The sequence below is a fragment of the Hemitrygon akajei genome, chromosome 31 (genome assembly GCF_048418815.1).
Source record: "Hemitrygon akajei chromosome 31, sHemAka1.3, whole genome shotgun sequence".
Lineage (NCBI taxonomy): Eukaryota > Metazoa > Chordata > Chondrichthyes > Myliobatiformes > Dasyatidae > Hemitrygon > Hemitrygon akajei.
The window spans coordinates 4478320-4601358 of NC_133154.1; the positions used below are offsets into that span (position 1 = coordinate 4478320).

The window sequence follows — 123039 nt, forward strand, 5'->3', positions numbered from 1 at the left end:
GTGAGCATCCTGAAGCGAGTGTGTATCATTAAATTCAGATGAATGTGTTCTTTCTCCTCCTCCCCCCCCCCCCATTCTTCCCCTCCTGTCCCATGTCTAAATGTGGAACCATTGTTCGCCCCATTTGTAGAAGAAAATTATGTTCCCAATGGGGAAGCATCTGTAGAAATCAGTGCTCCCTGTCCTTTTGGACAAGCTGTAGATCCCATATTGGGAAATGGCTACCTAAACTAGGCTGGCTTGTACAATTTTATCTTTGGCATCTGACTATTGAGGTCAACAACTAACCATTCAGAAGAGCAGTGGACCATTGGTGTAGACTACCTGGCCTCATTGTAGATGGTTGGTTCAACATTGTAGACAGGACCTCAGTATGCGAAGGACTTTGTTAGTTTTCCGGGCTGTCGGGCAGGTTAATCTTTGATTCTTAGTGTACTTGAAGCTAAGGGTTCCAAACCATTGGCCAGATGCAAGGAGTTACCCTACAGTGCAATATGTGCAGAAGTTTAGTTAATTAAGCCCATCACCCCCTACTGGGACAAAGGCTACTAACAGCAGGAGACCTCCACCCTGTTGCCCCCAGGTGTTGTAGCCCATCTTCTTGGTGCCAGCTTCATGGTCCCGTCGCCAGGAGTTCTTTGCCGGCCGCTTTTCTGCTTTCCCTGGGGATTCTATGTTGGCGCTCGCCTGGTGCATTGGTAACGTGGCTCACGCAGTGTGTGTCCCATCCATCCCCATCTTCTCTAATTCTTCTGCTCGCTGGTGTTGCCGATTCCTTCTGGCCAGTGGAGCCGAAGGATTTTTTCTCAGACAGCTATTAATAAAAGCCTGCACCTTTCCTGAAGTTAGTCTGTTCACCAAGTCTCTAGCCTGTACAGAAAAACTAGAGTTGATAGCCTGATCTTATTGCACTGTATTTAATTTTTGGTCCCAGCTACTGCTCGGGGTTTGGAAATGGAAATGCAATACAAGATTGTGTCCATAAATATATATCTCCTCAGAATATCCCTGTAAGCACTCTAGGAATGCTCTGCAGTCTGCTGATATCTTGAAGCTGACAAAGTTCTCTCGCGTCGACTAGAGGTAGACTGAAAGGTAACTATGATGGACCTCCAGGGCAAGATCGAGTGTGGAACGGGTAGTCACTGGCCAGGGACTAGTATAAGTGATGTCGCTGGGGGAGGGGAGAATTGAAACCTGCTGTGAAGCTTATGCCAGTCGAGCAACCTGTGGACTCAGGAAAAGGCAGAATGTGGATTCCTGGTGCCATATTGAATTCATGCACTTTGGAAAACGTACAAGATGAGGACAATCTTTCACAGACTCCTTGATTGTTGACCACCACCATAAAATTAGATAAATAGATTATTTTGTAAATGATAAATAATATGTTTCTCACATGTTAACTGAAGCTATGAGCTCTACAGTGATGTTCTGTGTACTTGTCTCTGGTAGGCAGATCTAAGTATGTGAGATTATTTAAATGTCTTTTTTTGTAAATGTGTAAAACTAATTTATAATGTTATTAAGTATTGGACATTAAGCTGTGATTGCTCTAGGATTCTCTCGGACCTGCATGCTCAACTTTTGTGGGGAGTATGAATTTTAGAATGTTTACGGGAGAGAGTTCTTTGAAATATCATACTGTATTTTGTTGTTTTCCACTCCCCCCGCGTCTTGTGTGCGCCACAAGACAACCGTGACAAGCCGGGTGACAACTGTGTTGATCCTGTAGCGTTTGTCTGGTTTTTTTTTTAACGAGGCCGAGTTGCTAGCTCGACAATCAACGTAGCACGGATGGGAAGCTGGCCGGATTTGAACCCATGACCACTCAGCTCGAAGTCCAGTACTGATGCCACAACACCACCCGGCCAGCTATATCGTATTTTACAAAGAACTTTAATAGGCTTTGCATCAGTAAAGTCTCTCTGGCCATTTACTTTTTAATTTAAGCATTCTCGGTTGTGCGTCTGATGGCTCAGTAGCCGAAAGCTGCATTGTGGACCCAGATCCTGGAGGGATGTTGGGGTTTTGCACTCGTATCGATTTGTGGATGGATTAAGACTAAGACTAACTCTGATGTTAGTGCACCTGACAGAAGTTGGGGGAAGGGTGGGTGAACGAGGTTTTCTCGGACTAATGTTGCTGGGCGGTGCGGCTCGAGGGGCCTTTTCCGTCCTGTATCCACGAGCCAGTAACGTGAGAGGCAAACAAGCTGTCAATACATCGCCCATTTTAATTCAAGATTGTTTAATGTCGTTTCCAGTAAACGGTTGTAAAGGATAATGAAATAATTGTTACTCTGGATCTGCTGCGGCACAAAAAGAAACCAGAATAAATATCAATACATCATGTGTCCATAAAATGACGCTAGGATTCTTTTGGAAAAAATGAAATAAATACCTGCACGAAAATGAATCTCAGGGTTGTATATGGTGATATATATGTTCTTTGATAATAAAGTTTACTTTGAACTATGAAAACACAGAGACACAAAGAGGCAGCAGATGATGTGTTCTGGAGCAAAGATAACACAGCTGGAGGAACACTACAGGGCTCCCAGCATCCATGGCGGGAAAGCGACGGTTCATGTTTCGAGTTGAGACCCTGTGTCAGGACTGAGTGTGAGATAGCCGGTATAAAATGGAGCGAGGGAGGGGTAAGATGGGTTGGTGGAACTGGATGGGGGGGTCATCCTGACCCTCTCTCTCCTCATCCCTTCAGATTTTTGCAGAGACAGCTCTCTCCGTTGGTTCCTTACTGCTGTCGCAGCTGGGTGAGGTCGTGCGGATAAAGTCCCACTACGTATTAAATGCTCCCAATGGCGTGTGTCTCAGATAGCCTCTGACAACCAAGTCCCGCTCCTGGCCTTCACGTGTGGCTTAGCTACTAAGCCTGGTGGAACTGTTTCTACCAATAGGAGAAGGGACAAAGGCGGGTCACTGGCTCCTTAAAACTAGTCACTTCTGGTAGATGGGGCTCGTCAGCAGTGGTTGGCAGCCCATGTAGGAGAAGGAAAGCACTGATATAAAACCTCAGCTGCCTTGCGGCCTTGGGGCAGGCCTCGGGAGTAAACCCGGGGGAAGATGTGTGGTGAGGGGAAGGCTGCTGCATGGACAATGTCGTACTGCCCTGCCAATGCAACCGATGGAGAGCCTCAGAGGGCACCCTGGGTTACACACTCCGCTTTGTCCCCTGCCTCCTTCGGAGGTGCAACACTTCCTCACTCCTACCCTCTCGCCAGCATCCGGGGACCCAGCCAGCCCCATGCACCTCCTCCCATCAGGTCTGCAGTCTTCTGTTGCTTTTGCTGTGGGTTTCCTCTGCATCGGCCATCCGGAACTCCTAGATTCATGACCTTTCCACTCCCCTGCTCATTCCTACACCAACATGTCAGTCCTCGGCCGTCTGTCTGCAGCGGTGAGACCAAATACAACCTAGATCGGGTTCCCAACCTTTTTAAATGCCGTGGACCAATACCACTAAGCAAGCAGTCCATGGACCCCAGGTTGGGATCTCCTGACCTGGATGGCCAACACCTATTCTGCCTAGGCAGTCTACAACTCAATGGTATGAACACTGTAAACATGAGGGATTCTGCAGATGCTGGAAATCCAAAGCAACACACACAAAATGCTGGAGGAACTCAGCGGGTCAGGCAGCATCCATGGAAATAAATGAAGAGTCGATGTTTTGGGCCAAGACCCTTCATCAGGGCTGGGGTAGGTGCCAGAATAAAAAGGTGGGGGGGGGAGGGGAAGGAGGCTAGCCGGAAGGTGATGGGTGAAGCCAGGTGGGTGGGAAAGGTCAAGGGCTGGACAAGAAGGTATCTGATTTGAGAGGAGAGTGGACCATGGGGAAGAGGAGGGGCCAGATATGAAGAGAGAAGGGGTGGGGCAAAAATGTCTGGAAGTTGGAGAAATCAATGTTCAACCGATCATCTCCCAGCTTCCGACTGCATTCCCTCCCTCCCCTCATCTGCCTGGTTTCACATCTCATCCTCTAGTTGTCCTGCCATCTTATTCTGACATCCTCCCCCTTCCTTTTCGGTTCTGATGAAGGGTCTCAGCCCGAACTGGCATCTGTTTACCCCTCTACATAGAAGCTGCCTGACCTGCTGAGCTCCTCTGGCATTTCGTGTGTGCGCTCTGGTATGAATACTGATTTTATTTTTTCCCAGTTTAAGATATTTTTTCTCTCCTTATCCAGATTCTGTCACTTCCTTCCCTCCCCCTTTTTTTTTACAACGCTGAACCGTTTTGGATCGATTGGAAGAAGGAGGCATGTACTTGGGGCTAATTGATCACCCGGATGACTCTCTATTTGTCCCGCGGGCTTTCGGGTGCGCACGTTTTTACCTCAGTGAGCTCGGTTTGTTGGTCTTTGCACTGTAAGTTACCCAGTGTGCACCATCAGTGACATGACTCCAGAAAAAACTTCTAATCATACACTAATCCTTGGTCATTGTTGCTCTGTGTGCACACGTAACACACCCCTCTCTCTCTCTCCTTTTTTTTTTAAACCCAATTTCATTCCTCCTTCCCACCTGTCTCTGTCTGCCCGTCGTTGCGTCACGGTGGCGCAGCAGTTAGCGCGACGCTATTACAGTCGGAGTTCAGAGATCAATTCCGGCATCATCTGTAAGGAGTCTCTGCATGTCCTCCCTGTGATCGTGTGCGCTTCCTCCCAGTGCTCCAGTTTCCTTCCACAGTCTAAAGACGTACCAGGTGGGCTAACTGGTCATTGTAAATTGTCCTGTGATCAGGTTATGGTTAAGATCTAGGTTGCTGCGGCAACGTAGCTGGAAGGGCCTATCCTGTGCTGTATCACTAAATACCTACTCCTATCCTTAACTGATTCCACCAATCACCTGCCAGCTCCCGTCTTACCCCTCCCCCTCACCTCTACGCCAGCCATCTTCCCTCAAAAACCAGGAGTTTCCAACCTGGGGTCCACAGACCCCTCAGTTAACGGTAAGGCTCCATGGCATTTTTTTTTTAAAAAAAGGTTGGGAACCCTCAATCCTAATTCAGGGTCAACCACCAAAACATCATCCATCTACCTCCAGGGATGCTGCCTGACCTGCTGAGTTCCTCCAGCAGTTTATTTCCCCCCCCCCCCCCCCCTTCAAGCTGCAATGAAAATCTGGGCAAGGTCTGATGCAAAGTCTTACACTGTGAGCTTTTGTAACTGTGTCTGTCTATGCAACCTAGGAAGCAAACAGTATTGAAACATTTTTCTAAAAAGATTTTGCTGGGGGAAGGGGGTCTTGTATTTATTGTTTGAAGTTTTGATAATGTTTGTATAAATTTTCCATAATTAAATTTGTCTTCATATAAATGAGTGGTTTTGTTTTAACTGGAGAAAACATTAACTTTGTGGTTAGTGTAACACTGTTACAGCTCTGGCGATCGCTGATCGGGGTTCGTTTCTAAATGCCACCTATAAATTTGCTGACACAGCTATCGTTGGCAGAATATTAACAGTGACAAGAGGGTGTACAGGAGGAGAGTTGTAAAATTAGTGGGTCCAAGATAATTAGTATCCAAGATATCTTCAAGGAGCCAGTGCCTCAGAAAACTGGCTTTCATCATCAAGGACCCCCAGCACCCAGGACATTCCCTCTTCTCATTGTTACTATCAGGAAGGAGGTACAGAAGCCTGAAGTTGCACTCACTCAGCGATTCAGTAACAGCTTCTTCCGCTCTGCCACCTGTTTTCTAAATGAACATTGAACTCCCGAACACCAGCTCACTTTCTGTTTTTGCACTATTTTAAATCTTTTTAATATACATATATGTGCTTACTATAATTGATTTACTTATTTATTTTTCTTTATATCTTTTTATGATATAAAGCAAATTTCCCAACAAATGCCAGTGATATTAAACCTGCTTCTTGCTGCTGCCATCTGGAAGAAGGTACAGGAGCCTCAGAACCAACACAACCAGGTTCAGAGACAATTATCACCCCTCAACCATCAAGCTTCTGAATCAGAGGGCATAACTTGACTCATCACTGAATCATTCCCACAACCTATGGACTCAGTTTCAAGGACTCTTCATCTCATTTTTCTAACTTTATCACTTATTTATTTGCAGTTATTGCTGTTTTTTGTTTCTTTGTATTTACGATGCATGCCTTCAAGAAAAGGAACCTCAGGGGTGGTATATGGTGACAATAATAAATTCACTTTGAACTTTGAATCCCTTTGATATTTGAACTGCTCAAGTTCCTCTCCTACTATCCAGTTTCCCCCCTATATTCTAGCTGAAATTAACATTGATAAAGAAATCTAGATACACTTTGTAAAGTATGCTATGATCTTTTGTATGCACCAAGACCTGGTGAGATCTCCGATTTGTCTAAGGCAAAGTAACCCCTGAGCATGCCAACCTTTCCAGTGTAGGTCAATGCAGTAGCGACCTGAAGCAATGACTAGGATCGGAATCAGACAATAGCCAGTCAGTCAAGGACAATGTTTAATTCAATAAAGTAAATCAAATTGAATGAAGATTAACCGATGATTGCTAATTGCTCTTCATACTGTAATGAGTGCAGTGTGTGAGATCTTATCCCAACATGAACATGGGACAATTAGCAAGGGCGTTCGGTATTTCCCCAGCCCTAAGGTTCCACGTGCTAAAATGCTCGGCATCCCCTGAAGAGACCCACGTGCGTCTGTACAATGTTTCCTGCTGGATCCCCTTAGCCAATTGCCTTCTGCTCAGGACTAATTCCCCGCCTCATTTTTCTTGATGGACAAAGAAAGTGCCCAATGACTCTCCCTATCTAGAAGACCTTCCCTCGCCGTTTGATAAGCAAAAGACAGAGCATTTTCGCTGGACTGACGTGCTGATGAACCAATGCTTGCTTCCAGTCGACAGCCGATCACGTGACGCCAGCTAGAGTGACTTACTCACTGGCCAGTGATTCCAGAGCAAACGTGATGGAAAGCCAATAGGAAAGTGAGAGAGGTGGGACCACGCATTTTTTTGCGTATAAAAGGCCGGACGAACATGACGGCATTTCTTTCTCAAGATGGCCGAATGCATGGAGGTAGGTGTTGAAGGGGGTGTATTGGGTACGGGAACAGAGGGGGGAATGGCGTTCCTGCTTTTTCGCCGATTGGAAAGTAGGACAGCTTTATCCGGGACGCGGGAGCGACAGGGCGGGGAGGCGGGGGCCTGGTGGTGGGAGGGGCGGCGGCAACTCAGTGGATCGTTCGAGGCGGGACAGCGCGGCGGCAAAATGGCGGTGGCGGCGGCGTGTGACCGGACACCTGGTTACCACTCCCGGGGGACGGAGAGAGGGGATTGAAGGGACTGGGTGAATCATTCTTACTGGTTGGGTGCAGATGAAAGACCACACTCACCCATCTGAGGGGTCTTGGTGATTGTGGGGGGGGGGGGAATACAAAATACGCGAAGGCCCGAAGGAGTGAGTCGCCGTCGACCCTTCCAGCGCCGATCTATCATCACGTTTTACCCCAAGGGTTGTTTGCCCCACGTTTCCCGCCGTCTCAAGTGATTCCTCGTATCACCGGCTCGGCCAACTATTGCTTTTCTCCCCGCACCCCCTTCACTCTTACTCACCCCTACCTTCCTCGCTCTGCCCCCCCCCCCCATCCTCCCAACCCTCCCACTGTCTGGCACACCCCCTTCCATTCACCCTCCCCTCCCTCTCCTTGCCTCCCCTTTCCACCCTCCCTCCCCTCCCACTCTCTACCCCCTTCCATCCACCCTCACCTCCCACTCTCTACCCCCCTTCCATCCACCCTCACCTCCCACTCCCTGCCTCCCCTTTCCACCCACCCCTCCCACTCTCTGCCCCCCTTCCATTCTCCCACCCCTCCCACTCTCGGCCTCCCCTTTAATCCTCCTTCCCCTCCCGCTCTCTGGCACTCCCTTCCATCCACCCTCCCCTTCCTGCCTGCCCCCTCCATCCTCCCACTCCCTGCCCCCCCCCCTTCCATCCTCCCACTCTCTGGACCCTCCATCCCATCCCTCTGTTTCCTCCCTCAGGTCCCCTCCTTCCACTCTCTGGTATCACACTCACTTAACCTACCAAAACCACCATTCACTGTTACCTTCTCTCTGGCCCACCCTTCCCCCCCCCCCCCACTAGTTTGTTCCCTTCCACCCCCACCCCCCTCAGTTTCCTTCCTCCCACCTTCCACTCCCTCCTCGCTGTTTCCCACTCTTACCTCTATCATTGTTCACTGTCATTGTCACGGTCACCTACCTTCCCCTTACACTGAGCTCCCATGTTCTCCCGCCCCCAAAATGCTAGCTGCCCATCTCTCCCCCCCCCCCACTGACTTTCTACTTGCGAAGTCTCCTGTTCATCTCATCAGCCCTCCCTCCCCTCCCCATACACAGCCTACACACACAAATGCTCCATCCCTCTGCATCACAGTGCTACATCTGTTCACAGTTTAATCTTATAAATTGTGAGCCCAGTTAGCCAAGTATCATTCCAGTTAATACTCCATTCCCTCAATCCTAGTCTGATCCCTTAAGGAGCAAATGCCTGGGAACATGATTGGATTGTTACCTAAATCAGTACTACTACCTATAGTGGCATTGTAGTCATTATCCCCTTGTGCTTGCTTTCTCCATATTCATTCCTTTTGACTATTTCAGTACCTGTTAATAATGCTTCTGTTCTGTGTATGTGGCTCCCAAGTCTCTTTGTGCCTCCTATTTATAGCTCTTCATCATTTAGAAATTATTTCTCAGGTGACCTCATATTTGCCAGCACCGAAATACACTCAGTGGCCACTTTATTGGGTACAGGAGTGGGATTTAGTGTGGACCTCTGCTGTTGTAGCCCGTCCACTTGAAGTTTTGACGTGTTGTGCAATCAGAGCATCTACACACTGCTGTTGTAACACCTGTTTATTTTAGTTACTGTCACCTTCCTGTCAGCTTGAACCAGCCTGGCCATTCTCCTCTGACCGCTTTCATTAACAAGGTGTTTTCACCCACAGAACTGCCATTCAATGGTTGTTTTTTTCCCATGCCTTTGTAAACCCTAGACTCAGATTTGACATGTTGTGCGATCAGAGATGCTCTTCTGCACACAACTGTTGTAATGTCTGGTTACTATTGCCTTCCTTTCAGCTTGAGCCAGTCTGCTGACTGGTTCTGACCTCTCTCATTAATAAGGTGTTTTTGCCCTCAGAACTGTCGCTCACTTGATGTTTTTTTTTATTTTTGAACATTGGTTGTTTGCCCACCCTATTGATGCAGTCTTTCATCGATTCTATTCTAGTTCTTGAATTTACTGAGTATGCCTGCGAGAAAACAACTCTCAAGGTTGTATAATGTATCATATGCATACTTTAAATTTACTTTGAACTATGTTAACTCAGCAATTACTTTCCAAACATCTTCCTCTATTTCTCTTCCCTAATGACTTAACGTTTCATTTTTGGGTCATCCCTATAAAGCATAGAGGGATGTCAACAATAGCAAGATTTCACAAATTCAAGCTGTTAGAATTCAATTCTGATATACCAATGTTCAAACATTTTACATCCATAAGCACAAAAAAATTGAAAATGCCTCACATCCATCCCAGTTTCTAATTGCATTAGAGGAAGTGAGGCCAGGAATAACATGAAGCCCTTAGCCATGCCATTGAAGTTAAAAGCAAATAATATGCAAAATACGTTAAATTGTGAGTGGCAGCCTTTGCAACAGAGGAAATAATGTACATCATTGGGTAATTCTGGAGTTGGGAAAGGCTTGACAAACTGAATATAGTACTAATAAAAATAACAGTACTAAAGAGCCAGGTGCCCAGTACTATATTTTACTTGTTTTAAGTAGGACTTTCCCCTGCTATAATATTTGGCATAATGATAATGGAAACAGGCCCTTGGGCCCATTTAGTTCATGCTGAAGCATTTAGACTGCCTAGTTCCCATCCATACCCCTACCGTTCATGTACCTCTCCTACTCCTAGTGACATCCTTGTAAATTTTCTCTGTACTCTTTAAACCTTATTTACATGTTTTCTGTAGGTAGGTGACCAAACTGCGCCCAACACTCCAAATTAGGCCTCACCAACGACATGCAACTTCAATATTGTAAATTCTCTTGATTGGTGCCGTTCCTTTGAACAGAAATATTTTGCACTTCAGCTGAAGGTTTAAGAGAAATGAGGAAAAATTAAAGCACTTTAGGCTATTTAGCTGAAATTTCCTGTGGGTTATACTTATTAATTAGAAGACACAGGCATCGAAGCATTTTTAAAACTTAAGGGAATCAGCAGGTTGCATGGATTTTTTAAGTGCAGGTCACTCCACAAAGTTTTCAGGGGAATTTGTAAAGGACACCACGTATACTCATCTCAACCAAGGTGGTCAGAGTATTGATCTGGCTATAAAATTCATTAGCAACAGAATAAGATTGTTGCTAATTGATATGCTCAAAGTATTGAATACATGAAGTTCTCAAAATGGCTTGATTGACAGATGACATCCTGCAAAAATCCATATTTGACTTTCAATTATTTATAACAAAGTAAATTTGCTGATATCAATTTGGGGATAGGAAAGTGAGGCAGTGGGTTGTGCTGCCACCTCACATCTCCAAAAATCCAAAGTTTCCCTTGTGACCTCCAGTACTGTCTAGCACTTTCATTGGACATAGAACAGCCCACAGTTGTGCCAACCTTTTAATCTCAACCACAAAGGGCTCTGTTTTTCTTTCGTCCATATGCCTATTTAAGTGTCTCTTAAATCTTCCTAATTTGTCTGCCTCTACCTTCACCTCAGGCAGTGCATTCCACACACTTTACACTTTTTTTAAAAAAAGGTCTACCTGATATCCAACTGTGTGGGTTTCCCCTCCCACAGCTCAAGATTTGAGCCAATTTCTACTGTAAGTTGCCCCAGTTCTGTAGGTGAGTGGCAAAATCTGAGAGAAATTTCAAGATTCAAGTTTATTTATCACATGTACATAGAAATTTACAGTGAAGTAAGTTTGCGTTGACAACCAACACATCTGGGGGGGGGGGCGGGGCGATGTAGACTGCAAGTGTGGCTAGCACATTCTGGTATCAACATAGCATACCCACAATGCTTGGCTCATACCCACAATGCTTGGCAAAACACGATACTCAAGATAACAGCAAAGCGACAACACTGCAAAACAAGCTACAAAAGAAGTTGATGGAGGCGGAAGGAGAGTAAAGTGAGATTAGTATAAATCAGTGCATGACAGCCAGTGCAACCTAGATGTTCCAAAGGTCCTGTATCTTACTGTAAGAAAGCAGTAGAGTAGCTGGAAACATTAGAGCCTCTGATTGATGGGCAGGTAAAACAACCAATCGTATGCTGAGTGATCAGTTTATTTGCTGCACCTGCGTATTACTGCAAATATCAAATCAGCCAACCATGTGGCATAAAAGCAAGCAGACGTAGTTGAGAGGTTCAGTTGTTCAGCCAAAACATTAGATGGGAAGAAATGTAATAGGGTGGTTTGCTTATCTTAGAAGCTGCTGATCTCCTGGGATTTTCACATAGAACAGTCTCTAGAGTTTACAGAGAATGGTGCAAAAATAACGAAAGAGAATCTAGTAATTGATAGTTCTGTGGGCAAAAATACCTGATTATTGAGAGAGGTCAATGGAGATTGGCCAGACTGGTTCAAGGTGACAGTAACTCAAAGAACCAGGTGTTACGAAAGTGGTGTGCAGAAGAGCATCTTTGAACACACAACATGTGGAGTCTTGGAAGTGGATGGGCTACAGTTCCACTCATGTGTAATAAAGTGGCCTCTGAGTGTATATGCAGCCTTAAGTATTCCACTTCTGAACTGTACATCTGTTTTCCACCACTTCTCCTGCCAACCAGCCCCAAACATCTTTCAAAAACAAGGAAAGTCCGTGACAAGAGGTTTGCCTGGCTTTCTACTACTTTTCGTCGTGGTAATGGCGCCCAACATGGCCGACGGCAGTGCTTCCTCAAGAAGGCCTCCATGATGAGCTTGGTCTCGCTCTTTGGGACCGAACTCTTGGGTTACATGTTTGGCTGTTGGAATAATTTTGGCTTATTAAGTTAGAATGACAAGAGAACACAAATTGGGGTGTAAATGCCAGTGGTATGGGGGTATTTACAACTGAGGAAAATTTTAAAAGTCAAGCCAGAGATCTTTTCTGCAGTAGTTTTAGAATGTAAGGTTTTCTCACAGCAAACTCGGGATTACGGTCAATCATTTCTGAGCCTGAACTTCTTTCTGCACTTAATTTGACTTCAGGTGAGCTCACTCTCTGGTGCTCCAGATGGCAGTGCGCCAGCCAAGGCCGAGGCTGAGGACATGACATCCAAGGATTATTACTTTGACTCCTATGCGCACTTTGGAATACATGAGGTGAGTAGTGAGGGGTCAAAAATATTTTGCCAATGAGGTGTTCAGCTAAGGCCCATTTTTAGCTGAGTGAGAAAGATCTCATAGGAGTTGTTACGTAGCCAATATTTATTCCTTACTGACCAGTTGGTGTTTTTAGGCTTTCTCTTTATGGGACAAATAAGAGCTTGTATTGTGCACGCTGGCTCTTGGATTTCTTACATTACGTCAGTTTGGGAAAGATACATTAGTCTTAAAGCATTTCAGGATATTGTAATAATGTGACAGTCGTGTGGTTCTGAAGGAATTCCATTTCTAGTTCTGATGTTTGCTAGAACACTTCATATTTTTTTAGCCCATCACTTAATATGACCATAACTTGGGATGGCTAACTGGGAGGTTTTGGTTCCCAGCTCTTCATTTCATGTGATGAGATCATGGCCAACTATCAATAGCCTAATACCACACTTGCAAGAGGATTTGAGTGCAAGTGTCTTCCTCCAAGGGGCTCATAACCATGTTGTAGGGTTTGGAGGCTTGTGTGCCTTAATGGCCCAGAGAGCTGTGTTGGCTGGAGTCAGGGCTTTATGGTTTGGTTCTTGGTAGGGTCACCCATACCAAAGAGTAAATTCCAGACTAAGTGGTTCAGCGATCCTCCAGGTTCAGAGGTTCAGCTCAGGATTAAGAACTCTTGACTGGTAAAATAAAATAGTTACAGAAACAGAAATGAAGAATCCTCTATCTGCGTGTGACAGGACGGACAGAGATGGAGAACCTTCACTGCTGCCCTAAGTGTAATGGGCAACAAGTATGGAAGTGTCTTGCTCTATAAGGCCTTGGTGACATTCCGTCTGAAATATTGTATGCAGGTCTGGTCGTCTGACCCAATGAGTGATGCAGTTGTGGTCAAGGGAGTGTAGCCAAAGGTCACCAGAATTCTAGCAATGTGGTCTTGTTGAATAAAGAAAAGCAGATTGTCTTGCTCTAGATGCCAGAGCAGTGGTTCCCGACCTTACTTATGCCATAGACTCCGACCATTCACTGAAGGGTCTGTGATCCCCAGTTTAGGAACCCCTGATTTAGAGTTTAAGAGAATATGGTGATGTTAGTGAACTGTACAATATTCTAATAGGGCTTGATGGGAGAGGTGAGGATTATGTTTCACCTGAAGCGATGGTCATGGTTTTGGAATAAGGTTTGGCCCCTCAGGACAGAGATGACAAATTTTTTCACTTGATGGCTGGTGTGTCTTTGGAATGAGCTTCCCAAGAAGGCTGTGGAGGCAGGAACTGACAAGATTTACCGGTATATTAATGGGTATCCAGGATTATGGGATGTAGGGAAGTAGGTCTGTGGTAAAAGACCATCTGTGGTTTAATTGTGCAGCCATCATGAGGGATTGAATGGCCTGATCTTATTTCTTATGTTTCTGTTGTGCAAAAGAGAGTATATTTGGAGTCTGCCTTATTTGTGTCAGTGCTTGAGGTTGGCAACAGTGGAGGGCCAAACTGTGCCCTTAGCACTGAGAGCCTTTTGTGACTTTTTCCATTGGTTTTCTCACAGGAAATGCTGAAGGATGAGGTTCGCACTTTGACCTACAGAAACTCCATGTATCACAACAAGCATCTCTTCAAGGATAAGATAGTCCTGGATGTGGGAAGTGGTACAGGCATCCTTTGTATGTTTGCAGCAAAGGCTGGTGCTAAGAAGGTTATTGGGGTAAGGATCCATCTCAAGCTAGTCTCCTTTGAAGGCAGCCCTGACTTTTACATATGATATTAAACCAAGGCTCTATACAGAGCCAAAGATACAATCCCCTGGCTTCAATAGCTGTATATAAATCACTTTGTGTTGTTTTAAACAAAGGATAGATAGAGTAACTTTATTTCTTGTTAAACTATGTTACTGTGAAATGGGGGTGGCTGTGTGCCAACCTTGCTACGTGAGCCCTGGTAGAACAAGGATATGTGGCTTGTTTTACTTGGAAATTCATAACCAGCAGACAGTGTATCCCAGGACTTCTGGGTGGGGGGAGGGAGGACAAGTCACCTGCTTGGAACACTGCTTAAAATGACAAAGCAGGAATTGAACTCCTGTGTTGTTTCCATGTTTTGGGTAGTTTACTCTGTTTTCCAATGTTCTTTATTTAGTCTTTGGAATGCTTGGTCATGAATGACCCATCAGTGTTCAACTTTGTCCAGTTTTACATGGATTCCTTGTACTGAAGCATAGGCCACTGATAGCAGCTCGCCTCTGTCCTGAACCAGTTTTTCAAATTTTCCCAGGTATAGGCCGTCTTGGCATATCCAGGGATGAGGTCTTCAGAGCTTCTGTTAGCAATTCTGTAGCACTGGGGTAGCTAGCCCCATGTCCAGCCCTTCTTTTGCAACCGAGCTTGGGACTTCATATGTGGAGTTATGGACACCGTGTCCTTCTGAATAATTATGTTCATGCTGAAGAATGGGTGTTATAGTTGCATTTTTGATTTATTGCCTTAATGTCTTTTTCATCAGACTTTCATTTACCAGCTGCCTGTGTTTTGATTTAGCTTGTGAAAAAAACTTTAAAAATTTTTTTTATGGCAGATTGAATGCTCCAATATCTCAGAATACGCTGAAAAGATCATCAAAGCGAACAACCTGAATCATGGTAAGAATCCATAGTCCCTGAGGTTATAGGGTGACTTGTGGAACTCTTGACTTCAAGCAAATACTCCCATACATGTTTAAAAGATCTTTCACAATGTTTTGTGGTCATTGACTGAACACAGTATATATTCCATTATTTTATTTAGAAATCTGGAGTGGGGAACAGGTCCTGTGGCCCACCGAGCTGCACTGCTCAGCAACCTACTGATTTACTCCCTTGTCTAGTCACAGGACAATGAGGTTACCCCTCATTCTTCTGAATACAGGCGCAGACCATCAAATGCTCTTCATATGACAAGCCATTTAATCCCAGAAACATTTTCATGAACCTCCTTTGAACCCTCTCCAGTTTCAGCACATCCTTTCTTGGATAAAGCACCCAAAGCTACCTGCCCCACACCACCTTCATATTGTCTGCAATCTGCAACAAAGCCATCAATTCCAAGATTTAAATCATTGACATACAGTGTAATGAGAATCAGTCCCAACACAAACCCCTGTGGAACACCACTACTAGTCACAGGCAGCTAGTCAGAAAAGGCTCCTTTTATTCCCACTCTTTGCCTCCTGCCAATCAGCCACATGTGTGGCATCTTGACAAAGGCCTGAAATCCAAGTACACGGTATCAACTGATTCTCCGTTGTCTATCCTGCATGTTACTTCAAATAATTCCAGCAGGTTTATCAGACAGGATTTTCCCTTGAGTAATCCATGCTGACTATGGCCTATTTTATCATGTGCCTTCAAGGATCTTGAAGCCTCATCCTTAATAATTGACTCCAACATCTTTCCAACCACAGGTCAGACTAACTGTTCTATAGTTTCCTTTCTTCTGCCTTGCTCCCTTCTTGGAGTGGAGTGGTGTTAGCAATTTTCCAGTCTTCCAGACCCTAGTGATTCTGAAAGATCATTACTAATGCCTCCATAATCTCTTCAGCCACCTCATTCAGAACTCCTGGGTGTACACCATCTGGTCCAGGTGACTCATTCAGACCGATGGGTGGCAATCGAACGGTTCTCTAGAATGGGACGCCTGTGTTCCTCCTGCCTTATGTTTTGTGTATATTGTAAAGCTTATACAGATAAAATAAATCCTTTATTTATTCCTGAAATGGCAGTTGTGATAGGGCAACAGCTTGGTATTTGGCTAAGAGCTTGTGTACTAATTGTGGCTCTGGATTTATGGCTGGGACCGGTCTGTTCTCAAATGCTGTAGAGGGGGGGGGCATCATTTAATAACTGATTAAGGCAGACCAGTTTTTCTTTCCCAATGCTGCTAAGCTGAGCAGACATCACAACAAATTACTTTTGGTATGCCGCTTGTTTTTACAAATGCTTTATTAAGTAAAAGCGCAATGCACCACACAGGTTGGGGGGGGGGGATTACGAGAGTTAAGTAAAATTTGTAAATTTTGCCTCTTGTAAAGTGAGAAGCTAATGGAATTGGGGGGTGGCATGAGCTTGAAATCAAGATTGAATCGTCGCTCAGGCTGTCTGGGTGATGCATACTGAGGCAGTGAAGGTTAGAAGCTGCTACCTTGGCTTTGTGGATCTCTGGAAGGGTCTGCTTTGTGGTATTGCCTCTAGCAGGTTCTCAAGATCCTGTTGTAGAATTACTATCCTGGTCAATGAGATTGTGAAATTGGCTGTTATTTCGAACCCTTGGCATATTGGTGTACTGACAATGATTTAATAAAATTCTATGAGCAGCACTTTCAGTACAGCTTATTCAGTAGAAGTAAAACTTGTATCTAAAGTTACATCATCTTCCCCAAATAAAAGCAGGTTACTTTTCCAAATACGACTCCAAATAAATTTGATTGTCTAATAGTAGAACCCTACAATCCTAAAGTAGATCAGAGCTTGCTTTTTGCTCTTTACTCTTAATTCAGGGGTTCCTGAACATGGACCCCTCAGTTAATGGCAGATGTCCATGGCATAAAAAGAAGTTGGGAGCCCCTCCTCTGATTGCAGATTTACATCTGTAATGATAGAAGTCCAGATGACAAGTGCATTTTTGGGTGATTGCCATCCTTTGATTGGGTCAGTTATGGGGTAATATCAGCAAATAATGCCTACAAAGGTTAGGTATTTTTCACCCCATGATCAGACTGATAGACTAGAGTTATATAATTTGGCAGTCATAGCGAGACTTTGCATTTTTGAAATATTACTTCTGTCTTTCAGTTATCACTATAATCAAGGGCAAGGTGGAGGAAGTAGACTTGCCTGTGGAGAAGGTGGACATTATCATCAGTGAGTGGATGGGCTACTGCCTCTTCTATGAGTCGATGCTGAACACAGTTATCTACGCTCGCGACAAGTGGTTGGTATGTATCGAGACAGAAAGCAGAGTAATGTGTGGGTTCTAGTAGCTCCTTGGAAACAGCAGTCAAGTGAAGTGCATATGTTAATCTCAACTAGATTTTGCCCCATTTCCTTCATTCCCTGTTTCAGAAATAATGTTAAGCACAAGATGCTGGAAATCCAGAGCAATGCACACAATGATGAAGGAATTCAGTAGGTGAATATGCAGTTAATGCTGCTATGTTCCTCCATTTTGTACTTTTGCTCAGAAACAATGATTCTGCTTTGATCCAAGGCAGGGAGAGGCTCCTTGAACCTCCAAGTCTATGATGGTTCACTGAAATATCAGTTTAGTAGCTCTACTTCCCTACTTTCCCTGTGTTCCTACAATTTTATTTCCTCGGGTATTGTGCTGACTGCCTTGCATTGATGGGATCTTCCTCTGCCACTCTTGATAGTAACAAACGGGAGCAACAAACTAGATATCAGGAGCTCAGTGCGTCATGCAGTGTCTGTGGAGGGAAGTGGACAGTTGATGTTTTGGGACATGTGGGCAGGATGAAGAGTTTCGATCTGAAATGCTGTCGAATTCCCCCTATAGATGCTGCCTGACCCACTGAGTGTTCAAGATGCTGGTTAGCTGCATCTTGACAAAGGTTTTTGTTCATTGCCTTTAGCTCCTTAGCCTTAAATTTGTTCCCTTGGATTTCCTGATTCTCCACAAATGCAAATAATTTCTGTGTCTGCACACTTGCTTATTTTTGGCGCCTCCACATTTCCTGTTAACCTTCAATGCTCTAAGGAGCAAGGGCCACCAGACTCAAAAAGTTACTTCCCGAAGCAATAAGGCTGATCAACACCTTCACCCACGAACCCACCCCACCACTACTGCATCGCATCAGGAATAACAATCATTTGTTCTTTACACTACTAGAAGTAACGTTAAATAATCTTGAGTCTTGAGAATCGCAGCCTCTCCTGCCTCTGAACACAAGACCTTCATCCTTAGTGTGTGTTACTCTGGATTTCCATTATTGGTAGAACCTTTGTCTTCATCCCCAGACCCCAGTCCAGCATATTCTTCCTAATAGCCAGCAGATACAATGCCAATTTGTGGTTGTGCAGATTTTAAAACCTTTATAAAGTTTTAAGTTCTGCAATTTCATTTCATCACGTTGCAGAGGTTTGGCCCCAGAGGCACAGCTTCCACGGGTACCTCACTTGCACCAAAGACCACAGCAGGGATGTTGGCTGGATTTTTTGAGTACGGTGGTGTACATCAGTCCATGAGGAATCGATCCAGCTATCATTGCAGATGTTGCTGAGGTAGTTTAGATCAGAATCAAGTTCATCATCACTAACATATGTTGTGAAATTTGTTGTTTTTCAGCAGCTAGTACAGTGTAAGACAAAAAAAAATACTGTTACAAAATAAAATAAATTAAGTGCAAAAGACCAAAAATGGTGAAGTACTGTTCATGGGCTGTTCAGAAATCCAGTGGTGGAAGGGAAGATGTTTCTGAAACATTGGGTGTGGGCCTTCAGGCTCCTGTATTGCCTTCCTGATGGTAGTAATTAGAAGAGGGCATGTCCTGGGTGGTGAGGGTCCTTGCTGCCTTCTTGAGGTATCACCTTTTGAAAATGTCTTAAGTGGTGGGGAGGTTAGTGCCCATAATGGAGCTGGCTAAGTTTACAAGTCTGGATATGCATTAATTAAAAATAGTACATTTGGATGAATTGGTTGTTTAGCGGCTTCCTTTGATTAAACAACTGTATTCCTCATTTGTGATTGTGATAAGTGCAGGTGTGTCTTTGCTGCCTCATTATTGATTCATAGTTTATCAGTATTCATTTAGGTTATAAGCCAAGGTTGTTCTTTCACTGCTGGTGTTTGGGGGAGTAATGAAAGACCTTCATCTCTGGTGGTTTTCATGGCTTCCTACATCACATCAGTTTTCAGTACTGCCAATCATGCAAGTCCCAGGTGGAGACTAACTACCACCACACTAAAGTGTAGAAAGATTTTTCATTCTTGTTTCCGTACCAATTTTGTTTTACCAATCAAGGTTGTTAACCCTGAGCTGAACCCGGAGGACCGGTGGGCTACTGTTAGTCTGGCCTCTACCCTTTGGCCTGTTTGGCATGGGTGACCCTACCAAGAGCCAAAGCATTAAGCCCTAACTCCGGCCAACATAGATCACTGAGATATGGAAGCCAACCTGAACCTGCAATGTATGCCAAGCCCACCCTAGCCACCTGTTACACATTGATTTAGATAGAGCTCTTATAGATAGCGGGGTCAAGGGATATGGGGAGAGGGCAGGAATGGGATACTGATTGTGTATGATCAGCCATGATCACAGTGAATGGCGGTGCTGGCTAGAAGGGCCGAATGGCCTACTGCACCTGCTGTCTATTGATTTAAACTGAATAAAATGTCATTTATTTCGTCCCCAGCGACCAGATGGCCTGATTTTCCCTGACCGGGCTGCTTTATATGTTACAGCCATTGAGGATAGACAATACAAGGATTATAAGATACACTGTAAGTTTACAAAATGTAATGTGTATTTTGTAGTCTTAGAGACATTCTGCTGTTGAAATACTGCTCAAATGTATTCACTTACATAAAACAGCATGGCTAACTCCTACACAAACAGCAACTAGGGATGAGAGTTTTGATTAACTGAAACATTGAAGAATTTTATCCAGGAACTCAACTGGTCTACCTGCCTGCACTGTAGTCATTGGTCAATGGCATATGGGTGACTTGTCAGCAATGATGTCCATATGTAAATCCTGCCCATTGTCAAGATTGCTTGATAGCTAGAAACCTTCCCAATTTTATGTGAGGAGTATACTGTGGAAGTTCACATTCTCAGAGCATGTGTTTCAGTATAGAATTAAGGCAGCCCCAGTGACAATGAAATGATTGCATGCTATCTGGAGAGATATTTTAAGACCTTAAGATGTAGGAGCAGAAATAGGCCACTTATCCCATTGAATCTACCTTGCCATTCCATCATGGCTGATTTATTATCCCTCTCAATTCCATTCTCCTCCCCATAATCTTTGACACTCTTGACTAACCAAGAATCTCAACTTCTGCTTCGGCCTCCACAGCCATCCGTGGCAATACTAGAGATTTGCCGCTCTCTGGCTTAAGACATTCCTTGTTATCTCTGTTTTCAATTTTGAGGCTCTGCTCTCCAGTCCTAGACTCATCACATTCACTGTATATTGGCCGTTCAATATTTCTCTCTCCCCCCCACCCTCCCAAACTCTAGCGAGTGCAGTCCCAGAGCATCAAATACTCAATTCGTGGGGTCACTCTCATGAACCTCTTCCAGGCCTTCTCCAGTGCCACCACATCTTCTAGATAAGGGGTCCAAAACTGCTCACAATTCAAGTGTGCCTTATAAAGCCTCAGCATTACATCCTTGTTTTTGTATTGTAGTCCTCTCAAAATGAATGCAACATTCCATTTGCCCTTACCACTGACTTAACCTGCCAGGTAAACTTTAGAGAATCCTGCACAAGCTCCCAAGTGCCTTAAATTTTCTCCCCATTTTGAAAATAGTCCACACTTTTATGCTTTTGGCCAAAGTATAGGTCCATACACTTCCCTATGCTATATTCCATCTGCCACTTTACCCATTCTTAAGTTGTCCAGATACCCTGCTTCCTCAGTACTACCTGCCCTTCCAGCTATCTTCATATCGTCTGCAAATTTGGCCATAAAGCCATCGATTCCTTCATCCAAGTCATTGAGATCCAACATGGGGACTGAAGGAAGGTCTGGATGGGCTGGGACTGTTTTTTTCCTGGAGTGCAGAATGCCAACCAGTAACCTTAAAGGTGTATAACATTGGGTTATGGTGACTAGTTAGCCTTTACCAGGGTGGGGGGGGGGGGGGGGGTCTAAAATCAAGAAGGCACAGATGTATGGTAGGAGGGAGAAAATTTAAAGAGAATGCGAAAGACAGGTTTACCCCCTCCAGGATGGGTACATTGTTTAAAAGACATTTGGACAGGTTCATGGATAGAATATGGGCAAATGGCTCAGGAAGATTTGTTGGGCTGAAGGGCTTGTCCATACTGTATAAATGGGGTGGCATTGTTGGCGTAATGCTATGACTGCACCAGTGACCCGGGTTCATTTTCTGTTACCGTTCATGAAGTGTTTGTATATTCTCCGCATGACTAGGCGAGTTTCTTCCCACATTCCAAAGACATCCCAGTCAGTAGACTGGGTAGTGGGGGCCCATTGGACTTGAAGGAACTGTTACTGTGCTAAGTAAAAAAAAACAGCATTTAAGGGTAAAATTAACAACCATTTTCCTTGCCAAAGGATAGTCATAGAAAAGTACAGCACAGAAACATGCTTCAATTCATCTAGTGTGTGCCAAACCATTTAAATTGTCTACTTCTGTTGATCTGCACCCATACCCCTGCCATTCATTTACCTATCCAAACTTCTGTTACGTTGAAATCTACTTGTAAGCACCACTTTGGCTAGCAGCTCATCCCAAACTCACCATTCTGTGTGGCGAAGTTTCACCCCATGTTTGCATTAAATTTTGACCCCAGACTTCTACTTGTAGTCCCACCCAACCTCAGTGGGGGGGGGGGGGGGGGGGGGACTGTTTGCATTTACCCTATCTATACCCCTCATAATTTTGTATATATTTATCAAATCTCCGTTCAGTCTTCTACGTTCCATGGAATAAAATCCTACCCTTGTAACTTAGCAATATCCTTGTAAATTTTCTCTGCACTTTCTCAACCTTATTTATATTTTTCCTCTAAGTAGGTGGCCAAAACTGCACAAAACACTCCCAAGTTAGGCCTCATCAAAGTCTGATTGGATAGTGGATTTCTGGGCACTCTTGCCTAAGCAGCTTTCATTGTTTCAAGTTATTGACTGAGATTATCATAGCACGTGGAGCAGAATTGGTTATGGGCTTTAATGATGAAATGGCCTTTACATTGCTAAATGCCAGTTTTTGTCCACAGTGCGTGGATATTCATAGTGGAACTGATAATGTTCAGTAATGAAAATTATTTAATTTTGTTGTGTATTTATTTCCTAGTTATTAGTGCACAAGCTGGTAATTTGAATCCAAGATGTCTAGGAAGAAATTTTAAATGTTACAAAACTGGTTTTATGTTTAGTACTTGTAGGCAGTGTGAATCTGCAAGGATGGAATTTTATACTCAGTGGCAATCTGCCCCTTTCCCCCTGCAGGGTGGGAGAATGTCTATGGTTTTGATATGTCCTGTATCAAGGATGTTGCCATCAAGGAGCCACTAGTGGATGTGGTGGATCCCAAGCAATTGGTGACCAATGCCTGTCTCATCAAGGTTAGTAAGTGTGTTTTCTGTATTTGTAAGTCCTTCTGGACACGGGGAGATTGGGGTGTAAAGGTAAATTAATTAATGGAACTTCAGTGCACCTATGAGAACTTCTTAAGGGAAATGGTTGTTCTGCTATTGAATGGCAATCAGACAGCCTCCGGCTTGGATTTAATAAAAGATATTGGGGAGGTGAGACTGTGTGGCAGAGTATATTTCTATGGTTCAGCTACTGAATTGTCTTTCCATTCAGGAGGTGGATATTTACACAGTGAAAGTAGACGACCTGTCCTTCACATCCCCTTTCTGCCTTCAAGTTACACGCAATGACTACATCCACGCGCTAGTAGCATACTTCAACATCGAGTTCACCCGCTGTCACAAGAGGACAGGGTTCTCGACAGGTAATCAAACGGAGCTTTCAGGTTCTTGTATCATTTCAGACTGGTTAAAATTTTGAAATTGCATTATGCTGGGTGGTGGGGCAAGCTGCTGGCTAGAGTAACTTTTTCAAAATTCTTCCAATTTCTCTCTTCCAAATTTCACCACATACAGCCTTTGTAACCTTTGCTCTCTCTGACCTTACTGACTTTCCTATCAGTCTCCTACACTCTACATCTGTCTATTCTATGTCCCTGACATTGATCTTCACTGTCAGCACATCAGTTGTCTTTTAAATATTTACCACCCTTCTTTATACTCCCTAAACTGAGTAGGGGAGACTACTTGGCTCATCAGCCTACTTCACCATTTAGTGAAATCATAGCTGATTAGATTGTAGCCTCAGTTTTACATTCCTGTCTACCTTCTTTGATAATCAAGTATCTTTTTACCACCACCTTAAATTTATGCAAAGATTTTCCCTTGTCTGTCTGTTTAAGGAAGTGTTCCAAAGGCTGTGCAATTGCTCTCTCTGTTTTCTAGTCCCAGAGGTCAGCTGTGCAACATTTCTTCTGTGCTTTATGGACACAGGCTGAGTTACATGGTTCCTCTTTGAGGGCGTTGTCACCCTATTCACTCAGCTGCAGTGTTACCAAGTGCACACAGTAGCGTGGTGATTAGTCCAACACTGATGCATTTCAATTACAGCAGCATCTATAAAGGGGTTGTACTCCTCCCTGGTTCTCCGGTGTTCCAGTCTCCTCCCACAGTCCAAAGATGTTAGTAGATTAATTGTTCATTGTAAATTGTCCCTTGATTAGGCTAGAGTCAAAATTGGGGATTGCTGGGTGGCGTGGCACGAAGAGCCAGAGGGCCTGTTGCGTGCTGTATTTAAATAACGGTGGACTGTCTCCCTGCTGACAGTTGGAATATTTGTGCTGATGGTATAACCTGCTTGTTTAATTGCAGCCCCTGATGCCCCTTACACTCACTGGAAACAGACCGTTTTCTACATGGAGGACTATCTGACAGTCAAACGAGGCGAGGAAATCTTTGGAACGGTTGGCATGAAACCCAATGCTAAGAACAATGTAAGTGGAGAAAGTATCAGAATGTGCACAAAGGTCCCCTGTATTTAAAGACACAAGATGTAGAGGTGCTGGAAAAGGTGCCACATAATATTTTACAAGAATAGTCCCTGAATGAGCCTTTGTTCTGGACAGGATCTGAAAGATGGAATGCTGTTGGTTTGGAACCTCTGCTATTAATCCATGTGAGCATTGGCAACAAGTGATGAACATGTTTCTAGTGAGCACTGGGCAGTTTTCTGTACTTAGGAGACTTTATAACACAGGAGGAGTCTGATCCTCTTGTCAATTTTCCCCACTTGCCTTAATTTGATTCCCTCTGTGTCCAGAAATCAGATCTCAGTCTTACATGTATTCACTGTCTCAATATCTGCAGCACTCTAGTGGGGAGAATTCCTAAGTTTTGCAATCCACTGATCTTTCTTATTCCTAAATTGTTGATCCTTGTAGTACTGAGACTGGTTGTTGGTACATTCACCATTTTGGTGGTGTCAAAGTAACTGTCGTCATGGATTAATAAAATAATGAAAGTGACTGGGCCCAGAACACGTACACTGGTACAACTCAAGCATTCCTTTTATTTAACTTGTGAACGAGGAGAGCATCATGGCCCTCGGTAACCTGCTGTTCTGAAGTCTGAACAGAAAGCTGTTACTTTTATCAGTTAGGGATCCTGATTATTGTAAATTGTATATTTGAATTCCTTGCAAAGTCAATCATTCTTGATAGAGTTGTTAAAAGTCAGTCAAAACTTCAAGGAGATAGCTGATATTTTGAAGTTAGTAAGAACAATAGAACTTTCTTTGCTGGGTATGTTTCACATCCTTCTGTTATCTCATCTGTCTCCGACACTCCCTATTGTGTAAAGCATAGGTTCCCAACCTTTTTTTTTGCCCTGGACCCCAGACTATTAACCAAGGGGTCCTTGGACCCCAGTAAAGGAACCACTTTTGTAATGGGATGCAATGTCTTAGGAAGGCCTTCCTCAAAAAGTTTCACTACAGAGGCATTACTACTTTGACTTGAATGCATACTGCCAGTGTAACTGGTCTGTGGTAAGCTGAGATGTCTCCGGCAGACTTGACTACAACTGCCCCAAGCTATCTTTGCCTTACTGCAACTCTCTCAGTGGTGGGAAGAAGCTGCCTATCTGCTCAGTTAAGCTTGTATATTTCAATAAAATGGAGAAAATATTAATATTTGCAACTTTCTTTCCCTCCCCAGCGAGATCTCGACTTCACCGTTGACATCGAATTCAAAGGACAGCTGTGTGAAATGTCCAGTTCCATTGACTACAAGATGCGTTAGATCCACCTCTACCCGCCCACCCCTCCAGCCATACGCACCGTCCACATCGTACCATTTGCAGGCTCAATTGCAACTACTGTAGTATCCGATATGTAGATAATTTTGTTTTTCAAAGGAAACTGCTATTTGGTTGTGTGACTGACTATCCTCCAAATTGGTTGACCTCCATCGGCATGGCAACTGGCCTGTGAAGTGATGGAAGAAAGAGGACGTCTAGAATTATAGTTGCCATTTGAGTTACTCTGAAACCATTCTTAGGCTGCTTTATTGTTTTTGATTGCTTTTCAGACAGAAACATTTGAATGCAAATGTATGATACTAATCTATCTTTGTGGGGGAGGAGGGGTTAAGATCTAGGTTATTCCATGAAAAGAGCTGTGATTTGTTTTAAAAGAATGGTACTTCAGTTTTCTGCGAATTCTTTGATTTGACAAGTCATTCATTCATCAACAAAGCGATTCTGGCACATCTTTACAAGTGGATCTAGTTCTGCGTAGATATCTTTGGGACCTTGTTAACTGTTTGGAGAACTGTTGTATAGTGGAGAGCATCTCAACATGCAGTATTATGAAGAAGGATGTTAACTGCAGAAACCATCTAGCATAGCAAAGAAGGTAGGGTAAAACTGAGATCTCAAACCTTAGCTGGGCAAATGCATTTGAAGTAAGGAAGTTGTTGGTGGTTATTAGTCATTTTCTGAGCTGGTTTCCAGTGTGGAGAACCCTGAGGCCCACCTGCCACTTGCCTCCCCTCGCCCCCCCTTTATTTTGTGTTACTGATAACATCTTGGGTTAAAATATTACTTACTACAAGACACTCGATTGTTAATGGGGTCATAATGCCCTGAGGTTACATGTGAGAAGCTGCTGATTTCTTGTTCGCTCTGATTAATTGTCTGTCCTCTTTTTAAAAAGTGTTCAGCATAACCACATTTATTTTCAAGAAATTAAATAATTTCCCCCCAGTGACTTGTCCAATCATTAAATCATCAATATTTTGAAATCATCCCACTTTTTTTTAAAAAAACATTATCTTTCTCGAGGAATTGCCTTGTGATGTTAGTAGTAACTCCGTGACTGGAGTCTAATGCATATCCGTATTGTTACTCATTTATTCCCTGCATGTGGAGCCTCCAGGTCTGAATTTCTTCGGCAAAGGTTTGTAGCAATGTGCTTTGCCCCTGATATTGCAAGGGGCATTACTGTGAAGCATGGCACAGCAAAGTCAGAGATTTCATAATCGTAATTACCTTAGCAAAGTAAAATATTTGGTCGATTTGAGTTTGTTGCATAGCTAATTGGTTATCTGTTGTGAAATGTGGGGTGGGGAGAGAAAATCATTTGGAGCTCCTTTAAGCAAGGAGGCTCTGTTCAAACGTTTCCTGGGAGTGGGTTTGTGATGCCTCATAAAATTTCCACTTTCAGAAGAGTTGTTTTAAAAAAAACAAATGGTTATGCATCCCTTCTTTCTCCTAACACCTGACCCCCACCCCGAGAAAAATCACCTCATTATTTCCTCCCAACAAGTGTACTCACATTTGGCAGCTTGTATTTTCTTATATTGTAACAATATAAGAAAACATTGCAAAGTGATCTGATTCTAGCACACACTAGTGGTCATAATCTGTGATTTTTTTTTGTTTAATTCTTTCTTTATAACTTGAACAGTTATATCAGCATAATCCTATTTCCTTAGTGAATCATCTGGAGAAATGGGCCTTTAGTTACTTTTGGCACCCGAGACTAGTTTTGGGCTTAAAACACTAATTTCTTTTTTGTCCTTTCTCTAATTGGCCTGGACTGTTTCAAGAGTCAGCCTTAAAGGTGGATGTCATTTATGATTGGTGACTCACCACCCAGCCCTCATTCACTGCATGCACTCTAGTCGTGCTTTCTTTATCTTAACCAGCGGTTACTTTGAGTGTGACCAGTGTTGACAAACTCCCCTGCTTGTGACAGTGCCCAGTTTTGCTCCCTGCGTTCACTGTCCAGCAAAGGCCACTCCAAGCTAGAGCCCTGGTTGACTTACCGCTTTCTACCTATCACAACTTCAAGTGGCTTGCGCTCATTTTAACTCTACTCACCGCCTGCAACGTGCTGCTTATTTTGAGTTCCGTATAGATTGCGTGGCTCTGGACTGTCATTGTTTTGCAACTACCCAGTTAGACCAATGCCAGTTCCAAACTTATCCTGTCACTTTATATTTAGGCAAGGCTATTCTAGGGCACAGCGTCACCGGCGCACACATGCTTGCAACCTATTGGTCTGGGGATGGGGGGGCAATAAGGGGTTGGGTGGGGGAGGGGGGTTTGCTGATGTTAGTTGAAGCAAAGTGACATTTTTTTCAGTACAAACCTGACTTGTTAAGCTTGCTGAACAGGTCTGCAGATGAAACTAGAAACCAGGTTTTCTTGATGTGTGGGTATAGTGCTAATGGATATGGACAATGGGAGATATCCAAAGGCTGCAACAAAGCTTGGAATTGGCTGCCAGGACTGATGTTCAGATCCTTTGCCAACCGAGGCATATTTCAATGAGTTGATCTACAGAGAGAAGCTGGCAGCATTTTACTTACTGGGGTGCAATTGTGCGTGTCCAGTGTTAACTGAGCCAAGACTGGGGTTGTTTAGTGGGCTGCTGTGACAGCTTTAAAATTGCCTATGGTTCCTTTTGAAATCAGGATCAGACAGGACAGCGGGTTGGGTCGTGTCAGTCCTCAGGATTGGGTTAGGATTCCTTTTTTTGTTTCAACAGGGAGAAGGAACTTCATTTCCCCCGCTCCCTGAGCTTTATGGGGCAGTTGCATTTCCAAAGCTTTGTTGCAGTCATGACTTGTACCTAAAATCTTTTTAAGTATTAGTGCATTGGGACTGTCATGTTGGTCTTTTGAACCCCCAAAGTACCAACAGACCAAACTTTGTGGCTGTGTAGTAAATTATGTTTTTTTTATATATGGTGACATTCATTGAGAATAAAAAAAATTGACTTTAACCCTCTTATTGAAAGTATTTTTTTGCTAGAGGACAAGTAATAGATTCTCCCTAGATCATGAACACCTGTCTAATGGACGCCCAACCCAACAAGCATTTGGGAGATAGTAGAATACATTTTCCCAGTTGCTAAGTGTTTTGAGGGGGGAGCAGTACTTCCACAGAGTTGCAGTAGTTGGCAGCTGAGTTAAGGACACTGAGGCTAACTGTTGGTCTTCCTGTTCCAGCTGATTCTCTTCCCCCACAGTTTCTGAATTGCAGACAATAAGACCATAGACATAGGGCCAGGTTTGGGTTATTTGGTCCATTAAGTTGGCTCTGCCAGTTGATCATAGCTTAACTATTTTCTCTTATCAACCTCCACTTCAAATATATGCCATCACTAGGCCTGCAAGGCTGTATGTGGCAATGGAGTCCACAGATTCACCACCATCTGGGAACCCCCTAACATCTCAGGAAGACCCATGAACAGATAACATCTTACTTGAATTGAATGATCACATACTTACTCTAAGCAAGTTGGAGAATTGACCAGTCTGAAAACACTGGCATGGCTAGTGGAATTGCTCTAAGTTGCTATTCATGTAGTTCAGTGCAAATGGAATACACTCATTAAGACATTTCTTGTCCACTTTGTGCTAGTTTGCTGGTGCTTCAACTTTAGGGCAAAGAATGGATAACAACAGTTCAGTACATTGGTTCTGGATAGCACACTGCAGCAATAGAATTGAAATTGCCTATGAGAGTAGTATCTGTGCTGTAGTTCACACCTTAGAAAGAGGTCATGAACTAAAGTCCAGAACCATGTGTAGAATTTGGGTTTGCATTCCAATGTAATATCAACTGCCAAGGAACATTCAACTCCTCCACTTGAGGAACAGACTGCCTGGTCTAGATGGTCTTTTCTAATAGAGCTGGGCTTTTTCAGGATTATTATTCAGCAGTTGCTCCTCTCTCTGCCTTGTGGCAACCTTGCTGTTCCTTTAGCATTTTCTTTTTAAACAAGGTGGAATTGCTGGCTCGACACTCAACTCAGCACGGATGAAAAACGTGCAAGGAGCTAGCCTTGAGGTCCAGTGTGGAGCTGGTAAAGTTGTTTGGCAGTACACAAGTGTAAAAAAAAAACCCAAAATGATTGTTACTGTAGATCTGATGCAATTTTTTTTTTAAAAAATAAGCAAAAGCAGAATTTTTTACTAGCTCTGCTGCCCACTGTTTAAAAATAATTTTGTCTTAAGAGTTCAGTAGTGCTATATTCACAAAATCTTGGTTGAAATCCTTGACTAGACACTAAAACTAAAAATTTAAAATTTAGAATGACTGGGGTATCTTAGAAATCTATCGAGTAAAGGCCTAACTCTAAGTCAGTGGTCATGGAGACTGTAACCTATAGTGGATGAGTCTAGGTCCAGAGGATGCTGACTCAGAATAGAGGGAAGTCCTATTTTCTAACAGACGAGGAGGAATTTCTTTAGCTGGGGTGGGTGAATCTGGAATTCACTACCATAAATGGCTGTGGGCATATTTAAAGCAGAGGTTGATAGGTTCTTGATTGATTAGGCTGTCAAAGGTTATGGGAGAAAGCAGGAGCATAGGACTGAGGGGGAAAATAAATCATCCATGATGGAATGGCAGAGCAGACTCGAATTAAATAGCCCAATTCTGCTCCCATGTCTTAATATAAATCAGCCATTGTGTACATCACGATGCTTGAAATCTGAAATAGTTACCATTTCAGATCGGTAGCGAAGCATCATCACTCCAGCTGTTACCTAATGCAAATAGTTGAACACCATTTTTTCTTGGTGTCATTTAAGATGGCATTCATTCACCCATTCAGCCTCTCTGAATCCAAACTGAGGTGCAACTGTTCTGTTGGATATTAAGTACAGCTGGTCTACCCTACTTACAAGTTGCTTTATAGCGGTGGAGCTGGACTGGTTGCATACCGTGTTGCTGCCTGCTAGTTACCCAGGGAGGAAGGCATCAGGTGGTGTGGTCCAACAAACTAGAAATGAGTGTCTTGCAAGACCATGTTGGACATTGAATCCAGCAAACCCAATTCACTGGCTCATTGGTGACACCAATGGCATGCCCTCAGTTGTGCAGACCAGACCCCAGAGTGCTGCAGAATCACCTGTTACAGCCACCTGGGGTAAGTGAGCAGAGGCATAGCGGGCACGCTGGAGTCCATGCCAGGTTAGGGGCTGGCCCCTTCTGTCAGTACTGCTCTCCAGCACAGAATAATTCATGCAAAACAAAACCAGTAATTGCAAAGGGTTCGCAAAGATTTTCTTGCACCTCTGTACAGCTTATACACACTTCAGATTCCTCCTGTTACAAGCAGCCAGACAACTTCATGTGAACATTCTGGGCATGCACCTGGATTCCCTTGCCATTTCTGCAGCATCAGTTCAAAGCCACTTTAACTGCAAGTAGTCTGCAGAATCTACAGTTGAACAATTGAAAATGTGTAGAGAACATTTTCACTGTTTGCATCTCAGCCCAGTATGGAGGGACCACTGAACAAGATCAGAAAAAGCTACAGAAAATTGTAACTCAGTGCCTCAGCATCCAGGACACCTTCAAACTACGATACCTCAAAAAAGCATCATTAAGAACCCTCATCACACAGGACATACCGTCTCCTCATCGCAACCATCAAGGAGGTGGTACGAGAGCCTGAAAACACGCAACAACCAGGAAAGGCTTCTTCCCCACCGCCATTATATTTTTGAATGGACTGACCCCCATGAACACTACCTCAGTATTTCTTCCCTCACCTTTTGTACTAAACTTTATTTTACATATTGCAAGTTGTAGTATTTATTTTATTGCATTGTACTGCTATCACAAAATAACAAGTTTCATGACACATGCCAGTGATATTAAACCTGATTCTGTTTCCGAGCAACCACGGCTGCATTTGTCCAGTGTTTCAGGTGAAATTGACTCCATCCCTTCAATGAAACACAGGAATAAAGAACAAAGGTCCAATAAATTTATGGTCATTCAAATACTCAAATTAAATCCATTTTATTCAGGATACACAAATGCAAAATGTCTTCTGAAACGATAAGATTAAATACAAGTCAGTCTTTAGATCTCCAGAGAGATTCGTGCCATCAACTCCAGTGAGGTTGGATTAATACTTTGCCATTATTGTGATCCACAATCACTTCTCCAAAGGTGCATAGTTCAGGAGTTTCTCAATCAGGTCAACATGGGAGAGGAGCATCCGTCTGCAGCAATATCGCTTCAGGCCCAATGCATCCAAAGCATCACTGGAAACAAGACACCATGAACAACAGATTCAAAGCAAATTCTCCAAGTTCAATTATCATTCAGCCATACATAGATAACACAACCTTGGGGTCAAGGTGCAAAACATCACATTCAAAATAGTGAGCAAAAAAAAAAATCACAGGTCCAGACCCTGATCGACATGCCTTGCGGACTGACATTACAGCCTCCCAACGGGGCGCAGACCCACACAATCCAGCCTGATTGTTCCTTAAAGTGGAATCAATTTAAGACATTCCCAACAATTATAGTCCTAGTCTCTCAGGTAGAGAAGGGAAAGTAGGAGGAATCCAAAATGTTCTACCCACTAGAACGCCTAAAAGGCAAATAAATAGCTTAATCCATTGCTTTTGATATCCACATTAATGATCTGGATTATACTGTAGTAAACTGGATCAGCAAATTTGCAGATGACACCCAAACTGGGGTGCAGTGGACAATGACTAAGGCCATCAAAGCTTGCAGTGGGATCTGCACCAGCTGGAAATGTGGCAGAAGAAATTTAATGCAGTCAAGAGTGAGGTGTTGCACTTTGGGAGGAAACTCCAGGGTAGGACTGCAGACTCAATGGGCCAAATGTCCTAATACTGTTCCTTTATCTTATGGTCTTTGTAAGGTCAGAGAGAGAACTCTTGGCAGAGTGGCCTTCATAAATTAGAGTAATGAACACTGGAGTTGGGGTGTTATCACAAAGACATGACTTTGGTGAGCCCAAATTTGGAGTACCTCTGGTCACCTATCTACAGGAAAGGTATCAATAACATTGAAAGAGTACAGAGACATTTTACAAGGATGTTACCAGGACTTCAGTGATAGAAGATTGAATAGGTTAGGACTTTATTTTCAGAATGCTTTTCAGAAGGCATTTGATAAGGTCCCACATAGGAGATTGGTGGGTAAAATCAAAGCTCATGGCATTGGGGGGAAGACATTGACATGGACAGAAAACTGGTGGCAGATAGAAAGCAAAGGGTAGCAGTGGAATGGCAGGTGGTGACTAGTGGGGTGCCACAGGGCTCGGTATTGGGACCACAGCTGTTTACGATTTACATCAACGATTTAGATGAAGGCATTGAGAATAACATCAGCAAGTTTGCTGATGATACTAAGCTAGGTGGCAGTGTAACGTGATGAGGATGTTAGGAGTATTCAGGGTGTCTTAGATAGGCTGGGTGAGTGGGCAGATACTTGGCAGATGACGATTAATGTGAGTAAGTGTGAGGTTATCCACTTTGGGAGTAAGAACAGGAAGGCAGATTATTATTTGAACGGTGTAAAGTTAGGTAAGGGAGAAATACAAAGAGATCTAGGAGTCCTTGTTCATCAGTCACTGAAGGTGAATGAGCAAGTGCAGCAGGCAGTGAAGAAGGCTAATGGAATGTTGGCCTTTATTACAAAGGGAATTGAGTACAAGAGCAAGGAAATCCTCTTGCATTTGTACAGAGCCCTGGTGAGACCACACCTGGAGTATTGTGTACAGTTTTGGTCTCCAGGGTTAAGGAAGGACATCTTGGCTGTAGAAGAAGTACAGCGTAGATTCACAAGGTTAATTCCTGGGATGTCAGGACTGTCTTACGCAGAGAGGTTAGAGAGACTGGGCTTGTACACGCTGGAATTAAGTAGATTGAGAGGGGATCTGATTGCAGCATATAAGATTATTAAGGGATTGGACAAGATAGAGGCAGGAAATATGTTCCAGATGCTGGGAGAGTCCAGTACCAGAGGGCATGATTTGAGAATAAGGGGTAGGTCATTTAGGACAGAGTTAAGGAAAAACTTCTTCTCCCAGAGAGTTGTGGGGGTGTGGAATGCACTGCCTCGGAAGGCAGTGGAGGCCAATTCTCTGGATGCTTTCAAGAAGGAGCTAGATAGGTATCTTATGGCTAGGGGAATCAAGGGATATTGGGACAAAGCAGGAACCGGGTATTGATAGTAGATGATCAGCCATGATCTCAAAATGGCGGTGCAGGCTCGAGGGGCCGAATGGTCTACTTCTGCACCTATTGTCTATTTCCTGGAGTGAAGGAGAATGAGAGAAGATTTGATATAAGTATACAAAATTATGAGCAACAGGCTTTTTCCACTGAGATTAGATGAGACTAGAGGTCATGGCTAAGGGTGAAAGGTAAAATATTTGAGAACCTGAGGGGGAGCTTGGTGTAAATGTGGAATGAGCTGCCAGTAGATGTGGTTGATGCAGGTTTAATAGCAACATCTTAAGAAGAACTCCAGTCCATGGATGGCAAGAGTATAGTAGGATATGGTCCAGGGACCACAGACAGGTTAACACAGACTAGACAGGCCTAAGGGCCTGTTTCTGTTATACTATGATAGATAGCAAATAACTCAGCAAATGCAAAATAAAGATTTATCTGAAACTCAATTTTAAACCCAGAAGGCCAAGCTCATATTGGGATGAAAAAGGGAAAAGAAAAACAAGCAGCCACGAGCAAATTAGAAAATTTGCCGGCTACCCGACACTCAGAAAAAACAAGTAGCAATACCAGAAGCACTGGTGTGGAAAGTGGTACTATCAGAATAAATTTGACAGTGTTTGAACAACGACCAGTCAGAGATGGGGAGCAAGGAGCGACTTACACAGGTTGACAAGCGTGCATTAAAAAGCAGTGCTTTGCTGGAGTTTCAGCATTTGAACAGCTGTCAGAGACTGGAATTCAGTAACAACGGCAAATTAAAATAAGGCAGGGCTTTAGTTCTTCCAGGCTTCAGCGAGCAAAGGCTTGAGTGAGAGAAGGTGAAAAGCCGAAGGTAAATTATTCTTTCTACAGTTATTTACTATCTCCTTCTTTATAATTACAGTTAGAGCAGCAGGGTTGCCAGGCAGGATAGCTGAATGCTTCTCTTGCAGAATGTGGAAAGGCAGGGAGTCTGCCAATGACCCTTATGATTTCACCTGCAAGAAGTGCATCCAGCTGCAGCTTCTAACAATCCAGGTTTAGGAGTTGGAGCTGGAACTGGATGAACCTTCATTCGGGAGGCTGAAGGGGTGAAAGACAGAACATTTTAGAGGTAGCTACACCCAAGATACAGGATGTAGGAAACTGTGACAGTCAGGAAGTTGAAAGGGGTTAAACTGTCAGTGCACAGTACCCCTGTGACTATCCCCTCAACAACAAAATACCACTTTGGATACTGTTGTGTAGGGATGACCGAACAGAGGAAAGTCACAGTGGTCAGGTCACTGACACCGAGTCTGGCTCTGTGGCCAGAGGTGAGCCATGGTCCAAATAGGCAACAATGACATGGATAAGAAGCGGGATGAGGTTCTGCAAAGTGGGTTCAGGGAGTTAGATGCCAAGTTAAAAGACAGGACCTCCAGGGTTGTGATATCAGGATTGCCACCCGTGCCACATGCTAGTGAGGCCTGAAACAGGAAGATCATACAACTTAAGGAGTTGGTGTTGGAGGGAGGGCTTCAGATTTTTGGGTCATTGTGCTTTCTTTCAGGGACCTGTACAGAAGAGACAAGTTGCATCTAAACTAAAGGGGGACTAATATCCTAGTGGGAAGGTTTGCTAGTACTGCACGATGGGGTTTAAACTACAGTTGCAGGGGGATGGGAACCAGAGTGCTGGAACATCGTGGAGAGGTTGTGGACACAGATGTTAAGGCCTCAGACAAAGTCAAGAATCAAAAGGTTAAGCGTGGTGGGACTAATGTTTTGAGTTGTGTATATCTCAATACAAAGTGTATTATAGGAAAGACAGATGAGCTCCAGGACATGGATCAACACATGGAATTATGACATTGTAGATTTGGTTGGAGGAGGGTCAGGACTGGCAGCTCAATATTCCAGGGTTCCACTGACTTAGACATGATAGAGCAGTGGAGGTTAAAGGAAGAGGGGTGGTGTTACAAGTCAGAGAAAATGTCACAGCAGTGCTCAGTCAGGACAAACAGAAGAACTCATCGAGTGAGGCTTTCCGGGTAGAACTGTGGAATAGGAAAGGTACGACCACGTTAATGGGGCTATATCATAGAACACCCAACAGTCTGCATGATTTAGAGGAACAAATTTGTAGAGATCGCAGACTGTTCAATAAAACACAAGGTTGTGACAGTAGGTGATTTTAACTTTCCACATATTAATAGACTGGGACTCCCGTACTGTAAAAGGACTAGATGTGTTCAGGAAAGTTTTCTTTATCAGTACATAGAAGTGTGCAATACTTGATCTATTAGGGAATGAGACAGGGCAGGTGACACAAGTTTGTGCAGGGAAACACTGCATCTAATGATCATAATACCATTAGTTTCAAAGTAAATATAGAAAAAGGCAAGTCTGGTCCGCAGGCTGAAATTCTAAATTGGAGGCGGCCAATTTTGATGGTTTCAGAAAGGATCTGGCAGGTGTGGATTGGGACAGGCTATTTTCTGATAAAGGTGTACTTGGTAAGTGGCAGGCCCTTCAGAAGTGAAATTCTGAGAGTACAAAGTGTATGTGCCTGTCATAATAAAAAGCACAGATAAGAGGTTTAGGGAACCTTGATTTTCCAGAGATAGAGGGTTTGAAAAAAAGAGGTTCATAGCAGGCAGGAACAGATGAGGTACCTGGAGTATGAGAAATGTACGTAAACACTTAAGGAGAAAAAAAATCAAGAGGCCTAAAAGACATGAGGTTGCTCTAGCAGACAAGGTGAAGGAGATACGTTAACAACAAAAGGATAGCAAGGGACAAAGTTGGTCCTCTGGAAGATTAGCAAGGGGGGGGGGGGGGTGGAGATCTTAAATGGATTTTTTTGCATCTGTATTTATTCAGGAGATGGACTGAGTGAAGTCATGGGCTCTGTACAGATTTCAGAGCTGGTGGTGTTTGCTGTCTTGAGGCAAATCAGGGTGGACAAATCCCCAGGGTCTGACAAGTGTTCCCTCAGACCCTGTGGGAAGCAAGTGCAGAAATTACCGGGGCCCTAGCAGAGGTATTTAAATCATCCTTAGCCACAGGTGAGGTATTGATGGATTAGCAGATAGCCAATGTTATTCTGCTGTAAGACTCAGAGAATAAACCAGGAAATTATAGGCCAGTGAGCCTGACATCAGTAGTGGGAAAGTTACTGGAAGGTGTTCTAAGGGACCGTTTAAATGATTATTTGGACAGACAGGTACTGATTAGGGATAGTTAGATAGATAGATAGATAGATAGATACTTTATTCATCCCCATGGGGAAATTCAACTTTTTTTCCCAATGTCCCATACACTTGTTGTAGCAAAACTAATTACATACAATACTTAACTCAGTAAAAAATATGATATGCATCTAAATCACTATCTCAAAAAGCATTAATAATAGCTTTTAAAAAGTTCTTAAGTCCTGGCGGTAGAATTGTAAAGCCTAATGGCATTGGGGAGTATTGACCTCTTCATCCTGTCTGAGGAGCATTGCATCGATAGTAACCTGTCGCTGAAACTGCTTCTCTGTCTCTGGATGGTGCTATGTAGAGGATGTTCAGAATTATCCATAATTGACCGTAGCCTACTCAGCGCCCTTCGCTCAGCTACCGATGTTAAACCCTCTAGTACTTTGCCCACGACAGAGCCCGCCTTCCTTACCAGCTTTGTGCAAAAGTCATGTATAACCAGTCTTAGTTTTTCAAGGAAGTTACCAGAAAAGTGGATGTTGTCTACATGGACATTAGCAAAGTCCTTGACAAGGTCCTGCATGGGAGGGGTCAAGGCGGCTCAGTCGTTTGGCATTCAAGATGAGGTACAGGTAGTAAATTGGATTAGACATTGACTTTGCAGGAAAAGCCAGAGGATGGAAGTAGATAGTTGCCTCTCTGATTGGAGGCCTGTGACCTGTGGTTTGCTGCAGGAATCTCTGCTGGGTCCACTGTAATCTGGATGATAATGTGGTTAGCTCGATAAGCAAATTTGCAGATGATATCAAGATTGGGGGTGTCACAGACAGCAAGGAAGACCATCACGGCTTACAGCGGGATCTCAACCAACTGGGAAAATGGCAGATGGAACTTAATGTGCTTCCAGAGGCTGCATCGGGAAGTTTTGCCACGTTGGAGGTTTCTTCCTTCTGCCATCTGCGTGAGATGATGGGCTATCTGGGACTTTGAGACTTTTTTTTTACCGTGCCCATGGTCTGCTCTTATCAAATTATGGTATTGCTTTGCACTGTTGTAACTGTATGTTATAATTATGTGGTTTTTTTGGTCAGTTAGTCTTGGTCTGTCTTGTGTTTATGTGATATCATACTGGAGGAACATTGAATTTCCCCTTGGGGATGAATAAAGTATCTATCTATCTATCTAATGCTGACAAAGTGAGATGCTGCACTTTGGGAGGACAAACCAGGTTAGGATTTACACAGCGAACAGTTGGGCAAAAAGGAGTTTGGCAGAACAATCTGGTAAAATAGATCCAAAATTCCTTGCAAGTGGGTCACAGGTAGGTAGGCTCATAAAGAGTATTTGGCACATTGACCTTCATAGATCAAAGTATTGAGTTCAGGAGTTGGGAGGTTATGCTAAAGTTGTACAACATGTTGGTGAGGCCAAATTTTGAAGTTCTGTGTACAGTTCTGGTCACCTAACTACACAAAAGAAGTAAACAAGATTGAAAGAGTACAGAGAAAATTTACAAGAATGGTGCTGGGCCTGGAGGACCTGAGTTTAAGGCAAAATTGAATAGATTAGAACTTTATTCCCTAGAATGTAGAAGATAGAGGGGAGATTTGATAGAGGTGTACAAAATTATGACAGATATAAACAGGTTAAATACAAGTGTGCTTTTACCACTGAGGTTATGAAAGACTACAACTAGATGTCAGGGGTTAAGGGCAAAAGGTGAAATGTTTAAGGGGAACATGAGGGGGAAAACTCCACTCAGAGTGGTGAGTGTGTGGAATGAGCTGCCAGCACAAGTGGTGGGTGCGATTTCAATTTCAATGTTTACAAGAAGTTTGGATGGGTACATGGATGGCAAGGTCACAGAGGGCTAAGATCTGGGTGCAGGTCGATGAGAAGGGAGTTTAAGTGGTTCGGCACAGAGTAGGCGGGCTGAAGGACCTGTGCTGTACTTTTCTATGATTATGCCAATGACAAGCTGAGTAGTATAGCAGTTAGGATGATCTTCGAACAGCTCAGCGCATTCTGCAGTTCAATTCAGGCACCATATGCAAGGAGTTTATGTTATCCACGTGGGTTTCCACTTAAATGGGGATATACACTGCCAAATAGTCCCTCACAATCTATCTACTTTTCAGATCACAATGATAGCAATCTAAAATTAATTCTTCTTCGTGTGGTACAAAAATATCTCCACCTTCAAGATACGCAGACTCGATTATTGATCAACAAAGTCTTATTTTCACCTTCAATGAAGCTGCCTGGAAGGAGGCAAATATTGACCAAGTGACAGTGAAAGCGAGGTAGAAATTGGCAGCAAAGATGAAAACATTTCGTCAACAACAGGCAGTGTCAGTAGTACTTAGCCCAACTAGTTCCAGCCACTTGCTCCTAGATTCATCAGCCTGGTTTTAGTTTATGCAGTCGCGCTGAGAGCACATTATCACTATTTTTTGATATAATAAGTGTCTCCTGCTCTGCCCTGCCCTGCACTGCACTGGGTGCTGGAGAACTACAGCCCCTGGTTTACACCCAGCCCGCAGCCGTTCCCTGGAGCCGGCGCTTCGGGCCTCGGGGCCCACACCCGCACCTACTATACTCACCCCTCAGTATATTCAGCCTGTAGCAGGCCCAGATAGGCCTCCCACTTGTTGCCGACAACTTTGCCGCAAGTGAAACACCGCACCGGAATGATCATCGTGCGAATGTTTTAAATTTTAAAAATACCACACGCGGCAGAGACCCGGCCCGACCGCCGCCGTCCGAATGAACCCCTGTATGCGCATGCGCCAGATGTAGGGCGCCACGTGACCCTGATTGCGTCCCGGCCGTGAAGAAACGCCCCTTCCCCGGTGATTAACTCTGCGCATGCGTGTTATTGAGCTCCCACGTGACCCTGACTGCAAGCCCCGTGGTTAACTACGCATGCGTCAAGCTATAAATCAGGAGGTTAACAATAATCGCGCATGCGCAGATGCCCTCTGTAGTATCGCCTCTGCACCATTAGTTTTATCTCATTGAAAGTGCTTTGAACTACATCGTCTGTATATAAAAAAAATTATTAGGAGATTTTGGCGAGATTATTCTGGCGTTTTCCCCTTCCTTTCCTGAAGGGATTCCAAAACGTAGACTGCGTCTGTATTACTGCGCATGTGCCACGGGAAATCGCCGTTGAGTTGCACCGTGGAAGCAGCAGGTGGCGCCACTACCCAACAAGTCGGAGATAGCGCGGAGAACCATCAGAGATGTGACGGGCAGAACGGTCACAGGACATGGCAAGGCAGCAATTAGGCAATGGGAGGAGAATGGTAATTAGGAAAGACAGCTGCAATTAGAAGAGCCGAGATACTACAGGTGCTGGAATCTGAAGCAATAACCTGCTGGAGGAACCCAGTGGGTCGAGCAGCCTCTGTGGGAGGGAAGGAATTACTGATGTTTGAGGTCGAAACCCTGCATCAGGACCGAAACGTCGGCAAATACAGTTGGGAAATGGGAGAACGTAGGATGGGAGAAGAATTAAGAAATGGATCAGAATAAGGTTTAATATCATGAATATCGTCTTTGATGGAAGCAGTATCTTGGAGTTTATAACAATAAAACTAAAATTACAATAAGTATATCTTTTAAAAAAAGAAAAGTAAGTAGTGCAAAAGGAAAAGAAAAATGATAAGGTAGTGTTCATGGACATCACCAGGGTCAGGAACAGTTACTACCCCTCAACCATCAGTCTCTTGAACAAAAGGGGATATCTACACTCACTTGCCCATCCTTTGAGATGTTCCCACGACCAATGATCTCACTAAGATCTCGTTCTCTCACCTTCTTGTTATTTATTGCCATTTATTTATATTTGCATTTGCACAGTTTGTTGTCTTCCGCACTCTGGTTGATCTTTCACTGATCCTGTTATAGTTACTAACCTATAGATTTGCTGACGGGAAGATGGATCTCACGGTAGTCTGTGGTGACACATACGTATGTACTTTGATAATAAAATTTACTTTGAACTTCGGGTTTATTGTCCATTCAGAAATCTGATGTCGGAGGGGAAGAAGCTGTTCCTGAATTGTTGAGTGTGTGCCTTCAGGCTCCTGTGCCTCCTTCCTGATGGTAGCAATGAGAGTCCTGGGATGATGGATGCCTTTTTGAGGCCTCGTCTTCTGAAAGTGTCCTGGATACTCGGGAGGCTGGTGCCCATGACGGAGTAGGCCGAGTTTACAACTCTCTGCAGTTGAGGGAAAGAATGATAAATTTTGAAAGGGGAATAGGGGATTTGAGGGGGGGAAGGAGAATTAGAGAAGGGGGAGGAATATAGCTAAGGAATTTAACAGGAAGAAAGTAATAGCAGATGGAATGAGAGGAGGGAATGGAAGGGGGAAACGGATTGTAGTTAGTGTTGAATTATACAAGAGGGAGATTCCTCCGTTCCTCGGGGAAGGAAAGTGGGTCAAAGGAAAGCGAAAAAGTAAAACAGAGCAGGAAGAAAGAAAACAAACGACGTCTCCTAGCGGTTAATTAGTATTCCCCGTTGTTTGTACTTCGTGTGTTGACATAATTTAATGGATGATTTAGGATAAAATGGTAGATTTTTATATTTAAATAAGCTAGGGTGAATTTATTGGCGGGTAGATGAATCTAATCTATTTTCCATTCGCATATTAAATACCCGCCAAATTCCAGAGATTAACGATTCGGACGGGACCCGAGAATAAAATCCGCTCCCCACAGGATTCCGAGCCCGTTTGCACGAAAATAAACAATTCCTCAAAACTTGAACCTCCCTAAATCTTCTCATTAAACATCTTGCTTGTTCTGAACATATACCCAAATATTTAAATTCTTTGTATACATTTTTGTAATGTTTTCCGCTTTTCATGAGTTTTTGTTCTTTAAAAAGTATTTACTACGTCTCTTTAAAGATACTTTAGGTGAACTTTTTTTTCTGGAAAGTTGCCCCTGACTTTTATAAACTCCTAATGCTCCCAGCTAAACTCTTCTATTCCCTGCCCTTCTCTGACTGTCCTTAAACCACCGAGGCTGAAGTTGGTTCATTCCCACCCACTTCCGCCTGTCTATAACTCGGTGCAACCCCAGACCCCTCACAGACTCTCCCGAGAAGGAAAACAGCGAACTCGCTCTGAACAACCTCGGAAAAACAATCAAAGCACGGTATCCCTGTGAACGCCAGGAGTTACAAGTAAGACAACAACTGTTTCCTAAAGTACCGCTCTGCCCGTGATTGCGAATCATCATCGCGCTTGTTTCTCAGAATAGTCTCGTCAGGATGCGAGTCGAAGATAATCTAAATTTAAATGTGAGAATTGGAACAGTCTTTAATCTGCTGACTGTCCTCTTGAAAGTTGTTTTAGCCAGCCGACTGTGGAAAACTCAGTACCAGACTTTAACCCGAGACGAGCAACAGGTCCTGTTCGTATTGACGGGAGGCAGAGAGAGAGGGGGGGGGAAGAGGGAAAGGGAGGGAGACGCGGAGAGAGAAGGGTAAGCGAGAGAGATAGGGAGGGAGTGAGGTAGAGAAAGAGAGAGATAGGGAGGGAGTGAGGTAGAGAAAGAGAGAGATAGGGAGTGAGTGAGGTAGAGAAAGAGAGAGATAGGGAGAGAGAGAGGGGGAGAAACCTACACACACAGGGAGAGGGACAGAGAGAGAGAGAGAGAGAGATGCCTCCGGATAACCCCGAGTTACAAAACGCCTTGTTTTCCTTTGGCGTATTTTAAACATCCCAAATCGCCTTACTGCCAACAGTCCAGTCACTGTTTCAACATGAGGAAATCGCTGCAGGGTCTGTAATAAACTACAAAATAATATTTAATCAGCTACTTAATCTCCTCGAAGCCATTTAAACCAGCTCTCTGTGCTGGTTAATACCTTGTTTTGCACAGTTCAATAAACTACAAAATAATATTTAATGAGCTATTTAATCTCTTCGAAGCCATTTAAACCAGCTCTCTGTGCTGGTTAATACCTTGTTTTGCACAGTTTCTTCCCCCCTCCTTCAGTATATGTCAGAGTCACGGCTCCGGCGTGAGGAGATCTCTGCGCACGGTGAGATCTCACAAGCGGCTAAATAAGATCTCAGGCAGAAAGTGCCTGTGAAACGCAGACGGAGTTGTCCCTCACTGTGTTTATTTTCTGGTACTAATGTCTTGTTTTGACAATCTTTTGTCTCGTTCGCAGTCTGGTATAATTTATATGTTCCGTGTTTTGTCTGTGATCCAAATTTTTCATTGTGCCCCCCCCCCCCAAAAAAAATACCGGGGAAATCAGCAGGTCAGCTGAGCAGCCGAGACCCTGTTTGCGCGCCCGACCTGCTAAGTTCCTGTAGCATTTTGTGTGGGTTTCTCAAGATTTCCAGCATCTGCAGAAACTCCTGTGTCTTTTTCACTGTACCTGTGCCTCACCGTGACATTAAGCTCTGGTGGAGGGTCTCGGCCGAAACGTCTTCTGTTTATTTCCCTCCATAGATGCTGCCCGACCTGCTGAGTTCAGTATGTGTCAATCTGCAGAAGCTTTGGTGTCACATTGAACTCAAGTCTGACAGAGAAATATCGTTAATGTTTCAGGCCATTCACCAGAAATCCATACAGTCCTGCTGTGTCTCAGGCCAAGAGTCCTTAGCAACCATCTAGAGTAGGTTACCTGGTAGGCACATTGTGGGCCAAAGGGCCTGTAATGTGCTGTAGATTTTCTACGTCCTATCAGGTTTGACAATAATCCCAGTTTGTTCTCCCCAGAGTCTACCCCTCAGGGCAATTAACCAGAACATGGGAGGAAACCGGAGCAGGTTGTGTTTGTTTCCGGTCACCTTGTTTTGGGGAAAGATGTGGAAGAGAGTGCAGAGGAGACTTGCCAGGATTAGAGAGGTGCAGGCTGGGGCTTTTCTCCTTGGAGGTGTGACTTTTGATAGCCGGGTACAAGATGATAAGAGGCATAGATACACCGGAGAGTCAGAGACTGCCAACACAGATGCCTTGTGCAGGAAGACACAGAGTCGACTGTACTTCCTTAGAAGGTTGGCGTCATTCAATGTCTGTAGTGAGATGCTGAAGATGTTCTATAGGTCAGTTGTGGAGAGCGCCCTCTTCTTTGTGGTGGCGTGTTGGGGAGGAAGCATTAAGAAGAGGGATGCCTCACGTCTTAATAAGCTGGTAAGGAAGGCGGGCTCTGTCGTGGGCAAAGTACTGGAGAGTTTAACATCGGTAGCTGAGCGAAGGGCGCTGAGTAGGCTACGGTCAATTATGGAAAACTCTGAACATCCTCTACATAGCACCATCCAGAGACAGAGAAGCAGTTTCAGCGACAGGTTACTATCGATGCAATGCTCCTCAGACAGGATGAAGAGGTCAATACTCCCCAATGCCATTAGGCTTTACAATTCTACCGCCAGGACTTAAGAACTTTTTAAAAGCTATTATTAATGCTTTTTGAGATAGTGATTTAGATGCATATCATATTTTTTACTGAGTTAAGTATTGTATGTAATTAGTTTTGCTACAACAAGTGTATGGGACATTGGAAAAAAGTTGAATTTCCCCATGGGGATGAATAAAGTATCTATCTATCTATCTATCCCCGGGGTGGAAACAGATCATTATGAGGGTGATCCAAGGGAAGGATAGGGGGGTGTCAGAGGTAGGTATTTTACACAGAGAGTAGTGAGGACATGGAACATTGCCAAGGGTGGTGGGAGAGGCAAATTTAAGAAACTCTTGGATGAAAGGAAAATGGAAGGCTATGTGACGAGGAATGATGGGTTAGATTTTTAATCTCTAAAACAGCTTTATCTGTTCCACTCATAACTTTTCCATGAGGTCACCCCTCATTCTCGTGCTTTGCAAGGAGTTAAGGCCTATCCTGGCCAACCTCTTCCTCTAGCGCAAGCCCCTTAGTCATAGAAACATAGAAAACCTGCAGCACAATACAGGCCCTTCGGCCCACAAAGCTGTCCTCACCTTAGAAATTACCTGGGTTACCCATAGCCCTCTATTTTCTGAGCTCCATGTACCTGTCCAGGAGTGAAAAGACCCTATCGTATCAGGCTCCACCATTGCCGGCAGCCCATTCCACACACTCACCATTTGCTGCGTAAAAAACTTACCCCTGACATCTCCTCTGTACGTGCTAACAAGCACCTTCAACCTGTGCCCTCTCGTGCTAGCCATTTCAGCCCCAGGAAAAAGCCTCTGACTATCCACACGATCAATGCCTCTCATCATCTTATACACCTCTATCAGGTCACCTCTCATCCTCCGTCGCTCCAAGGAGATGCTCCTAAATCTTTTCTGCATTCATTCTCTGGCGGGAGGGAGGAGAGAGATCTGATAGTCGTATATAGTTTTATGAGAGGCAGAGATCATGGGAGCTATCCTTTCCAGAATCTAGGATGCCCTCAAAAAGGAGGCATCCATCATTAAGGACCCCCATCACCCAGACCATGCCCTCTTCTCATTGCTACCATCAAGGACACCTCAACGTTTCTGGAACTTGCCATCAGGTTTCTGAATGGACAGTGAACCAATGACCATCACCTCACTGTTTTTTCGTCTCCTTTTGCAAAACTTATTTACTTTTTTCCTTAAATATACGGAGCCGTGCAAAAGTCCGAGGCACGTGTAAAAACTTCTGTAAAGCAAAGATGCTTTCAAAAATATTGAAATGAAAAGTTTCTAGTTATCAAAAATACTAGAAGGAGGAGGAATCAGTAAAAATCTAAATCAAAGCAATATTTGGAGTGATCACCCTTTGCCTTTAAAACTGCATCAGTTCTCTTAGGTACAGGGCCGTGCAGTTTAATAAGAAATCTTGCCGGCTTGTTGTTACAAGCATCTTGGAGAACTTGCCACAGGTGTTCCGCAGACTTTGGCTATCTCGCTGGCTTCAGTCCCTCCAGGTAATGGCAACGTCGGTGATGTTGAGACCAGGGCACTGTGGGGACCATACCATCCGAGACCATCTAAAAACATCTAGTGTGCTGAAGCCTTTTGCAAGGTACTGCAAACTTAGTGTAATTTATAGTTCTTTAATATTATATATTGCAATGTACTGCTGCTGCAAAACAGCCATTTTTGTCACATTTATCAGTAGGGTAGACATTCAGTGTCTTTTTCCCAGGGTAGAAAAGTTGAAGCTTTCATGTGAGACGGGGTGAATTTAAAGGATGGGTGGGCTCTAGTTTTAGTTACACAGAGAACGGTGGGTGCTTGGAACAAACAGACTGTGTTAGTGGTAGAACATAGAATAGTACAGCACAGTACAGGCCCTTCGGCCCACAATGTTGTGCCGACCCTTAAACCCTGCCTCCCATATAACCCCCCATCTTAAATTCCTCCATATACCTGTCTAGTAGTCTCTTAAATTTCACTAATGTATCTGCCTCCACCACTGACTCAGGCAGTGCATTCCACACACCAACCACTCTCTGAGTGTAAAACCTTCCTCTAATATCCCCCTTGAACTTCCCTCCCTTACCTTAAAGCCATGTCCTCTTGTATTGAGCAGTGGTGCCCTGGGGAAGAGGCGCTGGCTGTCCACTCTATTTATTCCTCTTAATATCTTGTATACCACTATCATGTCTCCTCTCATCCTCCTTCTCTCCAGAGAGTAAAGCCCTAGCTCCCTTAATCTCTGATCATAATACATACTCTCTAAACCAGGCAGCATCCTGGTAAATCTCCTCTGTACCCTTTCCAATGCTTCCACATCCTTCCTATAGTGAGGCGACCGGAACTGGACACAGTACTCCAAGTGTGGCCTTACCAGAGTTTTATCAAGCTGCATCATTACCTCGCAACTCTTAAACTCTATCCCTCGACTTATGAAAGCTAACACCCGATAAACCGGTGGATGCAGACGTGAAAGTGGCATTTAAGATGCACATGAGCTTGCAGGGACTGGGGGGTGGGGGGGGATCAGTTTATGTGCAGGCAGACAAGATCAGAAACACAAGAGATCCTGCAGATGCTGGAAATCCAGAGCATTACACACACAAAACACTGGAGGAAATCAGCGAGTCAGGCAGCATCTATGGAGGGTGAATAAACAGTTGAGGTTTCAGCCCCAGACCCTTCATTCATCAGATCCTGACGAAGGGTCTCAGCCCAGAACGTCAACTCTTTATTCCTTTCCACTGAGAGGATTAGTTTGGGTTGGCATGGACAATGCGGGCCGAAGGGCCTGTTCCTGAGTTGTACAATGCTGTGTCAGAATCAGAATCTGGCATACGTCGTGAAATTTGTTGTCTTTGTGGCAGCACCACAATGCAATACATAATAATAGAGAAAAACGTGAATTACAAGAAATATATATATAATAGTTAAATTAAATAAGTAGTAGTGTAAATATAGAAATAAAAATAGTGAGGTAATGTTCATTGTCCATTCAGAAATCAGGTGACAGCAGGGAAGAAGCTGTTCCTGAATCGCTGAGTGTGTGTCTTCAGGCTCCTGTACCTCCTTCCTCATGGTAGCAATGAGAAGAGGGCACGTGGGTGATGGGGGATGATGGATGCCACCTTTTTGAGGCATTGCTCCTTGAAGATGTCTGGGGTACTATGGAGGCGTGTGCCCGTGATGAAGCTGACTAAGTTAACAACTCTCTGCAGCTTATTTCGATCCTGTGCTGTAGCCACCGGCCCACTGCATACCAGAGGGTGATGCAGACAGTTAGAATGTTCTCCACAGTACATCTGTAGAAATTTGCCAGTGTTTTTGGCAACATACCAAATCTCCACAAACTCCTAATGGAACATAGCCGCTCTCATGCCTTCTTTGTAGCGGCTTCGATACATTGGGTCCAGGTCAGATCCTCAGAGATATTGACACCCTGGAACTTGAAATTGCTCACTCTCTCCGGTTCTGATCCCTCTGTGAGGATTGGTTTGTGTTCCCTCGTCTTACCCTTCCTGAAGTCCACAGTCGGCTCTTTGGTCTTGCTGATGTTGACTGTCAGGTTCCATTCCATAAGCACCTAAACTCCCTCGGGAGTGAGGAATAGTTGTGGGGTCAATGGGCGTCAATGATTTGTGGAGATCTTATCAGGCAATTTCTCCTCCCGTTCCTCCCCACGGTGACTGTGGGAACCTTCTCGTCGTCTGGGACTCGATTCAGTGTCTCGCCTCAGATGGTGTGACACTCCCTCGGTACTGTGCTGAGAGTGCCTGGTCGGAAACTCATGCTTGGGCTTTACCTCACTGATCAAGAAGCAGCTCATGAGAATGATCCCAGGAATTAAAGAGTTAACGTATGATGAGATTTTCATAGCTCTGGGCCTGCATTCATAGGAGTTACTAAGGGCCTACTACTGAAGCCTGCATAGAGTGGAAGTGGAGAGGATGTTTCTTATTGCGGGGGAGTCTAGGCCCAGAAGACCATAGGCTATAAGACATAGGTTCATAATTAGGCCATTCAGCCCATTGAGTCTGCTCGAGGACCAGAGGGCCCAGCCTCAGAATACAAAGACAGCCCTTTAAAATGGTGAGGAGGAGGAATTTCTTTAGCCAGAGGGTGGCGAATCTGTGGAATTCATTGCCACAGGCGGCTGTGGAGGCCAAGTCATTGGGGTATACTTAAAGTGGAGGTTGATTGGTTCTTGATTAGTAGGGGCATCAAAGAACATGTGGAGAAAGCAGGAAAATGGGGTTGAGAAGGTTAATAAATCAGCCATGATCGAATAGCAGAACAGACTCGACGGGCTGAATGGCCTAATGCTGCTCCTATGTTTCATGATCTTATAACATTGCTCACCTCGGCTACAATGCTGCTGAAATCTGTCTCAGTATCATTGTATGACACCAGCTTCTGTTTACTATATACTTTATACCGATTATATGGTGGTAAAGTGCCACAAGGTGCTTCAAAGCATCTTATAAAACCAAATTTGAACATTATAAAGAATCTACAGATGCCGGAAATCTGGAATAAAATCAGTACGGCAGCATAGCGATTAGCAGGCCACTCCTGCTGTTACACGCTTCGTGTCTGCGAGCTATGTGGAGCTTTGCCCCACTAATACGATGAACTGAAACCAAGCATTTGGGCCTACTATGGACGCTGTGGGGACTCGGATCTACGGACTCAATCTGGTTCGGAACGCTGTTGCCTGCTTCTGTTGTTCGCATGCTTTGTCTTTTTTTTCCCTCTTTCTCCGTGCATTGGGGGTTGGTCTTTATTTTTTTTTAATTGGTTCCTTCAGGTTTCTTGCTTGGTGACTGTCTGTAAGCAGACAAATCTCGAGGCTGTATCATTTATACATTCTTCGTTAATAAATGTACTTTGAATCTCTAAATAAATGCAATTAAGGGCCAGGCAGCATCCATAAAGAGAGAGGAAGTTATTGTTTCAGGCTTCTCTGGAATTCTCAACCCCAGAGGGTTGTGGAGGTTAATATCAATCAAGGTATTTGTGGAGGAGGTAGGTGAGAAATAGATGGGGAACTAACACAGAAAGTAAGCTGAGGTCTGAGGCAGGTGACAGGACAGGTTTGATGGGCTGAGTGGCCTCCTCCTGATCCTACTTTCTTGTATGCTTAGTGTTCCTTTGTAAAACTAGGTTGAAGTTGTGGAAGAGCTAACAATCCCATGAAGTTGGTTCCATACAGCCCTGTGCGCCCAAGGGCACCAACGCACAGGACTGGGACAAAACCTCCAGAGGGTCATAGGCTCAGCCGGCTCCATCACAGGCACATCCCTCCATACCATCGAGGGCATCTTCAAAACCCGACGCTGCAGGAAAGTGGCACCCATCGTGACGGACCCTCGCCACCCAGGACATGCCTTCTTCTCATTACTGCCATCAGGGTACAGGAGCTTGAAGATGCAACTCAACGTCTTTGATGCAACACAGTACAGCATAGGAACAGGCCCTTCGGCCCACATTGCCTTTGCCTATCGGGAAATGTAGAGAAGGTTTGACCCCAAGGGAGAGTAGGGGAGACAATTTAGCAGTGAGCAATAACTTTACTAATAAACTGCAAAATAACAAGCCACAAGAGGCCACAAAACTAGAGAGAACAGATACTTAACACAACAAGCTGAAGGCCAGGAGCAATGGGTTGAGGCTGGTTGGTTTGATGAGTGAACAAGGGACTGTGAATGAGAGCTGGGTTTAAATAGGCTGCAGGTGATGAGTTGGAAACCAGTGGCAGATGACTCCTGTTAGCCGGGTGGAGACTGGGAGGAGCCCTCATGTGTAAGCAGGCCTAAGCAGCCGACCATAATGCCAACTCAAACTATTCCTAACTGCCCGCACATGAACCATACCCCTTCATTCCCTGAATGCCACATCCTTATCTAAATGCCGCTATCACATCTGCTCACATCAACACTACCCTGGGCAGCTTGCTCCAGCCGCCCACCACTCTACAATCTCTTCCCCTCCGCCATCAGATTATTGATGGTGCATGAACTTAATTACTGCCCGTTACACCGCTGGCATTTAGGGCAGCAATGAAAGTCTCCATTTCTTGACCAGTGGACCACTCTTAGCCTGGCATCTGTTTGGCATGGTGACCCTACCAAGAGCCAAAGCATAAAGCCCAGACTCCAGCCAACATAGATCTCCGGATCATTGTAGTACACAAACTCCAAACCCCACAACAAGGTTGGAGGAATGGTCTATAAACACTACCTGACTATTTTGCTCTTTTTTTTACACTATTTATTTATCTGTTATATCTTCTTATTGTAATTTGTAGTAATTTTAATGTATTGCACTGTACTGCTGCCACATAACAACAAATTTCACTATGTATGTCAGCGATTATAAAGCAAATTCTTGCTCTGAAGAAGAAGATAGATCTGAAAAGTTCTGTTTTTTTAGGGAATCCCCTCTCAGTTCACTAAACCCGAGCAGTCACCCTCAGCACTAGAAACCTGATCCACGCTGGACGGCTGCTCTGACTGTCCTGTGTCAATGACCCTGCGGCAGCCCCTTCGTAGCTAATCACTCAATCAAGGACGGTTCAAAGTGCAGCAATTATTCCCAGCTGCGGGCCCAGCAGGTGAAAGGTTAAACGTACGTGAAGGAATCATCTTTCATTCCACCGTCTCCCTTTCTTCTCACTCTGTTCATTTCTAGTTGTTTTTTCTTTGCGATCATTTACTGCACCTCCTTTTCTCTCTCCATCTCCCTCCCCGTCACATCCCCCCCCCCTCTCTCACCCTCCTCCCTGCACTTTCTCAAACGCCTTACAGAGAGCTACAGCAGAGAAATAAGCTCTTCATCCCAGGCAACACTACTGAAGGGACTCAGCAGGCCAGGAAAAGAGCAAACACTCCACATTTCGGGCTGAGACCCTTCATCAGGACTCATTTCCATTGGCGCTGCCGGATCTGCTGAGCTCCTCTGGAACCCACTGACTCCTATAACTATCTTGACTATACCTCTTCCCGCCCTGCCCAATGCAAAAATGCCATTCCCTATTCCCAGTTCCTCCGTCTCCGCCGCATCTGCTCCCAGGATGAGGCTTTCCGTTCCAGGACTTCTCAAATGCCCTCTTTCTTTCGGGATTGTGGTTTCTCTTCTGGCGTCATCAAAGATGCCCTCACCCGCATCTCCTCCACCTCCCGCACTTCAGCCCTTAACCCATCCTCCCATCACAACAGGGACAGGGTTCCCCTTGTCCTCACCTACCACCACACCAGCCTCCGGATCCAACACATTACCCTCGCAACTTCTGCCACCTTCAACAGAACCCCACCACCCAGCACATCTTTCCCTCCCTACCCCTCTCAGATTTTCGCAGGGATCGTTCCCTCCGCGACTACCTGGTCCACACGTCCCTCCCCACAGAACTCCCACCTGGCACTTATCCCTCCAAACGCAAATGCTACACCTGTCCCCACACCTCCCCCCCTTACCACCATTCCGGGCCCCAGACAGTCCTTCCAGTGAGGCAACACTTCACCTGCAAGTCGGCTGGAGTTGTCTATTGCATCCGGTGCTCCCGGTGCGGCCTCCTCTACATCGGCGAGACCCGACGCAGATTGGGAGACCGCTTTGTCGAGCACAATAGATCAAATGTTATATGTTATATGTTATAATAGACAGGATCTCCCGGTCGCCACCCACTTCAACTCTGCCTCTCATTCCCATTTAGATATGTCCATACATGGCCTCCTCTACTGCCATGATGAGGCCAAAGTCAGGTTGGAGGAGCAACACCTCATATACCGTCTGGGTAGCCTCCAGCCAGGTGGTATGAACATTGAATTCTCCAATTTCCGGTAATTCCCTCCCCCTCCCCTTTCCCCTATCCTAGGTCCCTCTCTGCCTCTCTCCCCCTTCAACTTTCTGCTCCTTTACCTCTACAGTTCTTTCATGCTTATCCCCTCCCCTCTTTATCCTTCCTCTGATTGGTTCTCCACCTGGCACCTCTAGCCCTTCCCCCTCCCCTATCTCTATTACTGGGCTTCGACCCTCTCTTCCCCCCCATTCCTGATGAAGGGTCTCGGCCCGAAACGTTGACTACTCTTTTCTCACGGATGCTGCCTGACCTGCTGAGTTCTTCCAGCCTCGTGTACGTATCCTCTGGTGCTTTTGCGTGTGTTGCTCTGGATTTCCAACATCTGCAGATGTTCTCGACTTTGAGGCTCTTCGGCCCATCGGGTCTGTGCTGGAGACTGGAGGTGAAGGACTGAGCAGGTGTGTGGAGGGAGGAAGGGGCCTTGCGTTGACGTTGTTCTGCTGAGCATTGTGGGTATGCTACGTCGGTGCCGGAACGTGTGGAGACACTTGTGGGCTGACCCCAGACTGTGTGGGTTGTAGGCACAGACGGTGCTTTTCACTGCTTGCTTCGATGGATAGGTGAATCGGAATCTGAAGGAATGTGACAAGTACAGATGGTGCCTCTGCTGTTGTAATAAATGGTGAAATGTGTTGGGATTCTCACTCTCAGAGTGGAAGCAACACCTCATATTCCAGCTAGGCAGCCTCTAACCTGGGCATGAACATTGACTTCTCCTTTCAGAAACATTTTCCCGTCCTTCTTCTATCTCCCACTTCCCTCTTCTCCTCACCTGCCTATCACCTCCCTCCCCCCCGGTGTCCTTCCTCCTTCCCTTTCTCCCATGGTCCACTCTCCTCTCCTATCAGATTCCTCCTTCTCCAGCCTTTTACCCTTCCCACCTTCCACTCTCTATCTAGTCTTCCTTCCCTTCTGCCCACCTTCTTATTCTGGTTTCCTTCCCCTCCCTTTCCAGTCCTGATGAAAGGCTGTGGCCTGAGACATCGACCGTTTATTCTTCTCCATGGATGATGCCTGGCCTGCTGAGTTCCTCCAACATTCTGCGTGTGTTGTCGTGAATGATTATGTCTGCTGGCTGGGAAATTGAAGATCTCACGATGGTAAAATCTGAGTGAGCTGGGATAGGTAACCTGAGTTCCCATCCCCTCGATATAGGAAGGACGTGCAAGCTTCAGGGAGGGTGCCAAGGAGATTTACCAGGGTGCTGCCTGGATCAGAGAGCATGCCTTACGAGGATAGGTCAAGCGAGGTAGGGATCTTCACGCTGTGGAGTGGTAGACAATGAGTGGTGACCTGACAGAGGTGTACAAGATGATAAAAAAGCGGAGAGTGAGAGACTTTTTCCCAATGGCTAATAATTCTAAGGTGATTGGAGGAAAGTACAGAGGGTCCGTCAGAGTTAGGCCTTTTATCACAGAAGTAGGTACATGGAATGTACAGCCAGGGGTGATGGTAAAGGCAAATACAAACATTATGGACATTTCTCTGTTCTAAAGGGACTTCCTTGCATTCTTGTGTGAGGATTGGTGAGACGATAGAAAGGGAGGTGGGGGTGGGGTGTGGTTCTCGTGCTTTGTGTAGCCTTGGACCTGGGTGAGGGATTCTGGCTGGAGCAGGCCGCCAGGGATATTTTCTGCCTTAGCCCCCTCTCTGGCTGGAGATTACAAAAGTATTAAACCCCTCGCTGCGAAGAGGAGGCGCCACTCTGAAGGAAGTTGGCCTGTCTGGCAACAGCGCTCCTGCGGGCCCTGGCTCAATAGGCACACAGATGATAGAAAAATGGAGGGTTATGTGTGCGGGAAGGGTTAGGTTGATGTCAGAGTGGGTTAAAGGGACAGCACAACATCATGGACCGAAGGGCCTGTAATGTTCACGTTCACAGTTCATTTATTAGCAAAGTATGTATGTAGTTTACAGCCTTGAGATTTGTCTCCCAACAGCCAGCCACGAAACCCAAAAGAACTCATAAAAAAAGATCGTCACAGACTCGATGTGCAGAGAAGTAAAAACAAATCAAGCAAACGATAAAGGCAAGCAAATAGCGTTCTGAACTAAAGCCCACACAGAGTCTGTCCCCAGACCCTGACATCAGCACAGCGAGCTGAACTGTCTGACCCTCACTGCAGGCCCCGACACCGACCTTTTCAATCTGGCCCCTGCCTAAATCCTCGTACAAACGTTGGAATCAGTCGCTCCGATACACTCTGAGGCCCGGACGACACCACCTCGGTTCAACCCGACGCTTAACTGGTATCCGAGCTTGAGTTTCATTGGTGACGGGCCCGCTACCTCACCTCACCGCAGTTCTGCAGTGTCGAATTGTCCCCTGGGTCAGTTACAGACCATTGCTTGTGATGATCATTTGCCAGAAAAAGAGTCTTCAATAAAGTATTTAGTTGTTTTCCTTGTTTCATCGGCCACTGGCCAGAAGTCTCTGAGATTCACCATCACCATTTTAAACCGTTTTATGTACTATGATTCTGAATCTGACCATCAACCACCCATTTAGACTGACCCTACCTTAATCCCATTTTGTTTGCCCTTCAGGTATTAAGACCATAAGATAAAGGAGCAGAATTAGGCCATTCAGCCCATTGAGTCTGTTCTATCATTCCATCATGGCTGACTTACTATCCACCTCAACCTCATTCTCCTGGCTTCTCTCCATAACCTTTGATGCCCTGACTAATCGAGAACCTATCAACCTCCGCTTTAATTATATCAAATGGCGTCCACAGCTGTCTGTGGCAAAGATTTCCACAGATTCACCACCCTCCATCTAAAGAAATTCCTCATCTCTGTTCTTCCTTGCATTCTTGTGAGAGGATTGGTGAGACGATGGGACGGGAGGTGGGAGGGGGGGTGGTTGTTCTCGTGCTTTGTGTAGCCTTGGACCTGGGTGAGGGATTCTGGCTGGAGCAGGCCGCCAGGGATATTTTCTGCCTTGGCCCCCTCTCTGGCTGGAGATTACAAAAGCATTAAACCCCTCGCTGCGAAGAGGAGGCGCCACTCTGAAGGAAGTTGGCCTGCCACGGCAGCAGCGCTCCTGCGGGCCCTGGCTCATTAACCGCTTCACCGCCAGCACTGCCACCGCACCTCGCCAGTGTGCGGTGAGCATGCCGCCCCTTGCTGTGAGGCCCAGCTGGGCGTTCAAAGCTGCTGCTCAAGACTCACTGCCACAGGAAATGTCGCTGAGCTGGGAGGAGGGCGGTCTGCCGTTTCCTACCCCCACCCCCACCATATCCACTGCAGTCTCTCCCGTTCCAACCCACACAGCCAGCGAGACACAGAGCCAGGTTTGTTGTCACTAACACATGATGAAAGTTTCCAGCAGCAGTACACTGCAATACATAAAACATACTGTAAAATGTAAAGAAATACTTATGGTTTGATTATAATTTATATAAACATATATAAATATTTAGATAAATATTTACATATTTATATAAATATAAATACATACTTTTGCTCTAATTATTTAATGTATTTTATTGAGCTACAGTACAGAATAGGCCTTTCTGGTCCTTCAAACCAAGCCACCCATTCAACCCTAACCCTAATCACGGGACAATTTACAATGACCAATTAACGGTATGCCTTTGGATTGTGGGACGGAGCCCAGGCGATCCGCAGGGAGAACGTGCAGACTCCTCACAGGCAGCAGCAGGAATTGAACTGCGGTCGCCTGCACCGCGAAGGGTTGTGCTAACCATTGCACTACCGTGCAGCGCAAAAAGGGAGAGCAAGGAAATTGGGAGGTAGTGTTCATGGGGTCACTGTCCATTTAACATCCAATGGTGGAAGAAACTGTTCCTAAAACATTGAGTGTGAGACTTCAGGCTCCTGTACCTCCTCCCTCATAAGACCAGGACATAGGAGCAGAATTAGGCCACTCGGCCTACTGAATCTGCTCCGCCATTCCATCCAGGCTGATTTATTATCCCTCTCAATCCCATTCTCCTGCCTTCTCCCTGTAACCTTTGGCGCCCTGACTAATCATGAACCTATCAAAGTCTGCTTTAAATATACACAATAACTTAGCCTCCACAGCCACTTGTGGCAATGAGTTCCACAGATTCACTCACTCAACCTCTGGCTGAAGAAATTCCTCCTCATCCCTGTTCTAAATAGACGTGGCTATTCTGACACTACGCCCTCCGGTCCTCGACTCGTCTACTATAGGAAACATCCTCTCCACATCCACCCTATCTCGGCCCCTCAATATTCAATAGGCTGCAATGAGATCCCCTCCTTATTCTTCTAAAATCCATCAAGTACAGACCCAGAACCATCAAATGCTCCTCATACATTAACTCTTTCATCCCCAGGATCATTCTCATGAACATCCTCTGGACCCTCTCTGATGATAGCACACTTTTCTTAGGTCAGGGGCCCAAAACTGCTCACAATACTCCAGGTGCTGCCTGAACAGTGCCTTATAAAGCCTTGCTCTTGTATTCTAATCCTCTTGAAAGGAACGCTAACATAGGATTTGCCTTCCTTACTACCTGCAAGTTAACTTTTAGGGAATCCACCTCTGATTTTTGAATTTTCTCCTCATTTAGAAAATATTCTACACCTATATTCCTTCTACCGAAGTGCATGACCATACACTTTCCTGTATAGTATTCCACCTGCCACTTCTTTCCCATTTTTCCAATCTATCCAAGTCCTCCTGCAGACTCCCTGCTTCCCCAATACTACATGCCCCTCTGCCTGTCTTTGTATTGTCTGCAAACTTGGCCACAAAGCCATCAATCCTATCATCCAAATCGTTGGTACGTAACATGAAAAGAAGTGGAGGAGAGGCATTAACGGAAGTTAGAGAAGTCAATGTTCATGCCATCAGGTTGGAGGCTACCGATGGCATGAATATTGACTGGGTAGCCTCCAACCTGATGGCATGAGCATTGACTTCTCTAACTTCCGTTAATGCCCCTCCTCCCCTTCTTACCCCATCCGACATATTTAGTTGATTTTTTGTTTGTTTTTTTTTCTGTCTCTGCCCATCACTCTGCCTGTTCTCCATCTCCCTCTGGTGCTTCCCCCTCCCCCTTTCTTTCTCCCTAGGCCTCCCGTCCCATGATCCTTTCCCTTCTCCAGCTCTGTATCACTTTCGCCAATCACCTTTCCAGCTCTTAGCTTCATCCCACCCCCTCCGGTCTTCTCCTATCATTTCACATTTCCCCCTCCCCCCTCTACTTTCAAATCTCTTACTATCTTTCTTTTCAGTTAGACCTGATGAAGGGTCTCGGCCCGAAACGTCGACAGTGCTTCTCCCTATAGATGCTCCCTGGCCTGCTGTGTTCCACCAGCATTTTATGTGTGTTGTTTGAATTTTCAGCATCTGCAGATTTCATCGTGTATGGTGTTGCTAAGCTGCATTGAATAAGGCTTTTCCAGTTAGTTCAAGAATTGAATGGTTGAAGGCAAGTAGCTGTTATTGAACGATGGTGTGAGACTTCAGGCTTCTGTACCTCCTGTATGATGGTAGCTGTGGAAATGTGGCATGGTCCACATTTGGACCATGATGGACCAAGATGGTGGGGATCTTTGATGATGGACGTTGCCTTCTTGAAACAGAGTCTCCTGGAAATACTGCCGATGGTGGGGAGAAACATGCCTGGAATGTGTAGGGCAGAATCCTCCACAGTCTGCGGCCTTTGAATCGGTGTACCAGACCGTGATATAACCAGTCAGGGCACTTTCAAAGGTACATCTGCACGTGGGCGAGCAGATGAGATAAGCAACACTGGGTGTCTGGGTGAAAGTTTGCAGGAAGGGAAGAGGATGAAGTTTTTGAGGCACAAGGGAAGAGTTAGACAGTTGGAAGGACTGCAACAAACTTTAGTTCCAGCACAGTTAAAGTATGAAAAAGAGAGAGTGTGGCAGAATGTTCTAGATGTCAAAGAGCTCCAGGAACTCAGACAAGTTATCAGTCAAGGCTACCTGTATTGACAATGGCATAGCCATCTGGAATCAAAGGTTGCTCAATTCTCTGTAAATCAGACCGGTTTACTACCTGCTGAAAATAATTGATTTAATGTGCATCATCACTCCCCAATCACTTTCTTAAAACAATACAGTGGATTCCAGTTAATTGGGCCATCAGCTAATTGGGGCAGCTGTTTATTTGGGACAACTCTTAAAGATCAGAAACTAAATTGAGAAAGTAGCCAAAATTCCCTTTGCTTATTGGGACAACATGCTGCTTAGTTAGTGCAGGTCACTAGTGTCAATCGTGTGCAATTGCGTGCCTGTTAGATGCTACACTGTGCTTCAAGCAAACAGTTTATAAATAGCGTCAATTGTGCGTGTCTGTGTTCAAAAAAGAGCAATTTTTGTCACTGTTAGTTGGTAAGAAATAAGCAGTAAGACAATTTGGAACTGTTTTGCTCACGGTGGTTTCGAGCATTGAGAATTGGAGATGCCAGAAATGGCCTGGAGTGAAAATGAAACAATTTCCCTACTTCAGCAAGTTAGAAACTATGAAGAATTTGAAGGTATCAACAATCATCTTGAATGCTACAATGAAACTGAAGATTTGGAGGATGCAATTGTCGACAGCATTGTATGAAGACAGTCCATTATCTGCACCAGGTGTCTGCGCTGATTTTGTTCATTTACAATCAAAAGAATCCAACACGGATGAATTCCTCTGACAGTAACTATTAGGAACTAATGCACAGTTTATTAGTACTGTAGTAGTATTGTTAGTGTTCTAATTTGTTCTGTATTTCATTTAAATACATAATTTTATACATAGTTTGTCTTTTTTTTATAGCTTTGTAACTATTTCCACAACACTGGCGAATTGAAGCAGCCACTTAATTGGGCCAAAATGTACTGGTCCCAATGTGTCCCAATTAACCGGAATCTACGGCATTTTGCTTTTATTGGGAGATATTCTTCGAGTTTCTATTTCCTCCACCTATTACAATCCATGTGTAGAAATTAGTTACAGGCCCTTCGGCCCAGAATGTCTGTGCTGACCACGATGCCAATGTACACTTATCCCATCTGCCTGCCCATGGCCTATATCCCTCCACTCCCTGCCCGTTCACGTGTCAATCTAAATGCCTGAATAGACTAAGGCACTTTTCCACCTCAAAATAATCAGCTTACACACACAAAATGCCGGAGGAACTCAGCAGGTCAGGCAGCATTTGTGGAAAGGAATAAAAAGTCGACATTTTGTGCCAAGACCCTTCATGAGGGTGAAGTCCTGTTGATGAAGTCCTGAAAAAACATTCCTTCCATAGAAACTGCCTGACCTACTGAGTTCCTCTGGAATTTTGTGTGTGTGTGTGTTCCTCTGGATTTCCAGCATCTGCAGAATCTCTTGTGTTTAGATTACACATAGCTGTCCATAAATACTGTGATTAATAGAAGAGTCACACAAGTAAACAGGAAGAGAGGGAAGTTGGAAGCTGGAGGCAGTAGGTGAGGAGAGAATCAACAGCCAAACAACATTTTTCCATCATACACATCTTAATTAAAAACAGCTAGAAGTTTATGTAGAGTCTCACAGATCTCCCAGCACCGTTGTTAGAAGCTGAAGGCTATAAATGGTCTAACTATTCCAATAAAAGGCCCCATACACTCGTTTTGTTTCTTGAAGGGAGATCTGTTTGCAAGGTCACTTCCTCCCATAAAGCTAAACAGCCACAAGACATTTTATTGGAGATCAGAGATTCGGACTGTAGATCACCGGGGAGAGACAGAAAAAGAGGCAGAGAGTCTCAGGGAGAGAGAGAGAGAGTCTGTCTGTGTGTGAGTGAGAGAGAGAGTGTGTGTATGTGTGAGAGAGAGAGAGAGAGAGAGAGAGTGTGTGTGTGTGTGTGTGTGTGTGTGTGTGTGTGTGTGTGAGAGTGAGTGAGTGTGTGTGTGAGAGAGAGAGATTGCAGCTCAGTATTCCCCATGGGACTGCTGCAGAGTCAAAAGGTGAGAAGTCCTATCTGCTGTCTATCTGGGGTTATGCTGTGGCCCCTTTTGCTCTGTCAAAGATCTATTGGAGTTGTTTCAAAGGTGCTATTTGGGCTCTGAAGCCTTTGGACTATTTCAGGATGTATAAGTGTGAGTGGGATTTGAACCAGCAAACTTCTGCCTCAGAAATAAGTAGCCAAACAAATGTGTCACAACCAACACTACTTATGGGAGAAAATTCCATTATCCAGAAAATAAATCAAAGTTCATTAATGGTCGTCACGAATCCAGCGGATTATTCCAGCCCATTAATGGACTTTGGGGAACAATCTGCCATCTTTTCCCAGGCTGGTCTAAATGTGACTCCAGACCCACTGTAAAGATTAGCTTCATTTGCCACGTGTACATTGAAACAAACAGTGAAATGCATCAGTTGTGTCAAATCAAAGCAGCGAGGATTGTGTTGGGGGCAGCCCACAAGTGACACCAACGCCAGCATTGCCTGCCCACAGCTCACTAATCAGTACATCCTTGGGATGCGGGAGCAAATGGAGGCACCCGGAGGAAGCTCGCAAAGAGAACATAGCAACTCCTTACGGGCAGCAGCCGGAATTGAACCTGGGTCAGTGATCACTGGTAGTGAAAATCAAAGCACCGACCACTTTGCTCCTGTGCCGCCCCAATGGAATCGACTGTTAGCTGCCTCTTCAGGTCAGGAATAAGAATCAGGTTTCATATCACCGACATACGTCGTGAAATTTGCTGTCTTTGTGGCAGGAGTAGAATGCAAGACGTAGTAATAGAAAAAAAGCATGAATTACAGTAAGTATTGTATTAAATAGTTACATGAAATAATTAGTGCAAAAATAGTAATTATAAAAGTAGTGAGGTAGTGTTCATGAGTTCATTGTCCATTCAGAAATCAGATGTCAGAGGGGGAGAAGTTGTTCCTGAATTATTGAGTGTGTACCTTCAGGCTTCTGTATCTCCTTCCCGATGGTAACAATGAGAACAAAGCATGACTTGGGTGACGCTGGTTCTCCAGAAAAAGTGTGATCTCCCAATGGCCACTCACTGCATTCCCATTCCGACATTTGAGCCAACGGCCACTCTATTGCCACGATGAGGCCACACTCAGGTTGGAGGAGCAACACCTGATATACCGTCTGGACAGCCTCCAACCTGATGGTGTGAACATTGATTTCTCGAACTTCTGGTAATTGCCTCCCCACCATTCCTGTTTCCCTCTCTCGCCTTACCTCTTTACCTGCTCATCGCCTCCCTCCGGTGCTCCTCCCTCTTCCCTTTCTTCTACCCTCTCCTATCAGATTCCCCCTTCTCCAGCCCTTTATCTCTTTCACCAGTCAACTTTCCAGCTCTTCACTTCAACCCCTCCCTCTACCGGTTTCGTCTATCACCTGCCACCTCCTAATTCTTCCTTCACCTCCCCTCCCACCTGCTTGCTCTGACTTCTCATCTTTTTTTACAGTCCTGATGAAGGGTTTCAACCTGAAACATCGACTGCTTACTCTTTTCCATAGATGTTACCTGGCCTGCTGAGTTCCTCCAGCATTTTGTGTGTGTTGCCAGAATTCCAGGTGCCCATCTCTCAGCCTCCTTTCTCCTGACTCAGCCCCTCAGGCTCCACTCACTCGCCCTGGCATTTTTCTGCCTACTCTGATTCCCACCCCCCTCCTGCCCTCGGCCTCTGACCCGTGTCAGTTCTCACTGCCAGGTGTTTCCTTCCTGACTGTGCCTCCACCTTCTTCCTGCACAGGAGAGGCCTCCCGTTCCTCTGATATGGTTGCTGCAAGGAGCTGATTACTCTATTCAGACCCAAATGTTTAACAGGAGATTTAAAATTACTACAAGCTGTGCTGGTAGTTGAGACTGATTATACTGGTTGGCCTATTCTGCTAATCAATCTAAGCAGAAAGCCAACTTTAAATAAAGTCACCTTTATCTTCTGATAGTCTTTGTGTGGTGCCTACAAAGCACTGTTGCGTGTTCCCAGTGCCATCTTGAAACTACTCTACAACTTATGTTCTCAGTTTGTTTATTTATTATTTGTTTTTTTTCTTGTATTTCAAAGGTTCACTTATTATCAAAGTACGCATGCAGTACACAACTCGGAGATTCTCCTTCTCCAGATAGTCACGAATCAAGGAAAACCATGAAAGGCAGAAAACCCACCCCCTCCCCGTACAAAAAAAAGAAAGGCAACACGAACATCAATTCTTCAACACCCCCCACACAAAATACAATAAGAACATTGAGCCCCAAATCCCCTTCCCCCCCACAAAACACAATAAGACATCAACCCCTCCAAATGCCTCCCCGTACAAAAAAAACAAGAACACAAAGATATAAAAACCGTAATATTGAAAAAGTCTGCACGGTTTATCTTCTTTTCCACATTAGTTGTTTGTCAGTCGTTGTCAGTGTGCAGTTCTTCATTGTACTCCATTCCTTGTTTTTACCTTCTATTTCTTATTGTAATTTATAGTAGATTTTATGCCTTGCACTGTCCTGCTGCCGCAAAACAACAAATTTCCCTTCATTTGTCAGCGATATTAAACCTGTTTCTGTTTCAGAGTCACTGGGAGTTTAGGACAGGGAAGGAAAGTTTTTGGCCCAGGGCGTCTCTGTTGATTCCAGAGAGTTCTCATTCCTCAGCATTGGGGTTGTGGCCCATTCTGGTCAAAGCCTTTCGAGTTTGCTTTTGACAGCACAGACGACTAAAGGAGAGGGCCAAGAGTTATGCTGTCAAAGATCCCCCACCATTCAGGCCATGCTGTCTTATTCTTGTTTTATTTTATTGAGATACAGTGTGGAACAGGCCCCCCTGACACTTTGAGCCACACCGCCCAGCAATGCCCCGATTTAACCCCAGCCTAAACACTGGACTGTTTACCCCTATGTGAGTTAGCTTCCTCAACAAGACAAGACTAAGCTGTTGTATCAGTGTCAAATTTAGCCTGTGAGATGATTTAAAGTCTTCTGTAGTGTCTTCCGGACCCAGAGACACAGCAAGTACAGGTTTATTTATAAGACAACACAGAACTACTCCAAATTGAAGGCCCTGGTGCTGATTGAATGCTGCAGTCTCTGAAGCTGTGACATAGGTTGGGAAGCAGGTACAATTCACGGACAGAATAGCCTAAATCTGCTCTCTTGTCTCATGGCCCCACGGTCGGCCGTTAGGAACACAATACAGACACACACACATACAGAGAAAGAACTGTGTTCTCCTTGTAACCGTGTGACTTTCAGCATCAGAATCAGGTTTAATATCACCAGCATATGTCGTGAAATTTGTTGACTTTGCGGTAGCAGTATAATGCAATACTTAATAGAAGAGAAAAAACAGAGTTACCATAAGATATATATATATAAAATGGTTAAATTGAATAAGTAGTGCAAAACTAAAAATTAAGAAGTAGTGAGGTGGAGTTTGGGGATTCAATGTCCATTCAGAAATCGGATGTCAGAGAGGAAGAAGCTGTTCCTGAATTATTGAGTGTGTGCCTTCAGGCTTCTGTACCTCCTCCCTGATGGTAGCAATGAGAAGAGGGCATGGCCCGGGTGATGGGGGTCCTTAATGATGGACATCACCTTTTTTGAGGCATCACTCCTTGAAGATGCCCTGGATACCACAGAGGCTAGTGCCCACCGTGATGGAGGTGACAAAGTTTACAACTCTCTGCAGCTTATTTAGATAAATTTAAATTGGATAGGAATATGGACAGGAAAGGAATGGAGGGTTATGGGCTGAGTGCAGGTCGGTGGGACCAGGTGAGAGTAAGCGTTCGGCACGGACTGGAAGGGCCGAGATGGCCTGCTTTTGTGCTGTAATTGTTATATGGTTATATATTTTGATCTTGTTCAGTATCTCTTCCCCCTCCCCGCCCATACCAGACAATGATGCAGCCAGTTAGAATGCTCTTCACAGTACCACTGTAGAAATCTGCAAGTGTCAATATCCTAATGATATATAACTGCTGTTGTGTCTTCTTTGAAGGTGTATTGATATGTTGGGACCAGGTTAGGTCCTCAGAGATATTGACACCCAGGAACATGAAATTGCTCACTCTCTCCACTTCTGCTCCCTCTATGAGGACTAGTGTGTGTTCCCTCGTCTTACCCTTCCTGAAGTCCACATCAGTACTTTGCTCTTACTGACATTGATTGCTGTGACACCACTCAACCAGCTGGTATACCTCGCTCCTGTATGGCCTCTCGTCACCATCTGAAAATCTGCCAACAATAGTTGTATCGTCAGCAAATTTATAGATGGCATTTGAGCTGTGACTGGCCACACAGTCATGAGTGTGGAGAGAGTAGAGCAGTGGGCTAAGCACACGTCCCTGAGGTGCACTTGTGTTGATTGTCAGCGAGGTGGAGATGTTATTTCCGATAGACACAGACGGTGGTCTTCCAGTGAGGAAGTCGACTATCCAGTTGCACAGGGAGTTACAGAGACCCAGGTTTTGAAGCTTTGTGATTAGGACTGTAGGAGTGATTGTGTTAAACACTGAACTGTTGTCAATAAACAGCAGCTTGACCTAGATACTTGTATTGTCCAGCTGGTTCAAGGCCGTGTGGACAGCCAGTGAGATCGTGTCTGCCATAGGCCTATTGTGACAATAGGAAAATTGCAATGGGTCCAGGTCCTTGCTGAGACAGGAGTTGGTTCTGTTCATGACCAAACTCTCAAAGCATTTCATCATGGTAGATGTGAGCGCTACTGGACGATAGTCATTAAGGCATCCCACAATGCTCTTCTTGGCACTGGTATGATTGTTGCCCTTTTGAAACAGGCAAGAACTTCCGACTGTAGCAATGAGAGATTGAAATGTCCTTGAACACCTCTGCCAGTTGGTTGGCACAGGCTTTCAGAGTCCTACCAAGTACACCATCGGGGTCTGATGCCTTGCGAGGGTTCACCTTCTTGAAAGAGATTCTGACGTCAGCCTCTGAGACAGAGATCACAGGCTCACTGGCTGCTGTAGGGATCCTCATTGCTGTAGTTTTATTCTCCCTTCTAAAGCGAGCATAAAGGACGTTGAGCTTGTCTCGGAGCAAAGCATCAATGCCATTCATAATGTTAGGTTTCACCTTGTAGGAGGTAATGGCCTGCAAACCGTGCCAGAGTTGACGTGCATCTGATGTCACCTCCAACCTTGTTCAGAATCGTTCGTTTGATTTGAAATAGCCCTCCACAAGTTGTACCGGCTTTTGTTTTACAGACCTGGGTCGCCAGGCTTCAGTGTCACAGATCTAGCCCTCAGCAGACTACGAACCTCCTGGTTTATCCACAATTGTTGATTTGGTTATGTACAGTACGTTCTCATCGGCACGCACTCATCCTCACAAGTTTTAAAGAAGTCAGTGACAGCTGTGACGTACTCATTCAGACCCGAAGACGAATCCCTGAATATGGTCCAGTTCTCCGATTCAAAGCTGTCCTCCTGCAAATGCTCCTGAACTGTAATCGTCCATATCTTCTTGGTCCTCACTGCCGGTGTTGCAGTCTTCAGTCTCAGGGAGTAGGTACAGACAGGTGATCAGACTTTCCAAGGTGTGTTGGTGGGATAGCACGGTAGGTGCCCTGAATGGTGGTGTAACAGTGGTCAGTGTGATGGTTCCTCGGTTACCACATTGGTAATAATCATTTAGAGACTTTTTCAAGCTGGCATGGTTAAAATCCCCCAAAATGATGGGAAGGCATCAGGAGGGTCTGTTTCCTGCCTGTTGATTACGTCACTCAGTTCATCTGGAACCCGTTTGACACGGGCCTGAGGTGGGATCTACACCGATACCAAGGTGATGGCTGAAATCTCCCCCGGCAGTTAACACTTGATCGCGAGACGTTCCGGGTCGGGTGAGCAGGACAGAGACAGCACGCCAACGTTTCTACACCAAATGAGTTGATCATAAAGCTTACAGCACCTCCTCTGCCTTTGAAAGGCTCAGCAATCCTATCTTGGCAGTGGATTGTGGAACCGTTGGGCTGTATCACAGAGTATGGAATAGCGGGGGATAACCAAGATTCTGTGAAACAAAACAATACAACAGTTTTAAATGTCCCTCTGGTACAGCAGTCTAGCTCTTTGATTTTATTTACCAGAGACTGTACGTTTGCCAGCAAGACTTTCCTCTGGGTGTTCCAGTTTCCTCCGACATTCCAGAGACGTACAGGTTAGGGTTAGAGAGCTGTGGACATTCTACGTTGGCACTGAAAGCTGGGCAACACTTGCGGGCTGCCCCAAGTACATCCTCAGACTGTGTTGCTCATTGAAGCAAACGACACATTTCACTGTATGTCTCGACGTACATGTGACGAATAAAACTAATTTATTCCCATTCTTTTCTTTGCCCTTGTTTAAGTACCCATTACATTCCGGCAAGTCGGACCATGGCCTCCTCTTCTGCAATAAAAAAAATTGGTGCATGCAGACGGACAGCACTTGGCTCACACGGCAGATTCTGCAGACGATGGAAATCCAGAGCAACACACACAGCACGCTGGAGGAACTCAGCAGGTCAGGCAACATCCTGCTGGTCAGGAGTCCTCACGAAGAGTCTTGGCCTGAAACGTCGACAGCTGGCCTGGCCTGCTGAGCTTTTGTGCGTGTTACTCTGGATTTGGGATTTTGGCGAGCAATGATGTTGTGATGCTTCTTTGTGTAGAGCTTTAGCAAAGTGCATTGCATACTTGTGTCACAGCCCGGTATCGTAACACCAACGCCCTTGAATGACAAAAACTAATGGATACGGCCCAGTCCCTCATAGGTAAAGCCCTCCCCATGACTGAGCACATCAACACGGAACACAATCGCAGGAAAGCAACACAGTCTATTACCTTTTGCACGTTGGTTGTTTGTCCGTCTTGTTGGGTGTGGTCTTTCATCGATTCTATTGTGTTTCTTTGTGTTTACTGTTAATGCTCACAAGAAAATGAATCTCATGTTCATAAAAGAGCCCATGCCTTATTGTAGGTACAAGCCTGATCCAGTTTCAGAGTCAGAGTTCCACAAATTTTATTACAACTGATCCATTACTACAGACGGGGCAATCCATAATAACTGTCCAGATGGTGTGGTACGGTAGCGTAGTGGTTAGCACAACGGTTTACTGTACCGGCAACCCCGGTTCAATTCCTGCCACGGCCTGTAAGGAGTTTGTACATTCTCCTCGTGGGTTTCTTCCAGGTGCTCCAGTTTCCTCCCACAGTCCACAGACATACTAGTCAGTGGTTAATTGGTCATTGTAAATCGTCCTGTGATTAGGCTAGGATTAAATCGGGGGGGGGGGGTGCGGTTTGCTGGGCAGGGCAGCTTGAAGAGCCAGAAGGGCCTATTCCTCACTGTATCTCAATAAAAAAATAAAATAAATATACTAATACAGGATAAACAAGCAAAATCAACCAGAAATATGCTGAATTAAAAGAGGAAATTGAAAGACTATGGAACATGAACAGGGTATACATTGTCTCAATAGTAACGTCTACAATTGGTATCATCCTAAAGTCACTGCATAATAGCATTAAGTATTTAGGCCTACACAGCAATATTTTTGTAAATATTCAGAAAGCCAAAATACTAAACACCATTAGAAAGTTCCTAGCAATTGAGAAATGAGTGTCATTGGCCATGCCTGTACCTCAGGTTTTACCAGCTTGAACTGATACAAAAAATATTAAATAAGTAATAAATACTGAGAACATGAGATGAAGAGTCCTTGAAAGTGAGTCCATAGGCTTGACTATGGACGCACTTTCCATAGTGGGAACATCGGCTGAGTGAAGTTATTCCCTCTATAAAGAGCTTGATAGAGGAGGGGTAATAACTGTTCTTGAACATGGTGTTGTGGTGATCCTGAACTTTCTGAGGTGCTTTCTAGATCTATGTAGTTGGACCAGGAAAAGCTGGTGGTATTATTTACATCTAAGGACTTTGATCTCCTCTGCTCCTCAAAGAGATCCTCTTGACATCTTCTCGAAGAAGAATGGGGGAATTGTGAAAAAAGTTGAGGTTCTGCGTTTCCTTCTTTAGCGATGTCAGCTGACATCTTTGTACTCAACTTGCTGGAATGGGAGTTCAGCTGACTGCTTTGTGAAATAATTGTGGAATGCAGGATGACTATTTTGTTTCAAATCAACGTGCTTCTTTACCTTTTTAATACTTCCAAATAATTTATAAGTGTTTATGTTTGGATATTTGACCTGTGAAGTTTTTGTTGAGAGGAGAAAGTTTCTTGGATCAGGGAAGAGCTTAGGGAATAAAGTCCTTTTATCTTACAAACAACTGCAAGCCTTGGCAGCACACATCTTCATCAGAGAGGGGCCCGTCTCTTAGCAATTTATGTGATTCAGAGTTGAGGGAATAAATTCCACTTAGCCTGTCAAAGTTTCCACTTGTGCTTCCACAGTCCTGAGCTGTGATTATAGCTAGGTACTGCAAATTCTGTCCAGCCTCCCTGATCTTAGGCAAAAGGAACTGGAGGACCCAACTTTCAAAGGTTCAAAGGTTCATTTAGTTATCAGAGTATGTACACAGAATACAACTCTGGGATTCATCTTTGCCAGACAGCCATAAAATATAGAAAATCATAGAAGCAGTTGAAAGAAAGACATCAATCCCCGCCCACATGAAAAGAAAAATAAGCAAAAACTCACAAACCCCAAACTCCTCCCTCACACACAAAAACTAACAGATCTCCCAAACCCCCAGCCCGCAAATCCTCACTAGAAAGAATGAGCAAGAACACAATAAAACATAGAACTGACAGAGGCCCGTATGAACTACAGTCCAATTCATCAGTCTCAGAACTTTGATAACATCTCCGAGAGCATCGGGACCCAGCGGCTCCTCCGAGAGCATCGGGACTCCGAGGACGGCGACACAAACCAGCGCTACAGTCGTGGTCCTGAACTGTGATTGTAGCCAGATGCTGAAATCTCTGTCCAGCTTCCCCAATCTAAGGCAAAAGGAACTGAGAGATATCAGGATCCCGACAACCCCTCACTGTCCTTCAGGGTTCTGTCTACTTACGTTTGATCTTCTTCTTCTCGAGCCCATCAGCCCTGTGTGGGCACAGGCCGCCAGTGTCCTCAGTACCGGACTGAAGGTTGACTGGCCCTCGGGCTTCACATGACTTCATACGTCTTCCAGGACAAATGATCCTTCCTCTCCAGGGAATGAAGCCTTTGGAACCTCTGCTGGCGTCGCTGAGCTCTGGGTTTTTACTGGATGGGGTTGCCAGCCCCGTGCCCATCCTCCTCCTTCCGTAGTCGGGGTTGGAACATCCATAACAGAGTAGACTGCTTATGCATGCATCACTAAAATGTCCCCCTGTATTCTCTCTTCCCTCACCTCTCACATTCTCCGTCTCTTCCTTTCCTTTCACTGTTCTCTAACTTCTCGTTCTGCCTCTCACTCTTCCTGTTACGGAGCCTCAGAGCAAGGATACAGGCCCTTTGGCCCAACTAGCTGGGGGCAGCCCGCCGAGCGTCATCACACATTCCGGCACCAACATAGCATGCCCACAGTGCTCAGCAGAACAACATCAACAACAACAGCAAAACAAACTCCTGCCCCTACCCACACACTCAAAGTACAAAGAATACATTGTACAACCTTGAGGTTCGTCTCCTCGCAGGCAAGTACCCTCAAAAGAACCCATTAAAAAGAACCGTAAACACAAAGTACACTGCAGATGCTGTGGTCAAAGCAACACGTACAAACAAGCCGGAGGAATCCAACGCAGGTTGGGGGACCGCTTTGTCGAGCACCTCTGCTCCGTCCGCCACAACAAACAGGATCTCCCGGTTGCCACCCACTTCAACTCTGCTTCACATTCCCAATCAGATGCGCCCATACCTGGCCTCCTCTACTGCCATGATGAGGCCGAACTCAGGTTGGAGGAGCAACACCTCACATACCATCTAGGTAGTCTCCAGCCCCTTGGCATGAACATCGAATTCTCCAACTTCCAGTAATTCCCTCCCTCTCCCTTCCCCCATCCCAGTTTCACTCTGCCTCCTCTTCCAGCTGCCTATCACCTCTCTCATGATTCTGCCTTCTTTGACTACCCATAGTGCTTTCCCCTTACATTCCTTCTTCACCTCTCCGGCCTATCCCTGTTCCTCTCCCCCACCCCTTGATCTTTCCTCTGATTGGTTTTTCACCTGACACCCACCAGCCTTCTCCTTCCCACCCTCCCCCCACCTTCTTTATAGGGCCCCTGCCCCCTCCCTCTTCAGTCCTGACGAAGGGTCTCAGCCCGAAACGTTGACTGCTCGTTTCCACGGATGCTGTCCGACCTGCTGAGTTCCTCCAGCTTGTTTGTACATGTTCCATTAAAAAGAAGACCATCGAACAACCAATTGGCAAAAAGAACAAAAAAACAAATCGTGCAGACAAAACAAGTAAGCAAACAGCTTCTGGACTAAGTTTTACGAAAGACACGAAGTCAGGCACCACTGCAGCCAGAGCAGGCCACAGCCTCAGTTCAGTGCAGGGCCCAGTAAACATCGTGGGACAGCTGTCCCCTCCTCCCCTCCGGTCCCGACATCCTGACCTTTTCAATCTGGCATGGCGCATAATTTGTACAAACATCAGGTTGCTCCTGGCTCTTGGACCGCTCTGAGGCCTGAACCCCGCCGCCAAGAATCGGCCTTACCCGACCTTTCCAGTTCAGACCAGGACTCTCCTCAGGGATATTATGACTCTGCCTCGATAATGCCTTACCTGTGCTAACCTGCGAGTGATGCGCGAATAGACTAATGTCCCTACCTCTACATTTTAACCTCTAAATGGCACAAGGGTCCATCTGAGTCCTTTAACCTCAAGGAAGAGAATTGGTAGGAAATCTAAAAGTTAGTGAACACAAAGTACACTGCAGATGCTGTGGTCAAATCAACACATTCATACCAAGTGGCTGGAGACTACCCAGACGGAATATAATTCCCTCAGCCCGAAATGTTGTCTGCTCATTTCGACGGATGCTGCCTGACCTGCTGAGTTCTAAAAGTTAGTGGCTGGCAGAGTATAGAGTGAACGATGTCATCACTTGCCATCACTCGCCTCTCCACGGTTAGCGTTGATCGTTGTTGAGTAGTTTTCTGTTTTGTGCTTTGCCACTGATAAGCAGTCTCAGGAAATCACCCACCACCATCTTAAACTGGAAGCAATGACAAGCACCGCTCCATGTACCAGTCCAAGTGCTTCTTACGTGATGCTATTGTACCCGTCTCAACCGCTTCCTCTGGCAGCCCGTTCTGTACACTCACCATCCTCTCTGTGAAAGAGTTGCCCCACAGATCCATTCTAAATCTTTCCCCTCTCACCCTCCTGGTTTCGGACTCCTCCCCTGCCCTGCCGATGAAAGAAAGGGAAGATTGAGAGGGAGAGACAGAAGTATAACAGGGAAAAGAGGGAATTTTCCATCCCACCCCCCGCATTCTGTTTGTGCTGCCCCTTTCTCTCCCTTCATCTTTCACTCTATACTCTGCCAGCCACTAACTTTTAGATTTCGTACCAATTCTTTTCCTTGAGGTTAACGGACCCAGATGGACCCTTGTGCCATTTAGAGGTTAAAATGTAGAGGTAGGGACATTAGCCTGTTCTTTGATTGCTCCTCTCACTGAGAGATGGCCTTATCTCCAGGACAGAATGTACAAAGGGAAATCTATTGGCATCAATCCTTATTCTGCATTCCTTTACGAAAGCTAAGCAGAGTGATCTGTAGATCTTGGACAGATGTACAGAAAGCAGGATGCATCCCATGTCAGAATCATTGTAGAGGCAAATCAGCCCATCACCTCCATTCTCTCCAAAGAAAACCATTGAGACTAATTCACTTCCCAGCTATTATCTTGCAGTTTACCATGTCAGATATGAAGCATACACAATAGGTATGAGACAACTCAAACACTATCTATAAATTTGCTGATGGCAGAATTTCAGACAGTGATGAGGAGGCATACAGGAGTGAGATAGATCAGCTGGCTTGAGTGGTGTCACTGTAACAACTTTGCACTCAGCCTCAATAAGAATCAATTGTGGACTTCATAAAGGGGAAGTCAAGGGAACACACACCAGTCCTCATTGAGGGATCAGCAGTTTCAAGTTCATGGGCGTCTCCGAAGATCTATTCTGGGCCAATATATTGATTCAATTATATAGAAGGCATGACAGTGCCTATTAGGAGTTTGAGGAGTGTTAGCGTGTCACCAAAGACACTTGCAGATTCCTATACATCAAGTCAAGTCGCTTTTATTGTCATTTCAACCATAACTGCGGGTACAGTACACAGTAAAAATGAGACAATGTTTTTCAGGACCATGGTGCAACATGACACGGTACAAAAACTAGACTGAACTACGTAAAAAACAACAACAAAAAACAACTACAGTAGATTACAGACCTACCCAGAACTGCATAAAGTGCACAAAACAGTGCAGGTAATACAATAAATAATAAACAGGACAATAGGGCAAGGTGTCAGTCCAGGCTCTGGGTATTGAGGAGTCTGATAGCTTGGGGGAAGAAGCTGTTACATAGTCTGGTTGTGAGAGTCTGAATGCTTTGGAGCCTTTTCCCAGACGGCAGGAGGGAGAAGAGATTGTATGAGGGGTGCATGGGATCCTTCATAATGCTGTTAGCTTTGCGGATGCAGTGTGTAGTGTAAATGTCCATGATGGCGGGAAGAGAGACCCCGCTGATCTTCTCAGCTGACCTCACTATCCGCTGCAGGGTCTTGCGATCCGAGATGGTGCAATTTCCGAACCAGGCAGTGACGTTGCTGCTCAGGATGCTCTCAATACAACCCCTGTAGAATGTGATGAGGATGGGGGGTGGGAGATGGACTTTCCTCAGCCTTCTCAGAAAGTAGAGATGCTGCTGGGCTTTCTTTGCTATGGAGCTGGTGTTGAGGGACCAGGTGAGATTCTCCGCCAGGTGAACACCAAGAAATTTGGTGCTCTTAACGATCTCTACCAAGGAGCTGTCGATGTTCAGCGGGGAATAGTTGCTTCATGCCCTCCTGAAGTCAACAACCATCTCTTTTGTTTTGTTCACATTCAGAGACAGGTTGTTGGCTCTGCACCAGTCTGTTAGCCGCTGCACCTCCTCTCTGTAAGCTGACTCGTCGTTCTTGCTGATGAGACCCACCACAGTTGTGTCATCAGTGAACTTGATGATGTGGTTCGAGCTGTGTGTTGCAGCACAGTCGTGGGTCAGCAGAGTGAACAGCAGTGGACTGAGCACGCAGCCCTGGGGGGCCCCCGTGCTCAGTGTGATGGTGTTGGAGATGCTGCTCCCGATCCGGACTGACTGAGGTCTCCCAGTCAGGAAGTCAAGGATCCAATTGCAGAGGGTACCAGGTACCATGGAGAACATTCTAACTGGTCACATTACCGGTTGGTATGGAGAGACCTCTGCACAAGATTGGAAAAAGCTGCAGAAAATTTTGCAAACACAGCCAAAACCACCATTGGCAGTAGCTTCCCCAGCATCGAGGGCACTTTCAAAAGGTGATGCCTTGAAAAAGGCAGCATCCGTCATTAAAGAACCCCATTACCCAGGACATGCCCTGTTCTCATTGCTACTATAAAGTTGGTGGTATAGGAGCCTGAAGACACACACTCTACATTTCAGCATTTCAGGAACAGCTTCCTCCCCTCTGCCATCAGATTTCTGAATGGACAACGAATCCATGAACTATTTTTTTTTTTGCTCAGTTTGTGCAATGCTTATTTAATTTTATATACTGTGAATATATTTATTTTGTAATTTATAGTTTTCTATTATTGTGCATTACAATGTACTGCTGCTGCAAAACAACAAATTTCACAACATACTGTCTGGCAGTGATATTGAACCTGGTTCTGATGCAGTTAAAAGTAACACAGCTCTTCCCACTCAGACCTCCAATGACAACTTGACTTAGGATCAGGGGTGGTGAACATCTGGCACACGTAGCATGCAGTGTTGCCCCCTAACTCTTTAAACCCTGCATGTTATTGCATTTGTTACATTGATAGCTAGGAGGGCCAACTTGTTGAAATGGAAGGATATATCAGCCCCTACTTTGTCACAATGGTTCTCTCAAGTGATGCTGTGTCTTAGCTTGAAGATAATTAGAAGTTGAACCTTTGAACCTTTATTTGATTGTGTGAAGAGATGGCCCTCATTTGCTCGTTATTATCATTTCAGTTAATAGATTTCCTCCACGACCTAAGTGTAAATTTTTTTTCCTGATATATCTTTCTTTCTTGTTGGCGGTTTGATATTTATTTTTAGAAGCTCTCTGTATGACGCCTGGCTCCAGGGTTGCACCCCCAATGGGTTCTTTTTTTCCCTCACTTTTCTTGCTTAGTAGGGTTTTTATTTAATTCACAAAAATTTTCAATCTTTAAGATAATTTCTTTTTTTTGAGGCATTGTAAGTGTTACTTTGATGTACCTGTGTTATTTTTGAATAACAATAATAAAAAGATTTGATAAGAACTCTTTAAACCCACCCAAATAAAAACATACATACAGTAATGATTATCTTTACTGTCAAATGAAGCAGAAAATTATATCTTACAGCCCGAGAACAGTAAGGTGTTTTCACAAGAAATGTCTCAGGCTAGCTTGGCGCACATTAGATAGTTGCAAGAGCACAAAACTCTGAACTATACGTTTTGAAGTCCTCACGCATCAGTATTTGGATAGTAAACAGCAGTGGCATGTAGTGTAGTGGTTAGCACGATGCTTTACAGTACCAGCAACCCGGGTTCAATTCCTGCCACAACTTGTAAGGAGTTTGTACATTCTTCCTGTGACCATGTGGGTTTCCTCCAGGAGATCCAGCTTCCTCCCACAGTCCAAAGACTTTCAATGTCAGAGTCATTTTTGTGAACCTTCTTTGAACCCTCTCCAACGTCAGCACATCCTTTCTTAGCTAATGAGACCAAAACTGCTCACAATACTGCAAGTGAGGCCTCACCAGGGCTTTATAAAGCCTTAACATTACATCCTTGCTTTATTTGCACAGTTTGTTGTCTTCTGCACGCTGGTTGAACGCCTAAGTTGGTGCGGCCTTTCATTGATTCTGGTACGGTTATTATTCTATCAATTTATTGAGTATGTCTGGAAGAAAATGAATCTCAGAGTTGTATATGTACTTTGAATATAAACTTTGAGAAGGAAAGGTCTAGACGATATTGTCCAAAGGCAGGCAAATGCAATTAGCTCATGTAGGCATTGACAAGTTGGCCTGAAAGGCCTTCTTCTGTGCTGTATTACTCTGTGACCCTTAGAGTTTTAAAAAATGTTTTTCCCCCATCTCCCTGCTAATCCTTCCGCAATTACTTTAAATCTATTCTCCCAGCTTTTGACCTTTGAAGTCCTTATTTACACTATTCATGTCCCTCATAAAATTTTCCTCTCTACTAAAGAAAACAAGTCAGATGTATCTAATTATCAAGTTCAAGTGCATTTTCATGAGCATACACGTCCCCAGGGAATAATTGCTATTAAAATTAGCTTTTAAACCAGCAGCTTTCTTCATAGCTACAGATTTCTCGTTCCAGCAACAGTTTTATGAATCTCTCTGCAACCCTCCAATGGAATCTCAACTTATAGTAACATGATGACCAGATGATCAGTATGCAATGCTCATCAATCCTGAGGAACTGCCGAAGAAGAAGATGAAGATGTTGTACTCAAACTGTGCCCTAACATTTGTTGTACACAGTTTCTGGTTCCTTAAGGTTGTCATAGTATTGGGGTGGCAATGGGAATAAGCCCCCACTACCTATTAAATACTCCCAATGGCGTGTGTCACAAATAGTCTCTGACAACTAAGTCCAGCTCCTGGCCTTCACGTGTGGCTCAGCTAATGCCCAGCAGAACCTTTTCTACTGGGAGGAGAAGGGGCAAAGGCAGGTTACTGGTGCCTTAAAACCAGTCGCTTTGAGCAAATGGGGCTTGTTGGCCGTGGTTGGCAGCTCATCTAGGAGAAGGAAAATTCTGATCTCAAATATCCACTGCCTTGGGGCTATAACCACTCATCAAGTCAAGTCAAGTCAAGTCAAGTCAGTTTTTACTGTCATTTCGACCATAACTGCGGGTACAGTACACAGTAAAAATGAGACAATGTTTTTCAGGACCATGGTGCTACATGAACAATACAAAAACTACACTGAACTATGTAAAACAACACAAAAACTACACTAGACTACAGACCTACCCAGGACTGCATAAAGTACACAGAACAGTGCAGGTATTACAATAAATAATAAACAAGACAATAGGCACAGCAGAGGGCAGTAGGTTGGTGGTCCGATGGCTTGGGGGGAATCTGTTACATAAATAAACAGCTGAATGGCGGCGTCCGGGATTCTGTCCGTTTCTGTACTCCCGTTGAGTATTTTGTTGCCACAGATGTAGTCCAATTTAATGTCCATTGGAGAGCAGAATGGACATCAGGCGACTCTAAGGACTGCAGGCCGATTCCCTCAGCAAGCAGACACTGGAGAGCGGAATGGACGGGAGGGCCAGCCGGCTAGGGCAGCCGGCGGACTCCTGCCCGCTCATCTCGCTTTCGCTTCCTCGCACACCGCTTACGACATCCCCAACTCTGGCCACCAGCATCAGGTGACTCCGAGGACTGAAGGCCCCCGATTCCCTCAACAAGTCGAGGTCGCGCAATCTAACCAGCAGATTTTCATGAAGGCAACACGAGTGAATCTGCAGATGCTGGCAGAACTCAGCAGGCCAGACAGCATCTAGGGGAGGAGGTAGTGAGAGGATTTTCATGAAGGTTTGTTTTTGGGCGATATTGTAGCAGTGTCTGGCGATGGTAGATAGTCACTCTGTTATCCATTGCCCTAAACCCTAATTGTGCCTTAAAATTAAATTAAAAAACTAAATTAACTAAAAAAACATGGGGAACTAAAAAAACATGGGGAAGGCTTTGGGAGTAAACCCCAAGGAAAAACCTCAGCTAGAGTTCTTAAGGCAGCTCTACTTTGAGTTCAACACTGGCAACTCCTTTCGACTCAACTGGTGCCATATTGTACCAGTCTCTGTCGTTCATTTGGGTTTATCAACTGCATGCAGAAGGAGAGCCTGCTACTCAGGCAACAGCCTGCTCTTCATATCGTACTGCATATCACGTAGACAGCTGGGATGTAACGTCCATGGTCAACCCTGACCAACGGAGGGTCACTGAATACAGTTCTTGCATAACGCCTTCGCTCTTACAAACTAAATCTAATAAAGAAGGCACGTTATAAAAGTAGGAACTATGTAAGCAATACACTCTTTTGAGACTGATCCGCCAATCAATGAGATCATGACTGATCCTCCTCCTCAGGTTTACTTTCCAACCTGATTCCTGTCCTCAGAAAATCCAAAGATTCAACAGCTTGCGTCTTCTATGCACTCAACGGCTGATACGTTCAACCTCTGGGCTTTAGATTCAGAGTCTTCATTGAGGCGTCAGCAGTGGAAAGCTTGAGCAACTTCAAAATCCTGGCTATCAGCATCTCAGACGATCTGTCCCGGGCCCAGCACTTTGAAGTAAACATGTTGAAGGCATGCCAGGAGCTGTATTTCATAAGGAGTCCTCTTATTGTTACCATCAGGGCGGAGGTACAGCAGCCTGAAGAGAGACACAACATTCTCAGAACAATTTCTTCCTCTCTGTAATCAGATATCTGAATGGTCCATGAATCCATGAACTCTGCCTCACTATTTCACACTATTTATTTAATTTTTCTATACTTATTATAATTTATAATCATTTCAAAATATTGCACTCTACTGCTGCCGCAAAACAACAGATTTCATAATGCATTTCGATGATAAAAAAACCTGATTCCGATTCCAATTAGATTTAAAATGGCCAACCCATTTCCACAAGACCTTGACCCTCAGTTCGGGACTCTCCAGCCTGCCAACCTCCATTATTCTCAACTGCATTGAACCTGGTCAAGTCGATTCAATCTCTCCTCAGGGGTTCAAGATTCAAGATTCTTTATTGCCATTCTTCAGTACACCGGCGTAAAAGAGGACAAAATAACTGTTACTCCAGATCTGACACAGAATAAAAAATAAAATTAATATAAATACATAAGATTAGCTTACAGGACCATAAGAGGCCACTTGGCCCATCGAGTCTGTTCCACCATTCAATCATGGCTGATCCTTTTCTCCCCTCCTCAGCCCCACTCCCCAGCTTTCTCCCCGATAAGGCCATAGTCTCATATACATAAACTGATTGTGAGTCCACAGAGTAACAAAGATGAGTATTTAAAGGCAAAGTTTGAATTGACGTGTCACACCGTGGGTTTTGATGAGGGTCACGTGCCCTTAGGAGGGGCGGACTTTAAAGATCAGTTGGCAGGCCGCGATAGCACATTCGGTGCAAAGATGCTTATTGTGTGCCAGAGGTGAAAAAAAATCGAAAAAGTGCGAACAAATGGAAAAATAACAAAAATTACAAAAGAACAAGTACAGATATATACCATCAAACTTTTAGGACTAGTTTGCCAAGCCATCAATCTGAAGTAACACACCTCACCTTACCACACCCTCTCTCCCTTCCCCACATACACCAAAATCTGCCCTCCAAGTAAGGACCTCCTTACTCGAGGAGAAAGGAGATAGTCCCGTTCTTTGGAATGTGGGGGCAGTTGTCACCATGAGCCTGAACAATTAGACAAATTCCAAAGCACAGCATTCCCCATCCTTCTTCACAATCACTGATGTCCAGAGATACATTTGCACAACAAAATCTATCAAAAACGAACCATTTTCCAGGAGTCACCCCTCTCCCCACCCCCAAATCTAGCTCTTCCACTGAGCCAGCACAGAGCACGTGCCGCCAGAGACAGGCACCTTTTTAAAGACACCCCACCCCATCAGTCAGCTCCCCTTCCTGAAAATGGAAGCAACGCCAAGCAGAGCTCATCAAAGGATGCCATTATCCTGGGGCGTGCAAAAGTGCCCATGCCGTGTGCGTGCGTAACGTCAGCGCCACCAGACAGGGCTACTTGGGGGAGGGGGGTTTGAAGAAAGAAATTACTTGAGGCAGACTCGTTCTGTCGCACACCACTGAGATATGCAGTACACTGGGTATACGGTATTCTTCTCCTTTCACAGATAAGCTGGACTTTGTGTTACTGTATGTCCGTAATATTGTTCTGAATGATTTTTTTTTTCACTTTCCTCATGAGTCATATCTCATGCTGAACTGATGATTCATCAGGGTGTTTGGCTGCACCTTTCCTGAGTTACAGGACTGTGAACGGAAGGGGAAAGTTATATTTGTGAAATATCTTTCACAGCCTTGGAACATTTCAAAACATTTCATAGCCTCCTCTTGTCCCTGATGTGATATGTGAAATGTGGCTGTGGATTTTCACGCTGCAGGCTCCCAATGTTGTTAAGTGAGAGATCCCCTTCACCTCCGCAATAGTGTGTGATCAGGTCATAAATATTGGCCATGGTGCCGAGAAGGCCTCGGGAAAGGTGTGGAGGGCTATGGTCAGATGCGAGTCGATGGAACTAGGTACGATAATATTTTAACGTGGACTAGATGGCCAAAGTGTCTGCTTCTGTGCTGTAGTTCTGTGCCTCTATAAGACCATCCCTCACCTTCTCCAAAACAATAACTGGTATCTTTTGCCTCAATGTGCAGACCTCAGTTCAATGTCTCCTTCATACCAGAATAGTGCAGCATTTCCTTGGCACCGCCCCGGGAGGATGTCAGTCTAACAGACAGTAGAGAGTGAGGGTTCACAAGAAATTAATATTGGATTCAAAATATCATACCTTTTGGCTTTCCAAATTGAGCCAAATCTGTTCTATCAAACTCCCCACCATCTACACAGAGCGTTTTTGCAGGAATACAGCATCCATCATCAGGGACCCCCATCACCCAGGACATGCTCTCTTCTCATTTCTGCCATCAGGAAGGAGGTACAGGAGCCTCAGGACTCAAACCACCAGGTTCAGGAACAGTTATTACCCCTCAACTATCAGGATCTTGAGCCAGGGGGGATAACTTCACTCAACTTCACCTGCCCCATCATTGAACCATCCCCACAATCTATGGACTCACTTTCAAGGACTCTTCATCTCGTTCTCAATATTTATTGCTTATTTATTTATTATTATTATTTCTTTCTTTTGTATTTGTGCAGTTTTGTTATCTTTTACATACTGGTTAAACACCCAAGTTAGTGTGATCTTTCATTGATTCTGTTCTGATTATTATTCTATAAATGGATTTATTGAGTATGCCTGCAAGAAAATGAATCTTAGGGTTGTATATGGTGATATATATGTACTTTGATGATAAATTTACTTTAAACTTTGAATTTTGAATTCAACTGGTGCTCCAGTCTCCGTTGGGAAATAGCAGCAGAAAGTCAGGTCATAACCAGGATTCAGGGATTCAGGTTTATTTGTCACGTCTACATCGAAATGTACAGTGAAGTGTGTCGTTTGGGTTCACAACCCACACACCCGAGGGTGTGCTGGGGGCAGCCCGCAAGTGTTGCCACACACTCTGGTGTCAACAGGTCATACCTGCAATGCTCGGCAGAGCAGCACAGAACATAACAATCAACATAACAACAATGGTCAACAGGTTGGATAGATGGTCTGTGCTCAGGTCCTTACAGTTTGTGTGGCTGGTGGCCAGTCAGGGGCCAGGTTTCAACTGTGACATCCTCCGCCACTGGCCCGTTGGACTCGGGAATAGTGGTCGCTTGTCAGCTCAGCAATTCTCTTACTTTTTACACAAGACCACCTCTTTAACTCCACCCCTGACAACAGGGCCTTCTGCTCCCAAGGCCCCAAGTCCTGGAGATCCATCCCTAAATCCTCTCTGCCTCTCAATCCCCTTTTGAACCCATCCCGTGGACGTTAAGTCCCCCATCGTTAGACCAATTATTGTGACGGGTTTGAGCTATTCCGCTGTGAGGGCAATATGGCAGCGTATCAGCGCGACCACGCGGTCAGTCTCCTGAATCGCGATCGGTGATCGTTGGCGCTGTAGGGTGGTCGCGCTGATACGCTGCCGTATTGCTCCTCAGGAGGCTCTGCTTTCCTCCCACAGCCCAAAGACATGCGGTTAGGTTTAGTGAACTCTGGGCATGTGACGTTAGCGCCAGACGTGTGCCGATCCTTGCAGGCAGCTCAGCACGATCCTCGGATCACGCTGGTCATAGAGTCATGGAAAAGCACAGCACGGAAGCAGGCCTTTTGGCCCATCTAGTCTGTACTGACCCATTTAAGCTGCCTACATCCTTCGACCTGCACCGGGACCATCGCCCTCCATACCCCTACCATCCATGTACCTATCCAAACTTCTCTTAAACGTTGACATCGAGCTCGCATGCACCACTTGTGCCGGCAGCTCATTCCACACTCTCACGACCCTCCGAGTGAGGAAGTTTCCCTCATGTTCCCCTTAAACTTTTCACCTTTCACCATTAATCCATGACCTCCACCTGCTTGCATTTACCCTATCTATACCCCTCATAATTTTGTATACCTCTGTCAAATCTCCTTTCAGTCTTCTACGTTCTAAGCAATCTTTTCTTATAACTCAGGTCATCCGGATGCAGTAACATCCTTGTAAATTTACTCTGCACTCTTTCAACCTTATTTACATCCCTCCCGTAGGTAGGTGAGCAAAACTGCGCAGATTCCTCTTCTCTAACCCTTCACCTTTCCCACCCAACTGCCTCCACCTATCACTTTCCAGCCAGCCTCTTTCCCCTCTCCCCCACCCCCCACCTTTTAATTCAGGCATCTTCGCCCACCCCCGCCAGTCCTGAAGAAGGGTCTCAGCCCCAGAATGTCGACTGTTTGCTCTTTCCCGTGGATGCCGCCTGACCTGCTGAGTTCCTCCAGCATTTTGCGCGTGCTGCTCTGGATTTGCAGTGCCGGCAGCCTTCCTCCTGTTTGTGAATATTTAAGCAGTTTTTAAGCACGAGCTTGTGACTGTAATCTGTGTCCTTGCAATTCAAATGTGCACACAGTTGTTTAAAATCATAGACCTGAATGGAACTTGGAATTCCAGAACATTCCAGAGAAAATGGGTAACAGACTTCTTTCTTCTGATAATTTGGAATTTTTCCTTCATACACAAATATGGTAAAAGGCCACAGAATGTGTGCAGTGTGAGAAAGGCCCCCGGGGAATGAAAACTACAACCCGCTTGCATTAACTCTGACTTGGATGGTCTCTCGGCTGGCTGAGAAAGGAGGAGGGGTAGTCGGGGGCTAGCAAACCCACCCCATAAAAAACCCCAGAGCTACAGAAACGCCAACAGAAGGTCCGAAGGCCTCATCTCTGGGAGAGGAAGGAGAAGATTGGCTATACCTGGGATAACTTAAAAGACCGGCCCGGCACAGAGGACTCCGGCGAGCTGCTAATGGTGGCCTTTGCCCCAGTAGCTAAGCTAAGCTCGTTTACATTCCACGTATCCTCTGCTTAAATCATTACCCTTCTCTCCCCAGGCCTCTTCCCACGCTCACTCCATCATCCCTTAGATTCAGTCTCTGTATTCCTATAGGATGGTCTATCAATCCTACTCCTTCTCTGTCTCACTTTGCTTTCTGTCTCCTAAAAGTCAAAGTTCAAAGTAAGTTTATTACCGAAGTATGTATACCATGCACGACCTTGAGATCCGTCTTTTCGCAGGCACAGGTTTGGATGGGACGACAACCAGAGGTCATGGGTTAAGGGTGAAAGGTGGCATGTTCGAGGGGAACATGAGGGGAAGGTCCTTCACTCAGAGGGATGTGAGAGCGTGGATCGAGCTGCCAGCTGTGAGCTTGATTTCAATATTTAAGAGAAGTTTGGATAGCTACTTGGATGGGAGCGGTATGGAGGGCTACGGTCCCGGTGCAGGTCGATGGGGGTAGGCAGTTTAAATGGTTTCAGCATGGATTAGATGGGCCAAATGGCTTGTTTCTGTGCTGTACTTTTCTATGACTATGCTTCTAAAGACGCACAATAAGATCTGTGAAAAAAATCCCACACAACAGAGACAAGCAAGCACCCCGAGTCCTCCACTGGTCGGGGTGGACCCTGGATGTTGTATCCTAGCTGTCTACGTGATACGCAACCCAGGACAGTACAGTACGGAGAGCAAGCTGCTGCCCATGTAGCAGGCTCCCCTCTCCATACAGCTGACGAATCCAAAGGAACGGCCGAGACTGACACAGTTTGGCACCAGTGACGTCGCAGGAGTTGTCAGTCAGCGTTAAACTCAACATTGGACGGCTTTAGGGGCATCAGCTCCGGAATTTTCCTCAGGGTTTATTCCCAGAGCCTTCCCCATGACATCTAATGTGTAAAAAAGAACAAATGCTGCTCTTTACACTTTACACAAATGGACCTTCTTTCATTGTGCTCCAGACCGTCACACCTCACACTTCCCCCATTGCTCATCACATCATCCTCTCCATCGTCACTCCTACTGTCTCTCCACGTCACACCTCACACTTCCCCATTGCTCATCACATCACCCTCTCCATCGTCACTCCTACTGTCTCTCCACGTCACACCTCACACTTCCCCCATTGCTCATCACATCACCCTCTCCATCGTCACTCCTACTGTCTCTCCACGTCACACCTCACACTTCCCCATTGCTCATCACATCACCCTCTCCATCGTCACTCCTACTGTCTCTCCACGTCACACCTCACACTCTCTCGTCTCCTTTGTTCACACTCCTGCCATCACTCTTCCCAGTACCCTTTCCTGCCCATTAAACCTCACATTCTTTTTGACATTGTGGTGTTCGCCGAGCTTGGCAATTCGCTTGCAGACGTTTCGTCACCAGTCAAGGTGACATCCTCAGTGCGCAGTTCTTGCCGTTTCTCTCTGGGAGGGCTCGCATTTATATAGGCCCATGATTGCTTGCTTTGGTCCTCATTGGCTACCCCTTCAGTTGGCCTTTGAATTCTATTGGCTTGCATTCCTTTGGCTCTTAGGGGTTCATAGATGCATCTATTTCAATATGTTTGTTTACGGATTTATCAGGATAGAAACGCTCTTCTAAAAATTCATGCTTGCCTGTGCTAGAACCTCCACAGTATCCCTGCAGATGTCCCGCTGCTCTCTGTACATGAAGACACCACAAAGGTTTGAATGGCCATTGTCCTTACACTACCTCAGGTGCCCATAGCTTGTTCCAAGTTCAAATTCGAGTTCAATTGTCATACAACCATACATGAATACCCATGAATACAGCCAAATGAAACAGCGTTTCTCCAGGACCAAGGTCCTAAACACGGAACCAACAGTCACACACAGCACAAGGTACGCATCAGATAGCAGTAAACATACAGTCACACACATAAAAATATATAATGTAGCCCCCAAGTCCCAGAGGGACCTGCCTCACAGATAGATGGAATATGAATGTTGTCAGCAAGAACAAGCCCTCTGCAGTCTGCAGACACACGCACACATTCAATCCGGCTTGTCTTCCGCAGAGTGAACACCACAGGAGGGCGGCACCAACCGAGGGGCCTGCCCCCAATCCAGCACGGACGCCAGGCCACACCTCCTCCGGCGTCTCCCCTCCCGGCAGCTGCAACAGGCGACACTGAGGCTTGAGGCCTAGTCCACGCTACAACCGAGACCACGCAACTCCCCCGCCGTTGGTCCTCCCAATAAACCAGTGAACCAGACTTCTCTATAGATGCTGCCTGACCTGCTGAGTTCCTCCAGCATGGTCTGTGCATTCCTCTGGATTTCCAGCATCTACAGAATCTCTTTGTTAGAGAAATGGGTTGATCGGTGACGGGGAGGAACCTCAGAGAAGGTGCATTGTTTGACAGGTTTTTTTTTCTCTTCCCTTTAGGTTAACAAACTCACTATGGGCCAGAACTGCCTTCAGTGTATGAAATACTTGTTATTCATCTTCAACCTTATCTTTTGGGTAAGTTTTGTTTGATTTCCAGTGAATTCCATGTTGTTCCGGGTGAACGGACCTTCTTCCTCAGTAAGAAGCCTGGCAGCTAGCGTAATGCTGCAACTGCACCAGTGACCCCTGTTCAGTGTAAGGAGCTTCTCCCCATTCCTCCAGGTTCCTCGATTCCCTCCCACATTCCAAAGACTTACGGGTTGGAAGGTTAATTGTTCACACGGGGGTGTAATTAGATAGATAGATAGATAGATAGATAGATACTTTATTCATCCCCAAGGGGAAATTCAATGTTCCTCCAGTATGATATCATATAAACACAAGACAGACCAAGACTAACTGACCAAAAAAACCACATAATTATAACATACAGTTCCAAGACTAACTGACCAAAAAAACCACATAATTATAACATACAGTTACAACAGTGCAAAGCAATACCATAATTTGATAAGAGCAGACCATGGGCACGGTAAAAAAAAGTCTCAAAGTCCCAGATAGCCCATCATCTCACGCAGATGGCAGAAGGAAGAAACCTCCAACGTGGCAAAACTTCCCGATGCAGCCTCTGGAAGCACCCGAGCACAGCCAACTGTGAGTCCGTCCGAAAACTTCCGACAACTTCGTGCCTCCGACCAGCCCTCCGACACCGAGCACCGAGCACCATCTCTGCCGAGTGCTTCAACCCCGGCTCCGGCCACCAAGCAACAGGCAAAGCCGAGGATTCGGGGCCTTCCTCTCTGGAGATCTCTCCGATCGCTCAGTAGCAGCGTCAGCAGCACAGGCATGTCAGAAGTTTCGCCAGATGTTCCTCCGTGCTTCACACATCCGTCTCAATCAAATCAGGATTGTGCACGGCCCCTACTTACAGATAACGGATATTCCTTACTGGAGTGGCCGCTGCGCCCTGCGTCGTCGCGCCGCCATCTTGATGTTAATTGGATGGCGGGGGGCTGTGTGAGTAGTCCCACCAGAGGTGGGTTTTGCCCCCATACCCTCCAAAGGTTAGACTGAAACTCATCGTCACCGTAATGTGCCGTGTCGTATGTCATGGGCAATCATGGTCTTCCATCTCTCTTTAATCTGGTAAGTCCTAATCTCTTCAAAGCTTTTGCCTGTCCATCCCTGGATGTAACTCATGCACTGTCGACGGCAACTTTTTCTTCCATTAGTTTTTCCTGTCACTGCAAGATGTTCGAGCTTCTCTTTTCTCAGTACATGGCCCAGAAGTTCCGGCTGCTGTATCTTGGTCGATGATGTCAGCTCTCTTATTCCGGCTGTTTGCAACACTTCCCCATTTGTTGCACTGCCCTTCCCCGATATTAGAACGTAAGATATTGGAGCAGAATTAGGCTATTTGACCCATTGAGTCTGCTCCACCATTTCATCCTGGCCGATCCAATTTTGCCTCTCGGCCTCAGTCCCCTGCCTTCTCTCCATATTCCTTCATGTCCTGACTAACCAAGAATCTATCAAACTCTGCCATAAGGATACCCGATGACTTGGCTTCTGCAGATGCCTGTGGTAACGAACTCCACAGATTCACCACTCTCTGGCTGAAAAATATGTTCATCATTCTTCTTAAAAATACACATTTCTGCAGCTTTGAGTCTTCTCTCATTTTGCTTTGATATTGTCCAACATTCGCTTCCATGTGTTAGTGTGGAATGAAAGTAGCACCACAACATTCTGAGTTTCTTACCCAGAGAAACCGAAAGTACCCAGTTCTAAATCAAAACTTTGCACACAGGCTCTCCTACCTGTCACAGTCAGGTCTACAATGAGACTTACCTCTGACCTGTCGCTGTTGGATTCACTGGTAGGCAATTACGACCTGACCCCCAACAGTCAGCCAAACAATCTATGTCAACAACGTGATTGAGAAGCTGAAACATAACATTTTCAAGTTTTTTGATGATACCTAACTAAGTAGGAATACTAGTAATGACAAGGATGTTTGCTTACCTACTGCCCATTATGCTGGTGGCATTTAGGGCAGCAATGAAGGTCCTCCATCTCTGATGGTGTTCAGGGCTTCCTTCATCATGCCAGTAGCTTCTTCTCAGCTTTCACTACTGTCAGTCATGCAAGTCCCAGGTGGAGACTCAGGAATACCGTCACACACTCAGATGTAGAAAGATTCTTCATTGCTGTTTCCGTAGCAATTTTGTTTTACCAGCCAGCTAGTTAGCCCTGAGCTGAACCCCCAAACCTCAAGGACCGGTGGACCACTCTTAGTCTGGCCTCCACCCTTTGACCTGTTTGGCATGGGTGACCCTACCATGAGCCAAAGCACAAAGCCCTGACTCCAGCCAACATAGTTCTCTGGGTCATTGAGGCATGAAAGCCTCCAAGCCCAACTGCAAGGTTGTGGTCGTCTTCAAGAGATAAAATGATGCAAGGAGGATTTAAACTAGGGGTTCCCAACCCTTTTTTTATGCCATGGACCAATACCCCAGGTTGGGAACCCTGGTTTCAAAGAAACATGGACAAGTTAAGAAACTGAGCAACACTCTATTGTGGAAACTGTGAAGTTCCTCATTTTGGTTGAACATAAAAATTGCTAATTCTGCTCAGGGAGCCACGGTTAGCATGCCGCTATTACAGCTGGAGCTCAGAGTTCAGTTCTGGCGCTGTTTGTAAGAAAGTTTATACGTCCTTCCTGTGGAATGCGCGGTTTCCTCTGGGCTCCAGTTTGCTCCAACTACAGACGTGCCGGTTGGTAGGTTAATTGATCATTGTAAATTGTCCTGTGATCAGGCTGGGGTTAATTAGGTGGGTGGCTGGGCGGTGCAGCGTGGAGGGCCGGGGTGCTGTATCTCTAGGTAATAAGATATTGATGTTCCGGAAGCTAATTGTCCTCATACAGGTGTGGAAGGCAAATGGATTCCATGCAAGATAATTTGAATTTAAGAATAAAGATATCTTGTGCAATAACGCAGGACCATAGTGAGCCCACACCTGGAATACCGAGTCTACTTTCCCAGTGGTTGATATATTTGCCGTTGATAGAATGCAACAACGATTCACCAAGCTGGGTACTAAGATAAGGACAGTCCTCGGTTCTCTGGACATGAGAATGCGAGGTGACCTCATAGAAATGTCCAATGTGTGGGGTTCAACTGGATGTGGGAGGATTTGTTTATTTATTTATTGGGATACAGAGCAGAACATGCCCCTCCGGACTTTGAGCCATTCCCCAGCAAACCCCCTGTTTAACCCTGGCCTAAACATGGGACAATTTGCAATCGCCAATTAACCTACCAACCGGTACGTCTTTGGACTGTGGGACTGTCTTACTTATTTGGACCCTAGTGGACAATAGGCCATTGATGACCTTCCATCTCCATCGTTCAAAGTCGATGGTACGGTTGGAGCTCATCAGCACTTCTGCAATCCATTGTATCCACTGTACAGGGATTGGCCTGTACAGCCACTGGCCGACCTTCCCCATTTCTACCGCTCATGACAGGAACATAGGGTCCGACTTTGAGAGGCCATTATAATTGTTGAAAGTTGTTTCTTTTTATGTATGTCACTCCCTGACCAACAAGCCCACAGCAAATTCCTAATACATGTAAATGTATTTGGTGATTAAAGTTCATAATGGCCAGCTGGTGGCGCAGTGACATCAGCGCCAGACTCAGGAATGGAGGTTCCCAGGTTCGAATCCAGTCAGGCCGTTCCCAAGTACGCTTTCCATCCTTGCCCAGTTGAGTGTCGAGCTCGCAACTCGACCTCGTAAAATAAAGAAAATACTGCAAAATGTCTGTGTGAGGAGTGGCATGCCACACAGTCTTTCATTCCGCGCCTTGTAAGGCAGCTATATAGGACCCTGGTCAGACCCCATTTGGAGTACTGTGCTCAGTTCTGGTCGCCTCACTACAGGAAGGATGTGGAAGCCATAGATAGGGTGCAGACGAGATTTACTGGAGTGGGGAACATGCCTTACGAGAATAGGTTGAGTGAACTCGGCCTTTTCTCCTTGGAGCGAAGGAGGATGAGAAGTGACCTGATAGAGGTGTATAAGATGATGAGAGGCATTGATTGTGTGGATAATCAGAGGCTTTTTCCCAGGGTTGAAATGGTTGCCACAAGAGGGAACAGGTTTAAGGTGCTGGGGAGTAGGTACAGAGGAGATGTCAGGGGTAAGTTTTTTACTCAGAGAGTAGTGAGTGCGTGGAATGGGCTGCTGGCAACAGTGGTGGAGGTGGATACGATAGGGTCTTTTAAAAGACTTTTGGATCGGTATATGGAACTTAGAAAAATAGAGGGCTATAGGTAAGCCTAGTAATTTCTGAGGTAGGGACATGTTCAGCACAACCTTGTGGGCCGAAGGGCCTGTATTGTGCTATAGGTTTTCTATGTTTCTATGAAAATGCCCGACAGTGGCCTCTCAGGCCTGAGTCGACGTCATTAACATTCCCGGGATCTGCCAGCAATACACCCAAATAGCTCTGAACTTTTCCTATCCATGTACCGGTCTGACTGTCTTTTAAATGTGATTATTGTAGCTGCCTCAGCCACTTCCTCTAAAAGATCGTTTCCTCTGCATGAATGAAGTTGTCCCTCAGGTCCCTTTTATGTCTTGACCCCTCTCACCTAGAAACCTGTGCCTTCCAATTTTTGATTCCCTTTCCCACAGGGTGCCAGTTAATGTATCAAAATTAATTTAATACTTAGAGGTACAGAACAGGCCCAGCCGACCCAGAAACCCCTTGATCACAGGACAATTTACAATGACCAATTAACCTACTAACCGGTACGTCTTTGGACTGGGGAGGAAACTGGAGCACCTCACTGGTGAGAGAGAGCCCGTCTGAGATACCAAAGTGCCGGGCTACAGACTGTAGTTTTTGATGGACTCTGGATCATGGTCTCTCGGGGGGGGGGGGGATTTGTTCTTGCTTGCATGGTGGGGGATGCTTTTATTGGAGCATTTGGGGGGAGGGAGAGGGTTGATGCCTCTGCTGCTGCTTGTGCATGTGGGGGGGGGTGCTTTGGGTTTCTGATGTTACTATCATTCATTCTTTGGGGGGTGTCTTGTTTTGTGGATGTCTGTGAAGAGTAAGAATTTCAGGTTGCATAGTGTATACATTCTCTGATATTAAATGTGACCATCTGAACTGGCAGGGAACCCACGCATTCCACGTGGGGAGGTCGTACGGAGACTCCTTACAGAGGACATCCAGGAATGAACTCTGAACTCCGATGCCCCAAGCTCTAAAAGCGTCACACTAACCCCAACGTTACCACGGTGCCCCAAATAGATGTGTACATTATAGATATATATGTTACCTCTTCCAGGGGTCACCAACTGTTTTGCACCGCGGACCAGTTTAATATTGACAATATTCTTGCGGACCGCCCGACCGGGGTGGGGGGATGGGGGTGTTAATCACGATTGGAGTATAAGTCAACTATAAGTCACTATAAGTGGCTAATACACTCAATTTTGTTTCTAAAAGGGTTTATCTAATGAATTTAATATTAAACGCACAGCGCATATTTTCCTCGCTTGAATATAGTGATAAATCAATTATAACTCACTTTTAAGTCAATAGCATCATACCATTTTAAGTAACGTTTGGATATTAAACACACATAGTTTCCTCGTATGAACATATAAAATCATTGCAACACACCAGTGAGAGGACAAGGTAAGAGCCAGAGGTCCCCGTACTGGGGCCGTGGCGGTCGCAATCCGGAAAGAGCGACCGACAGAGCAAGGAGTGCGACAGGGCGTGCGCCCGCACCCCCCCCACCACCCCCATAGGTAGGTAGGATCTATCAGCCGACAAAAGTTTGGCTCGAGGGATGACTTTCAGTAGGTCGCAGCGAGGTAGCTGCTCTGCTACTTACGAAACCCTGAGCCCGAATTAGGTCGTCTGCGAATATTTTAGCACCAGGTTCCCCACAAACATTCGGTGAGCTAAACAGATTTAGAGGTGGCGCCCATCTGTCTGCACTCCGGGCCAGTAGCAACGGCACTTCTCGCCGGCCGCGCGAGGCGGGCGGTTACCCAAGGCCAACCAGTGATCCCTGGTGCGAGGGTATCACTGCGTTTAGGCGACTGATGACCTCGCGTGGGTAATGACCTCACGTGTTTAAGTTCAACAGTGGGTGTGACAGGAAAAGAGGAAAGGTGCAGCTGACTCATATCGTTTCATATCGACAAATCATATCGTTTCCTCGCAGCCCGGTAGCACATGCTTTGCGGCCCGGTAGTTGGAGACCACTGATTACCCTTATCATGTAGGTTTTTCTGTACTAGGCAGAATAACAGGCCAGCATGGACCAGACAGACCAAAGTCCTGTAGTGCTCTATGACTCTATAACCACCCTCATATTCAGTCCCTCACACTACACCCTCTTGATCAGCTGCCCTAATTATTCTCTCTAAGGCTCAGCAGCAAATTTTTATTGCTGACATACAGCATGTACAACACTGTCATATTTACCTTGTTTAAGGTACTACATAAATGCTATTTGCTGTCTTTTCAATACAGCTGGGAGGATGTGGGATTCTCGGAGTTGGAGTGTGGCTGGTGGTAACACAAGGGAACTTTGTGACCCTCTCCTCGTCCTTCCCATCTCTCACCGTTGCCAATTTCTTCATCGCTGTGGGGTCCGTGATCATGATCGTGGGATTTCTCGGCTGCCTCGGAGCTGTGATCGAAAGCCGCTGCCTCCTGCTTACCGTGAGTGCGCGATAACATTGAATTAGAACGCCCTAGGAATCTGAGGTGACAGTTCTGAAGGAGTGCTGCACTGTCAGAGCTGGTGTCTTCCAGACAAGAGAGAGTTGTCTTTTTGGTCACTGTAAAAGACTGCGTGACACTAAAGAAGAGCCGAACAGGTCTGTGCTGTTCTGACCATTACCGCTCAGTACACTCATTGGCCATTTCACTAGGTTCACCTGTACATTAACGCAAATATCTAATCAGCCAATCATCTGGCAGCAACTCAATGCATAAAAGCATGCGGACGCGGTCGAGAGGTTCAGTTGCTGTTCAGACCAAACATCGAATGGGGAGGAAATGTGATCCAAGTGACTTTGACTGTGGAATGATCTCCTGGGATTTTCATGCACAACTGTCTCTAAAGTCTGGGGTGAAAAACAAAAAAACACATGCAGCGAGCAGCAGCTCTGTGGGCAAAAACGCCTTGTTGACGGAGGAGGTCAGAGCTGACAGGAAGGTGACAGTAACTCAAATAGCCACACGTTACAACAGTGGTGTGCAGAAGAGCATCTCTGAACGTGCAACATGTCGAGCGTTGAAATAAATGGGCTACACAGCAGAAAATCACAAACATACAGGAGGTACCTAATAAAGTGGCCACTGAGTGTCAGTGATAATGTGGGTGTGGTGGTGGTGCTATGGTTGAGTTAATGAATTAGTAACATGAAGGCTTCAGCTAAAATTCCAGAGATGTTAATTTGAATTACACCATGGCTGTGGAATTTAAATTTATAGGCTAGTACGGCCATAGATTAAGTTTGAATAGTCTACGGCCATACTAACCTATAAATGCTTGATCTTGTCTGAGCTTAGAAGCTAAGCAGGCCCGGGCATGGTTAGTACTTGGATGGGAGACTTGGGAATACCAGAGGCACAGTATTGTAATGGTGAGCGTAACTCTATGACAGCTTACAGCTTTCAACAGAGGTTCAATTCCCACCGCTGCCTGTAAAGAATTTGTTCATTTCCCCGTGACCAAGTTGGTGCTCTGCCTTCCTCCTACATACGTCCAAAGACATACGGGTCGCATTTATGTAATTGGGTGGCACTGGGACTGTTAACCTTTTATCTCTAAATAAAATGATTAAATATCTAGTTATTAATAATGATAACTATAGTACTCAAACCCAAGAAATGCTGATGTGGCCCTGAAATTCAAGGGCATTTAAGGACAGGAAGAAAAAAAATTCCGGCATACATCCTTAAAAATTGGTAAATAAAAATAATGTGCCCTGGTTTCCCATTCCAATGTCTCCCAACCAGTTAAGCCAGCTCTGACTGATACTTTCCAACCTGTACGTGCAGACACCTCCCAGTCTCCACCCAGCTAGTAGGTTTCATCTGTTGCTCATTCCAGACTCGTCACCTGCAGCCTATTTAAACCCAGTTCTCATCCACTGTCCTTGTTCACTCATTAAATGAGTTGGTGTCAGCCAGTTGCTCTTTGCTTTCCCTCTGCCTGATTAAAGTTTACCTTGCTGCCTGTTGTGTTTAGTTTCTGTTCTCTATGGTTTTGTGGCCCCTCGGGTTATTTTGTGGTCTATAATTACAGTTATCACTCACTGCTGAATCGTCTCCGCTGCTCTGCGTTTGGGTCAAGCCTTCTCTACATTTCCTGACACAACCTTTCTCTTTCCCACAGTTCTTCGTGGTGCTCCTGATCATTTTCCTCCTCGAAATGACTGTCGGAATTGTATTCCTGTGTTGCCAGGATACGGTAAGTAGGGATTTTGCTCATCCCAAGTTCTTGACTCCCTCAACCCCGATATTAATGTGACATGCAATGCACAACACAACACCGTTGATCCAATTGGGCAAGAGATTCTGCAAGTGCTAGAAATCTCGAGCAACTCTGGGGATCCCAGCAATTCAGGAGGGGAATAAACAATCGGTGTTTCAGGCAGAGCCCCTTAATCAGGGCTGGAAGGGGAAGAAGCCAAGAACAGAAGGTAGAGGGAGCGGAAGGAGTACAAGCCGGCAGGTGAGGTGTCAGGAGGGTGGGGAAGGGGAGGTGAAGTGAAAAGCTGGGAGGTGATAGGTAGAACAAGTAAAGGGCTGAAGAAAAGGGAACCTGAAAGGAGAGTAGACCATGGGAGAAAGGGAAAGAGGGAAGGCACCAGAGGGAGGTCTTGGGCAGGTAAGGAGAAGAGAAGGGGTGAGAGAGGAACCGGAATAGAGAATACAAAAAGAGAGCAGGGAGAGAAATTGATGTTCATGCCATCAGGTTGGTGGCTACCCAGATGGAATATGAGGTGTTGCTCCTCCAACCTGAGGTGACAATCACCTCCCTCTTGTGTCCCTCCTCTTTCCTTTTCTTCCACGGTTCACTGTATCAGATTCCTCCTTCTTCAGTCCTTCACCTCTTCCTCCTATCACCCCCCCCCCCACCTCCCAGCAACAGTAGAGGGGTCCATGCACATGCATTGGAATGGGAAGTCAATTTGAAATAGATAGCTGCTGGGAAATCCTGCCTGTTATGGCATTGGTTCATTTACCTGACACTATTGTCCAATCCGGTCCCGAATTACTGATCTGGGGTCTGTTATTGCTTTCAATTAATCAAATGGCATCTGTTTTTGTCAGGCCTGCACATGCAGGTTCCTCCTGGTCTCCACCCAGCCAATAGGAATCACGTGCCTTTATTTCCAACTCATCACCTGCAGCCTATTTAAACCCAGCTCCCATCCACGTCCCTTGTTCACCCGTCGAACCAGCCAGCCTCAACCAGTTACTCCTGGCCTTCAGTTGCCTTGCCGTGTTTAGTATTGTTTTTGGAGTTCAGTTAGAGATCAGCAGATATGATGCTGTGGGCATCACTGAGTTGTGGCTGAAAGAAGAGTATTGTTGGGAACTTAACATCCAAGGATACACATTATATTGAAATGACAGGCAGGTAGGTAGAGGAGGTAGCATAGCTCTGTTGGTAAAATAATGAAATCAAATCCTTAGAAAGGGGTGACTTAAGACTGGAAGATGTTAAATCCTTGTGGGTAGAGTTGGGGAACTGCAGGGGTAAAAAGAGTGAGGGGTAATCTCAATGAAACTTATTGAATGTTGAATTTGAAGAAGATGATTCCTATAGTGGGAGATTCTAGGACCAGAGGACACAGCCTCAGAATTAAGGGACACCCACACTTACAAATCTCCAAACAGCTGCAGGATGAGAGAAAAAGTGGAGATCAGGTTGGAAAATACCCCTCAATAAGGTCCCAAAGTCAGCACAGATGAAGGATGCTGATTTCAGGATGCAAGGCCAAAGGAGTAAACAGCCATTTATGTGAAGAATTTGGTGAGGTACAATAGGGGGAAGAATGACCCTTCTTTGCAGAGGTAAACAGTATTCATTCTAACCACAACTTGCAGAGGATGAGTCTAGGACCACAGGACACAGCCTCAGAGTAGAGGGACATTCTTTTAAATCAAAGACGAGGAGGAATTCCTTTAGCCAGAGAGTGGTGAATCTGTGGAATTTGTTGCCACAGGCAACAGTGGAGGCCAAGTCATTGGGTAAATTTAAGGCAGAGGTTGATAGATTCTTGATTAGTCAGGGCATGAAGGGTTACGGGGAGGAGGAAGGAAATTGGTGATGAGAGGGAAATGGATCAGCCAGGATGAAATGCCTAATTCTGCTCCTGAATCTTTAGCCTTATGTTCTCTATTGTTTTGCAGCCCCTCATAGCTTCGATTTTTGCAGTCTATTATTAAAGTATTCGCTCACCACCAAATTGTTTCCGCTGCTCTGCGTTTGGGTCAAGCCTCCTCTACATTTCCTGACACTAATTGATTACTTGAGATCCGTTATTGAGTCCAATCAAACATTTGACATCTGTAACTGATTCTGATGAACTGGTTGGCATGCTATGATTATGAAATCTGATGAAGCACAGTGATATCTGATTCTATTACGATAGAACAATTGATTGAGAAACCGAATTATTACAACTGCTTTTTATCCTGTATTTACCCCTAGATAAACCAGTATGCAAAGAAGGAGCTGAAGAAAGGACTTCAGTTCTACAACACATCTGGACACAGCGATTTGACCAATGGCTGGGATATTGTGCAGATGGATGTAAGCTCTTTGAGTGACCTTCCCTGCAGATAAGTGTCGTTCCTTTCCGTGCCTTGTGGTGCATCGGGCGGCAACCGCTGTTTCTTTAGCATTTTGTCTGCCTTTTACGAGGCAAAGTTGCTAGAGAGATGCTCAGACCCAGCACGGATGGAAATTGTGACGGGACCTGGCCAGATTCGAACCTGGGACCTCCGCCTCGAGGTCCAGTGCGGATGCTGCTACACCACCGGCCAGCTATTCAGATAAAAGTACAGCACAGGGACAGGCCCTTCAGCCCACAATGTTGTATCAAAAAAATTAAATTAGTAATCAACTGGCTAACTAAATGAATCTCTTCTACCCACACAACGTCCATGTCCTTCCATTTCCCTCACATTCATTTAAAAATCCCTATGTATCTACCTCTACCGCCACCCCAGGTAGTGCATTCCAGGATCCACCATTCTCTATGGGGTAAATAAACTTGCCCCGCACATCTCATTTGAACTTACCCCCTCTAGGCTTAAATGCATGCCCTCTGGTTTTAGGCATTTCAACCCTGGGAAAAAAGATGCTATCTGTCTCCTCTGTCTGTGCCATCATAATCTTCTAAACCTCTTATCAGATCTCCCCCCAGCCTTCGCCATTCCAGAGAAACAACCCAAGTTTGTCCAGCTCTCGTGATAGCACATAGAACATAGATTACAGCACAAGAACAGGCCCTTCAGCCCACAGTGTCCAGTCGACCCAGCTAAAAAGTAAATCAAAACCACCTCTCCGTCCTACCCACACAACGTCCATATCCCTCCATAGAGTCATAGAAAAGTACAGCAGGGAAACCAGCCTTTCAGCCCAACATGCTGAAACGATTTAAACTGCCTACTCCCATCGACCTGCACCAGGACCACAGCCCTCCGTACCCCTCCCATCCATGTACCTATCCAAACTTCTCTTAAACGTTGAAATCAAGCTCACATGTGCCGGCAGATCACTCCACATTCACAACTCTCTGAATGAAGAAGTTTCCCCTCATGTTCCACTTGTACATCTCACTTTTCACCTTTAACCCATGATCTCTGGTTGTAGTCCCACCCAACCTCAGCGGAAAAAGCCTGCTTGCATTTACCCTATCTATATCCCTCATAATTTTGTATACCACTGTCAAATCTCCTTTCAGTCTTCTACGTTCTAAGCAATAGAGTCCTAACCTGTTCAATCTTTCCTTATAACTCAGGTCATCCAGATGAGGCAACATCCTTGTAAATTTACTCTGCACTCTTTCAACTTTATTTATGTCTTTCCTGTAGGTAGGTGAGCAAAACTGCACACAATGCTCCAAATTAGGCCTCATCAATGTCTTATACAACCTCAACAGAACATCCCGTCTCCTGTACTCAGTGCCAGAAATTTTGTTTATGACACTATCTACCTGTGACGCCTCTTTTGAGGAATTATGGATCTGTTTTCCTAGATCCCTTTGTTCCTCCACACTCCTCAATGCCCTACCGTTCACTAAGACCTACCTCAGTTGGCTCATACTGAAGTGCAAAACCTCGCATTATATCTTTGCATCTTCCTTACATCCATGAGCCTAACTAAACGTCTCTTAACAGCCTGTAATGTATTTACCTGTACCGCCATACTGACATCCACAACTCTCTGTGTCAAAAAACTTCCGCCTTGCATTCCCTTTGAAGTTACCCCCGCTCACCCTCAATGCATGCCTTCTGGTATTGGGCAATTCACTGCGTCACTGCCCGGTTCGGAAATTGCACCGTCTCAGATCGCAAGACCTTGCAGCGGATAGTGAGGTCAGCTGAGAAGATCATCGGGGTCTCTCTTCCTGCCATCATGGACATTTATACACACTGCGTCCACAAAACAAACAGCATTATGAAGGACCCCACGCACCCCTCATACAAACTCTTCTCCCTCCTGCCGTCTAGCAAAAGGCACCAAAGCATTCAGGCTCTCACAACCAGACTATGTAACAGTTTTTTCCCCCAAGCCATCAGACTCCTCAATACCCAGAGTCTGGACTGACACCTTACTGCCCTATTGTCCTGTTTATTATTTATTGTAATGCCTGCACTGTTTTGGTGCACTTTATACAGTCCTGGGTAGGTCTGTAGTCGAGTGTAGTTGTTTTTTTTGTTTTTTACATAGTTCAGTCTAGTTTTTGTACCGTGTCATGTAGCACCATGGTCCTGAAAAACGTTGTCTCATTTTTACTGTGTACTGTACATAGCAGTTATGGTTGACTTGACTTGACTTTCCTCTTATTTGGACACATTAATATCCATCCTCTTAAAGCCCCTTTTATCAAAGACTGTAAACTTGTTCACGCGGCTCCTTATGAAGCCTTTATTGTTTGGAAGATCAGAACGTTATCAGCTCTCGTTGTTCAGGGATGAGGTTAGAAGTGAAATTGACTGCGTGCGTGCATTTCTTTCTCTGCGCAGTTCCGGTGCTGTGGTGTCATCCGCTATGACGACTGGTTCTCTGTCCTAAACGGAAGTAAGGTGCCCGTTTCCTGCTGCTTCAAGCTGGTCAACAACTGCTCGACCATCCCTGATATCTGGTGGAAAGACGTGAGTCACAAGTTCAATGTGGAATAGATGTTGAATCATAAGGGCAGCTTGGGTAGCGCAATCGCTTTACTGTGCCGACAATTCCTGTAAGGAGTTTGTCAGTTCCCACCATGACCATGTGGGTTTCCTCTGGGTGCTCGATCTTCCTCCCACAGTCCAAACACACGCGGGTTAGGGCTAGTGAGTTGTGGGCATGCAAAGTTGGTGCTGGAAGTGTGGCGACACTTGGGGGCTGCCCCAGCACGATATTTACTGACCTGATTTGACACAAATGACACATTTCATTATATATTTCAATACTTCACTGTACGGTACTGTGCAAAGGTCTTAAACACATAGTTAGTTAGTGTGCCTAAGACTTCTGCACAGGCTGTAGTAATTTTATGTATTACCCTGTACTGCTGCAATAAAAAAAACCAAATTTCATGACATATGTGACTGATGATAAACCCGACTTTGATACGGGCCTCTGTTGGATAAATCTCCCGGACCTGATGGAATGCACCCTTGGGTTCTGAAGGAAGTAGCTGAAGAGATTGCAGAGGCAACAACAAAACAAAGCAATATAAAAGAAGACAAGACAACAACAGCAAAACAAGCCCCTCTTGCACCCTCCCCAGCCAACCATTCACTCATTCACTGAGACAGGCCTCCCACTCCAGGACAGGCTTACCTCCGGGCCTCTGATATTTGGTTCTGGTACAAGAAGCAATGAGGAAGGCAAATGGTTAGCTGGACTTTATCTGGCCTCCTATACTCAGATCCTCAAGTAACAAATGCTCTTTGCCTTTATTGCAAGAGAATTTGGGCAAAGAGAGAAGATTTTCTATTGTGATTTCAAAGGGCTTTGTTGAGACTGCACCTGAAGCTTGAGTGTAGCTTTAGGCTTCTTAAACAAAAGAATGGCAACACAATACACAACACTCCTCACTGTTTAGCTGAGGCATTGATCGTGTGGAGAGTCGGGGCTTTTTCCCAGGGCTGAAATGGCTAGCACAAGAGGGCACAGTTTTAAGGTGCTTGGAAGAAGGTACAGAGGGGATGTCAGGGGTAAGTTTTTTACAAAGGGAGTGTTGAGTGCGTGGAATGGGCTGCTGGCAACAGTGGTGGAGGCGGATACCATAGAACCATAGAACACTACTCACAGTACCGGCCCTTCAGCCCTCCATGTTGTGCCGACCCATATAATCCTTTTTTAAAAAGTACTAAACGCACACTACCCCATAACCCTCCAATTTTCTTTCATCCATGTGCCTGTCCAAGAGACTCTTAAATACCCCTAATGTTTTAGCCTCCACCATATAACCATATAACAATTACAGCACGGAAACCGGCCATCTCGGCCCTTCTAGTCCGTGCCGACCGTTTACTCTCACCTAGTCCCACTGACCCGCACTCAGCCCATAACCCTCCATTCCTTTCCTGTCCATATACCTATCCAGTTTTACTTTAAATGACAATACAGAACCTGCCTCTACCATTTCTACTGGAAGCTCATTCCACACAGCTACCACTCTCTGAGTAAAGAAATTCCCTTAAACTTTTGCCCCCTAACTCTCAAATTATGTTCTCTTGTTTGAATCTCCCCTACTCTCAATGGAAAAAGTCTATCTACGTCAACTCTATCTATCCCCCTCATTATTTTAAATACCTCTATCAAGTCCCCCCTCAACCTTCTACGCTCCAAAGAATAAAGACCTAACTTGTTCAGCCTTTCCCTGTAACTTAGCTGCTGAAACCCAGGTAACATTCTAGTAAATCTTCTCTGTACTCTTTCTATTTTGTTGATATCTTTTCTATAATTCAGTGACCAGAACTGTACACAATACTCCAAATTTGACCTCACCAATGCCTTGTACAATTTTAACACTACATCCCAACTCCTATACTCAATGCTCTGATTTATAAAGGCCAGCATACCAAAAGCTTTCTTCACCACCCTATCCACATGAGATTCCACCTTCAGGGAACTATGCCCCATTATTCCTAGATCATTCTGTTCTACTGCATTCTTCAATGCCCTACCATTTACCATGTATGTCCTATTTGGATTATTCCTACCAAAATGTAGCACCTCACACTTATCAGCATTAAACTCCATCTGCCATCGTTCAGCCCACTCTTCTAACTGGCCTAAATCTCTCTGCAAGTTGAAAACCTACTTCATTATCCACAATGCCACCTACCTTAGTATCATCTGCATACTTACTAATCCAATTTACCACCCCATCATCCAGATCATTAATGTATATGACAAACAACATTGGACCCAATACAGATCCCTGAGGCACACCACTAGTTACTGGCCTCCAACCTGACAAACAGTTATCCACCACTACTCTCTGGCATCTCCCATCTAGCCACTGTTGAATCCATTTTACTACTTCAATATTAATACCTAATGATTGAACCTTCCTAACTAACCTTCCGTGCGGAACCTTGTCAAAGGCCTTACTGAAGTCCATATAGACAACATCCACTGCTTTACCCTCGTCATCTTTCCTCGTAACCTCTTCAAAAAATTCAATAAGATTTGTCATCATCATCACCATTCCAGGCACTCACAACCCTCTGTGTAAAAAATTTACCCCTGATGTCTCCCCTAAACTTCCCTCCCTTAATTTTGTATATATGCCCTCTGGTGTTTGCTATTGGTGCCCTGGGAAACAGGTATTGACTATCCACCCTATCTATGCCTCTCATAATATGATCATCGTATTATAATACGATAGGGTCTTTTAAGAGACTCCTGGAAAGGTACATGGAACTCAGAAAAATAGAGGGCTATGGGTAATCCTAGGTAATTTCTAAAGTAGGGACATGTTCAGCACAGCTTTGTGGGCCGAAGGGCCTGTATTGTGCTGTAGGTTTTCTATGTTTCTATGTTTTCTAATGGCACTTGGAGATCAGCCCAGAAAGGTGTGAAATGACTCACTTTGGAAGGTCAAGTTTGAAGACGGAGTACAAGGTTAATGGTAGGATTTTTAGCAGAGTGGAGGAACAGAGGGATCTTGGGGTCCACGTCCATAGATCCCTCAAAGTTGCTACGCAAGTTGATAGGGGGGTTAAAAAGGTGCATAGTGTGTTGGCCTTCAGTAGTTGGGGGATTGAGTTCAAGAGCTGTGAGGTAATGTTGCATCTCCTGGTTAGACCACACTTGGAATATTGTGTTAAGTTCTGGTCACTTCATTATCGGAAGGATGTGGAAGCTTTAGAGAGGGTGCAGAGGAGATTTACCAGGATGCTGCCTGGATTAGAGAGCGTGTCTTGTGGGCGAGCTAGGCTTTTCTCTTTGGAGTGAAGCAGAGTAAGAGATGACTTGATAGAGATGTACAAATGAGAAGAAGCATAGATGGAGTTTTTCCAAGGATGGAAATGGAGGCATAATTTTAAGGTGATTGGAGGGGCAGTGGATGTCAGAGTCAGTTATTTTTCAGAGTGGTGGTGTATAGAACACACAGCCAGGGATGATGTTAGAGAGACGTTAAAAAAAAACTCCTAGAAATTATATATGGATAATAGAAAAGCTCGCCACAATAGCACAGCAATTAATCCGACACTATTACAGATTGGGGCATCAGAGTTCAGAGTTCAACTCCACCGTGGACAGTGAGGAGTTTGTACGTTCTCTCCATGACCGTGTAGGTTTCCTCTGGGTGCTCTGGTTTCCTCCCACAGTCCATAGACACATAGGGAGATAGGTTAACTGGCCATTGTAAACTATCCTGTGATTAGGGTAGGGATAAATGGGAGGGATGCTAGGACGGAAGGGCCTGCTCCGCATTGTATCTCTGAATGAATGAATGAATTAACAGAAATGGAGGGCTATGTAGGAAGGAAGGGGTTAGACTGATCTTGGACTAAGTTCAAAGCTCAGCAGAACATTGCAGGCCTAGGCCTAAGGCCCTGTATTGTGCTGTACTATTCTATGTTCAGTGAAGCTGGTGAATATTCACCAGACTTTTTAGTAGGATTGCTTTACAAGGAGTGATTAAATAGAAAAGTCTTCTGTTCTCAGAGTTCAGAAAAATTAGCCTTAAAAAATTCTTACAGTACTTGACAGGGTGGGTATGTTTCCTCCAGCTGAGGAATTTTGACCAGGAATCAGGATCTCTCAGATTAAGGTGTGGCCATTTAGAAGTTTCTTCACTGAACGGCGATGAATCATTTGAAATTTTTTTCTCTAGAGGGCTGTAGACGTTCAGTCAGTGAATGATCCAAAAGACCAATAGACTTCTGGATATTAATAGCTGTGTGGACAGGGCCAGGAAACAACATGAACAACGGGTGCAAAGCTGACATGAAGGACTAGGTGGCCTGTTCTTACCCCTAGTACTCACGTTGCATCACCTCTGGCAGCCATGAAAAGAGGAAATAGCTGAGTCATTCAATAAAACTCGTTAGAATCTGAATCGGAGTATCATCGGCATATGTCATGAAATTTGTTAACTTTGACACAGCACTACGATGCTATTCATGATAAATACAGGGAAAAACTGAATTACAGTAATAACTGAAATATCTGAATTACAGTTATGTATAGTAAATAGTTGAATTTAAATATAGTAGTGCAAAAACAGAAAATAAAAAAGTAAGTAGTGAGGTCATGTTCGCAGGTTCAATGTCCGTTCAGAAATCGGATGGTGGAGGGGAAAGAAGCCGTTCCTGAATCATTGAGTGTTTATCTTCAGGCTTCTGTATCTTCTCCCTGATTGTTACATTGAGGACTGGGTGACAGGGTCCTGAATGATGGATGCTGCCTTTCTGAGGCACCGCTCCTTGAAGATGTCCTGGATACCACGGAGGCTAATGCCCATGATGGAGCTAACTGAGTTTACAACTCTCTGCAACTTGCTTCAATCCTGTGCAGTACCCCTCACCATACCAGACAATGGTGCAGCCAGTTAGAATGCTCTCCACAGTACGTCTGTAGAAATTTGAGAGTGTCTCTAGTGACAAACTGAATCTCCTCAAAATCCTAATGAAATATAGTCGCTGTCTTGTCTTCTCTGTAGCTGCATCAATATGTTGGGGCCAGGTTAGATCCTCAGCAATATTGACACCCAGGAACCTGATATTGCTTTTAATGCTCACAGTAACTAAACGACTGCAGCCAATTGAGATGGACAAATTCCAATGATTTACAATCCTCAGTGTGGAGAAATGTCTCAACTCAAACCTACATGTCTAGTTCTTATCCTGGTACCATAAACTCCAGCCTGACTTCCCACTGAGAAGAAATTGCCTCTGTCTATTCCACCAATCCCTTTAAGGGTTATCCATGCTTGAAGAAAAAGACCTCTCATTTTTCTAAAGCGTTAGGCCTCTCTGCATCTGGAGGCGCATCGGGCGGCAACCTTGCTGTTTCTTTAGCATTTTGTCTTTTTAAGGAGGCCGTGTTGGCAGCTTGACGCTCAACCCAGCATGTATGGAAAGTTGCAAGGAGCCAGCCGGATTTGAACCCATGACCTCTCACCTCAAAGTCTTGTGCTGATGCCAGCGGGCGGCCATTTTTGTTTCCTTAAACTGAACAGGCCAGAGCTCCTCAATTTCCCTTCGGTACCATTGCTCTCATCTGACAACATAGATCCTGTCTGCACTGATGAAAGCAATTGTCAAGATTCTCGAATTCTCTCACACCCTTTGTCCTTTAGACCCAAGTACTCATCTTTTGGTGGCTTGCTCTAATTTTGCCTCATGTGGTTCTTGTCTATTTTTGCTTGACAAGGCTCCTGTGAAGTGCCTTGGAACGTTTTTGTCAGTTAAAGTCACTATATAAATGCAGGTTGGCCTCAGTATCAAACAATTTGTTTATTTTGTAAAAAAAAATGAAGCATTTAAAACCGAGATTAGACTAAAACTCCACTTTCAGTCAAATGGTTACGACCTCAAACCTCCTCTCCAGAGACTTGACCCAGTAAGCTGTACATTTCTTGCAGGCATTCACAGTAGAACAGAGAAATACAACAGAATCGATGAAAAACTGCCCACAAAGATGGACAAACAACCAATGTGCAGAAGAAGACAAGCTGTCTAAATACAAAAAAAGAGTAAATAAATAACACTGGGAATATGAGTTGGAGATGTTTTGTTTTGTATTTCAGAAACTAATCGAAAGAAACACAAGAGCCGTAATAATGTCTACTTAGTTTCTTTAGTGAGGCACTTACATGATGACGTGGTGTAATGATGTATACCATTGTCTCGTTCAATGGAACTGTTCCTTGGCCATGGGTTTCTGGAGTGAAGGAGATAAATTGTGGCACTTCACAATGGAAACATAGATGAGGCAATATTACAATTTAGGGCAACTGTAAGGTTAAAGTTCAGTGCAGCCTCGTGGACTTAACTACACTCAGTGGCCACTTCATAAGGTCGCTCCTGTACCCAATAAAGTGGCCACTCAGTGTATGTTCATGGTCTTCTGCTGCTGTAGCCTGTCCTCTTCAAGGTTCAACGTGTTGTGCATTCAGAGATGCTCTTCTGTACACCACTGTTGTAATGCACGGCTATTTGAGTTACTGTCACCTTCCTGTCAGCTTGAACCACTCTTGACCATTCTCCTCTGATCTCTCTCATTAACAGGGTGTTTTTTCTCTAAACTCTAGAGCAGGAGTTCCCAACTGGTTTTATGCCATGGACCTTTACCATTAACCAAGGGGTCCATGGACCCCAGGTTGGGAACCCCTGCTCTAAAGGTTGTTGTGTGTGAAAATCCCAGGATATCAGCTTCTGAGCTACTCAAACCACCCTGTCTATCACCAACAGTCATTCCACGGTCAAAATCACTCAGATCACATTTCTTCCCCATTCTGATGTTTGGTCTGAACAACAAATGAACCTCTTGACCATGCCTGCATACTTTTATGCACGGAGTTGCTGTCAGGTGATTGGCTGATTAGATATTTGCATTAACGAGCAGGTGTACTGGTGTACCTAATAAAGTGGCCACTGAGGGTAAGCGTGATAAACAGTTCATTCATGCGTTTAACTTGCTCTCTTCCATCCACAGCCATGCTACGACAAGGTTATCAAGTGGCTGAAGGAAAACATTGTGGCGATCTGCATCTTTGGACTTTGCATACCAGTGCTACAGGTACATGACCAGATAACCAACGAGCATCGCCTCGACGCCACTCACGGTTCTCCAGTCCGCGTGTAGAAATAGTGAGCTTGGGGGTGGTGTTGGAACATATATTGGTGAGTGTATGTGGCGGGGTGGAGATACGTCTCTAACAAAAGAGGTGTAGAGCGCTCCTTCCCTCCGCTATCCTGCAGGCCACCCTTGGGAGGGTGTAGCATCTGCTTAGCCCCTGATCAGGGTCACCTGAAGCCATGGGAGCAGGTGGTGGATGGTCATATGAGCAGATGGTGCATATCACAAGCCCTGGTTATGCAATCACTGACGCCAGGCAGACAATCTCTGAAGAGTATTGATAATGGTTGGGGTCACCCGTATTGTAAAGATACCCTTAGAAGAAGGGAATGGCAAACCACTTCTGTGGAAAAACTTGCCAAGAACAATCATGGTCATGGGTAGAGAAAAGAATAAGAACCACTGTGTGAAAGGGGTCTTTCCCACAGAAAAAAACAGATTAAAGACAGGTGGAAGACCGTGATCACCCCCTCAAGCAACACAGCACATAATGATGATAATATGTCGTGAAATTTGTTGTTTCGTGGCAGCAGTGCATAATAAAAATTACCCCTTATAATAAGATGTGTGTAGATAAGAAATTAAATAAGTAGTGCAAAAAAAGAGGAAAGAAATACTGAGGTTGTGTTCATGGGTTCAGTGTCCATTCAGAAATCTGATGGCAGAGGGGAAGAAGCTGTTCCTGAGTGTGTGTCTTTAGGCTCCTGTACCTCTTCCCTGATGGTAGCAATGAGAAGAGGGCATGTCCTGGGTGATGAGTGTCCTTTATGATGGATGCGGCCTTTCTGAGGTGCTGCCTTTTGGAAGTCTTTTGCATGCTAGGGAGGCTAGTGCCCATAACAGAGCTGGCTGAGTTTACAATTTTCTGCAGCACTTTCCGATCCTGTGCAGTGCCCGCCCCCATACTAGACGGTAATGTAAACGGTCAGAAAGCTCTCTGAACACTGATACCTCAAGCTGTAATAGAATCACGCTAACCCTTATGTTACCACAGCGCCACCCACCTCCTTAGTAGTCCCACCAAAATTTGATCCATTCTGCCCAGTTCTTGAAATGCTGTTTTAAATCACATTCACTAATGTTCCTGAGGAAAAGAAATCTGGCATTCTTACATCATTCTGTGATGTACGTTCCCCAATCCCACAGCAGAGGTTGACCTTGAACTTTCTATTGAAATGGTATAGAAACATTTTGGCCCTCATAAATCAGAGTATTGTGTACAGGGGTTGGGATGTTACGTTGAAGTTGTATAAAGTACAAAGTTCAAAGTAAATCTTTGTGATGCTATTTACAGTATGTAAATCCAGACAGATCCACTGATACATTAACGATTTTTTGATCTTGGTAATTCATTTGCAAATGTTTTGTCGTCATGCGAGGAGATACCCTCAGTGCGCTGTTGGTTGTGGTGTGTCCTCCGAATGCTTGGCCTTTATATACTCATCAATCAGCTGACTGATCGTTGTCACGGAAACTCAGTTGTGGTGTAGGGAGGAGAGCTCATCGCTGATTGGTTGTGTGGTGAACTTGGTGCGTTGTGGTCTAAAATTTTGCCTGTGTTACCTCATAAATAGGATCGAAGCCTACGTGTCCGTTTACAGAAAACCACACATCTCGGAATTCTCTTGCACGCGGCACGTTAGCTTGTGCAAAGGAATGTGTTCACGCTAAGGAATTTAAAGCTACCGACCCTCTCCACCTTACTAATGAATGTTCTTTCTTTCCTTCCTCAGCTCCTGGGCCTTATCTTCTCCCTGGTGATGTACTGCCAACTTGTCAAAGCGGAGAAACACTACAGCTGAAAAGCAATTCCTTTTTTAAAAATTTCACTACCTATTTTACATCTCCCTGGATGCCTGCCTCTGTGAAATCCGGGATTCCGTTTCTTCATCACTAGTGTCTGGCACCTAGGCCATCTACAAGTAGGCAACATACGGGGTTCCTTCCATGGGCTCATGACTCATTCTGTGATATTTTCTGTACAGGATTCTTTTTTTGCCACCTCAGACATCACGATCTCGGCCTGTGCTCGGCATCGTATTGAGTGCAGGATGGGGTCACCACAGAGCTAAGGGCAGGTGACCAAATAATTTCCAGTGATGTCACCTGCAAGGGTCAGTGCAGCTAAGCCAATCCTCAATCAATCCCTACACACCTGTTTACACACCTTGGTGAAATCCGACGAAAATGGGGGGACCACTTTGTCAAGCACCTCCTCTCCATCTGCCCATTTCCTGGTATCAAGCATTTTAATTCCTATCCCCGTTCCCATTCCAACATGGCTGTCCACGGCCTCGTCCTCTGACACACTGAGATCACTCTCAGGGTGGAGGACCTCATATTCCGTCTGGGTAGCCTCCAACCTGATGCTATTAACACCCAGTTCTGCTTACAGTAAAGATTTCCCTCCCCCTTCCCTCTTCTATTCCCCATTCAGGCCTCTTACCTCTTCTCCTCACCTGTATATCACCTCCTCCTGGGTCCCCTCCTCCTTCCTGTGGTCCACTCTCCTCTCCTATCAGATTCCTTCTACTCCAGCCCTTCATCTTTCCCAATCACCTGATTTCACCTAGTCCTCCTTCCCCTCGCCCAGCTTTTCATTCTGGCATCTTCCCTCTTCCTTTCCAGTACCGATGAAGGGTCTTGGCCTGAAACGTCGACTGTTTATTTATTTCCATAGATGCTGCCTGGCTTGCCGAACTCCCCCCAGCATTTTGTATGTGTGTTTCTCTGGAGTTCCAGCATCTGCAGAACCTCCTGTGGCTGCAGCTGATTGGAGTCTGGAGGAAAATGCTTTCAGTGCTGTAGTCGACTATCAGCTTTTCTCAAAGCCCTAGCTGGTAGCCAAGGAGCATAGGTCAGAGGTGAAGACTTCTGATCTGATTCTGTTGATGGTATTTTGTCGAAACAAACTTTGTAGAAGCACATCCTTCAATGTCCAATCACACGACTTTGTTCCTTCAACTGCCCTTACTTGTGCCATGGTCACCTGATATGTCCATCCCCATGATGCCTTGCCTACTCAAAGCCAATAGAAATGCAAGTTCTTCCATTGGATTCTTCTTGACTGTCAGTCAAAATGACTCCTATGCCCTCCATGTCCAGTATTTTAAGCAACTGTATTTTTTTGTATAAATAGAGACTGGAAAAACAAACCCACTAATCATGATACAGAACACCATTCGACCCATTTACATTTTCCAGCCCTTTCATTCCTCCACCTTGTCTTTTGTCATTTTAAACACGTCCTGTGAAAACCAATGTTGAACCTACTTCCACCAAATTTTCCCTTATCTCTTTCAAGATTATTGCAGCCCACTGCATAATAAAATAAACAATTCTTATCATCTCCCTTCTGGCTCTTTTGCCAATTATCTTAGATTTGCATTGCCCGCTTGTCATCTCTCCTGTCACTGGACAAAGCATCCAAACCCCTCAGGGGGACGTAAGGGCAAACTGTTTTCTGCTGGCGATGATAAGCTCTCGGCGGGAGAGGCAGGGAAGGTGGTATAGTGCCATTTCTGTCTCAGCTGCAAAAGCCCACGTACCCACTCTGGGGTGATTCAAACCTGTGGCCCATGGAAATGCTGTCTTTCAGTGAATCAATAAGTGAATGGCTTGTAACACGTAAACATTCTCAATTAAAGTTTCTTATATAATTGTGCCGTGTCTGATGCTCTTGCACCGGTCTTCACCAGTTGTTTCTTGCCTGGTTTAGTTTCTGTCTTGAGTAAATTAAATCAGCATAAACCGATTAACGACAGTACAACATTTAGCGGCACTGTTACTAAATTCTTCCTTCCTTGCACTGCAGTAACAATAATGCATATCCCTCATTAACCTTAATAACAACAACTTAGAATCAGAATCAAGTTTATTAATGTTACATTTTGCCAGGCAGTCCCTTTGTCCACTTCACTGAGGCATGCACACCCGACGTGGTGGTGTAATAACGTATGCCATTCGCATAGTCATAGAATCACAGAGAAGTACAGCACAGACACGGGCCCTTCAGTCCATCTAGTCCATGCCGAACCATTTAAACTGCCTACTCCCATCGATCTGCACCAGAACCACAGCCCTCCATACCCCTACCATCCATGTACCTATCCAAACTTCCCTTAAACATTAAAATCGATTTCGAATGCGCCACTTAAGCTGGCAGCTCGTTCCACACTCTCATAACCCCCTGAGTGAGGAGGTTTCCCCTCATGTTCCCCTTAAACTTTTTGCCTTTCACCCTTAACCCATGACCTCGAGTTGTAGACCCACCCAACTTCAGTGGAAAAAGCCTGCTTGCATTCACCCTATCTATGCCTCTCATAACTCTATCAAATCTCCCCTGAATCTTCTACGTTCCAAGGAATAAAGTCCTAACCTAGTCAATCTTTTCTTATAACTCCAGTCCTGGCAACACCCTTGTAAATTTTCTCTGTACTTTCACATATAACTGTAATGAATTATGTAAATAACAAAGAATGTTAATTCAAAAAATATATTTACAACATTGCTCAAATATTACCGAAATATTAAATGCACAATGATCACTGACATATGTTGTGAAATTTTGCGGCAGCAGTACTGTGCAATACACAAAATCTCTAAGTTACAATAAGAAATAGTTATAAAGTAAGTAAATAGTGGGTCAGGCAGCATCTACAGAGGCAAAAGGATGGCCAATGGTTCAGTTCAAGATCCTGGAACAGTATTTGAGGCAAGATAACCAGAAGAAAGAGTTGATAGGGAGGGGCAAGGCAGGCAATAGATGGAACAGATGAGGTGGGGGATGATAGGCAGATGGAGCCAGGTTGAGGAGAAGGAGGCTAGAGACAGAGGCTGGTAGGTGATCAGTGGAACAAATGAGAAGGGCATGGTGGGCAGATGGAGTCAGGTAGGAGAGCAAGCGTTTAGAATCAGAGGCTGGTGAGTGATAGGGATTGGGAAATAGAGCCAGGTGGAGGAGTGGGGAGGGGAAGGGAAAGATGAAAATGGAAAGTGATTGGTGGAGCCAGATGATGGGCAGGTGGAACCGAAGGGGGCAGAGGATAGGAACGATGGGCCAAAGTGGATTGGCGTGCAGCAAATTGGTTTACTGTTGTCATAGTGAGTTACCGTGAAAAGCTTTGTTTTACATGTCACCCATACAGAACATTTTATTACACAGTACAAGTGGAAATAATTACAGAATGCAAAATAAAGTGTTGCAGTTATAGAGAAAGGTCAGTGCAGGCAGATAAATTGTAAGGTCATAACAAGGTAGATTGCGAGGACAAGAATACATCTTATCATACGGGGGGAAGCACTCAATACTCCTATAACAACGGGACAGACATTACCTTGAGCCTGGTGGTACGTGCTTTCAGGCTTTTGTATCTTCTGCCAGATGGGAGGAAAGAGAAGAGAGAATACCTGTGTTACAGTGAGCGAAGGAAGTGAACCCAAGTGTAGGACACAGACACGGAGATTGAGTTTGGATGTTTACACGGGCATAAACGCCAAACAGCAAACAGGAGTGATCTCGACACGGAGCCCTGATATGGAACCTTGACACAGAGTCCCCCAGAGCACGTGACACGGAGCCTTGACTCAGAGAAACGGAGTCTCATAGGAGCTAAACTTAGAACAAACGGTTCTAAGCGGCCGGGAAACATAGTTACACACGGGAAAAAGACCAACGGGCTGGTGGCTAGTGGTTGTGATGCTGGTGTTCTTATACCGTAGTTCTAGATGGAAACCAGGTGTGCTGTCATCAAAGCGAATTAGAAGCAATTGGGAAATTAACGGTCGGAACTGTGGCACAATCAACGGAAATTAAGAGTGAGATAGGGAATAAACGATCGGAACCATGACAGTCTGAGTGGGTGAGATGTTTGTTTACGTTGACTGCTCTACTGAGACGGAGAGAAGAGTCGACATAATCCATGAAGGGTGACGGGCAGATGGAACCAGTCCTGCAGAAGGGTCTTTGCTTGAAATGTTGACTGTTCAATCTTTTCCTTAGATGCTGCCTGACCCGCTGAGTTCCTCTGGCATTTTGTCTGCGTTGCTCTGGTGCAAAGTAACAAATCCAGGTAACAGGGAGGAACAGAAAAGGTAAATTGGTAGGAGTGGGAAAGCAATACAAGGCTTGAGGATTACCTAAAATTGAAAAACATGATGTTCATACTGTCGGTGAGGATAACAAACTATTATAACTGGTGACCAGAGGTATGTGCAATACATGAGATATGGCAGAACAAGAGTTTTATCAAAATGCAATATAACCTCATGACTTATCTCGTCTCTAGACCCCTGCTGTGCAAAGGGAAGCTTTCCTCTTCAAAGATCTTTCTTCCCTGTGCTGTCTGCACTCCTATATGCAGTCAAACTCTGTCTGTATGTTATGTCAACCCCTGCATTAACGCAAGTTCCATGATACCACGTGAATATATGTTGTAGCCCGGGGAAAAGTACACACTCAGGACAACAACTACTTTATCTGTTTTAGATGTTTAAGTGCCAGAAGAGGGTCTTAAAACAAAAGGAACGACTTTACAATCAGGTCCTGCCATTATAATCTCTGTTTAACCTTCGATCCACACACTTGTGTCTCGACCAATTGCGTATGCAGTATAAAAATACAAAGAAAATCACACAAAGCTAATACAGTACTAATACGGTAATGGCAATTCTGAAGAAACACAATACAAACAACATTAGAATCCCCCCAACCCTGTACCTTACACAGAGCAGCGAAAAATGTAAGCAAATACAGCTCATCTAAAATATCTACTACACGTGCTGAACACCCGGAGACTAGACATTCACGTTACGCAATTACGTGCACGATCAGTCATGATACAATAAAGTTAGACAAATGGTACACTTTGGCACAACTTTTACAAAATATTGCCTGGGAGTTAAATTACAGGAAGACTGACCTACTTGGCCGGTGAGGAACTTTGCAAGCCACGCTATCCAGCGTCGAGTTCTTTACTCGTAAAAATCTAAAGCATCCATATGTAAAACATATCAAATTACCGATATTCTCAATTCGCCAACAAGCATAAATGAGTTCACATGGATATTGTAAATTAATGCTCACCTTTCCTCACCCAGCCCAGTACCTCTGGGGGAACTTGATTCCAACGCCCCACCAGCTCCTGCCGCAGAAAACAAAATGGTCTCCCCACTATCCCGCGCGTGCGTAATGACATCACCATCTCCACTAAAAGGCACAGACAACTATTCTAGCATTACCCGGATGGATGCCTGAGTACACTTTTTAACAATAATGAATAGCATTCGAAGGTCACCCGGTTACATATAAGATGTTCATACAGTTACAGTGGAGGAAACAGAAGTCAGACAGGTCAGCATGGGAATGGCAAGGAGAGCTGAAATAACATGTAACTGGAAGCTCAAGGTGGCCTTTGTGCACAGTGATCACCCGGCCTACTCTTGCTCCTGCCGATGTAGAGGAGGCCACAGCAAGATAATAGAATGGGTTGGAGAAAGTTCACACAAATCAAGAAACATTTAGTTTTCCAATAAAGGGAGAGATGAATTGGAAATGGTTTTACATTTTCCTACGACGCAACCAAAATACAATAAATCCCAGGGTCTTGGACAGCATTGTAGTAAAAAAAAACTGACTCTGTGGAATTTATTGCCACGGACGGCTGTGGAGGAGAAGTCACTGGGAATATTTAAAGTGAAGGTTCTTGATTAATCGGGTCATCAAAGGTTATGGGGAAAAGGCAGGAGAATAGGGTTGAGGGGGATAATTAATCAGAATCAGATTTAATATCATTGGCATAAGGTGTGTTATGCCAGCAGTATATTGCAATCCATAGGAATTAAAAACTATAAAATACAATAAGATCTAACTTTTGAAAAATAAATTAATTAAGAAGTGCAAAACGAGAGGGGAAAAACACTGAGGAAGTGTTCATGGGTTCAACGTCCATTTAGGAATCAGATGGCAGAGGGGAAGAAGCTGTTCCTGAATCGCTGAGTGAGTGTCTTCAGGCTTCTGTACCTCCTACCTGATGGTAACAGTGAGAAGAGAGCATGTCTGGAGTGATGGGGGTCCTTAATGATGGATGCCTTTTTGAGGTATCACTTCGTGAAGATGTCCTGGCAGCTAGAGAGGCTAGTGCCTGTGATGGAGCTGGCTGAATTTACAGCATTTTGCTGCTTTTTCCAATCCAGTGGCCCCTCCAAACCAGAAAGCGATGCACCCAGTCTGCTTTGGCTCCCCCCGGTACTTCTGCAGAACTTTGTGAGTGTCCTTGATGATATACCAATTCTCCTCAAATTCCCAATGAAATATAGTTGCTGTTGTGACTTCTTTGTAATTGTATTAACATGTTGGGCCCAGGGTAGGCCTTCAGAGACGTTGACACCCAGGAACTTGTAACTGCTCACCCTGGATCACCGGCCTTGAAAACTACGATCTAGCCCTCAACAGTTTTGTTTGACCAGTCGGGGTTGTTAGCCCTGAGCTGAACCCCCCAACCTGGAGAACAGGTGGACCCTCTTAGTCTGGCCTCTAACCTTTGACCTGCTTGGTGTGGGTGACCCTATCTGAAGCCAAAGCAGAAAGCTCTGACCCCAGCCAGCAAGCCTCCAACCCCTTCAACAAGGCTGTGGTCCTCTTGGAGGTAAAATCAGGAAGACAAGAGTGAACAGTTGGAGAGATCCCTGAAGAAAGAGGACTAGTGGAGGCAGGGAGGGGCATGAAACCTTTGAAGGATTTGTAAATGATGAGAATTTTAAGATCAATATTTTGGTGTTCCAGGAACGATATACTGAGCATGGTTTGGGATGGAGAGGGGTGTATGATGGAGTGGGATGGAGGTTTTGGTTTGGGATGGAGAGGGGTGTATGATGAAGCGGGATGTGGGTTTGGTTTGGGATGGAGTGGGATGGAGGTTTTGGTTTGGGATAGAGAGGGGTGTATGATGGAGTGGGATGGAGGTTTTGGTTTGGGATTGAGAGGGGTGTATGATGAAGCGGGATGTGGGTTTGGTTTGGGATGGAGAGGGGTGTATGATGGAGTGGGATGGAGGTTTTGGTTTGGGATGGAGAGGGGTGTATGATGAAGCGGGATGTGGGTTTGGTTTGGGATGGAGAGGGGTGTATGATGAAGCGGGATGTGGGTTTGGTTTGGGATGGGAGGGCAATGCGGTGACGTGAGACAGAGGTTTTCGTTAGGGATGGAGGCCGACTTTGTGGATGAGGTGGGATGGAGTTTTTGCACAAAGAGCGTTGGTTTGATTAACGAAAATGAGAAGAAGCTTTATGAAAGTGCTAACTCAGATTTTGGGCATATTAGAGTCACTTCTATTTTAAACACAAGAGATTCTGCAGAAGCTGGAAATCTTGAGGAATGCACACAGAATGTTGGAGGAACTCAGTGAGGTTACCTCTCCCAACAGTCAGCTCCCAGCTTCGTACTTCACCAGCCACCCACCTTCCCCCTCATCTGGTCTCACCTATCCCTTTCCAGCTTCCCTTCCCCCCCCCCCACCCCCCCGCCTTCTTCCCCCTCTCGTCCCAGTTCTGATGAAGGGTCTCTGCCCGAAATTTTGACCTTTGACTCCCCCCCACAGATGTTGCCTGACTGGCTGAGTTATTCCAGCATTCTGTGTGTGTTTCTCGGTACTATTTGGTCTGGGTTAGGGTTTCTCAATTATTAATTGCAAATGTATGTGGAAGACTTAAATGCTCCTCAAAATATTTGACTGTGTTGGTAATCGTTAAAGACAGACTGTAACACGTTTTGCCGCACAGTGTCCTCTGGTGGCTGGCGATTGAAATTACAATGTTGAACATAAAATCTTCCAGTGAAGATTTGAAAGCGGGCCCTTGGAGGAAGAATGGCGTAAAAAAGATTAACTTTATTTTTCACATGCACACTGAAGCATACGGTGAGTTGCGTTATTTGTGTCAACAGCCAATGCAGTCTGAGGATCGTGCTTGGGGGAAGCCACACTTCAGACACCAACATAGCATGCCAACAACTCCTAACCCTAACCGTAACCGAGCATCTTTGGAATACGGGAGGAAACCCAAGAGGTCATGAGGAGAACGCACAAACTCTTCACGGACAACAGCGGGAATCGGTATTCCTGACACTGTGAAGCGTTGCACTAACCGCTATGCTTCCGTAAATAGATAACACCAGACAATCTGGGGAACTGACAAACACACGCCTGATTAGCACTTGGCAGACATATTCCAGTTCTTTGGAAAATCAGGACACACAGAATTGGGAATAATAAATAATAATGTCAACTGAGGATTAATAGAAACTAACAACCTGCTGAAGGAACTCAGCAGTTGGAACAGAATCTTGGGAGGGAAGGAATTGTCAACATTTTAGGCTGAAACCCTGTGTCAGGACTGAGATTGGAGAGGACATAACCAGGATGAGAATTAATAAGTAGACAGAAAACAGAGAAAGGATAAACAGGTTAAAGAGGAAGATTAACTTTATGTCACACGTACATTGAAACATTCCTCCAAGAGGACCACAACCTTGTCGTAGGGAGTGAAGGCTGGTGTCCCTCAATGACCCTGAGAGCCATGTTGGCTGGAGTCAGGGCTTTATGCTTTGGCTCTTGGTGGGGTCACCCATGCCAAACAGGTCAAAGGGTAGAGGCCAGACTAAGAGTTGCCTATGGTTCCTCCATGGTCAGGGGTTCAGCTCAGGGCTAGCAACCCTGAATGGTCAAACAAAACTGTTCCGGAAATAGCAATGAAGAATTCTTCTACATCTGAGTGTGATGGTACTTCTGAATCTCCAGCAGCGTAACGGGCAAAAGAAGAACATTGAAACATCAAAACGTACAGTGAAATCCGTTATTTGCATCAACGACTAAAGCAGTCCAAGGATGTTCTGGGTAGGCTGTCATGCTTCCAACACCAACATAACACGCCCACAACTCACTAACCCTAAACTTGGAGAAAACCGGAGCACCCGGAGGAAACCCACCCCGTGGCAGTGGTGAATGTACAAACTCCCTACAGACAGCAGCAGGAATTGAACCCCAATCGGTGATCGCTGGCACCGTAGAGCGATTGTGGTAACCACTCCGCTACTGCCCTGCATTGTTTCCGACATTGTATTGTGTATGAAGGATCCCACCAATTCATCCAGCATCCTCTTTGACTTCCTACCATCAGGCAGGAGACTCTACTGCATATCATTTCCATATACATTATATGGTTATATACATTATGTGCATGTATAAAGTTGAATAACAATAACTTTGACTTGATTTGGAATTGGCAGGCTTAGTTAATGGGATACCACCAGCTTATAGGCGTCAGCTTTTTTCCCTAATTTTTATCAATGGCTTTGATGAGAAGATGGTGCTATGTGTCCAAATCTGCTGTCGATGCAAAAATGAGATGCAAACCAGTAGCAAAGTAAACCCACAGGTTAAGAGAGAGGAAGTAAAACACGGGAGAAAGATAAGAGTTTAGATAAACGTTAAGTCTTTCATTATGACAGGAGAAATTAGTAGAGCAGCCTTTGAGAAAGATGAAAGACAGGGTGATACTGGCTTTCAAAATAAGCTGCATTGATTTTCAAATACCACTAGTATGTGCAAGTGGTAAATCTAATCAAAAGTTCAAAGTAGATTTTATTATCAAAGTACATATATATCACCGTGTACAACCTTCAGTTTCATTTTCCTGTGGGCATACTCAGCAGATCTATAGAATAGTAACTATAACAGGATCAATGAGCGATCAACCAGAGTGCAGAAGACAACAAACTGTGCAAATGCAAATATAAATAAATAGCAACAAATAATGAGAACATGAGATAATGAGACCTTAAAGTGAGATCACTGGTTGTGGGAACATCTCAAAGGATGGGGAAATGAGTGTAGTTATCCCCTTTTGTTCAAGAGCCTGATGGTTGAGGGGTAGTAACTGTTCTTGAACCTGGTGGTGTGGGTCCTGAGGCTCCTGTACCTTCTACTTGATGGCAGCAACAAGATGAGAGCATGGCCTGGGTGGGGAGGATCTCTGATGATGGACGCTGCTTTCCTATGACAGTGTTTCATGTAGATGTGCTCATTGGTTGGGAAAGTTTTGCCCCTGATGTACTGGGCCAAATTCCCCATCTTTTAGCAGGATTTTCCATTCAAAAACATTGATATTTCCACACCAGGCCATGACACGGCCAGTCAATATACCCTCCACTAGTATAGAAGTTTGTCAAAGCTTTAGATGTCATGCCGAATCTCCACAGACTACTAAGGAAGTAGATGCACTGCTGTGCTTCCTTCACAATAGCACTTACGTGCTGGGCCCAGGGTAGGTCCTCTGAAATAAAAACACCAAGGAATTTAAATTTGCCAGCACTCTCCACCTCTGGTCCTCCAATGAGGACTGGCTCATGGACCTCTGGTTTTCCTCTCCTGAAGCCTACAATCAATTCTTTGGTCTTGCTGACGTTGAGTGAGAGGTTGCTGTTATAACGTATGTCAGCCAAGTTTTCAATCTCCCTCGTGTATGATAATTCATCCACACCTTCGATTCTGTTTAGATGTGTTGTGCTGCTGAGGATTGTGTGAATGCTCTGTCGGTGCCAGAAAGTGCGGCTCTTTTGCAGGCTTTCCGCATCTCATCGTCAGGTTGTGCTGGGTGTTAAAGCAAATGATGCATTTCTCTGAATGTTAACATGTATATGTGATGAATAAATCTGAAAGCATTTTTGTTCGTCCACAAATCAAACAGGTCATCAGTGGCAGGCAATTCCAAGAACTTCTAATGGGATCAGAGAAAATCACATGGTAAGAATTCAAGGGTGTTGTTGATAATTTTCTTGGCAACTCCAGAGCACCAACCAAACAACAAGCTGGTTGACATCATGCTTCAAGCATACAAAACCATGAAGTTCATGGCAATAAAGATTCATTTTCTGCATTCCCATTTAGACTTCTTCACTGTAAATCGTAGCGCTGTCAGTGACGAGCACGGTGAAAGGTTTCACTGGGACATTGCGGTCATGGAGAAACAGTATCAGAGCAACTGGAATCCATCAACGCTGGCTGATTATTGTTGGACACTTAAGTGAGAAGCCTCAGACACTGAGTACAAATGAAAATCATCAACAAAACATTTCTAGCTTAGTTGAACTATTTCAAAGTGTCAGCACTGTTGTGCAATTAAACACATTACATTCTACAAAAGTTAATTTCAAGTCAAGTCACTTTTATTGTCATTTCGACCATAACTGCTGGTACAGTGCATAGTAAAAATGAGACAACGTTTTTCAGGACCATGGTGTTAAATGACACAGTACAAAAACTAGACTGAACTACGTAAAAAAAAACAACACAGAGAAAGCTACACTAGACTACAGACCTACACAGGACTACGTAAAGTGCACAAAAACAGTGCAGGCATTACAATAAATAATAAACAGGACAGTAGGGCAAGGTGTCAGTCCAGGTTTTGGGTATTGAAGAGTCTGATAGCTTGGGGGAAGAAACTGTTACATAGTCTGGCCGTGAGAGCCCGAATTCTTTGGAGCCTTTTCCCAGACGGCAGGAGGGAGAAGAGTTTGTATGAGGGCTGCGTGGGGTCCTTCATTATGCTGTTTCCTTTGCGGATGCAGCGTGTAGTGTAAATGTCCGTGATGGCGGGAAGAGAGACCCCAATGATCTTCTCAGCTGACCTCACTATCCGCTGCAGGGTCTTGCGATCCGAGATGGTGCAATTTCTGAACCAGGCAGTGATGCAGATGCTCGGGATGCTCTCAATACAACCCCTGTAGAATGTGATGAGGATGGGGGGGTGGGAGATGGACTTTCCTCAGCCTTCGCAGAAAGTAGAGACGCTGCTGGGCTTTCTTTGCTATGTAGCTGGTGTTGAGGGACCAGGTGAGATTTTCTGTCGGGTGAACACCAAGAAACTTGGTGCTCTTTACGATCTCGACCGAGGAGCCGTCGATGTTCAGCGGGGAGTGGTCGCTCAGTGCTCTCCTGAAGTCAACAACCATCTCTTTTGTTTTGTTCACATTCAGAGACAGGTTGTTGCTGCTGCACCTCCTCTCTGTAAGCTGACTCGTCGTTCTTGCTGATGAGACCCACCACGGTGGTGTCATCGGCGAACTTGATGATGTGGTTCGAGCTGTGTGTTGCAGCACAGTCATGGGTCAGCAGAGTGAACAGCAGTGGACTGAGCACACAGCCCTGGGGAGCCCCCGTGCTCAGTGTGATGGTGTTGGAGATGCTGTTCCCGATCCGGACTGACTGAGGTCTCCCAGTCAGGAAGTCTAGTATCCATTTGCAGAGGGATCTTGTCTCTCCTACAAATTCCTACATTTTCAAGTAGACTGAAATTATATTTGTGTTCAGCTTCAAGCGGTCTATCGTGAACAAAAAAAAATTCTGAGGAAACAACACTTTTGAAAAATATTGTTGTCCAGTGTAACAACTAAATAATCAAATAAATAGTACTGAGAACTTGAGTTGTAGAGTCCACAGTTTGTGGCATCAGTTCATTGTTGAGGTGAGCTGGTTCAGGAGCCTGATGGTGTGGGGTAGTAACTGCTGTTCTCTCTGCACTGCACGGCTGCACAGCTGCACGGTAACTGCAATGCTCCCATGCACACAGCCTTTGTTGCCACGCTGCTGGAATTGGATGCAGCTGGATAAAGTTTATGAAATGTGGGAGGTTTTCTTTATTGCACTGTATTTCATTGTAACTTTCAATTAATAAATAAAATCAGAAGTATGTGATGTTTCAATTTTCATACTATGTATATTACAAAAGCAAACACTTAAAGTGCCGCACAGTTTTCAGACCATGCAAAAATTTCCTGCTCAGAGCAATGGTTGGTCTGTGCAGCTGTAAAATAAATTAGTTGGCTTAGATTTGAATTGATTTGGCTTTATTGCTTAATCATTCAGGAGTAAAAATCTTTACATTATGTCTCTGCCTAAATGTGCAATGTGCAATTTATAATAAATATTATGTACAACAGGATAGTCAATATAACATAGAAATACAGTTGTGTCAGCTTGAGTTAAGCAGTCTGATGGCCTGGTGGAAGAAGCTGTCCCGGATTTATGCTGCGGGACCGTTTCCCGGATGGTAGCAGCTGGAACAGTTTGTGGTTGGGGTGGCTCGGGTCCCCAATGATCCTTCGGGCCCTTTTTACACACCTGTCTCTGTAGATGTCCTGAATAGTGGGGAGTTCACATCTACAGATGCACTGGGCTGTCCGCACCACTCTCCGCAAAGCCCTGCGATTGAAGGAAGTACAGTTCCCATACCAGACAGTGATGCAGCCAGTCAGGATGCTCTCAGTTGTGCCCCTGTAGAAAGTTCTTAGAATTTGGGGGCCCACACCAAACTTCTTCAACCGTCTGATGTGAAAGAGGCATTGTTGTGCCTTTTTCACCACACAGCCTGTATGCACAGACCACAGAAGATCCTCAGTAATGTTTATGCCGAGGAACTTAAAGCTGTTCACCCTCTCAACGCCAGGTCCATTGACGTCAATAGGGATTAGCCTGTCTCCATTCCTCCAGTAATCCACGACCAGCTTCTTTGTTTTTGCGACATTGAGGGAGAGGCTGTTTTCTTGACACCACCGTGTCAGGTTGGCAGCCTCATTATTATTTGCCATTTGGCCAATCAGTGTAGTGTCGTCAGCAAATTTAATTAGCAGACGTGGATGAACCTGGTAGAGTGGGACCGAAGGCTCATGTACTTCCTTCCTGATGGCAGAAGCGAGAAGAGAACATGGTCTGGAGAGGGGAGGTCCTCGATGATAGATGATGCTTCCTTCAGGCAGCATTCCTTGTGGATGTGCTTGGTGGTGGGGAGGTTGTCAACCTCTTCTGAAAAGAAAATGTTCTTTCCAGTATCCAACAAGTCATGAGATTCTTCACTTTGATTCTGCTTTCTCACAGGATTTGAGAACACTGGCATTGTTAGCATTACCATCTGGAGCATTTGGCATTCAAGTGCCCTCCACTCTATTGGCTGAGGGAGTTTTCCACCATCATCCCAGCTGCAGTCTACATTCCACCACAGCCAAGTGTCAGGCTGGCACTGAAGGAGTTCAGCACCATTTTATTCAGGTTCAGATCCACTTTATTTATCACGTGTAAATGGAAACGTACAGTCCCAGGCCCCAGTGTGAAAGGTGGATTGTCTAGCAAACCCATCCCGTAAAAACCCAGAGCTACAGAAACGCCAGCAGAAGCTGCAAAGACCTCATCCCCGGGAGAGGGCAGATCCTCACCAAGAAGATGGGCTATACCTGGGGCAAACTGAAAGACTTACCCAGAACAGAGGACTCCTGAGAGCTGATGTTGGCAGCCTCGGTCCCAGAAGGGGTGATGGGGTTAAAAAGATGAAGACATCAAAACATACAGTGAAAGCCGCTGTTTGCACTAACAGTTAATGCGATCTAGGGATACGCAGAGTGCAGCTCATAAGTGTCACCACATATTTTGGTGCCAACCATGATTAATAGTCACAACACTCATGACTGTGTGGCGAGGCACAGCTCAAACACCATCTGAACATTCGCTGATGACACCTCTGTTGCCGGCCGAATCTCAAGTGCAAAGAGGGAGGTGTACGGGGTGAGGTAGATCTGCTGCTTGAGTGGTGTTGCAACAACAATCTCACACTCAAAGTCAGCAAGACCAAAGGAATTGATCGAAGGAGGGAGAACACACACCAGACCTCATTGAAGGGTCAGAGCTGGAAAAGGCGAGCAGCTTCAAATTCCTGGGTGAAAACATGTTGAGTGAGAGGTACAGGAGCCTGAAGACCCCGACCTGACTTTTAAGAACGGCTCCTCCCCCTCTGCCATCAGATTTCTGAACAGTCCATAAACCCACGAACACGACCTCACTATTCCACCCTCACACTAATTATTTAATGATTGCAATTACATAGATTAAAAAAATTTCTTGCACTGTACTGCTGCCACAAGACAACACATATGTTGGTAATAATAAACTTGATTCTGATTCTGATTTGACTCATTTGCTGGGTCACTTTCAAAGACAGTTATGAGTCAACGCAGAGGCATTTGTAGCAAAGTCATTTTTTCATCCCCTGAAGAATATCAGAAAAACAGATGAGCTCCTAGTCCACCCTCAAGAAACTGGCTCAGAACCGAAGACGATGGGGATGGGAGGTCAACAATGGCCTGTGCTCCACTGGAAGTTAAGGGCTCAACAACAACATTTCTCAACCCTGAAGAACATCAGAAAAACAGATGTGGTTATAAGGACAATCGGGTCAATCAGTGGATTGTAAATCTTCGAAGGTCTTTTCCCCATAGGAGCGTCAAAAGTCAAAGTCAAGTCAAGGTAAATTAATTATCAAAGTACTTACATGTCACCAAGTACAACCCTGAGATTCATTTTTTTGGCAGGCAATCTCAATAAATCCACTCTAGAATAATAACAATAATAGAATCAATGAAAGACCACATCAACTGGATGTTCAAAAGACAACAAACTGTGCAAATACAAAAAGAAAA

General features: G+C 45.0%; 3 protein-coding genes across 3 annotated transcripts; 2 read left to right on the forward strand and 1 right to left on the reverse strand.

The window, feature by feature from the left end:
- The first annotated feature begins 6998 nt into the window (after positions 1 to 6998).
- Positions 6999 to 28437, forward strand: prmt1 (protein arginine methyltransferase 1). Its single transcript, XM_073033369.1, has 10 exons — positions 6999 to 7059; positions 12270 to 12383; positions 13923 to 14078; positions 14945 to 15008; positions 17196 to 17338; positions 19773 to 19860; positions 22564 to 22679; positions 22924 to 23074; positions 24021 to 24142; positions 25364 to 28437. The coding sequence occupies exons 1-10, from the start codon at positions 7042 to 7044 to the stop codon at positions 25445 to 25447; spliced, it is 1056 nt and encodes a 351-aa protein (XP_072889470.1). The 5' UTR covers positions 6999 to 7041; the 3' UTR covers positions 25448 to 28437.
- Positions 28438 to 31456: 3019 nt separating this feature from the next.
- On the reverse strand, positions 31457 to 39649 carry polr2l (RNA polymerase II, I and III subunit L). Its single transcript, XM_073033370.1, has 2 exons — positions 39443 to 39649; positions 31457 to 31720 (listed from the first exon to the last, which is right to left on the reverse strand). Exons 1-2 carry the CDS (start codon positions 39535 to 39537, stop codon positions 31612 to 31614), a joined length of 204 nt encoding a protein of 67 aa, XP_072889471.1. The 5' UTR covers positions 39538 to 39649; the 3' UTR covers positions 31457 to 31611.
- A 2233-nt stretch (positions 39650 to 41882) lies between these two features.
- LOC140719188 (tetraspanin-4-like) lies at positions 41883 to 109177 on the forward strand. Its single transcript, XM_073033625.1, has 8 exons — positions 41883 to 42036; positions 84915 to 84992; positions 91487 to 91678; positions 93363 to 93437; positions 95691 to 95792; positions 98234 to 98362; positions 105375 to 105458; positions 107252 to 109177. Exons 2-8 carry the CDS (start codon positions 84930 to 84932, stop codon positions 107318 to 107320), a joined length of 714 nt encoding a protein of 237 aa, XP_072889726.1. The 5' UTR covers positions 41883 to 42036; positions 84915 to 84929; the 3' UTR covers positions 107321 to 109177.
- The last annotated feature ends 13862 nt before the right edge of the window (positions 109178 to 123039 follow it).

Excerpts from the sequence above, each read along its gene's own strand:
- LOC140719188 (XM_073033625.1), top strand. The coding sequence starts at position 84,930 with ATGGGCCAGAACTGCCTTCAGTGTATGAAATACTTGTTATTCATCTTC. Across the intron at positions 84,993-91,486 it reads TCTTCAACCTTATCTTTTGG|CTGGGAGGATGTGGGATTCT; the intron begins GTAAGTTTTGTT and ends TTTTCAATACAG. Across the intron at positions 95,793-98,233 it reads GGGATATTGTGCAGATGGAT|TTCCGGTGCTGTGGTGTCAT; the intron begins GTAAGCTCTTTG and ends TTCTCTGCGCAG.
- prmt1 (XM_073033369.1), top strand. Across the intron at positions 14,079-14,944 it reads GTGCTAAGAAGGTTATTGGG|ATTGAATGCTCCAATATCTC; the intron begins GTAAGGATCCAT and ends TTTTTATGGCAG. Across the intron at positions 23,075-24,020 it reads GAGGACAGGGTTCTCGACAG|CCCCTGATGCCCCTTACACT; the intron begins GTAATCAAACGG and ends GTTTAATTGCAG.
- polr2l (XM_073033370.1), bottom strand. The coding sequence starts at position 39,537 with ATGATCATTCCGGTGCGGTGTTTCACTTGCGGCAAAGTTGTCGGCAAC. Across the intron at positions 31,721-39,442 it reads CAGGCTGAATATACTGAGGG|TGATGCTTTGGATGCATTGG; the intron begins GTGAGTATAGTA and ends TCTTGTTTCCAG.